Below are 143,380 nucleotides of genomic sequence, written 5' to 3'. Positions count from 1 at the left end.
TCTCCTCCGTCGATCGGCTTTGGTTGCTTTTCATTCTGATCATTTCCTTTGCCTCCAAGTTTGCCGATTAATAATAGCCCCAATGGGTCCTGAAACTAGTTCACAAGTAGTTCCATTGTCAAAATATTGCTGATTGAGGGTAAAAACTCTGGAAAAGAGGTCTACAAATTCTAGTTTGAGAGAATTTTTTTCTTGGAATGTAGAATGATAAGGCCAATTAAGAATTAAAGGCATTAAACCAGTGTTGGAATCAAGCCATTGTCATGGCGTGGCACTACTCAAAACATAGGATACCGGGATTCTTCCAGGGTATTTCTTTTACCTCATCTGCTTCTATTCAAGAATATTACTATCCCATTGTTGAAAATAGTAAGAATTATAAAATATATCCAAGATATAAATGTGTTTGATAATCCCTCATGCTTCGAATAGAAAATTCAGCAAAACATAAATGAGAGTTTATAAACTAATTCAACAATCCAAAACATATACTGTATGTGTGGTCTAACAACCTCCATATCAACGAAGTAGGTCACATGAAAAACAAAGGGCTTGCAAACGGCTGAGATCAGCCTCTTTAGCTTTTGTTTTCTAGAGATTTTATATGGCGTGTCAGCGGGAAGTCCAGTATTTTTTTCATAAAGTAGTGGGGCCCACTTCACAGGAGGATGATCTAAATCGCTCATTTGTCGTGCCATAACATAAATAGGTTAACCCGTTATGGCACAGGTTAACCCCATAGATCATCATAGGATGATCCTAACCCTACGGTCTGTATAGGGACTGCACATTATAGAAACTTCAATAGATCCGAGGGTTAGGATTATCCTATGGAGATTATCTGTTCCAACAAATGAACGGTTTTGATCATCCTATGAAATGAGACCCACTGTACTTTCTAAACAATCCTGGTCTTCGAGCGCACTCACCATATAAAATCTCAGTTTTTAAGACCAATGTTTTACCTTGATTTTTTACCTTAAAATTTTATATGAATTACTATAAATATAAGTTGATGGGCAAGCTTCTTTATGGACTCAATATTTGCATTACCTAAGGTAGGATGCTTCGAGTCCATCATGGTAGCGGTGGATCGGTTCTCTATGCCAGCTTCATCTCTCCGTCGATTGAATGCACGGATGAGGAGGCAGCAAGGCTGTTTCATCAAGAATGTGGTGAATGGGGCATTCCCGACTAGGGGTGCAACTCGGGTCGGGTTGAACCCAAATAGAACCCAACCTGAAACTCAAAACCATTAACCCGGACCCGGACCCGGACCCGGACCCGACTTTCAACCTGAACCTGATTTCCCAATTCGGATCGGGTTGAGTTATATCTTTCCCCATTAGGTTTTTATGTTGTAAAAAAACCAAAACTGAAAAAAGGAAAACTTTTTTTATTTTAAAAAAGTTGTCAGGTTAAGATGCGGGCCGGGTCAAACTGACACTTCAACCCGAGTACCCGAACCCGACTCAGGTTCAACTTCCTCAGCCCGAACCCGCTCAAACACAACCCGACCAACGAATTTTTCGGGTTGAACCTGACCCGAGTTGCACCCCTGTAATCCTGAGAATGTCGTGAGTGACCACGACCCCATGGAGGACGCTTTCTCCAGGCATAAGATTATCTAAAAGCTTATAAATATAGAATCTCCTCTTTGAGGAATGATAGAATGGCTTATAAATATACATTTCTCTCCTCCCTTTCGAGAAAACGGTTCCTACACATATGTGTAGATAAGTTATCTACACACTAGCTTAAAATACAGTGGGGCCACATTATTTGGGTGATCCAAACCATTCATTTTTAAGGCCCTCACATAGATAGGGTGTCCACAAAAAATCAGATCTTATGGATCGTAGGGTTGGGATGATCCAATGGATCTGATTTTTTGTAGACACCCTATCTATGTGAAGGCCTTTAAAATGGATGGCTTGGATCACCCAAACAATGTGGGCCTCCATAAGCTAGTGTGCAGAGAACTCTCTACACATGTGTAGGAACCGTCTCTTTCTTATATACATGTAAATTTCTCCATAGCTATTAATATTAAATGCCTAATATGTGTAAGTAGTTTAAGTTGCATATTCGCCCCCCTTTTTTTTACTTTGAACAACCACCTCTAGTGTATTTATGACAACTCTTTTACACTCGAGGGGGATGTCCCAAGTAAAAAAATACGGTGAATATATCAATTCCCCGAAAGAAAATATCTCCAAGTGGGACCCATTAAGTAACCACTAACCACCAAACTAATACCGGTTATTAAAAGGGGTCCCACGGCGCAAGTTAGCGTCTACCATTAACACAGATGTGACGCGCAGTTCTAGCTTTTCTTACCTACCTTCTGAAAACCAAAGCGTACGATAAAAAAAAAGAACACTGAGCTTAATCAATACTCAATCAAATAATAGACTGTTACGTAATAATTAGCTTCTTAATTAATTAAGATTAGTCTGACTTACTTGCGTTGGACGATGGGGTTTGACCAGAGTGCAGGATAGCCAACCAACTAGGGTTTCCGAGGCGCATGTTAGCGAACTCTGATTTCTGAAGACTTGAACCGGACCCCGGTTAGTTTCCATCTATACGGCGATTATCTCGTTAGATTCAGAGCCCTCAACCGTTAGATCAAACAAATCCCGTTACGCGCAGAGAGTAAAAATAACTTTATCTGCAAAAAGGTCGGAAAAATTAAAGGAAAAAAAGATTTTGGAAGAAGACAAAAATAGAAACTTTATCGTAAATCATTTGCCGGGAAAAGACGTATTTTGACGAGGATTAGAGAAAGCTAGGGTTTGTTTATTCACGTGTTTTGTTTGGCAGCCATAAATAAAAAATACAAAAAATTAATGGAATCAGTGCTGACGAACCAGAGAAAAAGAGAAAGAAATCTGAGGGAAATCAAGAAATTCAGGTCAAAAACTTACTGGCGGTTTGGAATGGACACATGGATTTTATAATCCAGAATGTAAAATCCGAGCTAAAATCTATATTTTATAAGCTAAAACTTGGATTTTACAAACTAAAACCTGAATATCACAATACATGGACTATAAAATCAAGAGGTTTTACCTTACAAAATACAGGTTTTAGTCTGTAAAATTCAGTATTTTACAATCCTGCATTATAAAATCCATGGATCCAAACAGCTTCTTAGGCATTTAAAAGGCGAACCCTCCAGAAAACGAGAAACCACCAGAAAACTTCAGATTCGAGCAAGAAAGGGAAGGAATCAAGCAAAAAAAAAGCCCTAATTTTCTTCGGAAACGCAAAAATCCTTGGAGAAAAAAAATCCTACAAAGATTACATACCTTGAATGAAGATCCGAACCGAAAATTAACAGATCTAACGCTTTCCGCCACTAAAACCTGGAAAAATCAAAATCAGAAACTCAGTGAGAGAGAGAGAGAGAGAGAGAGAGAGAGAGAGAGAGACAGAGAGAGCTGAAGAAACTGCCCGTAATATTTACGCAGGGCTTACGTGGAGTCCCACGGGCAGTCTGGGCAGGCTTGGGGAAATGCCATGCTTGTGCTGCCCGAAGAAATAGTGGAGACTGAGAAGAGGGATTAATTTAATGAAGGGGTTTTATTAGGGCTAAGTTAAGAGAATAGGATTCTACTCTTAGGCTCCTCCTAGAGTCCTAGGGCATGATGGGCATCTCTACGCAGCTTTAACCATGGTTAGTTATGAAGGTTTAAGCTGGGTTAATGCTCGTTTTCAAGACAGTTTCTCTGGTGAGATTTTGTAGTAGATTTAGTGAGAGCGACATGTAAGATACTATGCGACCAACCATTGATCTTAGATCATTAGTCTAGATTAACGAGTGAGATCAAGTTTCAAATTACTGGATTTACTCATTAACCAAGTCTTGTAGTTTGTTGAGCCATAAACTCCTAATTTGTAATTTGTAGGGAAGTGGCCATATTCAGCCCATGAAAAATATCTAAATATTTGGCTAAATGCTTAATGTATGCTACATAAATTTTATCTACTCATATTTGGCTAAATGCTTAATCATAGTCTCTTGATTTCCATACATTTTCTATTAAATTTAGACTCATGAAATTTAATTTTTTTAAATACCTATTTTTCTCAAACCATTTAGAGTGTCCTTAGATAACGGATGCACGGGAGTGACTTGTAGAACGTGTGGGGCCCACTTGTTCAATGATCCAAACTATTTATCTGATAGGCCTTGTTATGGCTAGGCCATTCATCAAAATCCACCCCCATTGAATCATTCTAACTAGGGGTGCAACTTGGGTCGATTGTTTAGAATTTTTGTGGAGCTTCTACCATATATACGGCTTGGGTTCAAGTTATTTCCAATTCATTTTTAGCAAAAGCTCAACCCAGCCCAACCCAAATTGCCGTTTGGTTGCCGGAATTTTTTTGGTTTTTGGGATTTTTGTGGAACAAAAAACTTCCTGAGAGATTGGTGGGAAAAAAAACTCCCTGGAAGTATCCCGATTTGGTTGACTGGACTACGGTGGGGAAAAAAAAATGCTTTGTTTGGTTGCTTGAGCTGCTGGGAAGAAAAAAATTCTTCTGCAAGCTTATTTTTTGTTCATGGGATTATTATTTTTCCTTCCTGAGGTTTCGTGCGGTGTTATCTTGGTTCCTGGGATTATTTTGGGCCCAGCAACCAAACGTGGGTTTCCTGCAGAAATTCCACCAAAGTCCCAATAACCAAAAAAATGAGTACTGAACATTGTTTTTTTATTTTCTCACCCAACCTTTCACACGCCACAAATTAAAGTGTTAGAATCGTCCCAGTGGGGTGGATTTTGCTCCAAGACAAATCTATATCAAGGCCTAACAAATAGATGATTTGGATCATCGCACCAATGGGCCCCACGTGTATTTCTAGTTGCCTCCCATTTGGATCATCGAGGAGAAAAGTATGGAATGGCGTAGTAGTTTCGAGCAATTACAGATTTCGGGTAATTTTTAAAACAAGCATCAAACCCGGGTGAATCTTCAAAAGGGGGTGGAGAAAAGACCCAATACCCTTCTGACATCAACAGAAATCTAAAGGAGCTTCCTTTTTCATTACTGCCCATTAAATTGGCGCGCTTCACAAGGATTCTTTTGGTTGGTCTGAATGTGTATTTGAACCGACAGAACCTTCGTTTCTATCTTGGCCGTCAAAAACAACTAGAGACGGATGGATGCTTGACATGTGTTGAAAAACTTTTTGGAACACTGGCACCTTTATACATAGCTGGTTTGGTTTGGATTTGAAATATTTCTTTGAGCCCAAAGTCCCTTGGGTTCGTTTAAATCTTGGCCGTCGCCAATATGCATAGACGTCGGATCCACGACACTTGGACATCAATATGAAACGGTGGCGTCTTCTAATAATCCCGCTTCTCTGTATGAGATTCCGTCGGCGTACCCATTATTTCTGCCTGCGTACCTATTACTTCCGCTTACACCCTATTTCTGCCGGCATACCTATTACTTCCGCTTACACTCTATTTCTGTCGGCGTACCTCTTGATATTTCTGCAGCGTTCTTTAGAATCCGGCGGCATATTCAATATGTTTGGAACACATGTTTGAACCTAGAAAATCCGGCAGCGTACTCGATATTCCGGCGGCGTACTCTAAAATCCGGCGGCGTACTTGATATCTTTGAACGATTGGTGTTTCTTGAATCCGGCGGCGTACTCAAGAATACGGCGGCATTCTAAGCCAAAAGAGGCGTGGGAAATAATAACATGTTCAATAACATTGCCGTTATAAGTCAAAAGAGACGTGAGCCGTTATTATCCAAAAGATACGCATGCGCTCCCGTTATGATGTGATTTGACGTGAAAAGTGGGCAACTTTAACGCTTTTTGATTATATTTTCACTCCCCCTACATTGACGTCCTCATCTTCTAAAATTTTTAAAGATAATGATTGACGTTCTCATCCATCAGGAAGGGCAACATACGACTCTGATCATGTCAGAAGGGTGTTAGGGTTTTTTTTTCACCCATTTTTGAAGAATCACTTGTGCTTGATGCTTGTTTTAAAAGTACTGTAAATCCGTAATTGCTCTAAACTACTATCCTATCCCGTACTTTTTCTTGAATAATTGGTCCCTTCATTTACTTTTGCACAACAATTATCTTTTTCTTAAAGAATGTGCCAAAAAACTATACTTGTGAACGGGAAGAAGTACAAGTTAGACAAATTACTCGAAGGAATTCTAAACTGAAGTGCGCCCTCCCAAAAAAACCATCTACATGGGCGCCGTTCACTTTAGCATTCTTCTAAATAGGAATAATTTTGTAACGAAAGCCAAAATCACTTTTTTCGGTACGTAAGCTGGGATTGAACCTCCAACCTTCTCGTTGAAGAACAGAGCCTTGACCAGTGAGGTAGAGGCTCAATCCCAGCTAAAATTACTTTTGTTTTTAGCTCGGAAGCCACCAAAATGGGGTGTGCTTATTAAACAAAGGGGGCAAATTTATTATTTGCCATATTCAAACCAAGGATTGTTGTATAAATTTCCTCTATTTGTAAAGTACCCGCCTGCAACTCCCGTAGTCCCATCAAGGTTTGACGTTGATAGATAATGGGCTTTCTTGACTATCCAATCTTCCAAAATATTAAAGCAAGTGGGGCCTATACATGTGGACCATGTGGTGATTTGAAAATATGGATCTAGGGTTCGATAGGCCCAACCATAACTTAATTTCTCAGTTAATTTCTCATTTAAATAGACCGGAAGGGGTCTCCGCCAAACCCCAGCTTACCGATCGAAAAAAGAGAGAACCAGCCATAACTAAGAGAAATTAAGTGAAAAGACTTCAATTGAGGATACACGTGTTTTGATAAGGTGAGGCTCATTATTTAACACCCATGGATGAGGCCCACTATTTTATACACTATTTTGATATATTAGGGTTCATCCTCTCCACTAGAACCCTGCATATGGTACAATTTTACACCATGAATGGGTCTACCTTCTCCACCCAAATCCATGCATAGGGTGGGGTCCACCATTTTACACTATGTCTGATAGGGTGTCCCACCAAATCCATTCAAACCATTGTGCTGAGAAAATTCTCGGTGCAAATACGATCCGATTGTACACAAATTAACAAGAAGCTAGCTACAACCCAAGACCTTAGGAGAGAAACAATATATAAGGATTACAATGGATAGTGCAAAACCCACAAACCCGCAATCCTTTCCTTGCTTCTCAACCAAGACCGTAACCAAGAGTAATCCGAGAGAAAACCCCAAGAGGAACCCAAGAAACCCTCTCTCTCTCTCATTAACGCTCTTGCCGCCTACAACACAAGAGAGAACCATCTCTTTTTATATCCTAGGATTCCGAAAAACCTAAAAAACTTGCCTTTTACCTTTTGCCCTCCCACGCAAGCAACACACAGTGGTGGAAAATAAGGCAACGTCCCCAACACAATGCATTGGGTGCAGCCCACCATTTTACCCCATGTTTTGATAAGTGGGCCCCACGATCTTCACCCAAGTCATGCGTGGGGTCTCTTATTTTACACCCATGCTAACATGAGCCAAGAATGCTCGTGCCATTAAAATTTCGACAGAAAAAATAATAAGAGATGCTGTTAACTAGTTAAATACTAAGGAATTGGGTTGGGTTTTACCTGGCCTGCATCGGCCCGACCCGATAATAACTCTGGCAATCATGGGTCATGGGTTGGGTTAGGTTTTAGGTTGGAAAACCCGATCAAATCTTGGCTGGGGTCAGTTTTAAAGATAAAAAAAAGAAAAAGAAACCCGACTCGACTCGTGTAGGTGTACAATGACTTTCTTATGTATCTCTAAAATAGCATGACAAATTAATTACTATTCCGGGGGTGTCAATGGACCCAGATGGTCCGATGGATAGACCGAATCCGAACCTTAATTGACAGGATTTTGGCACACTAAAAGGATCCATGGACATATTTTGGATCCTCTTTGTAAGATCTAAAATATTTCGAATCGTGATCCGAAGTAAAAAAAAATCTGACGGATAGTCACGATCCGAAGTCCTTTCACTAAAATACCCTCAAAATATTTCTTATAGAAAGTCTTAAAGGAGGGGTATTTCATAAAAATGACATAAATGTTAGCTTATGACTTTGACTTCCCCCCTTTTTGAGACATATTTTTCTCTTCATTTCCTCAATAGGTTTTTCTTCCTGTAAACTTGCCACTCACTATCAACAAAGTTAAGTTACTAGAAAGTTTTATCGTCACGCACCATTAGGGGTGTTCGTTCGGTTATAAACGAACCGAATAGACCGAAATTTGATAACCGAAATAATTTCGGTTTTCAAATTTCGATAACCGAAACCGAACTGAAATTTCCAAAAACCGAACCGATTAAAAATTCGGTTATTTGGTTATAACCGAATAGTGGGAGAAAAATAGGAAAAAAAGCAAAATTTTGATATGGATCGGAGGGCTAGGATCATCCTATTGAAATGATTTTTTGAGCACAACCTAATTAAGTTGTGATAAATCAAAAAGACGGTTTTGATCATCATACGGAGTGACCATATAGCATTTTTTTTGGAAAAATAATGGTTTTTATCCATAATTTCAGTTATTCGGTTAACCGATTTTTTTTTTAGATAACTAAAATTGAACCCGAACAACCGAATTTAAAAAAAAAAAAAAAAAAAAACCGAAACCGAACCGAAAAGAAAAAAAACCGAACCGAACCGACCAAACCAATTCGGTTCGGTTCGGTTATTTGGTTATAATCGAATAAGGAACACCCCTACGCACCATCGAACACTGGAGTTCTTTTCAACAATAAATCATATTCTTTATCAAAATCATGGGTTGTTATTAGATATGATGACTAATTCTTTTCTGAATTGAGGATGTTTTGGAGTTCAATTCAAATGAAGAAGTTTAAGATTTTTGTTGTTCTGTAAGTAGGACCTACTAGGACACTCCGATGGACGGTCCGATTTGGAATGGAACTTGACCGGGACACAAGAAGCAGGATCCGGAGAACATTCCGAATCCGATCCGACCAATAAGGGATTTGAATGGATCTTTACTAAGACATAGGTGGATCCGATGACACCCCTACTATTCCTAACACAATTAATGAACTGCCCACCAAGTTGGACTGAACTCAGATTACCAATTAAGCCAAAGAATTGATCTGACGTGACGGTCAAATAATTATGGTGCAAGGGATAACAATCAATGATAAAAAAATAAAAAAAAAAAGGAAAAAAATTGTTCACATTCAACAAAACAATTCCAAACTATGAAAATTCCAAGATGGAGCTTAGCGAGGGTACAAATACTCAAATAGAATTACAAATATAGGAGCCTATCCATGGCAACGCGTAACAGATCAAGGGTTGGGATCATAGAATATGTGGGCCCATTTGTATTTCTACACGCTTATTCTTTCATTTTTTCCATGGAAAAATGAAACAACGGTCCTTTGTTTGAAGATGAAAACATGCTACAGGCGTGTGGATATCACAACGGAAGATATGTAATTGGGTGCAATTGAAACACAAAGTTCAACTCTAAGTAAGAACTTTGAGACCCTCTTCAAAGATAGAAACAAAACCAACATGTTCTTGTTTTGTTAAAGCCAGCCCCACCTCGACCCCACCTTCTTCGTCTCTTGTCTCTACGAGTGACATGGGCCACATGGCACCTGTTCTCTCTATCGATACATACTCAATCTTCTTGGGCCCACCCCATCCGAAATCCGTCTCGTAGGCCCGAAATCTCGGCGAACCGGCCACCGTTAATAACAACTCGCCCGATAAAGATAAATATTTCCGAGGCCAAAATTCGGCATCTTTCAAAACCTCTCCGTTCAGTCCCAGTATCGCTTTCCGAATTGCTTCCGACCCGATCACCAACCCGTTCTCTCCACCGAGTTCACTCGCCTTTGACTCGGCAAAACACAAGCCGATACAGTTCCCGAAATACGCAGACGGTAGCGGTGGGTCCAAGCGGGCCCTACAATCAACAGCAAATGCACCATGGACATTTTTGTCCCCCGCGACCTTTCGAAGTTTGACTAGGCAAACCCACACATATGTGTACGTTAGCACGAACGACGAGTAATGGGTCAGTTTATGACCCGGTTCGACTCGGGCCAAGACCCACTGCCTGAGCCTATCGATATCAGACGGAGCCAGGACAAATGTGGCTCGAACCACCTCTTGGTCTTCACTCTTCTTTACCTCGGACCCTTCAGGTCTATATGTCACCTTAAGTTTTTCCAGCTCTAAGAAGTAATTTCTCTGGATCTCTTTGAAACGTGCCGTCACCGTCCGATCAATGATCGGTGGCGATGTAATAAGCGAGAGATCTCCACCGGATCGACAGATGGACGCCCAGGATTTCCTGAAATGGGTCATGCTGCTCCCATCAGCAGCTGCATGGTGTATCGACATTCCGATAGAGATGCCCGCATTGGGAAATACAGTGACTTGCAAGGCAAGAACTGGAATTTTTTCGTTGCTTGAGGTGGTTTGAAGAGGAGGGACTAGAGGATGGAATTGTGTTACATCTCGGGGGTGGTTTGTAGTGAGTTTGTAGAAATCAGAATCCGACTCGGCTAAAGTTAAAGAGACCGAGTCACCGTTTATGTAACGGATCTCGTGGTGGCTATGGCCTGTTTGTGGGGAGAGAATAAGATTTCCGGCGAGAGGGTAGAAGAGTTGGAGAGAGAGGGAGAGGGAGTTTTTAAGGTTGGGAAGGGTGGTTTGTAGGAAGTGAGTTGTGGGAAGTGGGTGTTCGTAAAAGAAGACTATTTGGAGTGGGGTTGATTGCAGCCATAGGACGTCGAAGAAGGTGAGCATGACGGAGGTGTTGGCGACCGAGCCGGGTGGCGGAGAGACTCGAGTCTGCTCGAGCACTTGCACCGTGTGGGGCGAAGCCATGACGAGACGAGAGAGAGAGAGAGAGAAGAAGAGATAATAATATATAGATGAAATATAATAAAAGAGTGGGGCCTATCTGTCTGTCCTTCCTTTCGGATATTCAAATTAGGAGTGCACGACGACTAGACCGGGCAAAAGCGACCAATGCCCGCGGTCGACCCGACCCACCCGCAAATTTGCGGGCACAGGTCTGAGTTTTAGTGACCCGTCAAAACTAATCCGCGGGTGACCCAACCCGCAAAAACACGGGTAGGGTCGGGTCGGGTCAACCCGCGGGCACCCGCAAGTCACTTGGCTTTTTAAAGGGTGGTGATTTTGTTATGCTAATCTAGTTAGATGGCTTTTTTTTCTAATGCAAAGGATGGTGATTTTGTCATGCTAATCTATTTTTTAAGGGTTTGATGCCTAAATAGGTTATGGTTGGCACCATAGAATATAAATAGGTTGTGGCTAGCACCATAGGTTGATCCCAACCCTCCGATTTGAATGTTAGAGGGTTGATCACTTGATCCTAACCCTCTATAGATCGGAGGGTTAGGATCAACCTATTGAAATGATTTTTGGGGCACAACCTATTTAGGCTGTGGGCCATCTAATGGACGGTTTGGATCATCCCACGGTGCCGGCCATACCCCCCTCATCAAAATCCAGGGATAATATTTTTCAAAATAAACTCTTTGAATTTGCGGGTGAGTCGCGGGTTGACCCGGCCCACCCGCGGGCCACGGGGGTCACCAAAATTCTGACCTGCAAAAATGCGGGTCATCTCCTGACCGACCCGTGTTACCCGCACCCGCATCACCCACGGGTTGACCTGGCCCGACCCACCCGTTTGCCAGGTCTAACGACGACAGCCACAAGAAATAAGTGGCAGATTTAGAGTAGGGGCCTATCTGTCCGTCATTCCTATCTGTACAATAAATGTCAGTTGATAGGAAAGAAAAAGACGACAGTCATGCATGTTTTTCTTGGAGAGCTGCTAGGAAGAGGGAACCGGTCTTGTTAATGAAACGGAGTTGTTTTCCTGTTCGTGAAGTTCATGAATCATTGAAGAACCACATATATTTAGTTAGACAAATTCTTTGTCGGTGTCAGTAGTGATGAACATATGAAGACATGTACGGCACGTTTGACTGCCATGTATTTTTTTTCCTTAGATTATTAGTTTACCCAGTGGAGAGGGAGGATGGGAGATTGATAGACAAGAGAGGGAATAAATGATGAGTGTAAGAAAAGACCAAAAAACCACGTAACAAAAAACTTTGGGCTGCAAACGAGCCGAGCTGACTCGAACATTGGGGTGTTCGTGCTCGACTCGCTTAGTTTGAGGCTCGGCTCATGTTCGTGATGAGCTTTTTTTTGGGATCGTGTTCCGCTCGCCAAAATTCAACAAAGCTCGAGCTCGGCTCGGCTCGTTTAGTAAACGAAAATATTTTCTAGTGATCTTAGTTTGTGCACACACCTCAAATCTGTCAAATTTAATCGATGTCTATAAAGGGATATTATGAGTTTTAGTAAGTACCATTTTCCTATAGTTCAAATACCTCAATCTACTGCGTAATAATTTAGGATCAATAAGAGTTGAACTAACCTGACTAATTGTTTAATTTGCTAAACTCAATCTATACATACCATCGATCAAGAATGCATAGCCAAAGTAATAAGAGTTAACAGACAAAGTTACACTACCACAAAAAAAAAAGTACACATACCAGCATTGTCTTAAAGACTAATGGAAATTAAATTCTTCTGAAGAGAAGGAACTACTTTAACATCTTTCAAAGTTAGTAGTTTACCTGGAAAAAGGGTCAAGTTCGCAGTACAAGTGTGAATCACATCCGCCTCTGCTCCACTAGCCACTGTAACAGTCTCATTTGCTTCAACAACATTAACAAGTAGTTTCTTGGAGTTGCAAACATGATACGTAGCTCCTGTATCTAACCACCAATCTGAAGAAGTACTGGCCTTACCGTTGCCCAACATAGCAACAAAACTATTAGGCTTAGCCTTGCTCACCAACATATTAGCTTCATTCTATAGTGTGTCAGATTTAGTTTACTTAGGTAGCCTACAATCTGTCGCAAAATGACCCCATTTTCACAGTTGTAGCACTTGCTCTTCTTTTTCCTAGAGATAGTCTTTTTGGCCTCCAACTTGGGTTCACTTCTAGGTGACTTTGATTTCTGACAAAATTTCTTGGGATTTGTTACCGCGTTAGCAGCAGACTGTTGCTGTCTAACCATCTCCAAGTTATTCATAGCACGATTCTCATCTTCAATTCGAATGAATCGTTTGAGATCATCCAGTCTCACTTGCACCTTTTTTTCGTACATTTCAGTTTTGAAAGAGTGTCATGCAGATGGTTGTTTATATATGATTGCACCCACAAGAAAATGATCATATATAACAATTTTCTCATTGTTCAATTTAGATCTCAAATTCTCATGATCAGTCACCTGAGGATTGATTTCCTTGTCTTCTTGAAACTTGAAATCCATGAATTTGTCTACAAGATAAGTCTTAGACAATTCCTTCTCCTTTTTGAATTAAGCATCTAAATTATCCCAGATTTCTTTAGCAGTTTTAAACTTGCTATAAATTTCTGCAAGACGGTCTGAAAGACAATTCAACAAATAGTTTTTGCAGAAATCTCCATCCCTAAGCTATTGAGTTTCATCAACATCTTCAACCGTATCAGCAAAAGTACTCAAAACAGTGTAGAAACAATTCAAATATTTTAAACCAAATTGAGATTTTCGCTTCCATGAATTAAATTCGGACCCACCAAAGGATTGAAGTTTGATCATCTCAAACGGAATTGCATTCTTATCCATTGTATAATATAGATGAAAGTAAAAATAGGAAAGAGTGCACCTGATTGCAAATCGCGAAAACCGAATCGCAAACCAAATCCGAGAACCAAATCGCTAACCAAATCCGAGAACCGAGTCGTGAACCAATCGCAAGAACCGAATTGATCTCCGACAACAAGAATCGCTACCGATTGAAAAAATGATGGCGAAAAACCGATTCGGAAAACCGATTCGAAAATTGATTGCAAGAACTGATGTGAAACCAGTTGCGAAAAAACCAGTTCGAGTTTCTGATTTCTCGCCCTTCTTTTCTCCCCTTTTTATATTATTATTCCCAAAATCTCCAACCGGCGGTGTGTGCAATCCGGTGGCAAGCAAGTAAACCGGCGGCAAGGAGATCAACCTACGGCAAGCAATTAAACCGGCGGCAAGGAGATCAACCGGCGACAGTAGTTAAACTGGAGGCAAGATGGTATCCGCGGCAAGAAGCTCAGAACGACGATTGTTTTGATTTCTCTCAAAAAATCCCCAACCGGCGATGATGTGGAATCAGCGGCAAGGAGAAAAAAAGAGGAGATCGACCCTCGACCCTTGTTTTCTTTGTGTATTGCTTAAAGATTGTTAGGTTAAGCAAAGGTTGTTTAAAGCAATACACCCTAGGTATCTAGTTTGGAATACCTATATTGTTGCCTCAGCCCCTATATATAGAGATACCCTAGGGTTATAACATGTTAATAAGCTCTAGCCCATGTAGGCCCACTACACCGGTCCATTATCCTATTGTGCTTATATTAGAACATACATAGGGCTATACTATATACCCAACAAAAAATTCCTCGTTGCCAGACATGGCCTAAAAGAAACTAGTAAGTCACTATGTTTTGTGAATAAAATACTCTTTCTTCTTCTTCTTCTTCATGAAAAAAAAAAAAAACAATTACTAAAAAGATCAACGAAATAATATTAATGTAGAAAAAATAATTTAGGGCCATAGGGTTACAATTGTCCTTGAAAATGTAGAATATGGTTCTATCATCTATGGTCTGTTTGATTCCAGGATAAGTTTTCATTGAATAAGACCTTGTCCAGGATAAAATATTGCCAATAGATTTCCCTGTATCAAATTTATCAATTTCCCTGTATCAAATTTATCTTTAGTTTATTGACACTATTTTTTTATCCTAGGATTATTTCTGTCCATGGTTTGCTCAACATTGTACTATCTAAGAATTAGTTTTGTTCAATGTTTGGTTAATAGTTTACTATCTTGGACCATACTAGCATATGTATATGCACCACCTGCCTGGAAGTGAGGTGGACCGAATGACGTCTAAACTCTGAACTGAACTTCCCAACAATATGAGAAGGTAATAACCCTTAAATAGGAAAGAAAAAACTAAGATATGTGGACAGTCTGGAACCGGTTGGATACATGGATTTTATAATCCTGGATTTTACATGCTTAAACCAATATTTTGTAAGCTTAAGCCTGGATTTTATAAGCTAAAACTGGGAGTTTAGAATCCTGAAAATGTACAATCCATGTTTTAGCTTATAAAATCCATGATTTTACAATCCTGGATCATAAAATTAGTGGTGTTACAATTTTAAGTGAAGGGAAATGGAATGACGCCATTGTCACCTTTCCCCTTCTCCCAATGGTGGGGGTAATGGGACCAGCGACGGAGCCAGGAATTTGCTCGAGGGGCCGAGAGAATAGTTGTTGTATAATAGCCATACACCCCAAACCCATGCATAAGGTGAAACCCACAATTTGCAACTCTCATTTTTGGAGTGTTTATATGGTTTAGGCATGTATAGTCTATCATTTTTTAAAAAGCATTGTATGGTCCACACCCTAGGATGATCCAAACCGTCCATTTAATGGTCCACAATGTAAATAGGTTGTGCCCAAAAAATCATTTCCATAGGATGATCATAGCTCTCCAAACTATAGAGGAACTGTATATTATGGAAACCTCTATAGATTAGAGGGTTGGGATCATCCTATAGAAATGATTTTTAGGGCACATCCTATTTACATTGTGGCCCATCAAATGGATGGTTTGGATCATCCTATGGTGTGGGCCGTACAATCAGTGATAAAAAAGAAAAAGAAAACGACAAAAATGTTCACGTTTGATGGGGTATAAAAAGTAAACTCCAATAAGCTCTCGACACGTGGCCCAAAAGATGGCCCACTAATAAGTTGACACTTGTCCCAGAGGTAAAAAGGCAATCCAATAAGAAAACATGGGGTTTGGCCCACTAATAAGCTGACACCTGTCCCAGGGGTAAAAAGGTAATTCAATGCCTAGGACCCTCATTATAAATAGCCTTCACAAATGCCAAGGTAGGGGACCGAATCCCTAAAAAGTCATCATCCCTAGCTTTGATTTCTCCTCTTTGTGTCCATTACTGACTTGAGTGTCGAAGGGCCCATCCGGAGCTATGACTCCAGGTTGGTCTTCTGACCTTGTGTTCTTCTGTGCAGGACTCAATCCTTTAATCGGTTCAGCAACTAGTCCATGATCAGCTCCTTTGTCACTGCTTCATCTGTTACTAATTTTGGGCTTAACAACGTTCAACAAGACAATTTAAAACCATGAAAAATCTAAGATGGAGCGAGCGAGGGTACAAATAGAATACAAATATAGGAGCCAATCCAATGCAATGCCGAACAGATCAAGGGTTTGGATTATAGAATATGTGGTCCCATTTGTATTTCTACACGTTTTTTTTCTTTTTTCTTTTTTCCGTGGAAAAATGAAACAACGATCCTTTGAAGATGAAAACATGCGATAGGCATGTGGATATCACAACGGAAGATATGTAATTGGGTGCAATTGAAACCCAAAGTGCAACTCTAAGTAAGAACTTTGAGACCCTCTTCAAAGATGGAAGCAAAATCAACATGTTCTTGTTTTAGTAAAGCCAGCCCAACCTCGACCCCACCTTCTTCGTCTCTTGTCTCTACGAGTGACATGGCACCTGATCTCTCTATCGACATCACCTCAATCTTCTTGGGCCCACCCCATCCGAAATCCGTCTCGTAGGCCCGAAATCTCGGCGAACCGGCCACCGTTAATAACAACTCGCCCGATAAAGATAAATATTTCCGAGGCCAAAATTCAGCATCTTTCAAAACGTCCCCGTTCAGTCCCAGTATCGCTTTCCGAATCGCTTCCGACCCGATCACCAACCCGTTCTCTCCACCGAGTTCACTCGCCTTTGACTCGGCAAAACACACGCTGATACAATTCCCGAAATACGCAGACGGTAGCGGTGGGTCCAAGCGGGCCCTACAATCAACAGCAAATACTGCATGGACTTTTTTGTCCCCGGCGATCTTTCGAAGTCTGACTAGGCAAACCCACACATATGCGTACGTTAGCACGAACGACGAGTAATGGCACCCTTTCTGACTCGGTTCGACTCGGGCCAAGACCCACTGCCTGAGCCTATCGATATCAGACCAAGCCAGGACGAATGTGGCTCGAACCACCTCTTGGTCTTCACTCTTCTTCACTTCGGACCCTTCCGGTCTATCTCTCACATTAAGTTTTTCCAGCTCTAAGAAGTATTTTCTCTGGATCTCTTTGAAACGTGCCGCCACCGTCCGATCAATGATCGGTGGCGATGTAATAAGCGAGAGATCTCCACCGGATCGACAGATGGACGCCCAGGATTTCCTGAAATGAGTCATGCTTCTCCCATCAGCAGCTGCATGGTGTATCGACATTCCGATACAGATGCCCGCATTGGGAAATACAGTGACTTGCAAAGCTAGTACTGGAATTTTTTCGGTGCTTGAGGTGGTTTGAAGAGGAGGGACTAGAGGATGGAATTCTATTACATCACGGGGGTGGTTTGTAGTGAGTTTGTAGAAATTGGAATCCGACTCGACTACGGTTAAAGAGACTGAGTCGCCGTTTATGTAACGGATTTCGTGGTGGCCTGTCTGTGGGGAGAGAGTGAGATTTCCGGCGAGAGGGTAGAAGAGTTGGAGAGAGAGGGAGAGGGAGTTTTTAAGGTTGGGAAGGGTGGTTTGTAGGAAGTGAGTTGTGGGGAGTGGGTGTTCGTAAAAGAAGACTAGTTGGACTGGGGTTGATTGCAGCCATATGATGTCGAAGAAGGTGAGCATGACGGAGGTGTCGGCGACTGAGTCAAGTGGCGGAGAGACTTGAGTCTGCTCGAGCACTCGCACCGTGTGGGGCGAAGCCATGAGAGAGAGAGAGAGAGAGAGAGAGAGAGAGAGAGAGAGAGCTTCCTCCCCCTTAATGGGTTGGTGTTTTATGTTGCTTTCTTCTTCTTATTGTTTGTATCGCCTCTCAAATGTCGGGGCCTCTCTGTCCGTCCTTCCTCGACATTCAAGTAAAATAAAAGTGTGCAAGACGACAGCCACTAGAAATAAGTGGTAGATGTAGAGTTTTTTACACTACAATAATGTTAGTTGTAGGAAAATAATAGGAAAAAAACTACCTTCAGAGCTCATTATGGAGCAAAATCCATTCCTCATTGCACAATTCAACCCTGCCAGGTGCGAAAAATACGTAGCCAGTTCAGTTTGTGTTTCAAAAAAGCCTCTACAGATCGAAGGGTTAGAATCGTCCAGTCGTGTTAGATTTTGCTCACGACAACCCACTTAAACTTAAGGTTATTTTCGTCATTGTAGGCGTCTTACCAACCTGGAGTTCCATTTTTGGAGTTGTTTTCTTGTTCGTGATGTGCATGAATCATTGAAGAACCACATATATTTGGTTAGACAAATTCATTGTCGGTATCAATGGTGATGAACATATGAAGACATGTAGGGCACGTTTGACTACCATGTTTTTTTTTTTCCTTGGAGTATTAGCTTACCCAATGGTGAGGGAGGGTGGGAGATTGATAGACAAGAGAGGGAATGAATGAGGAGTGTAAGAAAAGACCATCCACCCAACATATGATTGATTTTTTCCTGGTTTTTTAGCCACTTCTCACACACTCCTCATGAAAAAAAATTCATGGTTGCTAGGCATGGCATCTAAGATGGGAGTACTACAAAAAATCAACAAAACCCTAAACATGGCTTGAAGGATATTAAGTTCTATCCGGATCTGATCAGCAGTACGCATAAGCAACTTTTAGAAAAGGAGCCTACAAATCCTTTTTTCATAATATATATGGGATTTGCTAGGGACCATGCATGGCTGTTGCATGTGAGAGCAGCCACAGGCTCACTTTTCAACAGATTTTGTCTTATTCATTTAATTCATCTGAGGTGCGTGCACTCACATGCAACAGCGAGCCGCAAAATGCCTTTCTAGGTGGTCCCTAGCAAAGCAATTCCTTGTTTACGTAGTTTTTTTTTAATAATTTTAAGTATTATTTTAGGGGTATTTTACTAAAAATAGGTTCTGCATTTTTTTCAAAAGATTCCTATTTCTACTGTTTTTTTTCATGAATCTCTCTTGTCTTACTAATGGACCCATAAAGTGGTCAATTACTAAAGAGCCCAACGGCAAACATCGTCATCACATTCTATTCTCTCTGTCCCACCTGGGGTCATGTGTGTTAGTCAAGACCATTGATCTTGTGAACTATCATGGAGCAGTCCTAATAAGCCATGTCCCATTACCGATAGATCTCAGCCATTGCATAAACTCCAGACAAAAAATCTGCGGTGTAGCTCTTCTTAGTGGAACACTAAATGAGGCCTTATGATCAGGCGGTAGGATCATCCAATCAGAGTGGGAGGAACGCATTTTGCCGTATCAATGGACATGATCATGTCCACGTGGCACACGTATATCTTCTTAGCATTTATCCTATTTATTACTCATCGTGCGGCTCTCGATATTTGATCCAACGACAGGCAACATTTTTAGATGGTGTCGCACATGGCATATATGTTTAATCAACAACATTGATTTGGTGGATCCCCTTAAGCGATTTACATGTGCATGGTCCTATGCCACTTGGAAACCCAGTGTATGATTGAAGTTGGGGAAAAAGACTTTTGGATGTGATGCCTATTGTTTTAGGGTGTGATAATTTATGATCCCTTTGGATCTTTGGTAATGAAAAGCAAAGAAAAACTTGATTTTAACGAGATGGGTTTGATGTACCTTTCACCATGGGTCGCCGTTTATTCGATCTTTTCTAAGCACAGTGAAGGCCTAAAAATGCCCCTTCGCTCTTCTCTTCCTTTGCAAAGCACCGGTTATGGGAAACCTCTCTTAAGGTGAACTCTCCTTCTCTCGATGAGCTCTCAAGTTGTGGTGGTAGGAAAAGGGATCAAGGATCTCTTTCATAGGCAAAAAGCTCTCATAGAACTTCCCTTAGTTGCCTAAATTCGTTTGGCTTTTCCACTCAAATTAGAAAGTCCAATTTTAGTGAACGTTCCTTCTCCAAATGCTTCTAAAGTTAAGGGATTACCCTATAGAGATGAAAGGTTGCTTAATATCCAAGGCCACAACTTTAGTAGCTCTAAAACATGGAAATACATGCTTTAGAAGATCCAAATCTTGGAAACAACTACTTAGAAAACTTCTAATATAGATTGCCTTGGGAAGCCCTTGGCGTGATGTCATAGGTCTTGTTGTCAAAGGCATTTAGATGCTTTCTGGTTCTAGTTACTACTCACTGTTTTGGGTTCTTTTCTAGTTCTAGATGCTACTACTTGTTTCCAGTTCTTGGTTACCTTCATCATCAATCCTTTTTCCTACTTCTACTTCTTGTTTTTATTCTTTATCAATCTTTTAGCTCTCTTTCATATTCATGCTTTAATCAGTTGTGTTTATGTCATGGATCTCATTCTTTCTACCCATTATTATGTTAGAATATTTTCAAAATAAAAGTGATTTTGAAAAGGTTTTGAAAATATGTATTTATTTGTAAAGTAGGTGCTCTTGAAAACAGGTGAAAAATGCTTTGGGAATGGCCCCACATTAGAAAGTTGGTGAGCGGTATATAATGCTTTTCTCACTTCCCTCTTGCTTTGTTGCAAAATGAGTTTTGGCAAATGGTGGACCTGCGGGACGGTCCGTGCACGCACGCGGCATGTGCAGTTGGCTATAGGGCACTTTTTGGCGCACTTTACACTTTGCTCTTCGCATTGTCGATTGGAGTGCTTAAATTTTCCATATTGGATCTGGTCCATTCGATCAAGATTGGTGTAATCCGAGGTTTTCGGCGGTGCAATGAGGATCGTCGGATCACGTCTACTCGCGTCGCAACAATCAAAAGTGGATCGGGTAGAATCCGAACCGTGGATTGACAATCTAATGGTTACAAGAGAGGACTGAAGATGGCACAACAATAAGATGGATTCTTCATAAAAATTTCAAGTACATTTAAAACAGATTTGAAACGGAAGAAACTTTTCCATCTAGGCTCTGAGAGCTTCATTTATCCTTCTTCTTATCAGATCTCTATAGCTCATTATCTCCAATCAAGAAATGAAACTACATCAAAAGACCTCATATATTATAATGAAACCCATATACGGAAAGGGAAAGGTGTGCGTACTCGGTCGAGTAGATAAGCTTATCTACTCGGTCGGGTTAAAAACAGTGGGGCCCACATTTTTGGGGTGATCCAAACCATTCATTTGAAAGGCCCTTACCTAGATAGGGTGTCCACAAAAAATCAGCCCAATAGGATCATCCTAACCCATGCAACAGTGGAGGGAAAAATGGGGAAAAATGGACAAACACAACTTGTCCACAAATATGCCCATTTTCCTGTGTGGAAGCATAAAAGGCATAAAGTGGATGTGAAGGTATAACAATGGTGGAGCCTGGGCCGACATTCACGATTACACCTTTCTTTCGCTCAATGCAAAAGAGCTCCATGCCTCTGTTCTCTCTAGCTGAAAGAGAAACACCCAAATCTAAGTCAATTGGAGGATCAAAATGATAAAACCCAAATAATTTCTTCTTCACAGGTGGCGTTTGTTTAAGTAAGCAAGATGTTACTCACCTGAGAAGGGTTTAAGTCAGCCAGATGTTACTCACCTGGGAGATGAAAATGAGAAGTGGAGAGGCATTTTGAATGGTTTTTTTTTCTGTTAATGGTCATCTCAATATTGCAGGAGAGGGAGAGACAGAGAGTATTAAGAAAATCGTATATACCAACATATTTCATCTAGATCCATAGCACACATTCAATTTGTTGAGGACATAAGGGTGAAGGCTTTATGTTCAACACAAAATTTCTTGGACTCCCTTGGTGCCCTTGAAAACACCAACTGGTATTGCATAAGGGCCATCTAATGGGCCACTGATTACCAATTACCAAAAATCATTGCCGCAACTTTCCATTATTCCTCTCCTCAGCAGATTTCAGGAAGTCCCTGCTGCATTGCCTTCTCAACCCAACCAGTGCACATTTTGCAGAACTCCAACTGGTATTGGATCCCATGAAGCAATCAATCAAGCTCAGTTTCAAGTTAGTAGAGTTGTGATTAGCAGTGTTCTTTATAGAACATGTAAACTGTGTTTATAAATAACTACTCTGGTGTTTTCTCCTCTGTATTTGTAGTTTTAGCTTCTCATGATCAACATTAACCATTGTTTATATTGACCAACAATCTTTGCTCCAACTGGCCACTCAATCGGACTTGGCCCACTGATAGATCAGCATCAATGACTTTTACTATGGACACCTTTGGTAATTATAATCCTAACATTACCATCATAGTGTTTTCTCCAACTGCCTTTACTATGGAAGCTAAGCCAGTGGGATAAAGTTCTGTTTCTCTGTGCTCTGTGCTGTACTTAGTTGGGAAACACCTAGTCCCCATGGGTGGATGTATGTTTAGTTTAATGAATGGGATTGTTACTTTTTAAGGAAAATTGTTGTCCATGTTGTTAAAGTAAAAAAGATTAAATAACTCCATCTCCAACAGCTTAAGCATTTGGAGTAATTGGCTGTTTCACATGGTATCAGAGCAAAGGTCCTCAGTGTGCATCACAGAACCTTCTACCCCTAACTTAGCTAATCTCCAAGGTCCAATGCTTATGCCTTGAGCCCAAGATATTATGTTAGAAGAATTACCTTCTACCCCTAACTTGGCTTCTATTTGGTCCCTGAATTTGCTAATGCCAATGTCAAGAAACCGAACCTCAGCCAATCATACCAAAAAAAGGCATAGACGAGTATCATAACATTGTAGAGGAGGAGGAGGATTCTAAAGGTGCTCTCTTCCCATCACAATTCAATTGTGAAGCAATTAAATATTGAATACTCCCTCGAATATGTTAGAATATGCTTTGACCATACCGCCGAACCCTGCAACTCTCCGGAGCTCTCTCTGCGTACCTCAACCTCTTCACAAGTAACATCCAACATTCGATCCCTCTTTCTCTCTGTAAATACCAACAATCTCCCCCCAAAATTTGAAAAGTGTGCATCACAGAACCTCGACAATTTCAACTCCATTCCCTTCAACTGTTTCCATTTATTATCTTCCCAATTATAACCCCATATCTTCTCATTAACAACATAGCAATAAAAAATCCCATCAACAACAGCACCTCTCATCTTCCACGCCAAATCAAGCTCCTTCGAAACATGACCCCACGAAACCCGCTTCGGATCGAAAACTTTCACTCTACGAGCGTTAAAAATCCAGACGTTCGATGATGGAATTCCTTTCGTTGAACCTCTCAAAATGAAGAGAGATTGAGCCAAGACAACAGTTGCGGATGTGAGGCAGTAGGTAGAGTTTTCTAAGGTTTCCACGATATTGATCGAGGATGAACCAATTGGATGAACAACCAAGGCATGTAATCTCAATGTAGAGGAATTGCTCAGTACAATTGAGTTGGAATCGAGTGGTGAAAAAGAGAGGGAAGCGAAGGAGAGAGCGCCATGATTGGCATACTAGTGAGAGATTTGGGTGGGAGGATCGAGGGACTCTAGCAATACATTGGGTGGGAGGATCGAGGGACTCTAGCAATACATTGCAGAGCTACATTGTTTGAGAGATTCGGCAAAAGGGAGTCAACGTCCATGTTTCTTCTCTTCTGTTTTAATTAATTGACGGGTTGTGATAATTTAAGTATTTGATTAATCTCTGTTTCTTAGAAGGAAATCTATTAGAATAAGGAAGTGAACACCCAAAGGATAAAGATAGGGTGATGAGGTTGTGATAATTTAGGGACTTGATTAGTCTTGGTTTCATGGAAGGAAACCTGTTATAATAAGGAGTGAAGGCCCATGTAGGCTAATTCTCACCCCTTGAACGTCATAAAGCGTTAAAGTCCGCTGCATTTTCTCCTGTTATCCTAGAGGGGGTGCGAATTTATCACCGCCCTAAAGATAATGATGAAAGTGATAATGATGGAAACCTCAGTCACTAATTTTAGGTTAGTTGCTAATTTTAGCTTCTTAGGTACTTATGAGTCCCATATGGAATAGAATAAATTAGCTTTGATTTCTCAGTTGTTTGATTTGGGTAGGACTGTTTAGGGGCAGTTTGGATAAGCGGAAGTCTCCTCCTGTCCGTCGATTTCAAATTTCACGCCCTTCTTTCCATCCGTCGATCGTCCTGTTTCGTGGTTATAGAAATCTCGCGATGGGGTGAGATTTCTAAAACTTGGATTTCTTACGTAAAATCCAAGAAACACAGTCTTGACAGCATACATACCTAATCTACCACACACCCAAGGATCTGATATTCTCTAAACAGAGTTAGAAAGATAGGAGGTCTTTTTGCTTACTATGAGAGGATAAGGGTTCCTATTTCTACGAGTCCGAGTCGACTATGAAAAAAACATACCAATTTGCCGAAAGGAATTTACATGTCCACATGACACATGTGGGCCCACAAAGTAGTCAGCTACTAAAGGGCCCAACCGCAAACATCTTCATTGCATTCTCTTTGTCCCACCCGGGCCTTGCCTGTCATGAAGCAGTCCAGCTGATCATAGGGTTAAAATCTGTGGCCCAACAAATGAATTGTTTGGATCATCCTATCGAGTAGGACCGATTATGAATCATGCAAATATAGTGGTCCCACTCCACACACACATCAAGTGATTGTGGAGGGTTGAGCAGATAACATTATCTGCTTGGTCCTCCAAAAACAGTGGGCCCACATTGTTTGGAAGATCCGAAGCATGCAACTGATGGGTCGTAGATAGGGTGTGCCCAAAAAATTAGCTCCATGGGGCCATCTTGACCCTTCGATTTGTGGTTGTTAAAAATGGACAGATTTATGGATATTTATACCCATCCATTTTAACCTCTCCAAATCAAGGGTTGGGATGATCCTATGGAGCTGATTTTTTGGGCACACGCCTATCAAATGAATTGTTTGCATCACCCAAACAATGTGGGCCCCCACTGTTCTGTGGAGGACCGAACAGATGACTTTTGTTCTGCTGACGTGTGTGAGTGTGTGTGTGTGTGTGTGTGTGTGTGTGAGAGAGAGAGAGAGAGAGAGAGAGAGAGAGAGAGAGTTGTCATAATTAACAACCTCTTGCAAGCTGAGGAGATTTTCCAACTCAATTTAAGTGACTCACAACTAGTTGAATATCACACACTCTGCAGCATAGCTAAACATAGAGATCAACCATGAAAATGAATGGCAACAAGTAACCTGAGAGAGAGGCTTAACTTGACATGCAGCTCTCAATTCCATGAGCCTTGCTGTTGCTAATTTATCACTTCAATGGGCATATTGCCGCCTCAAAAAAGTTTGATGTGCTCATGTCAAGCCCCTGAACTGCCTCCATTCGTGAAAGCTTATATGTGGACTAAAGCTTAGTGCGTTTGTCATCAATAGCTTCCCGCACAAATCGTACAACACCTTCAAGCACAAGCTCTTGTTGTCACCAGAATCACACAAACAGACCTGAACAAGCTCTTGTTGAGATTCTAAATTCTCTTTCAAGACACATTCAACACATCATTTTGAAACAAGTTGGGGACGAGTTATGCACACACGACTTTCATCATAAAACTTCAACTAGCTATCTAATCTATGTGATTCTGCACAACAATCGTCATGTCCATGCAAGACAACTCAAGAACTTGAATGACATTTCCCAAACAGTTAATAGCACATGAAACCTACCCTTATTATGGCCTTTTCCACAGCTAAAGAAGTTGCTATTTTGACCTTCTGAATCTGATTCAGCAACGTTTAACGAGAATTTCTATGCTGGACAGAATTTGACGCTGCGAAACAGCCCTTCATGTTTTTGAATTCTTGAATGTGTCTTCGAGCTAGGGGACGCGAGAGATCACTCCAAGTGTGGAAAATCAGTGATGGATTCTTGTATTCAACAATAAATAAATGTTCTTTTGGCAATCTGTCAGTCCCTAATCTTACAAGACATAAACGCTTCAAGTATCGATTAGATGGAACCATCCATCATCACTGACTTCCATGCCTATGAGAATTGGGGCTTGAAGCATTTACCAGTTCCCATACTTCTTGTGTCCTATGAGAAACTTCCATAGTTCGAATCTTCCCAAAACCAAGCTCCACATTTAAAATAGATGTTGTCCCTACCTCTTTGAGAAAAAAGATTAGGGCCCGTTTGGATACCTCCCATTTTGTATTTGGATTTGGAATTGAGTTTTGAATACAAAATGAATAGATCCAGCAGGGGACTTCCTAGTGGAGGGGAGAGGTTGAGGAGCAAAGAGGGCGAAGGAAACTGCCACATTTGTGGATTTCCAACTTCTTATTTCCACAGCAAAAATCTGATTTTTTTCAGTGTCACCTGCTGAATTAGAAATCCAAGAATTTGATCCGATCCAAATTACAAAGCAAAAAGGGCTGCAAATGTGAGAAATCCAAATCAAAATCTTCTCGGCATCCAAACAGGCCCTTATGTTAATAGGAAAAGATTATACAGAATTGGCCAAATGATCAACAAGATCACTGGCACTCCCAAGTAATATGAACAAAGTGGATGAGACTATCTATGTTCGTAGTACATTTTGTCGACGAAATTAGCTAATCTCCAAGGTCCGATGCTTATGCTGAGCCCAAGATATTATGTTAGAAGAAATACCTTCTACCCGTAACTTGCCTTCCACTCGGTCCCTGAATTTGCTAATGCCAAGGTGAAGAAATTGGACCTCAGCCAATCATACCAAAAAAAAGGCATAGATGAGAATGATTACATTGTAGAATTCAAACGAAGCTCAGCAGAAAAAATCACATTATTAAAAAAAGCTTCAACAGTTCCATGCTACACACAACAATCAACAATATATTCCAACATAGAAAGAGAGGGAAAATTTTTATTTATTAAACAATCTAACAGAATTCGAAAATTCAATGTACTGATCTTTATATAAAGATCACAATTCAATTGTGAAGCAATTAAATATTGAATACATCTTCGCATATGATAGAATAAACTTTGACCATACCAGCGAACCCTGCAACTCTCCTTGGCTCTCTCTGCATATCTCAACCTCTGCACAAGTAACATCCAACATTAGACCCGTTATTGTGTCTGTAAATACCCACAGTCTCCCCCCAAAATTTCCCAAGTGTGCATCCCAGAAGTTCGACAAGTTCAACTCGATTCCCTTCAGCTGTTTCCATTTATTATCTTCCCAACATAACCCCATATCTTCCCATAAACATCATAGCAACACAAAATCCCGTCAACAACAGCACCTCTCGTATCCCACCCCGAATCAAGCTCTATAGAACCATGACTCCACGAAAAACGATCCGGATCAAAAACTACTACTCTACTTTTCCCCCGGCCGAAAAGCTTCCCTCCAAGAACTACACAACTGTACATCCGTCTTTCTCGGACGTCGACCGGGCTAGGCACATCCATCCATGAGCCAAGATCCGGATCAAAAACCTCAGCCCAAGGCTCATCCAAACAACCTCCAAAAACATAAATCTTCCCATACACAGCCCCAGCTGTAGCATATTCCCTCGCGATTCTCATCCTGGGGCCAGTGTCCCAACTATTGAGACGAGCGTTAAAAACCCAGATGTTTGATGAAGGAATACCACCCGTTGAACCTCTGAAAATGAAGAGTAAATGACCCAAGACAACAGTTGCGGATCCAATGACGAGAGGGACGGGAGGAACTGGGTGGACTTTTCTAATAAGGTATCTACCATATCGATCGAGGATTAACCAACTGGAAGAACAACAAAGGCGTGGAATCTCAACATAGAGGAATTGCTGGGTGCAGTTGAGATTGAACCGAGTGGTGAAGAAGAGAGGGGAGCGAAGGAGAGAGCGCCATGATCGGCATACTAGTGAGAGATTGGGGTGGAAGGATTGAGCGACTCTAGTAATGCATTGCAGTGCTACATCGTTTGGGAGATTTGGCAAAAGGTAGTCCACGTCCATGTTTCTTCTCTTCTGCTTTAATGATAAAGAATTGATTAAACTCAGTTTCTTGGAAGGAAATCTATCTATTATAATAAGGAGTGAACACCCAAAGGATAGGATAAAGATAATGAGGCAAGTGATAATCATTGAAGTAGGAACCTTAATTACTAATTTTAGCTTAGTTGCTATACCTAATCTACCACACACCCAATGATCTAATAGAATTGGAAAGATATCAGGAGGATTTTGTGGCTTACTACCAGTGAGATCGAGGGTGAGGGTTCCTATGAGTCCGAGTCAACCATGATATGATCACGTGCCATACTACATTGTGTTGTAAAATACTTTAGTCACACGTGCAACGCACGTGCACTTTTACTAGTTTTATAAATAGGAAAAAAAGTTACAAGAGGAGGACATAGGAACTTGCTTCTGACGCATCCCATTACATTAAAAGTATAACAATAAAACCCACCAGCCCATTTTGTTTTTTTTTAATGGTAAAATTCCATTAAAGAAAAGGGAACCGAGAGAGTCCCCAGGATACAAAGAAGAAAGATACAATGAGCCCTACAACTTAGGGCGGAAGAAAAAAAAAATGCAATGCTCTATTTGGAAACGCCCTCTTTAGCCAATCTATTAGCCTCCCCATAGGCAGACTGCCTAACCTATGAGAAAGATGTCAATGCCAACCCTAATCGATCCTGAATTTTATTAAAGAATGCTACAAATTTCCTAGGGGCCCCCTGAGGGCTGTTAAGCCATCAAATAACATTAAGAGAATCTCCTTCAATGACCACCTTGTTCAATTCCACATTCTGAAGTGATTTAATACCTTGATGAATCGCTCAAACTTCCGCCTCATTAGAATCTGCCACCCCAATTGGACCACTAAAAGCCTAAATGGCTCTCCCTTCGACATCCCTAAGCAAGCCCCCAATTCCGGAAGGACCGGGGTTTCCCATACTAGAACCATCAAAGTGTAATTTAAAATAACAGGGGACCGGAGGAGACCATTCTTGGACAATCTTGGGAACAAATTTCTTGCTACCCATAAATAAACAAAAACAAAACAAAACATAATTACGAATATAAGGTATACACAATTGATCTCATCTAGCAGCTCCTCTAGAATCCTTGGGGAGGCTGGCCTAGTTTCAAAATACTGAATTAATGCCCGTATCACAAGCGTAATTTGCCAAGTTGTCTTCAACTAGATTGCCTTCCCTGCAAATATGAGTGACAGCAAATTCCATAAAGGATAATATTTTCCATATTTCTTTTAAGGGATTTGCTAGGATCCATTGCAAAAAGGCATTTCGCGGATGGGCTATTACATGTGAGAGCATCGTGAATGAAGACAAAATCTGATGAAAAGTGAGCCGGTGTGGCTGCTCTCACATGCAACAGCTCATTCACGAAATGCCTTCTGCTATGGACGCTAGCAAATCCCTTTAAAAATATAATGAATGCATCATGGATATTTGTCTTTTCCGTTAATGATATTCACAAGGACACGACTATCAAATTCAATCCATATTCTTTTAATACCAAGGGTCGCGCTATAACGTAGCCCATCTGGCTTCGGCCAACATATTAGTATTCTCATCACAGAAGTGAGAGAGCAAGTACAACCTTACTTTTCTTATTTCTGATTACACCTCCTCCACCAGCTATACCAGGATTACCTCTAGCTGCACCATCAACGTTCAACTTTAAGATGTTGCCAGTCAGCTTTTGCCAGTAAACCAAGGAAGGAAGGTTTTTCCTGGATGGGGTCCTTAATTTTAATGTTGATTTGCTCCAAAGTTAATCTTTCCATAAAATTGCAATGGGATGTGGTTTTCGCATCATTTCTTAGTTCTTTTAGCCGCATTATGATTCTGTTTTTATCTGACTGATTTGGGCTAATTGGTTTTCGATCCTTCTTTTACATTTTCTAACCGGATTTGCCATATTGTGATGGATGGAGCAATTTTAACGGTATTAATAAATGTAGAATTGCTTTTCTTAGCTTTTTCATACCATAATTGAATCCTATTTTTAATAGATTGGCAGGGGATCAAATTGGTGTTAAAATGCTAAAAAAGAAATTCCAGAGATCACTAGCCAAGTCACTTTCTATAAAAAGATGTTTTAGATTTTCCTAATTTCATTTCTCACAACAGTTACATTTGGAAGCAACCTGAATACTTTTATCCCTGATGCGTTCATCAATAGGCACCGCTTTATTAAGGAGTTTTCATACAAACACGCCAATCTTAGTCAGAATGTTATCCAAAATAAAGAAGAAAAAGAACAGCAGGGCCAAGGGGATATTAGATCAAATGCACGAAACCAAGAAAATCTTGGATCAAATGCACAAAACCAAGAAAAATATGTTGAAAAGGATTACGCAGAATCAGACATTAAAAAAAGGAGAGAGAAAAAAAAATACATCATATATTCTTAGTCCAACTATGGGTTTGATGATTGGTCCTCAATAAATTCCTATCTGATTTTATTGAGAACCTCCCATCATTATTAGTGCACCAGATGAGGTTGTTCTCATTGTCGCTTATTCAGAGTTTAGAGTTACGAAGATCATCTTTTAAGCTTTGACTCAAAACAGCCAGAAATTTTATCCCAATTTCAATGTCCATTTCATTTAGTATTTCATTGAGTTTACGGTTTTTAACAATATTATGGGTATTTGTGGCCTCCTCAATTAAGGATCTCCTGTCATACCAGAAAGAAATACTTCATTTTCCAATAAGCCGTCTGCTATTTTGTAGTCATTTGTTTCTAATCTTTATGATATCTTTCTAGCCTTTTGAACTATAGCTTCTTGATTTGAGTAATTGATGTGTTGGTTCTTAGCATATTGAGATGTCATGAATCTGCCCCATAGAGGATTCCTCTCATGAATGTGATGGAGAAATTTGAGTCTAAAAGCCTGGCTAACATAGAGTGAGCGGATACACAAGCCTCCCTCTTTCTTCTTGCACGTACCATTCCAAGATATCCATTGATGATTGTCCTCCCATAAAAAATTAGAAAAAATAGTTTCAATTATTTTTATGACTTGGTGGGTTGAGAATAGATAATATATAGATAGGCATACTAGCTAGCACATGATCTATAAGGGCTAGCTTACCACTAGTAGAAAAAAGTTTATTTTTCCAGCCTTCCACTTTCTTTTGAATTCTTTCAATGAAATTGTTAAAATAACTGATTCTAAGTCTACCCTTGTATATTGGGGCCCCTAAGTAGTTAAGAGGAAAATCCTCTAAGTTAAAACCTATGACACTCTTTATGATATTTTTCCAAGAATTCAGCATTTTATTTGAGACTATGAAATAACTTTTATCGTTATTAACTCTTTGGCCCGAAGCTCTTTCATACTGACCAATGATTTCCATAATACTATTGATGGAGGATTTTGCGCCATTAGTGTAGATCATAAAATTATCCGCAACAAGGGTATGTGTGATAGGGACATTAGCTCTACCAGTGTAATAATAGATTGCTTTGCCCGATTTAAAAGCTTTTTGAATACTACTTGAGTTTTCTTGCTAGTTTGTTCAAGGGTTTATCATATATCGGGATATTCCATTCCTCTTTAACTATTTGATAGAAAATTTCATTACGAGTCCACATTTTCTGGAATTTAAAAGGTGTAATAGCTGCTTGGTCTTTAATTTTGATTTTGAAAAGCATAGGGGAGTGGTCAGAAAATGTTCTAGATAAGTGTGCAACTTTAGTATCAGAGAACTTTTCAATTCAATTAACATTGCTAGAATTCTATCAAGTCTAACTCTAATATTACCATTTTCAGTTTGATTGTTACTCCTATTAAATCTGTTTCCAACATATCCTAAATCTATTAACCCTAATAAGTTAATAGCATCTTGAAAATCACTCATAAATCTTTGGTGTCTATGGAAGATGGTATTAAAGTCCCCTCCAACTAATCTTGGCATGTCATTTTGATTACTATTATCCATTAAATAATTCCACAGAATTCTTCTTCTACGATAGAACAGCTAGCATAGACTATAGTGAATATCGCAGATAAGACAAAATTTGTACATGTAATAGAGAAAGTTATTGCTTGGTTACAAGAATTTAAAAAATTGATTTGAAGTGAGTTATTATAGAATATCCAAATTCTAGGACAATTATCATTCTCTAGTGTGTTCTAGACGCAATTTTCGTGAAAAACTAATCAATTCATTAAAGTTACAGCGATGAAAGTGTTGTGACTCCCTAATAAGGTTTTTTAACCTACCGACAGTCCGGCCATTCTTGATTCCTCTAAGGTTCTAGATTAGACCGTTAATTTATAATTATATTTAATTACTTGTACTTTCCCGATCGGATTTTGATCCCGCTAACAATTTTAATATTACTTTCATTGCTTTTTGTTAAATCATTTATCTCTATTTCGTCTTGTTAGCTCCTCCTGTTCCCATTAAGTCTTTTAATATTTCATTTTCCTTTGTCGCCATATTCCTGAGAGGGATTTGCTAGCGTCCATCGCAGAAGGCATTTCGCAGATGGGCTGTTGCATGTGAGAGCAGCCACACCTGCTCACTTTTCAGCAGATTTTGTCTTCATTCATGATGTGGCTGTTCTCACATGCAACAGCACATCCGCGAAATGCCTTCTAAGATAAACGCTAGCAAATCCCTTCATGAGATTATCCACCTCGTTTTCTAACATAGCTATGTCCTCATTATCCCATACGCTGTCTACTTGTTTTCTCTTAGTCAAAAGTATGCTTCCTATTTAGGTGTAATTTGTTTTCCTAAAAAGCAAAATTCTACTTTCGATAACGTTGAATAAGCGTGTTTAAAACTTAGAAAAACCATCTTAGCTCTCAAATGTGTTTAAAACTTAGAATTTTTTTTTCAAATAACATAAAATTAGCGTGTTTAAAACGTAGAATTTTTTTCAAATAACATAAAATTAAATCTACCTGAATAAAACATAAGAATCTTTTTCTACTCTTTGTATTTTGTGAACCTTCTAGGTTCCCTTCTTCAATCTATTAATATTTCAAAAAAAAAAACATAAGAATCTATAAATCTCTAAAACTTGTAATATTCTAATTAGCCATGAAGTCTTCTCTATTACTTTTAATCCTTACCTCTATGGCTCTATCAACCCCTCCTCCCTTACATACGAAAATACCTTTCCTTCCTCACATGTGAAAATATATACTTATTAGCTTCCAGTGAGGCTGATTGTAGGCTTCATTTTGACTTTTAATTCTGTTTTCCATGCATTTCCTCTTTACTTTCTTTAGAACTTTTCTCTTTGCACAATTCTCTTTTCTAAACCCTTCGCTTCTCACCTCCCACATTGCTCCTCGCACTCTGCTTCCCACCCTGGCAACTATAGAATAAAGTCATCATTCATCCCTACTTCATCTTGAAAAAATAATCTCCCTAAAAGAAATACGATGGGACTTTTCCTAATGGAAGATTATATATGCATTCCTTGTTATAATATTGGCACTCCAGTTCTCAATTTCACTGATTAGCTGTTGATGGCTTGTTAGGAATTTGACAATGAGAGAAGTGTAGAATAAAAGCGATGAGATTTATGACTGCCGGCTATGAAGCACGGGTACGGGTACGGGGTGCGGGTACGACACGACACGGGTACGTGATTTGCCAAAGAAACTGGGTGCGGGTACGTTCGGGTACGCCGAATATAATAATATATTTTAATATTTTATTATATATTTATAAAAATTAAAAAAAATAATTGTAGAGCAATCAAATAACAATAACAGCACCAAAATGGAAAATTCTAATATTACTCTTCATTTCATAAGTGATTAAGTTTCATCTTTCAGAACACGAGGCATCAATACATCATTCATTAGAAAAAAAAGTCTGTCACCAATGTGTTGACCAGTGCCTGACAAGATAAATAATTTTTAGAGACCAAATTATGAGATTTTTTTTACCGAACTTTTGGGATTTAATAATGTTTGGACACGATAGATTTTATGAATTTTTAAAATTTGAAAAATACCCCACCGTTTGGAAGTTAAGAAAGTTAAAATTTTGACCCGACCCTTTTTCTTTGAATTTTGTACTAGAACTGGAGAGTTGACTTTTTTTCCTTTTAGATTTGGGTGTTGAAACTATTTTTAATAAATCCAAAAGGGGGGTATTCCGTTATTTACATGTAAATCTTAAGTAAATGGATTTAATAAAGACATTTACTTAAATGGTTTACATGTAAATACCGAGTACAGGAAAGTAGAGAGAAGTACAGGAGAGGAAAGAGAAGCAGCAGGAAGAAGAAGGACGTGTCAGGTACGCGTGGTGCGCACCCGACACGCACCCAAGCACCAAAACTATTTCTTTTTTTCTTTTTTTTAAATGGGGTACGTACCCCGGACGTACCCGGGGCGTACCCGCACCCCATACGTGTCGGGTGCGGGTGCGGGAGCCCCGGGAGAGTACCCGTGCTTCCTAGACTGCCGGAATAGGTAAAGACCACAAATGAGTAGGGATATCATACCACTCTCCTGCAAGTTGAAATAGCTGAGGATCACAAAGACAAAATAACTGCATTAAAAACCTTCGATCTGTTTTCAAACAAATTTGCTCGTTGCCAACACATTATATGGGAACGATCATGGCAAGCATCTCGGATTCATTGTATTACCATGTTTCCTGGTTTCTATTGTGCATACGGGGTGAATATGATTGATCTAAACCATTCATGTGATGGACCTTAAATTAGATGATGAAAATACGTTAGGATCAGGGATCCTAACTACCCAATCGAGACCATTAAAAAAATTCAGCTATATCCAAAGCCAACTCTAAAGACATCCCTAAAATAGGCCAAATATTATATATAAACTATAGTTACCGCCTTACTGGAAAGTTCCTAGTTAAATTGGAAGCTTGCTTCCTAGAAACTCGCTTCGAAAGCTAAGTTCTTCTTGCTTCCCAAATTTGGGGGAAGCTTGCTTCCGACGCTTCCTACGTGTATCCTCTTAATTAAGGGAACTCTTCCAATTTAAGTGATTATTTCTTCCTAAAAGAATAATTTCTCCTTTTGATAATGTTGAAGGATCTTATTGAAAAAAAAAAGTCTGCATTTAAAACATGAAAAATTATCTTAAGTTACGAATGAAAACTATGTGGATCTTTTTGCAAAAAACTTTACATTAGATAAACATGAATAAAGCATGTGAAACTGTAAGTTCCTAAAACTAATAATTTTAGTTAGTCACGAAGTCTTATTTTCTACTTGTAATCATCACCTACGCTAACCTATTATAATCCCACTCTTTCAGTCTTCTTATTTGCTTCTAATAAGGCTTATTGCATACTTCATGTTGACTTTCAATGACGCTTTCTACACATTTTCTTTAGAACTTTTCGCCTCCCACATTTTCCCTTTCAAAACCCCGCACTTCCTACATTACTTCTCGCACTCGCTTCCCACTCTGGCAACTAATAAACACCTTCATTTCATACATAGACATATACCCATAGATCAATTTTTATTTTTATTTTTGCCAAAAGATAATTTCATTGCAAGGCAATGACATGCAGAAAACAGAGGTGTCCAATGAATACACATGTCATGAAATGAAAGGTCGAATCCATCCATCTTTTACCACAGAAACAACACATTAAAGGAAAACTTCTCTAAGTTTTTTAGAATCATAACATCTCCTAGTCTCACATAAAGGAACCAAAGGAAATACTTTCATCAAGGGTCCCTCATGTAAACCTCAACTTGTAATAAATCCGTGATACACTCCACCGTGCATGGGCTAAAAAATGATTCCCTAATAATGATCCTAGTTTTTTGAATTTGGAAACAACTATATTGAAAAAGGGATCATCCAGAGAAAGATGGGCCACAGATGAATTGAACAGACTATCTAGGAGAGAGCTCCTAAATGGTCAAGATTAAAAAGCATGAACATATTATGATGCAAGAATCTCTCTCTCTCTCTCTCTCTCTCTCATTTTTTTTCTCTTCTTTTCCTCACTTCCGGCCTTCAATTTTCCCTACTAAACCAATCGACAGTTTGTTCCAATCCCCCTATTTCTCTCTCCTTTCTCCTCCTTCATACTCCTTTCTCTATCCTTGATGTCTCCCTACAGAGTTTTGCAGTCTCCCTACAAGGTTTTACATTCCCTGGATTGTTGGCCACCATCCTAGGCCCTAGGCCATAATTGGCAGCCGCTACTTCCTTCTGTTTGCTTCCTTATACCATCTTTCCTTCATCCTAGGCTGTTGGTTCCCCATCCTTGCACAGTGCACCAACAGCCCCTTATGATGCTCGTTCTTTCCTCCTTTTTCATATGTTAACCTTGCAATTTACAGTATTAATCCCCCCCCCCCCCGCCAACCCCTTCACTACTTCCTTTCGCACGACTTGCTGCGACCTTGTTGTCTGGGGCTGCGTATGAACATATTCCCATCATATCTCCCCTAGGCCTTGACGTATTGGCGTGATTGTGGCTATCTTGGGTGGCCCGGACTTCCTGGCTTCTCCACCATAATCTTAAGCCTCCCACAATCAGGATCTGCTGGCAACGCATGTTCGTACCGGTGAGGTCTGACCATTGTTATTTCCAGGCCTATTTGTCCTTGTTTGCTTCACCATTATTCTCTTAGCAACAACCCACCTTGCACCTATTTACCTATGAGACTGCTTGGGCCTTATAGGTGGTTAGTTGGGCCCTAGTTCCGTTATTTGTTTTTGTTTTTTTAATTTTCATTGTATTCAAACCTACTACTTCTTGCTGCCATAGCTATATCTATTTTCTCTGTTGGTGTGGACTATTGGTGTGATGCATGTTTGGGCAGATTCTTAGACCTTTCGTGAAATCATCACAACAGATAAGCTCAGGCAAACCCCCTAATACAAATTGACTGAATATCTAAACACTGATATGTAATTAGGACTGGTTTTGCAATTTAATATTGGGGATCAATACACTTAGCACTTAATATTGGGGCTTGCATCAAGTTCTGGGATATCATGGTAGTGTTTTCGACAAGTTCTTCAAAGGGCAAAGATTGGCCAAAGGAACTAGGACCACCTACATCTCTCTCATTCCTACGAAGGACAGGGTGAAGTGCTTATCTGAATTTATCCCTTCACATGCTTCTATTGCAGATCTTAAGAAAAATGGAACATGGGCAGACATCTTTATTCAAAGTCAACTAGCAGAGTTGAAGAATACTGTTACACCTGCTCTGCTCTCTGCCAATCCTCAAGATCGGATCGTTTGGAAGCTCAATCCTGATGGTAACTTCACTCTTGGCAGCGCCTGGAATCAACTCAGACCCCATCACCATAAAATTCCATGGTGCAACTTAGGGGTGCAACTTGGGCGGGCTCAACCCGAACCCGACGGGTTCAACCCGGAAAAAAGTCGGGTTGGGTTGAGTTCAAGTTGGGCTCGGGTTCGGGTAGGGTTTTCTCAACCCGGGTTGAGTTCGGGCCGGGTTCGGGTTGAGGGCTTTGGCAACCCGACCCAAGTGAACCCGACATTTTTAATAAATTTTTTTTTTTTTAAGCTTAAAATCCCGGGTTGGGTCGGGTTGGCAAAAGGGTTTCTAGGGTCGGGTCGGGTTGAACCTCGTCGGGTTGGAACTTGGGTCGGGTCGGGTTGAGCAAATGGCTCCTCGGGTCGGGTTCGGGTTGGCCTCAACCCAACCCGACCCGAGTTGCACCCATAGTACAACTCAATTTGGTTCCCAGGACATATACCCAAACATGCCTTCATAGCATGGCAAGCGCTCTAAAATACTCAGCACTCGAGATCGGCTCATGTTCCTTGGCCAAAGCAGAGAAACCAGCTGCCCCCTATGCAAATCAGAGAGAGAAAATGCAAATCACTTATTCTTCAATTGATGAATGGATCAGGTCAAACTTTAAAGCCCATGGACAAACATGAATTGGTATCCGGGTGGCCTTTGCGGCTTGCATCTACAACATCTGGCTGGAAAGAAACCGTAGGATTCACGAAAACACCGAAAGGCATAAGCAAGACATCCTTAGCGCCGTTCTCAATAACATCAAAGATTGCCTCCTCTAATTTTAAGTGAAAGGGGATATTAACATCCAACTAATTTTAAGTCAGGTTCAAGCTAGAATGGATAAATTGGAAAAAGAAATAGTTTGCAAAAAGCAAGCATAAAAGAAGGGAGGTTATGGTCGTAGAAATGAAAAGGAAAGAAAAGTTTAGAACTTATGACAAAGTGGTTTAGAATAGGAGCCCCGTAATGAAATCAAGAGTTTTGAAGAGAACGAAGCTATACCCAAGGACTGTATGAGACCAAAAAAGAAAAATAAGCTACCCGTGCGCACACGCAAACACACACACATCACACAAATGTGCGTGCATATGCATAGATTTTTTTGAAAAATGTTTGTGTAAAGAAAAAAAGTTGAAAAATTACAGATTTACATCATTGGGAATACCTGCCCAAAATACAAATCCGTCCTTCCTACTGCCTTTGCTAGCTTAACGGCTACTCCATTAGTACTTCTTGGGATATGACAGCATCCCTCAACCATACCTCTTATTTTGTCTTGAGTCTCATTAATGAACTGACCTTGGCTCCACAGGCCTTCCTCATTACCTCATATCCAAGAGACACTGTTTAATGAGTCGTCTTCAATTTGAAGGCAACCTCTTAATTCTGATCTAAACAGCTGCATACCAATAACAAGTAGTCTCACTTCAGCCACCGATAATTTTGTATGGCCTATCGGACCAGATTAAGATAGAAGAATGCATCCCACATTATCTCTAAAACCTCCTCCTATGCTGCTGTAGTCGTAGCGTCTTTTCCAAAACTAAACATTTCGTTCCACTGACCAAAATGAAACGGTGAACAAAATGGAATTAATAACTAAGGTTGGTACTGAAGCACACCAAACCTTTTATCCTAAGGGAAGGATGTATTGGTCGAAGAGCTAAAGGTTTTGAAGAAAGATTTGACCGTGAACTTTCTTGGATCCAGAGCCCATAATCTTTGATCATTATATTCTTGGGATACATAGCATTTTTTTCAAGTATGCATAGGAGGTTAATTTAGCTACTAAACTCAGTTTATTTTAAATTATTGTACATTACCCAACCCCATAATACCCTATATCACCCCTCCTTTTATAGATATAGATGTTTTCTGGAGTTATGTGCTCTATTAAATTCACTGTTTAGGGAATTAATCATAATTCTAATGAGATCGACAATACTGGAAAAGAATAAAAGTGAATCAGTTCCGTCACAAGATTTCTCATTGAAAAATAATCAAATAATTTTCGTTGACTATTTTCAATGTCTTGCGGCTGACAACCTGAAACTAAGTCACCAAGTTTTTAAAAGTTCAGTAAGCTATCTAGGACTGCAATATTTTACCAAATTCAACCATAAAATGAAATTATCTTCCAAAAAAAACATAAAATGAAATCTACATATCGCCTATTGCCACATCTCAATCACTAACATTATTCACCCAAACATGGAATGGATATATGGTTAAAAATGATATCCTATCATGAGTAATACGAGAATAGAGCAAAAAACAACGACAGCCTTAGACTATAAATAACCAAGTAAAACATAAACTAAAGTTACAAATGGAAATTTTTAAGAAACTTGAAAAGAATGAGAAATGAAGAAGCCTAATTTCAGTACAATCAATCTTCCAATAATTTTCGCATCAACATAGCCATTGATTAACATTCAACCAGATAAACATATCTAAGGAAAAGATGCATGCCTTCTATAGCAAACATGCAAATCCCACGCCAACACGTATAAAGAGAGGGCCAATTCAAGCAAACCTATTAGCAAATTAATGCAAATTGAGGACTACTTCCCTCCTAATTTTGACAAAAAAGTACCCAATTGTCCATTGTGGAGATCGAAACAGTGAATAGAATCAAAATGAGGTGACCATGCTACAAAAATTGAGATCCAAAGCAACATGTGCAAAATTCCAAATAGCATATGCACTATGCTCGCGTATTAACTAAACCATAAAGCTTAAATAAAAGACTTACAGTGGAAAGATAAAAGGGAATTGAGTGCTCATTATTAGACCAGAACGAATGGATTGGTTGTCCACGCCACAAACTTTTGTTGGAGAACACACCCCTCACAAGACAGCAACGATCCATCATTGGACAAGTTCATAGTGACCATAATGGAAGATCACGTGATGCAAGGTGGCCAATGTTGTATGATGAACCTATTGAGAGTTGCCAAAGTGAAGGACCAACAAATATGAGTACTCAATGGACCATGTCCACGCACAATTAAAAGGTTTCAAAAGCAGTTCAATGGCTGCTGCCAAACCGCACTTCGTGGAAAAACTTGCCAACCAAAATTTGGTTGAGAAAAAAGCAACCCTTTCTCAATGAAGGACACAACCCACATCTTAATTTAATCACGCCTAACATATCATACCTCCTATATAAATGACATTGACAATAACATAATATATCTTGGAAAATGATGCTTTCATCAAAACAAATTGGTGCTAAAAGGAAACAAAACAAATCAAAACACAAATTACGGAAAGCTCTCTCAAAATCATCTGCAACACAAATCTTCAAAACTTAATAGCTATAACAAAACTAACTTAAGGAGTTCTGAATTGTCCATTACAAAGAACCGGTAAAACTACTTCAAAAAGCACGACATAGAAAACCCCAAAATCCATACATCCATAAAAAGCAAAAAAAAAAAAAAAAAACCCAGAGCAGATCCTTTTCCGAATAATTGAAGCATCAGAACACGTTCATTCCCCGAGCATCCACAGTTCAAAACTCGTCCCTTCTTTAAACCACACGAATAACCTCGTTCTGAATTACGAAACTAAAAACAGAGTAAAACAGCAATTAGCGCAAGAAAAATCACCGAAGAAACATCGAACTTAAAAAGACAGACATAAACCAAAATCACAAAATGCCAAACCAATAACCTAATGCTGTAACAAAGAACATACCTAACGCGAAACATATCCACCCATGGATCCATAATACGGCCTAGGTCCGGGCGCCTGCCCCATATGCCCACTCTGGTAAGAACTATTAGCTTGATGACCTTGCCCACCCTGATAACCAGGATTCCCCATCCCATAACCCTGGAACCCCTGAGGAATCATTGCCGACGAACCCACTGGTGGGCCCGCAGGGTTCATCGCTGCAGCCAAAGCCGGATTCAGCGACGCGAGCATCGCCGGAGAAACCCCAAATGCCGCCGGATTTTGCCCGGCAGCAGCTAATACAGCTAATGCCGCGTGATTTGGAGGGACCCCCTGGGCAAAAGGCAGCCCTCCAGCTAAGAGTCCCTGCCCTAACAATGCCGCCGATTGGTGTCCCATACCCAAATCCGGCATATTGATATTGGCACCACCACCACTCCCACTGCCCGACGGATTAAACCCCGGCCCATTACCCGCCCGAAGCTTATGACTATCAGTAGCCTTCTGACAATACAATTGGTGCCCTTCAAAGTTCTTATTAGGCTCTTCCAAAGCCTTCCTCGCACCTTCCACAGTCTTATAAATAAAAAGAGCAAAACCCTTAGATTTCCCACTCTGCTTATCAAACCCTAAAGGACCCTCTTCAATTTCCCCAAATTTCGAGAAAAAAGCAAACAATTTATTGGAAGGAATCTCCGAATGAACATTACCCACATATATTTTCCTCGCTAGGGTTTCATGATTCTGATGCTGAAGCTGAGGATTTTGAGGAGGATTGGGAACGGGACCCGCCGAAGCGAGTTGACAAGCGGTCATTCGACTCTCAATCTTTTTCTGAGGCTGTTTTAGGGCTTTTTGGGTTGATCTACGGTGTTTGAAAAGAAGAAATCCATAACCCTTGGATTTTCCTGTGACTTTATCGGTTACTACTTTGCATTCTTCGATATCGCCATACTTTGCGAAGAAGGATCGGAGCGTGTCGGAGGTGGTTTCCCAACCGAGTCCGTGGACGAAGATTTTGCGGTGGGCCGGGTCAAGGTCCGCGACTCGGTAGATCTCTTCTATGAGTTTTGGATCGTTGGAGGCTTTGTTTTTTAGGAGCTCGATTAGTTGTTCCTTGTTGAAGGGTTCTAAGACTTTTGTTAGGTCTTCTTCTTGTTCTTCCTCGTCCGAGTCTGTTATTGAGTTGTCCGGGTCAGACTCGTTGGGCTCGTTCTCGACCTTTCGTTTCTTCGTCATGGCTGCGGGAGAGAGAGGGTTTGTAGGGTTTAGAGAAGGAAGAAGAGGAAGATTGGGACCTAGGGTTTACAGAAGGCTTTGCCGCACTTAAAAGTAGGGCTCCCACGAAAATAAGTTGGTTAATGATAAATTCGCACCCACCGTACGATAATACGCACTACTGTAAAGGAGGGTTTTACCGCTTTTTAACGTTAATTCACGTTACAGGGGTGCGAATTATCCTACAGGGGATGCGAGTTTACCATTGCCCAATAAGTTTGTCCAAATTGCGAAACCGAATCCGGGCCCACCTTTAATTTGATTTGGGCCCTTAAATTAGTAGGACCCACTCATTACATCTCCAAATATGAATCACTTCATTCGAGGAAAAAATCCTAACCATTTGAAGGGATGAGATTTTATATGAAACGGGCAGGAAAATATAGTGGGGGCCCACCAATTTGGATGATCGAAACCGTTCTTTTGTTGATCTCCACTCGTGGCCAAAAATCTTTTCTATAGATTGAGGAACTCACCCTTCCATTTGTGGAGATTTCCATACAATCATCTTTTTAACTTCCCAAGTCGTTCATTTTATACATTATACATCGTATGGTTAGGATCATCTTCTCGAGAAGATTTTTTGGGGCATGGCCCATCTTTGAATGGGACCATCACATGAATGGCATGGATCATCCAAAAGGGTGGACCCGACAGCGTTTTTTCTCTTATGTTGGAATACGCCCACGCATATCATATTTCACAGTGGGAGTGTAATCCATGACTCGGAGGGTCGTGTTATCATGTCATACTCTGGACCGGCTGGACTGTGTGACGCCAATGAAGCGGAGGCCAGGGCACTCTTTTTTGGGTATTTTTGGGTAAAAATAGTACGTGGAGCGTAATATTGGCCCGTTAATTGCCAAAGCTGATTCATCCAATGTCATTGCCTGGGCATCCAATCGTTGTGGGGTCCATGGCATATCTCCCACATCTTGGATGAAATTTGCGACCTGGTTTGCATTTTACATCCTCAAATAGTCCATAGGAGCATATCAGCAAACTCCATTGCTAATGCGTTAGCGAAAGATGATGGCCTTATGTGGTGATATCCTGCTCTGAATTGTTTGGAACTTTGTTATAGGCCATCTTATTTCTGTAATCTCGAGTCGGAGCATACTCTGCTTCGCTTCTCGGACTACTTATCCCTCTGTGTACTTCTGTTGTAATGAATGAATTATGTTTGTCTTTCAAAAAAAAATATCAAATTACGCAATGCGGACTGTTGCTCAATTTATTCTTAACTGTCTATTTGCAGATCACCAATTGAATGGCCATGATCCTCCACTTAGATTATTTTCTTGATCATGGCGTCCCATGATGACAAACGTTTACAAAAAAAAGGATGGAATACTTGATTTTGAGTGGCAATATCAATTCCCATTATGGGTCATTTGATCCAAACCATTCATCAGTTGGGTCCTGATTTAGATATGCCATTAGGCCGTATGCCGAAAATCATCTCTATAGGATGACCCTAGCCCCTTCGATCCGTAGAAGATGACATATTATAAAAAACCTCTACAGATCATTAGGTTTGGATCATCCTTTGGGGTTGGTCTTTGTGGCATGGCCTATCTAAGTCGGGGCTCAGTAAATAAATGGTTTTGGATCATCGGAGCATGTGCACCCCCAGATTTTTTTCAAAATCCCCGCGCCTGCTTGAGGGCACCATATAAAATCTCTATCTTGAATGCTTAATTCGGATGCAACTCATTGATCTGAGCATCCACATGATAGTTGTTGGTTTATCCAATTCTATCATCTAATAATGTGTGATTTGAACATGAACGACCAAAAATAAGACCCCTCTGAAGAACAGTTTGTATCAACTAAATGTTGAACGCAGTTCAATCAAATTCAAGCCATCGGCTGTAACTGAACGAGTCGACGGAATAATAGACGGTCTGAAGTAAAGTTGGGCCGACTTCTTAAGACGATCCAAACCGTTCATTTGATGGGCAACAACGTCGGCCATACCCAATAAGAGTACAAACCCCTTGACTTTTTACCAAGCTTGAGGAGAAGAATTGATGAGTACATCTCCACTATCAACCCTTCCACCTTCAAGTTCAATGTACTCATATTGTAATTGTTGTACGAGTATCCCTGTAAATGTTAGGATTTTATTGCTTTTACCATTAGAATGTTAGAATTCTATTATTTTCTTAGTTAGAATGCATAAATTTCGCCTAATTATTCTGCTAGATTGACCGAAGCATTAGTTTGAGTTCAGCTCTTAGATTGAGTTCCGTTTCTTACCTCGCTTTGGAATTAAGTTCATTCTTCAAGAGGCATAGATAATTCTTTTCTCTTCCTTTGATTTAATTTTCTTACAAGGGATTTGCTAGGGACCATCGCAGAAGGCATTTCACTGACCGGCTGTTACATGAAAGAGGAGCATCACAAGCCCACGTTTTGTCTTATTCATTTAATTCATCCTGTATGGATGTTCTCTCATGCAACAGCCTCTCCGTGAAATGCCTTCTGCGGTGGTCCCTAGCAAATCCCTTCTTACAATAAGTTCTTTGAAAAATAACAAGACAAGAGCTGGCAATTTCAAAATTTCCTAAATCTCCTTCATTTATATCTGCTAGATTGACCGAAGAGTTTGAGTTCAGCTCAACAGATCTAATTCGAGTTGGATCTTCATATTTCAAGGTCACGATCAATTCAGATCTCTTATCGAATAGATCTATTTTGGATCGGACCTTCCACCCGCTATGTCCTAGGTCCTACCTAAATTTTATATAGTAGTAGTGTGTCCATGCAATTTATTTAGCTGAATCAGTTCCTTGTTTGTCACTGATCTAAACTTCCAGATAAGCAAAATAATGCTTGTAAACGAAGGAAAGAACATGAACTATGATAGCCCAAGGGTTCAGCCCTGGTCACTCATTTAAGTCGTGTTTTGATGACAACAAACACAATATGATATTTTATATTAATTGATGTACTAATGTTTTAAATGATTTTTAAGAAGGCTCTAAGAAGGTCAAATTACGGTACATTGAAGCATGGATCGAGTCATGAAGCTTAGATGTATGAAGCCTAAGAGTAAAGATAAATGAAGATATGTGAAGCAAAAGGAATGAATGTGGATCCATGAAGCATTGAAGACTTGAAGATTGAAGTCTCATGAATCAGGCTTAGCGTATAAACTAATCCCTAAATGTTCTTGTGAGTAATGGCACTTGGATGTCACTACAGTCAATCCAACTTGGAATGAACCTAAAATGCAAGGAACACACGTTTGGATAGCCAAAGTGGAGTCGGGATCATTCAGAACACATTTTGTATTCCGAAAGGTTGACCATAGGGTGTCACGGTCGACCAAACAGTAAGTTGTACAAATAGCTAGATATACATATTTTGGAGAAAAGGTCTTCACGGACGACCGTCAGTTTGAACAGTCAATCGTCGCCTGACCACGGCCGACCAGGGACAAGATTGGTCAACCGTCTAGGAAATTTAGCTAACAACTAGATTTCTATCGGCTAGTTCTACAGCCGACCACAATTCGTCCGTGGATCATCCGTTCAGCTCTTTGGAAGTGTTATAACGCCTATTTTTCTTTTAACTCGATAAATATGTCCGGTGAGGTCCACATCAATTAACACTTGGGCTTACCTTTGATCAATCTTCTAGGTGTTAAAATACCTTTGTGCCATTATTTGTCAAGTTTTGAGGGATTAGATAGGAATTCATTGTAAATCTTCAGAGAGATTTTGTGAAAGCTTCATTTTTAGATCAACCTTGTGAGAAGGTTTCTTTTGCTTTGGGGTAAAAGGATTTGTTCCTCAACCAAGAGATCGGGGGTTCGATCCCATCTTACTTGACAAGAAAATGTTTCTTTTGCTTTATTCTTCTTTTAATTAGTGAGAAGGCATTGTATCAACCTTCAGAGTTGATGCTTGAGGACAAAGCTTCGGGATTGGTGGGAAAGCACTGAATCAACCTTCGTTGTAAACGGTTTGATCTTCACCTGCAAGATGATCGATCTAGTGGATCCATAGGGAAGAGATATCCTTGTGAGAGTGGATGTAGGCTGGGTATGGCCAAACCACTCTAAAATCTTAGTACATTCTTTCTCTCTCTTTCTTTATACTTATCTTGCATTGGATTTATCTTCTAAGCTCTTTATTTTGATCTGTTCTTGCTTTCTAGTTGGAATTATTTTAAATGGAACCCAAGTTTTTAATAGACCCAACAACCCCCCCCCCCCCCCCCCCCCCCTCGCTCCCCATGCCTCTCAGGCTGCTTTACCAAGGCCAACAAACTGCATACATGCATGTAGCCTCTAGGGTTAATGCCTAATAAGTTAGGGCTTAGTGTTAGGGGAAAGCAGAGAGGGTAGAAAGAAACTCATGAGAGAGAGAGAGATGAGATTTTGGTAGTTCGAAATGAGGGGAAGCGGTTTTGATTGAGGACTTTATATGACAAAAAAAAGTCATAAATATTCTTTCATTTACTGAAGGGTATTGTTATACATTAGCAGCCTTCAATTGAATCTAATTCCAATGGATTCAAATGCTATGTTTGGATACAATTCTACACAATTTTGGACCTTAGGATATGGACCCAAATCTTGTCTGGCGGATCTCTGTCATGCCCAAGTCTTGTCCAACTAATTAAGTTCAAACTCTTTGGATCCATGATATTGTCTAGATTCATTGACACCCCTACTAATGTCTTTCAAATCTGTAACCAGATTACGAACCAATCCAGTGGGTCGACTAGGCCTACATCCAAGTCATTTACGGGTCTTAGGCCATAATTCTAGGAGAGCAGTAAGGATCGACCATAATACCTTTCACTGATGATTTCACATTCTCTCAACTTTCCTCCTTTTTTTTATCCCATGACCTGTTGCGGAATTAGGGCTCAAATCAGTCCTTCGCGGTGACAAGTTAACAATTAGAACACGAAAGTGTGTTTCCGGTATTGTGTATAAATTCTATGCAACGTTCTCAAAGTAAATTTGTAAAAACAAAATAATAAAATGCAAGCCAAACCACAAGAAAAGCACACAAGATTTACGTGGTTCACCACACGATGTGTGTGGCTACGTCCACGGGAGAAGACTTCAAAAGATTTCACTAAGTGGAAAATAAAGGGTTTACAAGAAGCACCCACCGGATTACAAAAGCCAATAGCTTTCTCCGGATTACACAAGAATTGATCTCTATGCCGTCTAGGATCCAAGCGCCTTAGCTCCCTATCAGCCCGTGCTTCTTCACCTTCTTCAACCCTTCTTCAACCCTTCTTCATAACCTCTTGAGAGTACCAAAAAACACTAGCTTTTCCTCTTAATTTTTCTTTTTCAACGAATGCCAAAAAACGCACCTTTTTTATCAAAGCCGTGAAGTCGTACACAAGACTACCTTTTTTTCTAATCGTAACATGACCTTATGCCCTAACTGCGTATTTTACATAGATGGGATTGAAGACACTTCGATGGATGGTCCAATTAGAATTACATTGTAACCCAGACTCAAAAAGTAGGATATGATAATATGAAAAGTACTCACAAAACTATCCGACTGATGAGAGATTTGAATGGATCTTGACCAATGATGCAGGTGCATCTCGCCATATCGCAAGATCAACGGCCCACGTTGATCAAAGGATTAAATAGAGTTTTTTAATTTATTTTTATTTTATAATTTTGCTTTATTAGAAATATTGGACGAATTCCACATAGTGGTCGTTCAATTAACTTTGAGTTGAGAAATTTAGGAAAAGTAGAGAGAAGTTTTAGGAATTTGAGTTTGTTAAGGATTTTAAAAGATAGATATGTTTTAGAATTTGATTTAGAGAAAATTTAGGAGTTTCTTTTTGAGATAGACGTCCAAGGAGGGAGAGAAATTTCAATTTCAATGTGATTAGGAAACATGCATGTAACTCTATAAATACCCCACGTTTGTAATTCGTTAAGAAGCTTTTATTGTACTATGAATAAAAATTTCAGTTGCCTTTCTTGAGTTGCCTTTGCCGTGAATCCGTTGGAGAGAACAAGCCACCCGCTGCTTGTCAAGAGAAGAGCAAGCCAGCTGCTAGGGGTGTAAACGAGCCGAGCCGAGCTTGGCCAGGCTCGGCTCGGCTCGTTAAGCTCGGCTCGGGCTCGAACCAGGCTCGGGCTCGGCTCGGCTCGGTCAGGCTCGGCCAGGCTCGCGAGCCTTACCGAGCTCGGGTTCTATTATGTTCACACCTCTCATCTTCCCTGGACAGCCCTATTAGTGTAATTTGACTACTTTTTTTATACTGTGGGGGGTGGTCCTAGTAACAAAAATGGGGTTCCAAAAATGAAGTGACATATTTTGCCCTCCCCTTTCACTCCCTGGACAACCCTTTTAATGCATAAATTAATATATAATATATATATTTAAATATGTTAAATTCTTAACGAGCCGAGCCGAGCCGAGCGTGGCCTAAATTGGGCTCGGCTCGTTAAGCTTAACGAGTCTGGAGAGCCGGCTCGGCTCGGCTCGTTAAGGATTCGAGCCGAGCTTTTTTCGAGCCGAGCTCGAGCGAGCCTCCGAGCCCGAGCCAAAATTGACACCCTTACCAGTTGCTGCTTGCCTCAATAGAATACTTCGGGTTAGTTCTACCTGAAACCTATCTCTTTCACCCTTCCTTTAGCCCATAATCATCACCTTAAAACAGTCCCTTCCATCCTCCCTTAATTCCATCCCTTTGAAACCATCTCTATCATCCAAACACCCCAACCTTGCACCTCATATTTCAGCCCTTTCACTTCCCTTTATTGGGTATCAGAGCATCAATCTGCCACATCGACCTTGCGTTAACCAATACATAGGTGGATCCGATCTGAAGTGGATTCGCTGAAACCCATAACTGTAACAACCCAAACTCATGCTAAACCAGCTAAAAACCTAATGCAGAACCTCGACCACCCCTTTGCAATGGAGGAACAATGATCAACGAATTCTTCCTCTTCCCTGCACATAATGCACCTATTCTCCATCTTGACCTTGTCTCCCTTTAATCTATCCATTATGTTGATGTTCTTGCGCATAAGTTCCAACAAAATCTTAATTTTTGGTCGGAAGTTTCTTATAATTCTTGATGATGATTGTAATGAGTTTCTCCATCCTTTTTAATAGGGCTGCAACTCGAGCCAGGTTTTACCCGACCCGCATCGACCCGACCCGAAAATAGCCTGGGTTGGGTTCAGGTTTCATGGGTTTCGGGTCGAGCCGAGTTGAGCATTCAAAAGCCCGCATGAATCTCGGGTCGAGCCGGGTTTGAAGGGGCCCGACCCGACCCGACCCGAGTTACATAAGTTATAGTATGTACATTTTTTTCTATTGTTAGTTTTAAAGTTAAAAGTGAAAACCTACGCACCCACTGTTATTGTATGTGAGTGTAATTTCTGCTTCTATGAGTTGAGTTGATTCAAGTGTTTGATTCAGCATTGTTTGATTGTAATTACAACATTGTTTGATTACAACATTGTTTGATTCAAGTGTAATGTGAGTGTAATTACATCATTGTTTGATTCAAGTGTAATGTGAGTGTAATTTCTGCTTCTATGAGTTGAGTTGCCTTGCCAAACAAGAATTTTCCTTAAAAAATTGCGTCAACGTGAAAAAACCCGACCCGACCCGAGATTTATCATGGGTAGGGCCGGGTTTGGGAATCGTGGGTTTTCCAAAAAAAACCCCGACCCGACCCGACCTGAGATATTTCTCGGGTAGGGTTGGGTTCTCCAAAACCCGACCCGAGTTGCAGCCCTACTTTTTAATATGCATGGGAGCATTGTTGCGGTTTAATCGCCCAGAATCACCCATCTTTGTCATTCACTCCAACATCATTAAATTTTAATCGAGGTTTGCTAGGCAATTTCGCAGAAAGCCATTTTGCGGTTCTTTTTTCTTTTTTTAAAGAACAGCCACCTAGTAGCAAATTTTGTCTTGTTCATTTAATTCACATGAGGCGGCTGTTCTTTACAATAAAAAAATGAACTGCAAAATGGCTTTTTGTGAAAGTACCTAGCAAATCCCATCATAATTTTTAAAAGCTATCTAACAGCCATTCTAAAACATATTTAACGGAGTTTAAAGTGCCATTATTAAAAGTTAAAACAACAGAGTAAAAACATTTCTCTTATAAAGCGGCACTTCAAAGAACAAAATTACCTGATAGTTCAATTAAGAGATTCTAACAACGTAAGTATGCCATTATTGAAGAAAGTTGTGTTAAACATGTTCCTTCAACGAACATTTTTAAGGTACGGGAAGTGATATATTCGCTCCCTTTTCTTCCCTGGACCACCCCTTCTAGTGTACGTATGACTACTCTTGCTAAATGGCTTTTTGTGAAAGTCCCTAGCAAATCTCTAATTAGATTACTATGGTAAAAAGATAAGTACCATTATATATTAGAACAAGGTTGTATGGATACCATTTCCCTATCTATTATGTAAGTGTCAATAGGACGCCCACGGCCCACATGGGTCCTACAGGGTGACTCAAGATGGGACCCCTTGAATTCCTTCACGAGTTAGAGTTGCACAAGGAATGTGAACTCACTCTACAAATACATCATGGAAGCGAGGATTTCTATTAAGAATGTGAGTCCAACCTCCCCCTCCCCTCCCCTCCCCTCCCCCTCTCTCATTCTTCCTCTAATTGATGACGATCCCTAGGCCACCATATCCTGACATACATAGCGTCCTTAGACACCAGGTGAGCCCGTTTAAAATGGAGAGTTTCTTTCCTTGTAGATCACCTTTGTAACCTTGATCAATCATAAATAATGAGAAAAGAGGGTTTTTTCAGTCTGATAGAGGGTGGGGGACGAAAGATTGCAACTAAATATCATTAAAATCACATATGCCTGCTACTTAGTGCTTCTCTAAGGTTAGGTTGCCCTGCTGAAGTATAAAAGATTAAATAACACCTTCTCCAACAGCTTAAGCTTTTGGAGTAACCTGTTGTTTCACATGGTATCAGAGCTAGGGGTGCAACTTGGGTGGGCTCAACCTGAACCCGACGGGTTCAACCCGGGAAAAAGTCGAGTTGGGTTGAGTTCAAGTCGGGTTCGGGATGGGTTTTCTCAACTCGGGTTGAGTTCGGGTCGGGTTTGGGTTGAGGGCTTTTGCAACCCGACCTGAGTGAACCCGACATTTTTAATAATTATTTTTCATTTTTTGAGCTTAAAATCTCGGGTCGGGTTGGGTTGTCAAGTCGGGTTCAGGTTGGCAAAAGGGGTTCCTCGGGTCGGGTTCGGGTTGGCCTCAACCTGACCCAAGTTGCACCCCTAATTAGAGCAAATGCCTATGTTCAAGCCTCCTTGATAGCAAAATCCACATGCAATGGCCAAATCCAAAAGTGGGGCCACATGTACCACGTGTAGGCCAACCCAAAGAGAAAGGGGCCACACGTGGGGGGAGTGTCAAATTATAAAAGATTAAATAATGTCTTCTCCAACGGCTTAAGCTATTGGACTAACTGACTTTATTTAATTCGCATTAAATTTCACAGCCCTATGGTTACTAATGCCGCACTCTTTAGTGCCTCCCATTCTTCGATCATCGAGAGAGGGTAAAATGGGCGGAATAGAATCACTTGAACTGACTCAGCATCACTATGAGAATTTCACTCAAATTCAAAGACTATGCCGGTCGTGATTTCAAAATCAGAGAAACATGCGAAGTGGCTCAGATTTGACAAATGCCATTCTTCCACTTGTTTTTGGGAGATGATATTTTCACTCTCCTCCTGCATTACGTGCACGCTCCCTTTATAACGTGATTTGACATGAAAAGTGGGCAACTTTATGTCAAATCACGTTATAAGGGGAGTGTGCAACTAATGCGCACGGGGCCGGGGGGGAATGAAAATATCATCACCCTTGTTTTTTTCTTTCTCCACAATAAAAGTGCTGATGAACTGCGTGGAGAAAGGTTAAAGAATGTGGCCTAAACTTTCTGGGAGTCTAATCACTTGTGGGATCACATCATTAGCACCTAATTATGGCGATTGGCCAAGTCGCAAAGGAATGTGCCCTTTAATTAACTACAACGAGATTTAAGCCCCATTAATTTAGGGTTAATGGTAATTAGGATGTCAATGGACCAGCCAGACAATGTAATCATGGAAAGTCATGCCTTGTAATTAATGAGGAAGTAAGTCTTGGGCCCATCCAACTCTTTATCAAAGCTGAGGCCCGTTAATGGCCCTACTAAAAAAGGACATCGAAAGAAAATCATATATTTGAAGTAAAAAAAAATCACAAAAGAACGTAAACGTGTGGTTTCACGGAGAACTTACATTTTCGCGACAACACGGTGTCAGCTGTGTCAAGAAGTAGTTGGGGAATAGAATATGAAAAATGGAAGTGATATATCCACCCGTTTTGATCACCAGGGACACCCGGAGCCAGTGTATCAATGACTAGGGTGGGGCTGATGTACTTGACGTCTGAAGAATTCAATGGCCCTGATTTCCACGTACACTTGCACTGGGTGTCACTAGTAATCAAAAGGGACGGATATATCACTTCCCTATGAAAAATTTTAACTTGTAATTCAGCAGGGTCGGCCTCCTAAAAGTGAAAAAAAGGGTTTCCATTAAGGATGTAAAGGAAGAAAGCGAGTAGATCTACTAATTCCTCATCCTCAAATCAGCCTTTTCCCTGGGGTGGGGTCTCGGCCCATATAATTATTCACTTTATGCAAAGGCGTGGCCAACATTACAAAATATGAATAGTTAAAAAATGTAAACACTTGGCTTGTTTTAGGTTTAAGTACAATTGGGTTGGATCATGCAAAGCATGTTAGCATAGTGTGGTCCTCTGCGGGAACCAGAGTTTACAGCTAAATGAATGAATAAAAAAAATGTAGAACCGCGAAAAATTATTCTAATCAAGTTATAAGATTACGTGAAATTGACAAATCAATATAAAACTTGCTTATGATTATGCAAAGTGAGCAAACATGGGTCCACTCAATTGTACACCGAAGCTCAGTCCAAGCTTGGCCAATTAACAACCCGGCTAGAAAAGCCATGGAAGTTCAACCAACATAGCAAATTATAAGAAGAACAATAAGAAGAATGTAAATGTGTGGTTTGTTTTCATGTAAAACTAATGGAAAAGGAAAGGTACAATAAGGTTGAGAACACCTTGATTGAATGATCCTAAGCCCTCGATTCATTCAACATTATATTGTGTTCCGGCTAAAAAAAAGCTAAATCATTGATTTTGTAGTCCTTTATTTTATGCAAGGGATGTCTATTCTAAATGGAACCAAGACCATGTGGGTCAGTTCAAGATGTTCTAAAGAGCAATGATCTTGATTTTACATACATGCCCCCTATCCTCCGGTAAAACCTGATGGCGTAGGAATCCGGGTCTGCGATCGCGCGGTAGATAGAGAGCCTCCTCTGGGTCTACAATCACAAAAAATTGCCTTATACAATTGATTGTAAATGCGACTTTATGCATAGTCCTTAAATCTTACCTATGAATCTATGATTGTGTAAGCTGGGTGAATGGGTCGAGTTTTGGTGAATAAAAAATTTTCTTTAATCGTAAAAGAGTCCTTCTCAAAACTTACATATGACTATGGGTCGGTTTTGCGGTTTTGATCAATCAAAAATTACCTTTTACCATAGATAGTAAAATCTCAAAACTCACACACATTCGAGCAAGTCGGGTTGGGCCGGGCCCAATTTATAAGACTATAAAGAGTGTTGTTGGGCCAGACCTACAAGCTAATCGGACTGAATCTTCTCCTGCCAGTTTGGCCCGATCCACCTCACTATTCGGCGAATACCCGTAATACACGTGTCATTACACTAATCTCTTTTAGTGGTTTACCCACTCTAAAAGTGCACTTCATAGGAAACAATCTTAGATGAGATAAAAACGAAAAAGATAGTGGGACCTACAATGTCAATGGCAGACGAAAAACCACTCAATGGGCCCCACTAATTCTTTACACACCATACTAAAGGACCGACCAACCATAAAAGGCACCATGATTGTTGGGCTTTACAAACATAGGCCTTCCACCACCACTTTTCTCACATTCCCTTTCCACGCACTCATGCTTATATTATTCCCGTTTTTGACATTTTTTAAGGATATGTTATCCTGTTTTTTCCGTTCGTCTTCGTCATCTTCTGTCATGGAGTCCGATGAAATGTTGCTTTGCTTTTTCATACATGACTGAGCAGAGTTAGGAAAGATGATGCCATTAACACCCCCCACAAGCAATGGAAAAGGTAGAAAGAAGAAGAAGAAGAAAACTTAAATGAGGATTAGAAAAGGAAAAGCTAATACTGGCGTGGCCTAGCTGGATTAGTGGTATCTTATATGGACATTTTTAGGGAGATTCAGGAATCCAGCACTAGCTTTTCTAGGTCTATTGTACGTGTCATGAGCATCTGATTAAGAAACAAAAAGAAAAAGAAAAAGGATGATAATATGATGGTGGGCCCAAGGGCCCACTATGGATCGCCTTCGAAACCATCTGATTGGTGGGCCGCAAATGGATGGGTAAAAAGGAATATGATCAATCTTCCATATTTATTATAATAGATTCTGAATCCATCTTTACCTTGGATTATTGATTAAAAAAACAAAATTGATGTTAGAGGATGGCGGGCCCACCAAATATTAAATTAGGAATTAATCAAGGAATTCAACGAGCTAATAACTTCCATAACAACCAATTATAGAAAGGATAATGATAAATGATTTGATGTTGGAGGGGGGAGAGACTAGGGCTGCAACTCGGGTCGGGCGGGTCGGGTTTTCTTTCGGAAAACTCACGATTCCCAAACCCGGCCCTACCCATGATAAATCTCGGGCCGGGTCGGGTCGGGTCGGGTTTTTTCACGTTGACGCAATTTTTTAAGGAAAATTCTTGTTTGGCAAGGCAACTCAACTCATAGAAGCAAAAATTACACTCACATTACACTTGAATCAAACAATGATGTAATTACACTCACATTACACTTGAATCAAACAATGCTGTAATCAAACAATGTTGTAATTACAATCAAACAATGCTGAATCAAACACTTCAATCAACTCAACTCATAGAAGCAGAAATTACACTCACACGCAATAACAGTGGGTGCATGGGTTTTCACTTTTAACTTTTAACTAACAATAGAAAAAAAATGTACATACTATAACTTATGTAACTCGGGTCGGGTCGGGTCGGGTCGGGCCCCTTCAAACCCGGCTCGACCCGAGATTCATGCGGGCTTTTGAATGATCAACCCGGCTCGACCCGAAACCCATGAAACATGAACCCAACCCAGGCTATTTTCGGGTCGGGTCGATGCGGGTCAGGTAAAACCCGGCTCGAGTTGCAGCCCTAGGAGAGACCTCCTCTGGCTGCACGGTCTGCATGTGGGATAAACAATACTGGTGTGTCGAATGATTTAATAATCGACACACCTCTTCAAAATAATGTTATTTTCATATTTTATTTAATAATAAATAAATGGGTAAGAAAGCGCATTAGCAATAGAATGCCTTTTATCTTTTTCTTTATCCAACGAAAGGCATTTCTATTTTTGCATGGTTTAATCAATGATTCTCAAAATTTCTACAGAAGTTAGGTAGAAAGCTGATCTAATTTGTATAATATAGTTGATCCACAATTCTTATATTATGCTCTGATATGATATAGGAGGAATCGAGTTCTCCAACAAGTTTGTTTTTAAATCATTTGCTTGTGTATGAAGTAACATTATGATTTAATTGGAGTTTAGTGATTAAATGACATAACCAGGCCAATAATTTTGTAATAAAGTGTGTCGAATGATTTAATAATCGACATTTGCCAAAGGAGAAAAGTACGAAATGGGGGCCGATGTTTAGTGAAAATACGGATTGTGGGCGCCTTTTAAAACAAGAACAAAAAAAGGGGCTAATCTTCAAAATTGGATTGGAAAAAGACCCTGATACCCTTCTGACATCAACAGAAATTTCATTCAGCCTCATTTTTCATTACAGCGTGTTTCACGAGGTTCTTTTGGTTCGTCTGGTATTTGAACCGACAGAAGTCACAGAACCTTGGGTTTATTTCTATCTTGGCCGTCGGGAATACCTAGAGACGGATGGATGCCTGACACGTGTTGACATTTTTTTTGGAATGTTAGCGGCTCTATACATAGTCGGTTTGGTTTGGATTGAAATCTTTCTGTGAACCCAGAGTCCTTGGGTTCCTTTAAATCTTGGTCGTCGCCAATATGAATAGACGGTCGGATCCACGACACGTGGACATCAATATGAAACGGTGGCGTCTTCTAATAATAACACCTCTTTGTAACCATTATTCCCTTCTCTGTAACAATTATTTCCATCGGCATACCCATTATTTCCGCCGACGTACCGATCATTCCCCTCTCTATAACCATTATTTCCATCGGTGTACTATTCCTTTTCCCCTCCTTTTAATTATTATTTCCATCGGCGTACCCATTATTTCCGCCGGCATACCCATTACTGCCCTTTCTGTAACCATTATTTCCATCGGCATACCCATTATTTCTGCCAGCGTACCCATTACTGCCCTCTCTATAACCATTATTTCCATCGGCGTACCTATTATTTCTGCCGGCGTGCCCATTATTTTTCTCTCTGTAACCATTATTTCCATCCGGGTACACATTATTTTTGTCGGCGTACCCATTATTTCCCTTTCTGTAACCATTATTTTCATAGGCGTACCCATTATTTTCCGCCGGCGTACCCATTATTTCTATCTTGGCTGTCGGAAATACCTAGAGACGAATGGATGCGTGACACGTGTTGAAAAGATAAGTGAGAAAAGATAACATCTACCATTTTAAGCCAAAAGATAAGTGAGAAAAGATAACGTCAGTGTTCCAAAAAGTACAATAACAACGGGGTTTCAAAAAGTTTTCCAACACGTGTCAAGATCCATCCGTCTCTAGTTATTTCCGACGGCCAAAATAGAAACGAACCCAAGGTTTTCTCGGTTCAAATACACATTTAAATGAACCAAAAGAAGCCTCGTCAATCGGGCCAATTTAAGAGGCAGTAGTGAAAAAGGAGGAGTCTATCGATGTCAGTAGGGTATCAGGGTCTTTTGACCACCCGATTTTCAAGTTTAGCCCTTTTTTTGTTCTTGTTTTAAAAGGTGCCTGCAATCCGTATTTTCCCATACTTTTCTCTTGCCAAAGTGATGTTTGGTCTGTCATCTCTCGTAATGGCCCAATTGTATGATTGATTCCAATTACTACACACACGCCATAGTAAGGTTGAGAGTGGGCCAAACTAAGAATTCCCATAGTTCGAGGATTATTGGAGTAGGTTGAATTAGAATATGCTATAAATGAGGAATTATTTTGTGCCTCCATGAAAAAATGGTGATAAAAGGAACAAGTAGGGTACTAGTGTCTGGCTGTCCAACCCATTCGCAGCTAGGTCCTACAACCTATGGGTACCTTAAGTAACTATGAAAGTTTCCTACGTCGAAGAATCCTTAGTCTCAATTTTTTTAGGATATTTTTTGGATTGTTGCTTTCTTATTTTCACATCGGTTCATGTCGTAAGTTGCATTCGAACCCTAAATCCTAAATCTTAAACTATAATCCTTTGATTTTCGTAATTCTTTATGCTTTGCATGAGATTTCAGTGTGAACCAAGACGACTTGGGTCACTTGTTTTTGTTCACTTCAATGTGAACCAAGGCCACTTGGGTCACTTACATTTCTCCATGTGGGACCCAAGAATTTATCCCGAAGCCTATCTCCCGAGTTGTCCTCCTTTCATTTTCAGGGTAGCACCGTGGTTTTAAATTTCGACCGAAATCTGAAATTTCGGTGGAGACCAACACCGAAATCAATGAAATCCGAAATGGTATTTTATTTCGGCCGAAATTTCGGAATTTTCTGAAATTTCACTCAAAAATCTTTTTTTTAATTAATTTAATATTTTACCGAAATTTCGACCTAAATTATTGAAATTTTGGCCGAAATTTTATATCCAATAAAATAGTAGTTTCCTTGTTTCGCCGGATTTTGGCCAAAATTTTGAAATTTCAGTCGAAATTACTGAAATTTTGGCTGAAATTTTATATCCAATAAAATAATAGTTTACTTGTTTCGCAGGATTTCGGCCGAAATTTTGAAATTTCGGTTTCGGCTAGATCCGAAACAGGTACCGAAACCGAAATTTCAAACCATGGGTAGCACTTCCATTTAGAAGAAACTAACATGGGTGGAAGTGCCAAAATTTGCGCGTGGCAAATCAATCCCCCAATTTTTTTGTTTACATATCTTCGTAGGAGCAGCTGATGCGTTGGATTGCGCAGGCAAGCGCAGGTTAGCATTCGGTGCAGAAACTCACAGGCATCACCCTGCGAAGGAGACAAATAACATTATTGTTGGACTTTTGCTGAGGCCTGACACATAAGCTGACGTGTAAAATAACATCACAATAATGCCAAGATAATCTAAAATATCCAATTAAATAATATAAAAAAATTGGTGCCGGTCAGAATCAAGTACAAAAAGAAAAAGAAAAAATTTTAAAAATCGGTTACTGATATTGGCACTACCATGGTTTGATACTTGCACAAACTCAGCTTGTCTTTTTATTTATAATCAGCTTTTGAGAGTTTTTGTGGGAGCTGTATTAACCTTTGACAACCGTTTAAATAAAAAAAGACCAGATGAGCTAGTGTAATTATCAAAACATTGTAGTGCCAATATCAGTAGACTGAAAATCACATCTTAAATCAATTAGCAAAAAACCCCACTAAAAAATGGACACTTATCACTCTTTCACTCCCGGGATCGTGAGGAGATGGTATGCGGGGTGTAGGTTAACGACTTACAGGGTGAGTAGGTTAAGAGGAAGCTGTTGTGGTGCGCATTTTCAAAGAGAGAATTAGTGGAAAATTGACCATTGACTGTAGCGGAACATAAAAAGGTAGGTGTGAGAATTTCATTTGTTTTTTTTTCCTCGGTTTTTTAAGTGGTTGGATTCTTTGAAGAGAGAGAGAGAGAGAGAGAGAGAGAGAGAGAGAGAGTGAGTGGAGTTTGATGAGGGTTAGGGTTTTTGAGCAGGACTACTATTTCTAGTAATTCGAAGCCTGGATTTTAGGGTTTGTTCTTTGAATTCCGTACTTTCACTTGTTTGAATTCATCTGATCATCTGATTTTTGGCTCTGTTGTTGTTTTTTGTTTTGAAAATTTGTTTATGATTAAATATGCAGTTTGTTCTGTGAAGTTTATTGGTGATTATTAGTGGATTATGGTTATTTTATGTGATTTCTTTAAGAAATGGAACGAGATATTCAATCTGGTACTAATTTTCTTGGTTATGATTCGAGGCAGATTTTTCGACCTTACTTTACGATGAATTTTGTTTTCAAGTTGTGATTACGTCTTTTACTGATTGGAAAGAAGTGAATTGATATGGTTTATGATTAAGCTAGTTGAGTTGATATTTCTTTTTCTTTTTTTTTGTATGATTATGTAATTAAGGTGCTTTGAAATTCGGCATGGTTTGTATAATAGAGTGAGCTATTGTAGCATCAAAATTTATAGTAAAAGCTTGATTCAAGTTATTCCAAAATGAAGGTATAATTCTGCTGGATCTTTTCATGGAAATAGTGTTTTTTCATGAAGGCATGTCATATTTTTCTTTTTCTGAAGTGTCTGTGTGGTTACTCTTTCTCTCTCTGTCTTGCTTTCATGGAAATAGTGATTTTTCTGGGCACTTTGACTCCTTGTGTTGGTATTTGGAATATCAACTTTGATGGGAGCATCAGAGATAATCTTGGTGTAGATGGGGTTAGATGGGTTGGTCAATGCATTCGATAAGCTTATATGCCAGCTCCACTTGGTTATTGATGCTGTGAAGTGGAAGCAGAGCTTCTAGTGAGTGTCTCCGGGTCTTTTTAATACACCTATGTACTTCTTTATGAATGAAGGGATTCTCAGAATGTGATTAGTACTCATGTTTATTTTTGGGATGGGTCGGGTTTCTTTTGTGCAACGAGAAGCAGATTCGGTGGTTGATGAATGACTACCCTGTAAATGATAGGATTGGATGAAACAAGTTGTCTATAGCAATTCAGTTACTTTACTTCTGTTCATTTGGTAATTTTTCATGTTTGTATAGGGGCCTTGTCCTTTGTTTTTTATGTTGGCATTGCTCTTTTACTGTCCTTCATTTTCTATTTAGCCTTTTTTTTTTCATTGGTTGTTGAGCCTCATGCCTAGTGATATGGTGCAGAGTCGCAATGGTATGGGCCATGAGGCCATAAATATGATTCCATTCCACACACATAAATGGTTAGGGGTTCTATTATTAGGCTTTGGAATGTCATCCTTGAAGCTGCGATTTTCCGTATACTTTAACATAGACCACCTTTAAAAATTAATAGAAATTTGAAATGGATAGCACGTGCCATGAACTGTAATGTTCTACATGATCAAGTTCCGGAGTCAAATAATTAGTTTTTCATATGAGAAGAAAATTTTTCTGCTAAATTGTGACTTGTTAGTGTAAGTAGTTCTTGCTGTCCACCTATATGTATTTCATAACATGCAATTTTGAATTATGGAAGTATTTGTAACCCCAAACCATCACTTTGAATTAACCTTTTGATGTTGTTGCATTCCATCATTGGATTCATCTTTTGGACACATTCTAGTGTGGAACAAGTCAGTTTCATATAAAACCAATTGCCCAGATATAGAATGGAGGTAATTTGAAGAAGATAATTCATATTTGGTTAAAGGAATGAGTAGACAATTGAATTTGTGAATGAAGCTAATTTCTTGGAGTTTTAGAGAGCTTAGTAGCCAGGACAATGAAAGAAAAAATCATAGTTGATATTTTCCCAATAATGAGCATCTTCTTGGAAATAATTATAGTTGATATTTTATCTACCACAAAGTCTTTTGTCGTTTTTGCTCTGAATTCTGTCAATATTTTATGCTTAGCCATGTCAAATTTAATTTCTCTGATAATATTATCTTCTTCATACCCATTTTTCATGCTTTCGTATTTATTGCAATTGCAATTGCACATTGCTGTAGATAATATGCAAGTTCATTCTCTTGCAGGCCGTAGAGTATGAGCTCTCCATCAACTCAATTGTCCACCTCAAGAAGAATGGGCATATATGAACCTACCCACCAGATAAGCATGTGGGGAGAACCCTTTAAATCTAGTAGTAGTCCAAACACAGGTGCCTCGACAATTGTGGAGGCCGAGACAAAGCTTGACAACAGGGTGTGATTTCTTGATCTTTATTCTATCTTGATTATAGGAAGTAGGGGTTGTATTATTCCAGCTGTTATGCTATGCCTTACTTAGCTAATAATACTTGTCTAGTCTGAAGATGGTTCTCATGGGACACTAGTACCTTCACAAAAGTTCGAACAGGAGACAAACAAACATGGTGATAAGGTAAACATATTACTTTGGCAAGGCGTTCTTTTTCTTTTCCTCCAAAAAGAATATAAATTGCATGCTCTTTCAGTCTTTTGTTTAAATGTAGTATTAGCCGGAGCCTGCAATTTTCTGTTAATTAAACATTTTCTTCAAAAATTTTGACCAAGGCTTATGTTTTACATTCTACAATACCCGTCTTAAACTGCTTTTTGTAGGCTATGCACTCATGTTAATTTCTTCCTTTTTATTCCTTTCAAGTCAACTTTGGAGCATGTACCTCTTTGTCTTTTATGGCATCAGTTTATATTACTTGGAATATGTCCTAAAGCTTTTGCGATCCTCTTATTTTATCGATGGAAATGACTGTTCTTCGGCCTAATGAGATCTGGAATGAGAGAGCAGGGAAACATCTATGAATTTGTAGAATTAACAACATCCATCTGTTATAACTGTTATCATTCAATGGTAATAGACAAGGTTTTAAATTTCCGTTTCGGGGGTAATTTCTGTCCTCACCAAAACCGAAATTTTAGCCGAAATCCCGAAATCTCGGCCGAAATTCGGTAGACGAGCTTGAAATGTCCGTTTTTTGAGCCGAAATTTCGGTAAATTTCTGCACTTTCGATTTCGGAACGTTTCAGTTTCGGTCCTCATCGAAATCCGAAATTTCGGATTTCGGCGGCCAAAATTTAAAACTTGATAATAGAAATGAGGAAGCCGGGGCTTTTCTAGAATGTCTCGAACTGACATCCATCTGTTGTAGTTTTGTCATTATTTCCGTATGCTTATTATGAAATGAAGTTAATGCTGCTTTGGAATCGAATAATAAGATGTTTCCTAGCATTTTTCATTAGTTCTAGGTTGGGCATAGTCTGATGTAGCTTCTTTAATCTTTCAAGTGGTTTGTATCACTCCCACCACAGTATCTCTTTTCCAAAAGGATAGAGATTAAAAATGAAATTCGTCCACTGAAATGCATGTGATTTCAATTATCTCTTTTGCACCCTTCATTTGGTTCTCGCCTAAACAATATTGAGCCAGCATGTACGACTAACATGGTTATCGATTATGGCTGGAAAGGGTTCGCTGTTTTGGATAATGAGACACGCGGAAGGGTTCGCTGGAAAGGGGAAAGGGCGTGAGAGCTGAGTGAGTGAAATGTTTGGTTCATGAATGTTGTGGCCTTGTGGGTGTTGGAGTAACATTTCCACTCTTCAAGTTTGACCCAAAACAGCTCTCAGCGATCAAGCTTTCCTAGTTCCTTATTTTTCCTTGCAGATGGAGACCCCTAAACCACGGGACCCTGGTCAAAGCCCTGCTGGAGATGAGGATCAAACCACCTCTCCCCTCAGTCTTAAATCCTCCACTTCTCCTGCTGGTTCCACTGGAAAGAAAAAGAAGCAACAACAGAAGAAGCAAGCCCTATAGAAAGCCTGCCCTCTGGATACTCCTTCCACTCCCCCTCCTCCATCCTTTGACCTTCTTTTACAAGAAACAATGGCTGCCGGGGATGAGGATGAGATGGAAACGATGACCAGAAATTGTAAACCTAGTGCAAAGATAGATACCTATACAATCTTAGCAAGAGAAAAGTCTGTCCCTACAGCCACCACCCTAGTACCTGACCCATCAGCTCTGACAGCTAGCTATACCTCTGAAGCCAAAAAGCCTACCTTTCCCAGCTCTCCTTTGGAACTTACAGCTAGCTGTTCCTTTGAAATTCAAAAGACCGCCTTCCTTAGCCCCCCAGCGTATTTGATAGTGATAAATCCCCAAGAAGACTTTAGTTCCTTGAGTACTACCCCGGATATTAACTCCCGCCTAGCACAAGCTGGAAAATTTGAATTCATTAGCACTGCAAATCGAGGCCATAGGATTGTTCCTCTTAACTCAAGTTATCAACCTAATTTCGAGGAACCCCGCCCAGCCCCTGTTAAGTCAACATTCAAACAGAGCCAAACTTCTGTGGAATCCTGCCTAGACATTGAAATTTCAAATCTTCGGCAGCCCTCTCCTTCCAAGCATGCAGCTCCTCCCACCTCCCCCATTGTGAAGGAGCCTGTTGCGATCAAGCAAGTCCCCCAACCTTTTGGAGGCTGGACCAATCTTTTTGCTAAACCAAAGAAGCCCAACGTAGATTACGATCTCCAACATTTCGAGCAAGATATCCCTGAGGATGGCGAGTTGGCCACTCTGATACCTGACAAGGATCTTGAGGAAACAAAAGAAAAATGGACTCATAGCCTAGTTGGTTACCTCATGGGAAAGAAGCCTTATTATGTTGCCTTCAAGAACCATCTTCAGAAAAAGTGGAATCTCAAAGGAGAATTCCAGATGTTTGCTCTTGCCAACAATTTCTTTCTTTTTAAATTCATCAAAGAGGAAGATTGTATACATGTGCTTGAGTCATCTTCCAACACCTACGGAGGTAGGCCTTTAATCTTGCAGAAATGGCCCCGGACTGTGCCTTGGAGAGGCTGAAACTCTCAACCATCCCAATTTGGGTTCGTTTCCCTGGTCTCCATTTAAAATTTTGGTCCAACTACTGCCTTAGCAGGATTGCTAGCCTTATCGGTCGCCCTTTCTATATGGATTCCACTACGGCTGAGGACACCCGATTGAGTTATGCGAAGGTTTGTGTGGAAGTTAAGGCTGATAGAGAGCTACCTAACTGTATTCGGATTGATACTTCCTCTGGATCGGTTTATCGGGCTGTTGAATGTGACTGGAAACCAGCTCCTTGTAAAACTTGCAAAGACTTCAGTCAGTCAACGGAAAGATGCTCTATTTCCCCTGTCTCTAAACTAGCAACAAACCATATTAGACAAGTTTGGACCCAAAAGAAAAAGACCACAGAAGTCATCCCTGATGAGTCTCTGCCTATTCCTTGTGAAAAGGATAAAAGCATTCCTGTTTACCTAGGATCCACGCGTGCCGATAGCAGTAATGCAACCTCCAATCCTTTCAGCCTCCTTGATCAACTGGATCAGGAGGAGGAGGAATGTTCTGCTCCAGCAGAAACAAAGTGGACTCATCCGAGCCCCAGTGATGAAGATGATTATCAACATGAAGAAGAGAGTGAAGAGGACTCCGGATCAGAGGACTTCTCTGACCCTGGAGAGGTTTCTTCATTAGAAGCCTCCTCAGAAAAAGAGGGCGACCAAACAAACACAAAAGGTCCCAAAGAATCTTCAAAAAAGAATGTATCATGGGCGGATGAACTTAATCAAGTCCACTTGATTCCAGTTGAGCATGAGGATAGCGGTGAAGAAGAGACTCCAGAAGTAGAGGAACCAAAGGAATCATGGCAGGTAGTTCGCAAGAAAGGTTGGCCAAAACGCTCACAAAGAGCCCAACATACCCCTTCCAAACTAGCTGATTATTTAATTTACAAGTATTGAGCATATTGAGCATTTTGAGCTCTTAGGCTTAGTGTTTGTCGCTCATATGTGCCGCGCCTTGGTTTTTCCCTCTCTCGCATGTTCCGAGTTAGGGTTGGTTTTATGCTTTTATGGTACTATCTTTCTCTTTATCTAATAAATCGGTAGGGGTCCCCGCTAAACCCCAGCTTACCCATCAAAAAAAAAAAACTTGGTTATCGATCATGTGGTAGGAACATTCCTGTGATTTCCTTTGGAAAAAAATCAATTCTAATTTCAAGGTTCCCCCATTAATTGTACACTTTTATACACAGGTATTAAGACGTCTTGCACAAAATCGTGAGGCTGCCCGAAAAAGTCGTTTGCGGAAAAAGGTACTCCAATATGAAGTCTGCACCAACAAATATGTGACAGTATTAGCTATTTCTCAGTATTGACATTAAACAAATTATCCTGATACCTATGCTTCATTTTATAGGCCTATGTTCAGCAGCTAGAGTCAAGTAGATTAAAGCTGTCACAAATAGAACAGGAGCTTGAGCGATCTAGACAACAGGTGCTTGGTGTAGTATTTCACAAATCAAGAAAATGAACTATATATATATATATATATATATATATATATATAGGGGAAAGTGATTGTGAGCGGCCCCTCATATAAGCTTATATGAGGTGACCGCTAAAAATATGGCGGGCCCACATTTTTGGGGTGATCCGAGCCGGTCAGTTGATAGGCCCTGACGTAGATAAGGGGTGCCCAAAAAATCAGCTCCAAAGAATCATCCCAACCCTTCGTACTGTGGAGGTGAAAGAGGGGGGAAATGGACGGGTAAGTGGGCAAATTTATACCCGCTCATTTTCCCCTCTTTCACCTCCACAGTTTGAAGGGTTGGGATGATCCTATGTAGCTGATTTTTTGGGCAACCCCTATCTAAGTCAGGGCCTATCAAATGACCGGTTCGGATCACCCCAAAAATGTGGGCCCACCATGTTTTTAGCGGTCACCTCATATAAGCTTATATGAGGGGCCGCTCACAATCACTTTCCCCACATACATACATATATATATATATATATATATATATATATATATATATATATATATATATATATATATTGCTTCTTGTATCTAATGGGGCATGCATGCCTAGCTGCAGGGTGTATTCATAGGTGGAAATTCAGGAGATTCAAGTCACCTTGGGTTACCTGGAACTGTTAATTCAGGTGTACTATTTGATATGCTAGCATTTACTTTGGTCTTCATTATTGATTATATTGAGCTTCAATCTATTTGGAAAGATATCTTTTGAAAGATAACGAAACTATGACTAATTCTTTCTTTATTTATTGGGATTATTGGTAATGTATTATTTCATGACAATCAAGCAAATGCTGTATTACCTTTTATTAAATATTAACCGTTCAATTTAATCCATATGGAAAAGTGTCTTTGAATTATAAAGAAACTATGACTGATTCTTGCCTTAATTTATTGTGATTCTTGGGAGCTTTTTATTGTATGACAGTCAAGCTGTATTACCTTTTATTAAATATTAACTGTTCAATTTAATCCATAAGGAAAAGTGTCTTTGAATTATATAGAAACTATGACTGATTCTTGCCTTAATTTATTGTGATTCTTTGGAGCTTTTTATTGCATGACAGTCAAGTGAATATTGTCTGTTGGAACTGTTCAATTTTAAGCTAGTTGCTGTCTCATTCCGCTTTAATATTCCAAAGTTCTGCCAATAATCAAGAGAAGATAGATTGAAGTTTAACCATTAAAAAAAAAGAGAGAGATTGAAGTTTAAAAAACATTTATGGAAGCTTTTGAATGGTTGCTTCTTTAATCAATCTTTAAATTGATTTTGCCATTCAGAATTTATTCTGGAATATACTTATACTTTGTGTGTTGAGACTTGAGATACAGTACCTTGACTTAATACCCATGACCTAAATATCTCTTTATTGCAATGCCGTAGAAAAGAGCCTAAGAAGTAAATGAGGTTATCGAATGATTTGGCTATGATTCTTTTATTTGATTTTATAGCCCATGCCACTTATTCAGTCCACACATTGAGTGACTGTATTCTCTCTTATTTCCTCTGTAACTCTACGTGTCGGCTCCTTGATATTACGGTTCTATTTGGACATACGTAATAGAAGAGGCCTCTCTAATGGAATACCAGCAAATTATTTTGAAGCAAACTTTACTAGAATCTTTATCCGGATAACCTTTATATAGCTTCCGAAAAACTTGCTCAATGAACTGGTCTTATTAGATATCTTGCCTGAGTGAGTTTGATGTGACGTTTAAACACATTTTTCAAGCACCCTCTCGAGAGAAGGATCCCTTATGTTTAGTGACGTATTATGGGCCGAAGCTAACATTCTGGTTGAGATGTTTATTATCTTCGCATCATGCCAAACTCCTTTCCCTAGTTCACTAAGCATCTTTTTTGATGTGGCTATTAATGATTGATGGATTAGTACCAGCGTTTAAAAACTCCTTGACGCGGCAAGGAACTCCCCCTAGCCGACAAGGATTTTTCTTGGCCGCGGTCCGCGTCGCACACATCCGCGTCCGCATTTTGCCCTGTAGAGTCAATAAAAACTCCTTTGACTCTCCCGAGTTATGACTGCGTCAACTGCGTTTTTGGCCGCATCCGCGCCGAGTTGACAAGGATTTTTCTTGTCCGTGTTCCGCATTTTTAAGCACTGATTAGTATTCTATGAATTTCATAGCCTCGTTCATTTAGGCCATCGAATTTCGTGAATATTGATGATTGAGGATGCACCCATCACTTAGACATGGTAAATCTAGTGTACATACCATTATCAATTGATTAACAAAAGGTTACCTATTAGATTCTGAAACAACATTCGTTCATATCATGAAGATTTTGCTATGCTTCAAAACTCAAACTTGGACGAGAACTCAGCTAAGGTAAAAGGGTAGTTGACTTAGGCGAGCCAATGCTTGACGGGATCAATTTTCATTAACTCGGGTTTGTCAATGGAATTCTAATTGACTTGGTGGAACAACACTTGGAATTGGATTTTGTTTTTTGAATGGTCAAAAATTTCATTAATGGGACCAAGATGGTCAAAGAATACAAATAGAAGAGAAGATACAATGTTCAAAAAAGAGACCAAATAGGATCACAAAGGGAGAAAGTCAAATTGTTCAAGGGATCCAAAGTGAACACCACTTTTAGCTAACTTATCCGCCTCACCATTGCCCGATCTCCTTATGTGGCGAAAGGAGATTGAAGAGGAGCTCACAATGTGAAAAATCTTATTGAGAAAATCCGCAAAATGCCAAGGAAAGGGATGCGAACCAGAAAGCCATCTAATGACATTGAGAGAATCACCCTCCACCACTATTCGATTTAGATCTACGCCCTTTAAGAATTTGATACCTTGATGGACCGCTCGCACTTCTGCCTCGCTAGAATCGGCGACACCAATAGGCTCCACAAAAGCCCACCTCACCCCACCATTTTCATCTCATAGAATTCCCCTAATGCCGGCCGGTCCTGGGTTGCCAAGGCTAGAACCATTGAAATTAAGCTTGAGGATTCTCGATTCTGGAGGCTCCCAGACTTGGATAATCGGGATAGATCCCAGACTTGGATAATCGGGATAGAGAATTCGGCACTTGAACACACTTCCCTCCAACCCTTCCACATATCAAAGGCGGAAATGAAGTTAAAACTTGGAAGAGATTTGCCCCAAACACGGTGAGAGCCATCACCTTTGTAGATAGGAATGAGGCATTTTTCGCTACCCCCTTGACGATTCTTGCATTCCTTTGCTTCCATAATAGCCAGATAACCACTAAAAAGGAGATGTGCCTTAAGATTTTTCCTTTCCTCCATGGAGAAAAAAACCAACACTCCATCGCCTGCATAATATCCACAAGGATGACCCAAGAGATACCAAACCTCTGCAAAACGCTACTCCAAACTTCTCTGGCCATCTTACAATGGATGAAAAGGTGATTAACGGATTCTCCATCCTCAATGCAAAGGGCAAAGGAATTGGATGAGAACTTGAGCAAGGTAAAACAGAGTCAACTCAGGCGAGTTGTCAATTGAATCGTGGAGTTTTTAAATAGTAAGATTTTGTTCGTGTGGATGACTCCCTAACCAAAAAAAAACTGATTTTGTTCCTATGGTACCATTCAAAAAAAAAAAAAGAGAGAGAGAGAGATTTTGTTCCTGTGGATGATCGAAGATGCACTTATCAAAGAGGATGACTCCTAACCAACAAGTCTCCCCAGAAAATGACCCACTCTCCCTCACCCATAAACCTAACCCCAAATAAAAACGCATTCATTACTCTCCTCTAAATCTCCGCCTTCTCCTCTACAAACCGCTACAACCACTTCTGTGGAAAATTATTCCAAAAGATTGTATTACCCAACCCTAAACCCCCTCCTACTTTGGCCTTGAACATGGAAATTTAATTTAAAAGGTGCTTGAGCATGTCCCTTCTTCTTCCCTTCTCACAAGAATCCCTTTGAAGTGACTCTTTCTTTGGCTATCTCCTTACTCATATTGAATAGAGACATGAAATAAGTGGGAACATCAGATAGCTTGGGTCAAGGTGACTCTCCGACCAAAAGAAATGTAGCCTTTTCCCACCAGCTACATTCGTCTCCATTCTCTCCTGTATAGTTCTATCTATGAAGCTTTTCACTTTTGGATTTACAATATCCTAAAGTAGCAGAATAACAAGACCATGACGGGCCATCTTGGTCTTTTTTAATGAAATCTCACCAGTCAAAAAAAAAAAAGTCCATGAAGGGTAAAATGCACATTTTGTATTTTTTATCTAGCAGAAACATCACCTTCTTAGGATAGTCAGTATTCATCTTTTATTGTCTGCAATACCTATTTGCTTCTACTAAAAAAAGGGCGGCCCAGTGCACGAAGCTCCCGACATTGCGGGGTGTGGGGAGGGCTAGATGTACGCAGCCTTACCCTTGCTTTGAAGAGAGGCTGTTTCCGTGACTCGAACCCATGACCACCAGGTCACAATGGAGCAACCTGACCTTTGCGCCAAGGCTCGCCTTCTTTGCTTGTACTATTCAAAAAAAAAAAAAAAAAAACCTATTTGCTTGTAAATTTTAATGTGGTATCATCAAATTGTTTTCATGTTTTGTCCTCTACTTGTGTTCTGAGACCCTTAATGGATCTTGCAGGGATTGCGACATTTGAGATGGAGTATGGGCACTGGGTTGAAGAGCAAAATAAATATACTTGTGATCTCAGAAATGCTTTGCAAGCTCGTGTAACTGATATAGAGCTTCGTATACTTGTAGAAAGTAGCATGAGCCACTACGACGATCTTTTCCGTATGAAATCTATTGCTGCAAAGTCTGATGTCTTCTATTTGATGTCTGGCATGTGGAAAACAGCTGCCGAACGTTTTTTTCTGTGGATTGGAGGATTTCGCCCTTCAGAGCTTCTTAAGGTGATACAATTCAGTTTTGGCATTTGGACTATAATTTACTTGTTTATTTTTTGAATGGCAATAATGTTTACTTGTTTTGCATGTATTCTATGTACGTTGGACTTATTTAGCACCTGATACAACTGTTAGTGGTCACTGCTTAGTTTAATGTGCTCCTGGTCTACATATAGTCTTTTGTTCAAGGATTCATTTCATTTTACTATTTGTTCTCTGGTTATCAGCTGCTATATTTTCTTGTTTACCATATGTGCTTTTCCTTTTGTAATTATTCTATTCTTCATTGTCTTTGAGGGGGCTTTCAGTCATTTTTAGTTTTGTTGAGAACTGTCACATTTCTGTGGGCCGTTGTAGCACACATGGTATACCAAGTGGACTGGATTCGGATGTGTGAGCGGACTAGTGGCAGTACAAAAATAATTCAAGAAGTGGGAGTGCCTACGATGAGGTTCGGAAGAGGGAATGGACCTTGGGTGGAAGTTTCCTGCAACTGCAACTAAGAATTTAGGTTCCACTAACTCTTTGTTGGCCATGACAAATATTGCTTTTTTCATTAGTCTTTTAAATCCAGAGAGATTCACTCCCTGTGAGGACTTCTTTATGGAGCATCACTTTTTTCTTGGCCAAGTAAGGCAGGTGCTGCAACAATAATCTGGAAAAGCCATTAGATGATTAGGGATTGGTGAATCTTTTGGGGAGAAATGGAAGCTTTGAATTAAAATGCAACTTGGGATCTAGTTCCCAGATATGAAGGAAAGAATATAGTTGGTTACAAATAATTTTCAAGTGTAAAAATAAATTGAATGATGATGATGAACATTATAACTTACAGGCTCGTGTGGGTAGCATCTACAAGACATAGTCATTGAGCCCTAAGATGTGATGGTTCTGCATATGGGCATGCGAAATGCTTTCCTTATTCCCATGAAGTCAGAATTTCTTATGACTAGAATAGGAGGGATTAAATCTTGACGATATGCCACCACCTATCACACTATATTTTTTATTGCTATTTTGATTTGGTCTAACTTGTGAGATGCCTTTTATACCTTTCTATTTACCGAATTAGGGTAATTGATGTAACCATCTTAACGATAAGTTGGGTGGGTTCCTTGAGCCCTAATTCTGTAGACAGAAAGTCAACTGCCATGACTCCGGTTCTATATAGGAGCACTTGGAATGGTTTGCTTTAACCGAATGCTTGCATCGGAAAGTAAGCAAGCAGGAGCAGAGAGCGGCCACGACTCTACTTTCATTTAAGTTAAGGTGAGGAAGGAGGGCAGGAGGCCTGTGGGACATACAATGCATTCAGATGAAGGAAGTATCTTTGAAAACATGCATCTAAGCCATCCAAGAAACAACTATATTAACTTATTAAGAAGGGTGTGAGAGTGGCCCCTTACGCTTATTAGTTAGCAAGGGCAGCGGTATGGCTTTTTGGCTTTTTGGCTGTATCTTTTAGCTCTGCATTTAGGTGTATTCGAGAATACAGTCTTCACTAGCACTCAATCGACTTGTCAAAATGGTTATTCTCAGAGCGGTTCATCTGTTTCCCAATTATGATGATAAACTTCTTGAGCCTATGGATTTTGAAATACTTCCCTCGTGGAAATTTAATGAGACTGCATGGAAGAAAAGAAAGATTCATCATCCTGTTGTTTGTGTTTGTTGTTTTACATTATATTGTTTGTAACCATTAAAAAAAGCATTATATTGTTTGAATGTAGATGTCATTGTTGACACAAGACACAATAAGTCAGTAACTGAGTCATCATAGAAACCGAACATGGTGTCGAGAAACAGATTTGATTGAAGGATCTCAGCACTCTTACATTATTTTGGTATATGGCCAATGTCTAGAGGTTTGAAGGTAGATGGTTTAGGGGACTCAACACTTAGCATTCATGCTACATGTTCTGTTGTTTGGTGTAGCTTTATCATATTCAATCAGCCACTTTGAAGGTTTTTTTTTTTTTTTGGGTAGAACTAGAATTCGGTTCTCAGTTCCCTGCTAGTCAAAACGGGCATCTGGTTTCCATCAAAGTGGTAGAGAAGTAGTGTTATTTATTGCGTATTATTTCCTGTTGTTTCTATGGTTGGATTTGTAATTCTTTTTAGGTGAATTTGTGAAGAAAGCTTAATAATCACGCTTGATTTTATTTTATTATTGTTATAGTGGGATACTTGGTGTTTTTCAAGTTTTCATATGGATGTGAATTTCATCTTTATTTTAAATCGTTGGAGGCTCTCGGTGCCTAGATGTTGGTAATAGAGAAGTGGCAATATTTCCTAATTCCTTATATAGAAAAATTTAATTGTATACAATACTATGGTCCAATTTTAGCTAGTGGCACTAGATGTGGCCCACCATGGATGCTCCATGGCTCAAAATATCACCAAATAGTAAGACGCTACATGTCCAATCAAGGCATGGATACCAGCAGCTGACAGTAGTTAGCCATTGATCGGATGAGTTGGATCTCACTTATCGGTGCGATGTTTAGATCGTGAGCCATCCATGTTGGGGTCTATCTATTGGTGTGGGTCTCACATGCAGAAATATGTGCCGCATGTCAAGAAAAAGAAATCCTTGTCCAATAATCCAAGTAAACTAGTTGAAATATTAAGTAATGGGACTCTGTCAAAATACATATTGTATTTTTTAATGGAAAAGTGGTCTTCCTTTCTTTCCTTTTTTTTGGTGGATAAGCTGGGATCGAACCCCCGACCTCTGGGTCAAAGAACTAAGAACTAAGCCTTACCGTTGAGCTAGAGGCTCAAACTCAAGTGGTCTTCCTTTCATAAAAAATATGACTGCTTATTTGGTCTTTTCTTTATGGTGTTTACAGGTTCTCGCTCCACAGCTTGATCCCTTGACGGATCAACAACTAATGTCTGTCTGTAACCTTCAACAATCATCTCAGCAAGCTGAAGATGCGCTTTCTCAAGGGATGGATAAATTACAGCAGACTCTGGCCGAGACCCTGGCAGCTGATCCTTTAGGTGCGTCAGGTGTAACAAATTATATGGAACAGATGGCGACAGCAATGGGAAAGTTGGAGGCTCTTATAAGCTTTGTGAACCAGGTAAGACATCATTTTCCCTCATCAAGTAGTCTATATATACTAGTATTCAGTTCCATGCCATGCATGGATGTAAAATGAAGGGCCCACGCCATCAAAACATGAGGTGTAAAATGGTGGGCTCTAGTAAAATGCATAGGTTTAGGTAGGGACGGTGGACCCCACCTCATCAATAACATTAGCCATTTGGGTAGAGACGGTGGGCCCTACCCCATCAAACATGGTGTAGGCGAAAATATTTTCCAGGAAAATTTTTTCTTGGAAAAGGCAAATGGCAAATGGGAAGTTATGTACTTAGTATATATTATAGATAGATAGATTATTTCTGAATTCATGCTCTAGCTATCCAATGTGGTTCATTCTTGACAGTCACTTCATGCAGTTTACATATCCTGTTTGTTCCATTAACAGTGAAAAAATAAGTATTTTCATTATTGGGGTGCTCTGCCACATGTAATTTTTGTTTTCCAATAATTTTCTAAGGGAATTGATATCAGCACAACCATGTTTTAATAATTGCACTAATTCAGCATGTCTTTTCTTTTTTAATTGGCTTGTCAGAGCTTTTTGGTAGCTGTAATAACCTTTGACAGCTGGGTTTGTGACTTTGTGCACTTGAAAAAGCTGAGTTTGTGCAATTATTAAAACATGGTTGTGCTGATACTAGGGGTGTAAACGAGCCGAGCCGAGCTTGGCCAGGCTCGGCTCGGCTCGGGCTCGAACCATCGGGCTAGGCTCGGCTCGGTCAGGCTCAGCCAGGCTCGCGAGCCTTACCGAGCTCGGGTTATATTATGTTCACACCCCTCATCTTCCCTGGACAGCCCTACTAGTGTAATTTGACTACTTTTTTTACACTATGGGGGGTGGTCCTAGTAACAAATGGGGTTCCAAAAATGAAGTGACATATTTTGCCCCCCCCTTTCACTCCCTGGACAACCCTTTTAATGTATAAATTAATATATATAATATATATATTTAAATATATTAAATTCTTAACGAGCCTTAACGAGCCGAGCCTGGCCTAAATTAGGCTCGGCTCGTTAAGCTTAACGAGCCTGGTGAGCCGGCTCGGCTAGGCTCGTTAAGGATTCGAGCCGAGCTCGAGCGAGCCTCCGAGCCCGAGCCAAAATTGACATCCTTAGCTGATAAACACACACACACACAGTTGCTTGCTTTTATGTCAAAAACAATAGTTTACTGATCTTCCCTAATATCTGTACTCTTGATTAGCTTTTGACTTCTCTTGATTGACGTAATAGTTGTTTTCAGATGCTAACACTTCTTTTTCTAACTAAGAATGCTTATGTTGCTAATTCCAAATGCTTACTCTCCAAACAGGCTGATCACCTTCGCCAGGAGACATTGCAGCAGATGTACCGCATTTTAACAACCCGTCAAGCAGCTCGAGGCCTGCTAGCCCTAGGCGATTATATCCAGCGCCTTCGAGCCCTAAGCTCACTCTGGTCTGCTCGCCCTCGTGAACCCGCATAATTGAAACAAGCAAAGCTTTAAAACCTCTGAGATGTGACCACTGGCTAAAGATCATACCTCAATAGCAAGGAAGTGCTCTTAGTTTATCAAATTTGGAGGTCCCTTGGTAATGTTCATCAGTATCTACAGAGTATATTTAGGCTGCTGACATTTTTGAAGCGGCTTCTGGTGATCGACACAACAGTGTAAATAATCCTTAGGAAGCCTCATCGACCATACACAAGAGGAGTTTTGTCATCTGAAATGCATGTTGTATATTATGATCTGTTGCTGCATAATGTTATGTTGATGCAATGCAAATGTAGCCTTGATGGATTAGTGGACTGGTAAACTTCCCCTGTAAAATGTTAGTATTGTATGGGATTTAATCTTATAAGTTATAATCATATTTATAGTAAGGGTTTTACCTGCATATGGTTTTTATCTTTATAAGAGAGTGAAGTTCTGAAGGATGGGCAGATAATGAGTGGCTTAACATCTTTTTTAGTATTTTTTTTGCATTCAATAGATTGGATTTGTAGATAAGTGGGTTAACATCATCTTTAGTTCATACCAGAACTAATAAAAGTACACGACTTAGCTAGCTTAGGTGTGAAATACAATTGGCAATTTGTGTATCACCATGTTGTTATAAGTCATGCCAAAAAAATTGTCTAGTTCCCAAAGCTTTCTCAACATTAACTTCAAAAGTTCCCAAGTTTTCTTCCTATGAAAAATTGAAAAAAAAAAGAAGTAACCAGGTTTTCTCAACATTAACTTACAATGCCCAATGCCTAACTCAAGGGAGCTGAACTAGTTATACAGTTCAGTAAAATTATGAAATAATGTAGAAGTCATTCTTTCTGCTGCTGTATTGAATTGAAAATTCAGACCAATGAGATCTAGGATCAGGACATTAACAATTTTCTTAATACAATTCAGTTTACTGACTAAAACCGTTTGATAACTCTAGTAAACAAGATACAAAGATTTAGCTTGTGTTCGGCAAGAATTCTCAGCCTGGCTTCTCATTTTTTTTTCCTGTGCGGAGAATGAAGACAAAAAAAAACCAGGAAGATGAAGTGACGTTTGTCAAACCTGACCCGCAATGATTTTCTATGTTTCAAGAACTGACATTAGTAAGTGTTTTTCCTTGAAGAACCATGAGAAGTAAAAGGAATCTTAGAACTTTTGGTATGGTTTTTAAGCCCTTTATGCGTCATTGTACATTAGGACCACTTTAAAGAATTTTTTTCTAAACTTTGGCAGGATATCTTGTTAGGTTGTTATCTTCTGATTTCACATCAAAATTCATGCGTTTCTCTTTAGGTTGATCCATCCACCCATGCATGCTTGGAACCACATCTCAAAAAGAAGATTAAAACTGTTTTTTTTTTTTTTTTTTTTTTTTTTAAATTTCCTTCAAAATAAATCTGTTCACAATAACTTTATTTTTTCTTTTTACCCTTTTCTTCAGAAAAGCATGCCAATCGACAGTTTGATTATAACACAGTATAATTTATTTCCTAGAATCAGTTCTCCTTTGTTTGCTCCGGCCCCTAAGAATCTGACTCGTCTTCGGCTCCCATCTGCCAATTCTCACATCCCTGAGATGGCGTAATCTAAGGCGTCTACAAGGAAATCTGCATTGTACAGAAATAAGTCATGTAAAAAGCACATTTTTAGATCAATGGAATAGAAATTTTTCTGCCTTGGCAATCTCTATTGAGTGCATTCCTTCTTTGTGCCTTGGGTTTAACAATGACTAAGATGATGTGTGGAAGGTAGTTGTCTAGAGAGTGAGAGAGTGTACCTGCATCATCTTTGGTGAAGCACATGGGTGGTTTTATTCTGAAAACATTTCCTTGAAGGCCTCCTTTCCCAACCAACACTCCCAGATCTGCAATTAGGAATAGATATGTTAGGAAAATACAAAAGAACAAGGAAAAATAAGAAAAAACTTCACGAGGCAGTACTTTTCACCCATAGCTCGGACTCATTTTACCTTTCAGTTTCTCAAACAAAACAGCTGTTTCAACCTTGGCAGGTGTCTTATCTTTCCTATCAGTGACAAATTCTATCCCCACCATTAAGCCCCTTCCTCTCACATCTCCAATGACTGAGAAAGGGTAAACAGTCAATTGACATGAGATGGAGTAGTTAACAAAATTATAACTGTATACTAAATAAGCATTGCTACCTACCACAGTAAATATTTTAAGAATCGATGGATACTAGCATCACTACCCATAAAGTTTCATCATTCATCACACTAAGCATCTAAACCAGTAGGTTTAAGCACTTGAAAGTATAAGGAAATTTCAGTAAATAAAAAGGAGTTATATGTAGCCAGTCCCATTGAATTTGAATCCTCAAAGGAACTGTATTCAACATGCAAACAAGAAAGACATTTTTTTATTTTATAAATAAACCAAACTCTTCTACATTCATGGGACAAGCTATCCCATTGCCGATGCAGAAAAAATACACTGACTCCCTTCTTTTTTCCTTACCCTTCCACACAGCTGATGGCTGTCATTTCCTCCTTTTCCGCTCCTTTTTCCAGTACGTCTGCCTATTCATTCGCCGACATCAGTCCATGCTGAAATTCTGGAGAGATCTTGCCGCAAAAGTGTCTAATTTTCTCAATCACGTAAGATATTTTCTAGGGACCATTTGCTTTATTAGAGGCTCATGCGACGACATAAGTTGAATCTTCCTCAATGAGCAGTGGGGCTTCCATTGTATTGACAAACTACCGCAGTCCCCAAAGGAGAGCTCGAGCTTCTGCCTTTTTAGCGTCGCGCAAACCCGTCGGACCCAAAACAGATAGTAATGTACGGCCTTCTGAATCCCGAAACAGTTCATCAATGCCAGCACGCCTTGGGTTTCCTTTGATAGAAGTTCTATGGTAGAAAGAATTTTTTAAGTACGATGGTAGCAAGAATCTTTACATTATTTTCATGAATTTTGAGAAATTCATGCATGTAAAATACGCATTAGAAGAGTATTGTGATGTTCTCCCAGAGGAGTTACCTTCCGCTCCACCACTGACGTGTTGTGTGCAACACCACATAGACCTTACGCCAGATGCTACTCTACCAAATCAATCTCATTGCAGAACGTTGTCTAAAAAGCATGAAGAGTTGAGAAAGAAAGAAGAAGGGATTTTAGAAAGGAGATAAGTCAGAGTAAGAACCAGTTCCAATGTAAGATGGATCATGGCTTATGTGTATCGACAGCCGAGCTATCAATAGGATTATGATCAAATATTGTTTTCTTAATCCTAGGTTGGAGGATATATTGGATCAACTTAGAGGAGTCTCAGTGTTCTACAATGATTGATCTTAAGAGCGAATAACATCAAAAGTAATATTTTTTTTGAAGGTAACAGATTTTTATTAAAAACTGCAAAAAGATTATCATCAAAAGTAATATTCAACTAGGGATGGATGGAAGACAACTTTCAAGATGAAGGGTTACACAAGTGGACGGTCATGTCTTTTGGATTGTCTGTGTGTGTGTGTGTGTGTGTGAAGACCCTTCATTAGTGACATATTTATTCATAGTTCGAATATGGATACACATCTCCGTCATCTACCAGAAGTTTTGGAGATATTGCGAAAAGAAAAGTTTTTTTTGCCAACCGTGAGAAGTGCATTTAAGTAGCCTCTAAGGTTATGTTTTTGGGCTATGAAGTATCAAGAAAATGAATCAAACCTAGGTGCGAAATCACTGATATTGAGTTCCAGGGCTGCTTTGTCATTGAATGAGGATGGCGGTTCAGCAATTCTTGGAGGGGGAAGCATACCAATGGGATTGGGCCTTGCATAGTGGAGTTTCCACGGGAGTTGTGTGAATGTAAAAGCAATGCTTCGCACTGGTCACAATGGTTGGGTGCGGTGTAGCTGTTGTTACATGTGTGGGATGACTCGTCCTGGTCCTTGTAACCCCGGTTATATGTTTTCATCAATAAATTTCATTATCTTTGAAAAAAAAGAAAAAGAAAAGGAATCAAACCAGATGAAGCAAAATTGCAAGCAATCTAAAAGTGACTGGCACCTACTATACGTGAGGGACAATCTTTCTATGGACTTGCTAGCTTTTAAAAGAGATTTGTGAGAGCGTTCAGTACTATTATGACTCTTATTACTGATTTGTTGAAAATGTGAGTTTTGAAATGGACTCAAGCTCAAAGAGATTTTGGGGAGATCAAAGTGTGCCTCGCTAGTGCAACTTGTTTAGCCCTACTTGATTTTGTTAAATTATTTGAGCTTGATTTTGATGCCTCTTGAATTGGATTTGGGTATCCTAAGCCACAATTTGAGGCCTGTGGGTTATTTTAATGAAAAAGGTGCTACACTTGATTATTCCACTTATGATTTGGAGCTATACACCATAGTTAGAGTCTTAAAATTTTGGAGAGACTACTTGATACATAAGGAGTCACACTCTACTCGGATCATGAACCTTCAAAATGTTTAAGCAGGCAACAAAAGTTAAATTTGAGGCATGCCAAATGGCTAAATAATCTGCAAGAATTCACTGATTCTCTTCAGCACAAATTAGGAAATCGAAAAAAGGCAATGCCTTGAGTAGAAGACGCAATCTAGTGTACTCCATGAATGGGTTGCACATGCCATTACCTATTCCATCTTAACCCTTGGGCTGGGGTTTCTATGAACTTTGTACTTGGCCTTCTTTGGACTTCAAGGGGTGGAGATACCATATTTGTTGTTGTTGTCTGGTTTTAAGGAGGTTGTGAGATACCATGGATTGTTAAAGACTATTACATCAGACCAAGACACTAGATTTTACAACAATTTGTGGCAGAGACTTGGAACTTAGGTCAAGTTTAGTAGCACATATCATCCTCAAACCAATGGCCCAAATATTGAGAAATATGTTGAGGTCTCAAGTTAAAGTAACATAAAATTGTGATCTTGTACTTCCAAAGATAAGTAAGCCACCTCTGGATCCCCATACGTCTCAATGGCTTATCAATGCCTATGTTTGAGTAAACCCATAATATTCACCACTTGAGAGCTCTAAAAAATTCAGGAAAGAACTGAAGAGTTTTGAAACCATGAAACTGAGAGCTGACAATATAGAGAAGCATATTAACCTTACCATAGAAATGCAAAATTCTATTTGATGTGAGAGTTTTAGGTATTATCAAATAATTTATAACATCAATGTTAGTCTAATCCTTTTTTTTGAAATGGTAGAATGATTTCATTAGATAAGGGAGCGGGCCGAGGAGGACCACTCCCGAAAGTACAAGAGGAAGCACAACAATAAAAATAAAGATACAAAAAAACTCTCAAGGAGGGAGGAAGTCAAACCACTCCAATGTCATACGACTAACCCCACCCATAGCCAAAGAATCCGCCTCCTCATTGGCAGATCTCCGCACATGATTGAAAACAATAGCAGAGCCCGAGATTAGACCATCTATTGCATCAAAGATAGACGAAAATCTCCAAGGTGGCAACACCGCCCCCTTCAACCATCGAATCACATTGAGTGAATCACCCTCCCCAATAATGTGATCCATGCTCTCTCTATCAAGTCTTTTAATACCATGATATACCGCCTTTACCTCGAGGTCTTCGAGGCATCACATACCCCAAGAGGGCCAGAATAAGCCCACACAACTTCGCTACAATCATCTCGACACAACCCGCCTACCCCGGCTGGGCTCGGGTTCCCAAAACTCGACCCACCAAAGTTAATTTTGAACATCCCAATAGGAAGAGCCACCCACTGCTGAGCAATCTGAGACCTAGCCTCCCTACTAAATCAAACTTCTCTCCACCCCTCCCATAAATCAAAGGCCGAAACGAAGCGGAATGCCGGAAGACATCTCGCCCACGATATAGAGAGGGCAATAATTTTCATATATAGCCAATATGGAGATTTAGCAACCCCCTCAAAAACTCTAGAATTTCTCTCTTTCCAAATCACCCACCATGTTGCAAGCAAACAAATTTTCCACAACAATTTTCCTTTCTTTCTCCACGGCACAAACTCCCACCGATGCATCAAATCCGGAATAGATAATGGAAAAACCCAAGATATGCCAAACCTCAGAAGTATATAGCTCCATATCTGATGAGAAAAGGAACAATGCATGAAGAGATGACCCACAAATTCACCATCATCCAAGCATAGGGGGCAATGGTCCACAAGCAACATACCTCGCTTCCGAAGGAAGTTAATCGTTTGAATCCGATCGCGACAAACTGCTCATCCGAAGATACAAACTCTAGATGGACAACGAAATTTCCATACGTTGGCTGAGATAGATGATACACCGCAAGGCATCAAGAATAAATAGAAAGATTTGACAGAGAAGAAACCAGAAGATTCCGCAGTCCATACTCTTTATCCAAACCGGTCCTCTTAACATAGCACCCATCTAGAAGCTTAAGAAATTGGGATACCGACTCTAACTCCCTATCAAATAAATTCCTCCTGAAGATCAGAGACCAAACTAAACTACTCCCATCGCGGACAAACAATCACAAACAAAAGCCTCTTTATCGGAACCTACACTATATAGACCCAGGAACACAACCATAAGAGGATCAGTCTAATCCCGTTCTAATTATTTTCGTGGCAATCTAATTTACTTTGCATTTGTGATCAGATGAACAGTTCCAACGTACTTCTGTTGTGTCTTTACTCATAGCTTATTCTATATGAATTTAGAAACAAAATAACTCGCAAAATCACATGTATTGCACGGGCATTCAGCATTCAAAACTCAACAACTAAGCTTGAATGTTTCCAAATCTAAATAATTGTATGGAGGCAAATCATAAAAGCATTGCATCATCCATAAGCAAATAGTCAGATGAAAATTCCAGCATGAAGGTTAGTTTATCTAAGAGTTCAAAAGATTAACATGATAATTGAAGATGTCAAAGATCAAAGATGTTTACTTTCATATTTTTCTTGAAGACCTCTTAAACGCCCAATTAAGTGGGACCCAACATCAGCACAATGTAATTGGCGCTTCTCCTTGTCAATAACCTTGAGCACTGCAAGTCCTCCTGCAGAACAAACAGGGTTCCCACCAAAGGTGTTAAACTGAATTTTTTGGGCCATCACCTGTGCTATCTCTGGTGTTGTCACCACTGCCCCTAATGGTAATCCATTGCCAATACCCTGTTGATGGCCAAACAGATGAAAATAAAAAGATTGGTAATGAAATTATATTAGAATCTGTCTGTGTCTTTAAAGAAAACTAATGATGTAATCACATGGATAAAAACTAAGGGGGTGAATTGAGACCTTTGCCATTGTGACTATGTCAGGAATGACACCCTGTGTTTCAAATCCCCAATAATGGCTTCCCGTTCGACCAAATCCACTCTGCACTTCATCAGCAATGCAGACACCACCGGCCTTCCGTACAATATCATATACCAGTTTCAAGTATCCAGGGGCCAATTCAACTGCTCCTCCAACTCCCTAAAAATTGTCAAAAACAGAAATTGCCTTGAACAAGCATTTTAAGTTTCGGTGTAAAGAAAAACTAAAGCTAGACCTCCACTATTAAAATAATTAGCAACTCGAACCTGAATGGTTTCTGCAATAAAGCCTGCAACTTTCCCAGAAGTACCAAAGTCGATGTGATCTTGTACATCTTTGGCATAATGAATGGCATCAGAACCAAATATGCCACGATATGGATTTGGATTCACAACATGATGAATTTCACCCTGCAGAAGGTTTGGGGCAAACTTAATTGAGATGATATGGACAGAGCTGTTGTCTTTCAAGTGTTTTTGTAAATTATCCCACATAATTTGATCTAAATATACAGAATGCATGGGATATGAAATTTGATAAGAAAAACCCCTCTTCCCTAGATTTTATTTCTTCCATGCTTCAACAAGCTTATTATATCCATCAAAAGAAAAGAAGAGAATATAGGGCATGGAATTGAAGATAACAAAACCATCTTAAACTTAAATGGCAAAGATAGAAAGGTAGAACAATTTTAATTCAAACCGAAGCACTGCAAAAATGTACTTCAATGGCAACATCACGACAACACATATGGTGGATGTAGAGAGCAAATGAGATACAAACACTGAGCAGAAAAGCATTTCATTGACAATAATGGATTTACTTGAAATATGCATGCGCAAGTAATCTAGTTGCAAATTAGCAAAACATCATGCACTTGAGAAGTGACAGCAGAAAGCTATAAAATTTTATACATGCATACAGAGACTCAAACTAAGCAATAAGTCTTGTGCCCAATTACTAAGAGTTCGTGCTTATCCAGAAAAAGATGAGTTACCAAGTTTTCATTAGATGGAACAAAATCCTAAGAAGTTTCTTTTTATACACCAACCTGAGGTATTGGGTATTTCCAAGTATTTAGGGCAGTTAATCCTATCGTTCCAGCACTTCCACCATGATATGCATTTCTTAAGGCAATCATACCAAGATTACCGCTATACAGTCGAGCCATCAACATTGCCAATTCATTTGCTTCTGTTCCAGAATTGACAAAATATACAACCTGCATTTTCACCACGAGGAACATAAAAACATCATATAAAGAGAAAGAAACCACCATCATAGTATTTTTACATCCAAGAAAATATAAGCCCGTATAGTAGCAAAAAATAACAGAAAAGTTATGCAGCTAAAACATATAAAACAACAATTACCATGTGGACTGACTTTCTGTAAGTTTATTATTATCCAGAACCACAAAGTATAACTGGAATAGAATGATCTTAACAAGCAATGGCATTTTAAGATTATATATCCAGCACCAAAAAGTATGAAAAAATGTAAAGAATGACACCTTTAGGTTTCCGGGCATTTTTGCTGCTAACGCTTCTGCAAATTCGGTGATTGCATGGTGTAAGTATATGGTCGTAGTATGCTGGAGAAGCTTACTTTGCTCAACAACAGCATTCACCACATCTGGGTGACAATGCCCACAAGATACAGTCACAATTCCTGCAAAAGCATCAAGGTAACGCCTTCCGTTCTCATCGAATAGATACTGCATCTTGCCTTCAACAATGTTGAGCTGAACAGAAAAACATACGATAGAAAATCAAAACTTTTGGAATCAAATTAAGTCAAACATTCTGGTAGCATTTCATTCCCTGACATTGTAAGAAAAAAAACAAAAAGGATAAAAAATCAACTTTTGGAATCAAATTACATCAAGCATTCTGCTAGCATTTCATTCCTTGACACTGTTCTTCCAGGGAAGATCAAAACAAAACCATATGCAGAAGCACTAGAGCAACAAGTTTGTAAAGTAAAATTCGTTAAAAAGAAAAAAACAAATAGAATAAAGAACAAGCGAGGAAAAAAAATAATCCAAAACATCAAAATAATCTTACACGATGAATTTTGGAAACTCAAAACCCAGCATAAAAAACTAATAATAGCACCAAAAAAATCAAACCTTTGACCCAATTTCAAAACCCTAGGTCTCCCAATTCCACTAGTTTCGGAGAGAATCCAAAGTTTCAGAAAATTAGCAATCCAAAATGAGATTTTTACGGCACCAAATCAATCCCCCAACTTGGAAACTCAAAACCCAGCATATAAAATCAATAAAATCACCAAAAATCAAAACTGTCATCCAATTTCAAAACCCTAGCTCTCCCAATTCTAAAACTTTCGGATAATCTATAATTTTTTTTTAAATAAATGATAGTATATCAGTTTATACAAAAACTAGCATATAAAATCAATAAAATCACAAAAAAATCAAAACTTTCATCCAATTTCAAAACCCTAGGTCTCCCAATTCTAAAACTTACAGAGAATCTATAACTAAAAAAAAAAAAAAAACAATTTACCGGTTTCTGATAGTAATAGAATAAGGAGGGGCCGAGAAATTGCTTTCTCTTCTGTAAAATCTCATCCCCAAAAGGTCCTTTATAGGGTTTTGGCTCGTGGTCAAAAGGAGGAAGTTGAGGAGCTGAAACAGAAGAAAAAGGGTTATAGAGGAGATGCTGAAACCTTTCCTTTGATTCGAAGCATCTCTTCAAGAGATTTCTCTGCAAAAACATGGTGTATTGAAGAAGAGGTTTGATTATTTTTTGTTTTTTCGAGCTTTTGAAGAAAATAAGAATATTTCGCGCCCTTTTTATAAAGACTTTTCAGCAGAGGCTAATGTGGGAACGTTACTATTCTGTGAAGAAAGATTCGAAACTTGGAATCTTTAGGAATTTGATAAATTAATAAGGATAATATTATCAGCACGACCATATTTTGATATTTGCACAAAACCCAGCTGTCTTTTCTTCTTTAATTGGCTTGTGTGAGCTTTTTGGGGAAGGGATTTTGCTGGGGACCATAGCATAAGGCATTTGGTGGACCAGCTGTTGCTTGAGGGAGCAGACACATAGGAACGAATTTTGTCTTACTCATTTAATTCATCCTATGTGGCTACTCTTCATTCCGCAAAATGGGTGGCCCTAGCAAATCCCTTTTGGGTTAGTGAAAATATCAAAATATGACTGTGCTGATATCATTTCCTATTAAGAAATCTTTCTCTTGATTATCTTTCCTTCCTATATGAGTGAGTCAGTACCACCAAGGTTTTAAATTTCGGTTTCGGGGTTAATTTCGGACCCCACCAAAACCAAAATTTCAGCAGAAATCCTGGAATTTTGGCTGAAATTTGGTAATGGTATGGGGTGTGAAATTTCGGCAAAATTTCTTAAATTTCGACGAAATAAGTCACATTTCACCGATTTCAGATTTTGCACGTTTCGATTTCGGTCTTAGGCGAAATCTGAAATTTTGGTCCAAAATTTCGGATTTCGGCCGAAATTTAAAACCTTCAACACAACTTCTACTTCATTCATATTTTCTCCTTAATTTGTTCTCTCTCTCAAATTATCTTTCCTATGTAAGAGTTTGGGTCAATACAACTTCTTATTTCTCTCTCTCTCAAATCATCTTTCCTATGCAAGAGTTTGAGTCAATACAACTTCATTCTTATTTCACGGGGACCGCCAAATCCGTCTTGTGAAAGAAAAACGGGATCCTGCTATCGTGACAGGTGCACATGAAGGCTTGGAAGAGGGCTGGAATTCCCCCAAAACTATGGAAAAATTACCTAACCTTCAGTCGTTTTTCATGAGAATTTATATGAAGAAAGGCCGTATAAACACTTAAAGGTGGTACGTCAGAAGTACCACCCTTGATATTCAGCTCACTTTATATCAAGGATGGATGGGTTGATGGGTATGTGTTTATTAGGCCCTTCATCATATAATTTCTCATTTTTCATAATGTCTTTATTTGAAACAGGCCAATTAGCATTACAATTATCTTTCATATCAAATTTAAGGAAAACACTTTCAAAACATGACTTCTTTTGTATGTTACACTTGTTCTTTATGGTTTTTGCTTGTTTCCCACATCACTCAAGAACTTCCCTACCGGTGCTGGTTCTCTCTGAGAAAATAATCACAAGATTAGTATTTATACTCCCTAATCTAGATTTTTGGGCTTTTTACATAAATAACTTCTATAAAACCGAAATTTACTAGGGAAGTGATATATCCACCCCTTTTGATTACTAGAACACCCAGCAATGTACGCGACAATCAAGCCCGTTGAATCCTTCTGACGTGAACTACATCAGCCCCTCCGCAGTCATTGACACACTGCTGCTGGGTGTCCCAAGTAATCAAGAGGGGCGGATATATCACGTCCCATTTACTATTAGGGGTATTTCACCTAGCAAATATCTAATTATAAGGACACTATATGAAGAAAATATTGATAACTATACCTTTCTTTAATTTCCACATCTACTATTTGATTATTCTTTGATAGCTTTTGAGAATTGTAATAGCCTAAAAGTCAATTGGAAAATAAAAACGAAGAGTGGAGTGTCATTATTGAAACAAAGATCGGAGTACTTTGGATTTGTGACAAATCCAAATCCAAGTCCAAAGAGAGCATCCAAACAAGAGATTCATAAATATTGGATTTGAAAACAAAATCCTCACATGCACATCCAAACAGAGTATTTTCAAATCTGTGGACTTGGAATTTTTCGATTTCAAATCCAAATCCAAATCCAAATCCAAATACAAGGGCTATCCAAACATGCCCTTAGATTATTTGCAAATCATTCATATTGGGCACCCATAGAGACCCTTAACGTGTACTCTCATTCAACACCGCAGCCACTGGATCTGTGGGAATTGAAATTGATGGCGTAGGGCTGGACCCTAGGGAGAGGTGTTTTAGACCATTTGCAAAAAGAGAGGCAAAGGCTTCCATTTTTGAGTTGGAGAGCACCAACCCAACCTCAATCCCGCCTTCTTCATCTCCGCACTCTGCAAGATAGATGAAGTCCGTTTTGTAGAAGTTTAAAAACTCAAACTTCCTAGGTCTCCCCCATCCAAAATCCGTACTGTACACTATAAACTTCGGTGACCATGAAACCGCATATAATCCCTCGGGAGGAGGCATTATACAATGTCTCGCCAACCAATTCTCCGTGCTCTTCAAAATTCCCCTGTCAAAGTCTTTGATCGATCCACGGATGAGCTCTGATGCCACCACAATCCCATCTTCGCCTGCCAAATCACTCCCCTTTGCCTTGACGCAACACGCCGCGACACAATTTCCGAAATACATAGCAGGTATCGGCAGGTCTAGACGTTCCCTACAGTTTATAGGAAAAAAGAAGTGGACTATTTTGTCACTAACTTCCTCTTTTGCTTTCACTAAGCAAACCCAAATGTAGGCGCATGCTATCACATACGTCGAACAATTCGCCTGACATCGAGCCGAGACCCACAGCTTGAGCTTCTCAATGTCTGGTAGATGTAGGACGAAGGTGGCTTGAACCTTGTCAAGGGCCTGAGATTTTATACCATCTAAAGACTCCGTCCGTAGACACATCTCACGAACTTGTATGATTTTGTTAAACATGCATTTAACATTTGAGTTGACCTTCTCTAAATTCTTGACCAAGGTCCTTTGGTAGATCGGGAGCGATGTGATAATGGAAGCATCTCCACCCGATCTACAAATTGAAGCCCATGACTTCATGAAATGAGCAATGCTGCAGCCATCAACGGCTACATGGTTTAAAGTGGCCCCGATACTGATGCCCGAATTTGGAAATATGGTGACCTGTAAGGCTAGTAGAGGAAGGTTCTGAGTGTCGGATGTGGGCAGTTGGGGTAGAAAAGGATCGAATTCTGTTACGTCTTGAGCATGGTTTGATGCAAGGTGGTGGAAATCGGTGTCGGACTCGGCTAGGGAAAATGAGATGGAGTCACCGTCGGAGTAACATATACTGTACTCTCCGGTTTCTATAGAGCGAATTAGATTTCCAGCTAAAGGGAAGAACAATTGAAGAGTAAGGGAGAGAGAGTGTTTGAGGTTAGGAAGGAGAGAATGTGTGAAATGGGACTTGGGGTGAGGGAATTCATACAAGAGAAGTAATTGGAGGGGGAGATAAGGTACAAAATAAACATCGAACAAGGTGATAGGGAGTTTGTTATGGGCGACTGAGCCTCGCGGGGGAGAGACTCGACAGTTCTCGAGGACCTTCACCCTATGTTGTTGTGCTTTGTTGAGAGGGTAACAAAGTGTTGCCATGAAGAATGAGAGAAGAAGAAGGAGAAGAAAGATGTGGCAATGGTAATGACTTTGACATATTTTTATAGGAACTTTTATCCCTAGATCCCTATTTTACAAAGTAAATCACTGAATTATAATTAGTCAGACAAATCACTGTTGCGATTTTGCTTTGTGCACACTTTATCTTCTCTCCACTCGCAATAAATTCTTCCCACTACGGCCTCCACTCTCTCACTTTCATGGAGAATTGCATAATCAAAGAGAGCAAATTCGTATCGCATATCCGATTATTTTATCTATCTACCTTCTATCTATGTTCCTCCATTCAAACCCAACACAACTACCATTTTCATTTCCTTTAAAAAGTAGAAGAGACTCACGGAAGGAGATCGACGGGTGGTGGGAAGTATTTATTGTGCGGGGAGAGAAGATTAGGTGTGCCCTGCAAAATAAAACCCCAACAGTGAATTTTCTTATGAGTAATTTCCTCAATGTTCATGACTTGGAGGACATGATTTTACAGGAACTTTCTTGACCTCTAAATCCTATTTTACAAAGTAAATCACTGAATTATAAGTAGTCATAAGAAAAATCACTCTTGGGATTTTACATTGCATTATCATGTGGGCATGCACAACCACCTCCCAACGTTGGGAACTGCAGAGTCAAAGTAAAACTAAATAATCGGAAAGATTAAACAAATTTTATCACATAATAATACAAAATACAAGGGATTTGCTAGCATCCATTGCAGAAGGCATTTCGCAGAGCATCTCTTGCACGAGGGAGTAGTACTCCCTCATACTACGTAGGGGGTGCAACTCGGGTCAGGTTCAACCCGAAAAAAAGCGAGGTCGAGGTTAAGTTCAAGTTGAGTTTCCCAGCCCGGGTTGAATTGGGTCGGGTTGAACCTCGTCGGGTTGAAAATCGGGTTGGGTGAGGTTCAGGTTGTATAAATGGGTTCCTCCCGGTAGGAGTTATCTTCTCCAAAATTTTCTAGAAAATTCACGCAATCAAAACAGGGCCAAAGATTATATCCAAATAAATTTCTAGAAAATTCATGCAATCAAACCTTTTGTCTATTTCATAATTTCCAATGAATAACCAAAACATACTTTTCAAATAAGAACTTATTGTCACGTGGATTGTGGGTCTTCTTTCATAAGTTCCAAGCATTCAAGCAATGTGGACTCTCTCAAATTTTCTCAACCGTTCATTCCCAGGCCATCTCCAATGAGTGGCTGTGATTGTTAGATAAAAAAATTGATCTTCAACCTTTACGCTCTCTAAATTGTGGGTTTTCACTTTTCAGTGTTATCTGCACCGTAGATATGGCGTAAGCAGTGATTGCAACCGTTGATCTTGTGGGACATCGTAAGACTTTCTTGAGCTGTTTTCCCGCGAATTTTGGTAGTTGATATTTTCAGAAAAAACAAAGGAAAAAAAAAAAAAAAAACAGAAAAAATAAATAAATAAGGAAACAAAGATGTTGCGTATTGCTTTCAAGTTCCTCTCCATTTTCCTTTTCTTTTCTATGGAAAAACACAGACAACAAACCCTAATTTTCTTCTTGATTTCACTCTAAGAACCCTAATTTTCTTCTCTGTCTCTCTGTCTCTGTCTCTGTCTCTCTCTGTCTCTCTCTCTCTCTCTCTCTCTCTCTCTCTCTCTCTCTCTGTGAAAGAAAAAGATGAGCAATCTCAGATCGTTCTGTCGTCCTCACGTGATTTTCTCTTCATTCATCTGTAGCAAAACTCAATCTGTCCGATTAGGGTTTTATTTTCAGAACCATAATCTTCGTATATCTTCTCCCTCTATATTTTCTCCTTGCTTCGATTCCCCTCATTTTGCAAGATCAGAGCCCGCATCTCGTACAAATCCCAGGAGAACCTTCCTCAGAGCTTCCAAATGGATCTCGGAAAAATCCCCTTATGAAACCCTAGGTAAATATCAAAAACCCTTTCTGGCCGTTTGGATACATGGATTTTACAACCTAAAACCTACCTAGATTTTATAAGTTAAATCCTGGATTTTATAACCTAAAACCTAGATTTTATAAGCTAAAACCTAGATTTTACAATCCTGGAAATGAACAATCCAGGTTTTAGCTAATAAAATCCAGTTTGTAGCTTATAAAATCTAGGATTTTACAATCCTAGATTATAAAATCCATGTATCCAAACGAGGAATTTCTGTGAGGAATTGAAGTCTCCGATCTTTTACTTTTTGGTATAGTTGATGATATTTTGTGTAATCGATGATGGTTACGTGAAAAGAATGAAATTTCCAAAGAAATTGAGAACGATCAGTGTATATTGTTCTGTTGTTGATTGAATACCTTTATAGCATTTCATAATTTTAACATTTTTCTTTGTTTTGTTATGTCTATTTTCAACTTTCTTGCTCGTTGCAGCAATTCCCTTACTCGCACAATTCACAGTATCTTTAACTATCAGGGTAGGTATAAAATTATGTCATCTTCGTATTTTTCAGAATCTGGGTTCGGTCTGAAATACCGATTATATTTTGTTGCTGGAAATTGGATGTAGCAATATGATACATGCAAGTTTTGTAGCTTCTACCATTCTTCAACTCAACTCAACTCAACTCAACTCAACTAAGTCTTTGTCCCAACTCAGCTACCATTCTTCATTTGTCCATATTTTTTTTAATTTAATTTTAGCCTGATTGGAATGGTTATATGGGCACGCACGTATTGCATGTACTTAAAATATACATGTACTAATTAATATGTGCATTCATATAGGTATGTTATGGTAGGATGAAGTTAAAGCATTTCAGTGCCAGATTATGTTCCATTCATCACGTGGTTTTATAATATTGTATTTTGCCTATGATGTAATCTCATATATAATTTTGGATTTTTGGTATGCCACCGCATGATTTGGTTGATTTATTTTTCTTTTATTCTCTACTCGACAGAGTTGGAAAGGGATGCCGATGAAGAGAGAATAAAGTTTGCTTACAGACGGCTGGCCAAATACTATCACCCAGATGGTTTGCATCATATCCACTTATGTGTTTAATATCTCAATAGTGTATTATTCTTCAATGGATAATTAACCTGATTGTATGTTTAACAACCTCGCTTCATTTTACCCTTTCTTTAGATTTTCAATGAGTTAATCTTCTTCCTTTATTGTACTTCTTGCACGACATTGCATGCTATTGAAATTAAGTTTTTATTTTGATGAAAAACTCTTTTGTGATTGGGAATGTTGAAGTCCTATGTTTGCTCTTGGAACAAAACTTTGATCTCTAATGAGAGGAAAATGATTTGAGGACACTGTAGGAGGATGCCATGGCTGGGATGGTCATGGCCCTAGGATCCTCTTGGGTGTCCTGCTAGTGCTCCTCATAATTAGAAGATCTGACCATATGTTATATTTTCTCTTGAACATATTTCTGTATCTTCTTACATTTACATTAGTGATGTTTTCTCTTGAACGATATTTGTGGCTTATTGTGGAAGACATGTTGCTGTTTGGTAACTTTTTTAAGATTTTCAATAAGTCAATCTTCTTCCTGTAATACACCTCTTGCACGGCATGTCATTCTATTGAAAATTAATTTTTATTCCGATGAAAAACTCTTTTTATGATCAGGAATGTTGAAGTCGTATGTTTTCCATCATTTCGCTATATATGCACAAACTTCTTTTTATTAGCCTATCATCCCAAAGTTACCCACTAAGTTGGCTTTTGTAGCATCTTTTGTGATTGATATGTATCATAGCTGTGTTGATATGGGGGCACTGTTTTCTGAGTTGATTAGTGGGATTCATTGGAAAAACATATTCTGAAATCTAAATGGGTTTGAAATTTAACTTATCTCGCATTCGACTGTGAGGAAAGGTGTATTGGTCTTTGATGATCGTGGAACGGGGGCAAGAACCAGGCATATAGGGACGTAACCTCGGATTCTGCTTTGAGTGTCTATGATCATCTAGTTTATTTTAGAGGTTCATGTGTACCCCTGTCGCGCTAGCTTGACCCTCTTTTGCTTTGGTTAGTGGACACTTGCGTAAAGAGAGGGGTTGGGGGATGGGGGTATTGGGAGAGACAGAAAAGAGAAGTGGCAAGAAAGCAAGTGAAAGAAGGAGAACCTGCGCTCCACTGGATCCTTCCAAGTATCCTTTGTAAGAGTGTAGTCAAACCACTCACTTGTCATGGCACTGACCTACAACCTATGGGACTTGCACTGTTGTACCTACTTTTCATGTTTTATGAACTCTCTTCTTGTGCGATAGTCTTCCTTTCCCTTTACCTTTAACACTTTAACTATACGTATTTTCTGCAAGTTCTCAATTCTTGTATGGGTCTGAAAATATCCAAAAGAATTGGTGACTTCTCTTTGTAGCACTCACTTCTGCTAAAACAAAATTGTAACCTTTGGTTTTGTTCATGAAGTTAGATTTTTTTGTTTTCAATGTTCATGTGCAGGCCACAGATGATTGTGATCACCCTGCAATAGCGAGGTCAAGGGATGAAAGTTCTAGCTCTTTTCATATGCAATAATTTTGGAATATTCTATCATGAAATTTTGCTGGTCCAACCTTTAGAAACATGGTTTTATTTGATTAGGTTTAGATCTTTTTTGTAAGTACCAATGTTAGCTGAATACTTTGACCTCATTCAACTGTTTCTGTTGTAAGTCTGCGTGATGTTGTATACAGTATTCTCTATTTTCCTCCTATTCATGATTTCCTCATTCTTCACTGTTTGCATGAATTTCTTGGATCATTAACTGTTTGTATTTTTATGTCCAAAGTTTATGATGGTAGAGGGACTCTCGAGGAAGGGGAAACAGCTGAAGCTAGGTTCATTAAGATTCAAGCTGCATATGAGTTGCTCATAGATGAGGAAAAGCGGAGGCAATATGATACAGATCATCGTGTCAATCCAATGAAGGTAAACTTTATTACTTTGAATGCTGAGTCCATATGTAATCATTTTGGGATTAATAAACGTCAATTTTCAAAAAAAAAATTGCTGAGCCTTAAGTATCACTGAATAATTTAAAACTCCTGACTTTGAAAGTTTGAAGTAATTGTTAGTTGTTAGAAATTCAAACTTTTCATTGTATTGTTCCAGTTTAGGCCATCAAGTGAATTTTTAATTTCGTAATCAAAACTTTATGATCTGTACATAAAAAAATGAATTGGATTTTATCTGATGCTGGCTTTGATTATAAGCTAAAGGCTCTCCCGAAAACCCAAAAAGGCCCAACTTGCTGGTCCAATTACGTGGGAAGATGCTTCATTATTTGTCAAACAAAGCAAGGATTGGGAGCTTGCTCCAAAGCAAGTTCAGAATCCTTTGGAACAAGCATACGCTTCTTAATATCTTATCTATATATCCTTTTCAAAAAAAAAATATCTTATCTATATAAAGTCCAAGTTGCAAAAGTTCACCAGATGAAATGTAGAACAAATTGAAGAGTTGATGTTGGATGGGGTCGATGGAAGACTTTAGGAAGACAAGAATAGTGACTGATGTGGCAATTAATGGTGAACTAGGTGAAATCCATAGAGAGGAATTGGAGAAAACTGATTTTAAAACAGTTCTAGACTCTAAGGGTGTCAATATAGTAAATTTAGACTGCTGAGGAATTTCAGATTAAATCCAATGGTCTGATCTGCTCAAAGCCTTGGGGATTTAACCTCAAGATGAAAGCAGGTTCAACAATAAAAAAATAGACCAATCTAACCGTTGGATTAAAAGTTAGGATTGATCAATCGAAGTTCAAAAGCTCTTGAAGCAGTCCCAAACATGTTAGACTAAATTTAGTCACCCAGGAAATTCAAGACAGATCTAAGGGCCAGGTCATTTCTACGGCTTCCCAAACAGTACTTGTGATCCTAAGGCATGACACCAAATGATCTAGTTTCATAATGATCAATCATGGAATCATACCAAGATCAAGAATGGAGATTCACTCAATCCAAAGTTTGTATAGGCAAATAGGTTTTTATTCATATCATTCATCATAATTAAAAAGGCTATATGCCTATAGATATATAGACTCCAACGATTCTAGGAGCTTTTCATGGCTTGCGTAGAGAGTCCCAACGATTCTAATTTGAACTCAAACTGAATAAGTTACTATCCTAGGGACTCTTCACTTATATTGAAAACAGCAACACTCAAAAATAGAAACCAACTTTTTTGCCTTGGACTCCTAGACTTGGAATAAACCCAAATAGGAAACTCTCCTATGAATTTTATTCGAAGACACTATCTTAACAATTAAACAAAAACCCTTCAAATAAAACCCAAATCTGCTGAAAACTCAATTTATGAAATCCGAATAAGAGAACATCACACTTGTGACAGTTTGACCAAACTCGACACTTTTACCCCTACTCACTTGCAACTCCACTTGAGGCACTAGTAAGGTTCTTAGAGGTTATGTGGTGCCCACTTGACCTTGAATAGGCACCCCTCGATCTTCCTCTCTTTGTGTTTGATGGTCCCTATCAAGAGTTTGACAAATTACTAAGTATATTGCAGAGAAGCTTTGACTCCAGGGGTAACTCTCTCTGTGACTAAGCTCTCCAGCTTGATCTATGTAAGGATTTCGTAGTTCCGTGTACTGTAAATGGTGTCCTATGTTCTTTGCACATGCAATACTGATATAAGCTGATCTTAAGCACGGTAAAAGTTACCTTGTAATTTGTAATGATAAATTGATTATGGTCATTGTAGAAAGAAATGTAAGACTGTAAGAGTGGATACAGATTCGACTATCTGGCTTATTATAAACTCTTAGAAATGCATAACTCACATGATCAAGCTTAAACATGTATGGAGCTAGGGGTGTTCATTATTCGGTTATAACCGAATAACCGAACCGAATTGGTTTAGTCGGTTCGGCTTTTCTCCTTTCGGTTCGGTTTCGGTTTCGGTTTTTTTTTTTGGAAATTCGGTTATTCGGGGTCGGGTTCGGTTATCTCCAAAAAAAAATTCGGTTAACCGAATAACCGAAATTATGGATAAAAATCATTTTTTCCCAAAAAAAGTGCTATATGGGCACTTCGTAGGATGATCAAAACCGTCCATTTGATTGATCACAACTTAATTAGGTTGTGCTCAAAAAATCATTTCGATAGGATGATCCTAGCCCTCCAATCCAAACTGAGATTTTACTTTTTCTCCTCTTTTCTCCCACTATTCTGTTATTCGGTTATAACCGAATAACCGAATTTTTAATCGGTTCGGTTCCTGTTCGGTTTTTAGAAATTTCGGTTCGGTTTCGGTTATCGAAATTTGATAACCGAAATTATTTCGGTTATCAAATTTAGGTTATCAAATTTCGGTCTATTCGGTTTGGTTATAACCGAACGAACACCCCTATCTGGAGCTCAGTTTCTAAATGATCTAGGGAACTCAAAGAGGACTGTTAAAGAACCTTAGAAGACTCTTAGGTTTGGCTCTTGGATCAGAAAATAAAGAATAGATTCAAACAGGAAACAAAGAGCACCAAAGAAAGAAAACTTGATTTGAATTACAAGAAACAATTCAGATTAAAAAATGATATGTAGCACAAATTTCAGATAAAGAAAATAAACAAAGTTCAGACTGAAATTATTATGAATATGACAGAATTCAGACCAGGAATAAGTTTAACAAGTCAAGAAACAGAACCATGGATTAGAATTTCAAGAAACTGAAAAGATGATTCAGTTCGTGGATAACAGAATTTTGCGTTTAAATTTGAACAGTTGTTCCCCAATCAACTGAGGTTTCAGCGCCAAAACAGAACATATAACGTTTGGATGGAATTAAATCTTGAAACAATAAATCAGATTCAAGAATTCCAAAAAAGAATCAAGAAACAGAAATGTGACTTGACTGAAATTTAATAACTAGATAAACGAATTGAGAGTAAACAAACAATTAATTAGGAGTGAGGAAAATAACGAAATCCAGAAATCAAGATAAAGAATTGCAAATGGTAATGGAAATCAAAGATGGGCTTTATCTTTTTTGCACTCTTTACAAATGGAGTTTATGAATTTCATATACTAATCATATAGGTGATTAAGCTTGTATTTTCTCTGGAATTTTTTGCTCTTCGAAATCTCAAACTGAAACACAGCTCAGCATTTTGGAAGAACTTGCAGACCAGACTCCCTTTGGATTGCTTGATTCTTTATGAATATTTGATTGTTGTTGCATGTGAGAATGGCTGTTAAGCTCATCTGAAAATATCAGTAACATTGTAACATGTTAAGGTGGATATCATTTAGAAGATTTTCTTATCAGGTTTCACATTAGGTCCTTTATTTCCAATCCGTCAATAACTTTTTTTTTTCCTTTTCATCACGGTTCTACCAGGCTTCTGAAGCATGGATGGAGTGGCTAATAAAAAAGCGAAAAGCTTTTGATCAGAGAGGTGACATGGCTATTGCAGCTTGGGCTGAGCAACAGCAGCGTGAAATGAATATCCGTGCACGGCGTCTTTCCCGTTCAAAGGTAACACACATTTCCTCTGTTTTGTTTTGCTTTGGGAACTCTATGTAAATCTTCTTTTATCTATGCACTAGCATAATAGCTATGATTTGGCCGACACTTTGAATTTATTGCTACGACACCCGTGTCCACACGTGTTGACACTCCTTTAGACACTTTTAAGTGTACTGCTAGAAGTGTCAGTAACTTTATATGTATGTATGTGTATGAGTGTGCCATTATATCTAATTTTTTAGGGGTTTCCATGTCAGATGCCTTATATCCGTGTTGAAACTCGGCACACGAATCTGTGTCCACAAATCGTGATTATATGTACTTTCTATTTTAGCCATGTCCCCGTTTCTAAATTTTTGGAGTTTGCCATGTCCGACACTCCGTGTTCGTGTCGAAACATGACACTAGTGTCCGTGTCCACAAATCATAGCATAATAGTCTATTTGGAAAAGCTATGTTGTTAGCTTGTTCTAGGGAGACATGGAAAAAGATGCAGTTCTCAAGAAAAAAAAACCATCATAGCCTTGATGGAGATACCTGTAAGCAAGGTTTTAAATTTCAACCGAAATCTGAAATTTCGGGTTTTGGTCAACCCCAAAACCGAAATTGGGTAAACTCAAAAACATTACAAAATTTCGACCGAAATTTCGAAATGTAGTTTTCCTTTGAAATTTCGGTCCGAAGTTTAAGGAAACGCATTCCGAAATCGAAATTTGAAACCTTGCCTGTAGGTCATTCGTGACTTGTTTGAATTCGGAAACTTCTGTACCTTCTGTAGACTTGTTAAAAACCTAGCCACTCAATCATGCAGCAATGGAACTTGCCTTTGGATACACACACTTGCATATTCCTGCACTGTTTTAGGGCCTGTTTGGATGTCACCAAAATCTGACCTTATTTGCGAATAAGATAGTTTTAAGATAATCTTGTTTGTGATTGTGACATGGAGGCCTCTTTGGAAGCCATTAAATATATAAACTGTTTTAACCATTAATTGCAAAGGCAACTGGGGTACTTTGGAGCTTTAGCACCTTTTGCTTTGATTTGACACCTATGGAAGAAGAGGAACAACCGTATCTTTGATGAAAAAAGAGAAGCTGTAGGAGGATTGTAATGGAAAATAGTATTGACCTTGTCTCATGGAATGGAAATGCAAACATTTTATCTCATTATAGCATGAAGGATATCCTAAGAAATTGGAGCACGGTCGTTAATGAGAAAGGGAGGAAGCTTTGATGTTTGCATTTCAATCCATGCATATTGGTTCTCGATGCGATCTTCCTAGTTCAATAAATAAAAAGAACTTTCCTGTAACTGGAACAATCGCAGAAAGGACCAATATGCACGGGTCGACAAAGAACTGTACAGACCACATCATAGGTAGATCTAAACCGTCCATGTGATGGAACACAACATAAATAGGTTGTGCCTGTAAAATAATTCCCATAGGCGGATCCTGGCCCTCCAATCTATAGAGGTTTCCATAATTGTTGTTCCTCTTAAGGTGCCCAGAATTCGTCAATATTTTTACCGGTGTCCTGCATTTGTAATGCCACCCACCACTCTTAGGGTCCGTTTGGATGCATAAAAAAGGATGGAAAGTCAAAGTAGGATACATTATCTATTTCCTTTCATTGTTTGGGTGCCATTTACTATTCACATGGCAGTCCCTGTCTGCTGTAAATTTTCCAAATGCTACCCATTTTGCACTATTTGACTATACTTACTCTCAAATCAAGAGAAAAAAGAAAGTTAAGAAATGGAAACTATATCCCTTTCCCTCTACTACTATATTATGGAGCGTGGGTAAAAGTTCAATTTTGATGGGAGTTCCAAAGGCAACCTGGGTCGAGCAGGTATTGGCAGCCTTTTCCGTGATAATAGAGTCATACTATCTTCTCTTTATCCAGACCAGCGTGGGAGCGTGATTCGTACGAAGTGGGGCCTCTAATTTCTCAAGCCCCATCTTTGGGGCTTGAGATGGTACGTGAGTTTGATGGTGGGGCCTCTAATCACTAAAGAGGATTCAGCAAACATGTTGGCGGCAAAAAGTCTCCTGGTCCCTGGGATCTAGCATGTATCTTATCAGAAGTCTTGGACCTTTCTTTCGCTTGGTGTTCATTCATATGAAGAGGTTTGCAAATGATCTAGCCGACAAGCTGGTTGTAGCTGACGAGGAAGTGGTGGTGATGTATGACTCTAGGTAATGACAGATTGTGTGCGAGTTTGGTAGGCTCCAGGGTTAGGTGTAAGACTGCTACTGGGGGTTGCTTTGGTGATGGAAATTATTTGCAATTAGTATTTAACTTCAAAACTATATGCATACAAGATTGCATGCATTATTTTTGGTAGCTTCCAAAGAGACCCTTGCACTTCTTCTTAGACATCAACGACAATGGAGATGGAGTTGTTTGTAATAATTTATAACTTTTTGCTGTCTGCACTGAATTGTTCCCTCATCTAGATGTGTTTCAATGGTATTTCAGATTGACCCAGAGGAAGAGAGGAGGATTTTGGCAAAAGAAAAGAAGGCATCCATGGAGAATTTCTCAAATACCCTTAAACGGCATACACTGGTGCTGAAGAAAAGGGATCTAATGCGAAAAAAAGCAGAGGCTGACAAAAGAAAGGTCATCACTCAGCTTCTCGCCGCTGAAGGCCTCGAGCTCGACACTGATGATGATGAATCTCTCTAGACTATTTTTACTTTCTGGGCTTCTGTTTTAGGGGTTGATGATTCATGTATGTATTGTACCCAACTGTATATAATTGTTTCAAGATCTTAAAAATGAAAATCATGGCAAAACAAGGGCTTTGGCATGCTCTCTCTCTCTCTCCCTGGTTTTGATAATGTCACTCCATTCTGTCTTTTGCACCCTTTAGACCGTTACAATTGAAAAAACCTATCAAAAGTTTATCAGGAAGTGCTTAATGAATTGATTACTGTCATTATCAAAACAATGTCGGCGCAGATATCATTTCCCTATTGGAGAAATCTCATTGCATTGCAATAAGAACATCCCTTAAATGCTCTCCAAAGTTGTATAGAACCACTTTTGGTGAAAGGAGAATTCCCTGACCTGAAATATATATTTTTTTAAATTCCTGACCTGCAATATCAATGCAACTTTCATGAGGAGTTGCTATGTGGAGAGATCTCAACTTAAATCAATCAGATGCTCCTTGAGATCTCATCAGTGAACTTTTGCCCTCCTAATGTGGGCCTCTACTGATTTTGTTCTAATCATCCCTTCTGATCTGTATGATTGGTCGCCCATCTAATTTAGTGGACATTTTGGTTAATGCATATTGGATTATGAATGTAACTTTAGACCCAAGTGGCTCTGCTAATTCTTATCGTACATTCTTGAACTAGGAGTGCCCTCCCTGCTTACTCTTGTTTTAGCTTTGAAAAGCACGAGTACGGTGAAAGCAGAACACAAGGAGTAAGAATAAGAAGCTCAGAAACCAGCTGGGAAACCACCTTTTCTTGGATCACTCACGGCAGTAAGTTTCCCACAGAAAACACCTCCATCTGTCTTTGAATCCTCCAAGCTGTGAACTACAAATTGGCAAATGGTCCCACCAGCAAGACCTTGCAGGACATGCCCCTTCTTCTGTAAGTCTGCCCTCATCTCAGCAGGAACTTCGAAGTGGTCTCCACTTACTGTTGTCCAATTCTCAAACAAAACCACATTTGGGACCAGCTGCACAAGCAAAACATATTAACGGACATTCACATGAAGAAAAAAGCAATAACTCCCTCAGCTTTAAAAACCCAACAATTAGAACTGGATACCAAATGCACCCATTAAGTGAGCAAGAAAATGAGCATTTTTAGTTAATCAAAAAACTGAAATCAGTACCTCTTCCAAAAGGATGGGAACTACAGAGGGCTTGCAACTAGGGATGCAACTTGGGTCGCGTCGGGTTGAGCTTTTGGTAGAAAATGAATTGGAATCAACCCGAACTCAACCCGATTGTAAGGTAAAAGCTCAACCCGAATTCCCAAAAACCGATTCGAGTTGCACCCCTACTTGCAACCATTAAGTTATTGGTTGGACATTGGCCTACCCACAAGAAAATAGAAAACAGAGTCGAACCAGAAATAAGTTTAGCACATGAGAATTTGTAGTACCTGATGATATGATCTTGGGGCCAGAACAGAGGAAAGAGGATCCATTCCCTTGGCGAAATGATTCAAGAACACCTCTGTAGTCGCTGCAATTATCATTGCTCCCCCACTTGCACCCACCACTGCCTTCAGTTGCCCATCCTGTAAATTCGCAAAATAAAATATAAAACTCACATTTTTCTCAACCAATGTTAAATAAAATTCAACCATAGTTATAACGAAGTAAAGAAGCCTCTTTCTTTGTATTTGTTACCTTTATCTTCTTCATTATCGATTACGAAGAACTTGGATATATCCGTAGTGATTATGAAGATAACTGTGTTTCTTCTTGATAAATTTCGTCTTCATAATCACTTCATCTTTTTAAAATCTATAATTTAAATTAATGTGGAGAGCTGATTACCTAGTTATAACTATCTTAACATTTTCAGGTGGGATGAGATTTTCAAGTCGACGAAATTTCCACTCAGAAGAGCATATTACCTTGATAACAACTGTTGGCGACATGGAAGATAATGGCCTTTTAGATGGTCGAATAAGGTTCGCAGGGTCTGGTGGTAGAGGGCTCGCAGAACCATTCCCTGGGATGGAAAAATCATCCATTTCATTGTTAAGGACAATGCCGGTGCTTGGTGAAAGAAATTGTGCTCCAAAGTATGAGTTAACCGTGCTGGTCATCGAAACCGCATTTCGTTCACCATCAACGACACACAAGTGACTGGTTCCATGATCTTGGATTTGATTCCATCTGCAAGTAAGAAAAATTAGTCATTACAGTAGATACATGATTACAAATTTACAATTTGAAGCACAACCTTGCCTAACAAGAAATTTATGCACAAGACTATCACATCACATTAACACACACACACAGAGCCAGAAAACAAACTAGAGACTGTGACATTGGGAAAACAGAAAAGCATCACATGAAACGGTCATGAAGTCTGAAAATTTGAATTCTTGCTGTCATTCTGCTGAATTTCAATTATACCATCAAAACCTATTGTTCGGATTTGCACCGGATTTCAACAATAACTCTTCTCTTAGGAATCCTCCAATAGTTTGCATAATTGGGTATTTTAATAGGTTGAAGATAAATCTATGACAAGCAAAAGAAAGAAGCATTATGGGAATAGAAAAAGGCACACACTGTTAAAAAAAGACACTAATGAAACATATGATTTCACAATAATAGAAATCTAAGACACCCTAACCATATCAAGGGCTCCCAACTGGTTACACCTTGATAGGATTATAGGAACATAAACAGAAACAAGTTATGGAAAATCATGAGTCTACTGACATGTAAATGAACACTGTCCCACATATGATATGCATGTAATATATGTGTGTATATCTATGAGGAACTTATATTATTTTGATTAATTGTATGAGAGATCCTTAGAACTAATATTATTTTGATCGATTGTATGATAGACCAGTGATTTGTTACCTGCCACCATAATGATTAGGACTAAATGTCATATTGTCAAATATAGTATTCTTCAACTCTTTTGCAAACTTGATTGAGAGCATATCAGACAGAACTTTTGAAACATCTACGAAATCTGGATCACCTAGATTCATCTTCACAGCAATCATGTGTTTCAGTGCTTCTATTTCTCGATGGAGCCCAAGAGATCCCGAAACACCTTTAGGAATTCCATACTGAGCAAGAATATTTAAAACCTGTGTCATTAGAGAGCAATGAGAAACAAAAACCGTTACTTCAAATAGTTTTCATAAACCAGAACCAAGCTCTTGTTCATCACAGATATAGGCTAAGGAGATAAAACAAAAACAAGAATAAATGAGAAAGATTCACTCACAAGTATCATTCCAGCACCACCAGTGGAAGGTGGAGGCATGCCTAGAACAGTATGACCCAAGATCTCTGCAGAGATTGGCTCCTTCACTTTAACTCGATACGTCTGTAAGTCTTTCATTGTTAGTATTCCACCAGACTTCTGAACATCTCTAACCAAGTTGACCCCAATTGAGCCATTGTAAAATGCCTCTGGTCCATTTCTTGAAATCTCTTCTAGGGCCAATGCCAACATCTTGTTGTGACAGATATCGCCCAGCTCCATGAGACTCCCATTTGCCGCAAATATACTCTTTAGTCCCTCATCTTTTAAAATCCCTGACTCTGTTTTGACCATTTGCATGTGTAGATAAGGAGATATTTTGAATCCTCTTCGAGCAAGGCGTGCAGCGGGCTTCACCAGCCTCTTCCATGGAAGCTTGCCATGCTGTTTCCAAGCCTCATAAAGGCCTTCAAGTTCGGCTGGAACTCCTATAGAGAGTGCACCACTTGCTTTTGAGGAAGCATTGTTGGAATACATGTTCTGCATATATCCTTAAGCATCTCAGGTATAAAAGGCGTTTAAAATTCGCTAAAATGTTTTCTAAAGAGCAATAATTATATTAATTCCAGAAATGTTTTGTGCATTGCTGTCATGAATTTTGTTCAAGTACAGTTAGGGCTCTAATAATTAATGCTCCATTAATTTGTAATCTCTTATATCGTATTGCTCAAAGTAGGAAATGCTGATAATTTATACTCTTATTCCTATAATACATCATACAAAAAACCAGTGATATTAGAAATATGAGAATACCATAGAAAACGCTGTTCATAGTAAATACATGTGAACATTAATGTTGTTTAAAGTACATACTATATGTAGGTACATAGGAAATGTTCTTCAATCCCTTTAATGGAATTTGTTCTGGTGGTTGTAGCAGCTATGGACTCTAGCATGACAGTTGCAGGAGCACCAATGGGAGGGGTGGAAGCAGGGAGATTCCCATCTACCAATGGAAGTAGGAGGTTGCCGGATATTCTTCGTACTAGATAGATATGTATAAAACCCGGTGCACCAGAAATATGAGCAAAGCAAGGACAAAGAGTTGGACGAAGGAAGTGCCACATAACTAATCAGGACGGGGTGATGGACAACATCTAATCTGATAATTAATACTAATCTTATTTAAAATGCGGCCACTAGCAATATTAATCATTAGAGGTCCAACTTTATATAGATATTGAGGATATCTAATATCTTAATCGTAATTGTAACCAAGTGAAGAGCAATCTAAATACCTCAGAAGCCAACAATGGAGCAGTTTCTCTCATATCAAATGCTTGTGCCTTTCCACTGGCTGACCTGAGCAGCATAAAAGCACCTCCACCAAGTCCACTTGACGCCGGGCTTACCACACCCAAGCAAAGAGCAGCTGCAACTGATGCATCTATGGCGTGACCTCCTTCGCGAAGAACATTCCTTCCAATTCTAGAACATCGACCATCATCCGTGGCAACGACGCCATGTGTTGCTGTAATTATTTCGCGTCTATGTTTTTCAACAGCACCCAAACTTGATACAGTTGAACCAAGTTCGGATTGTAAAACCAGAAGAGCAACAGCTGTCCAGAATACAAAGGAAGCTGCAAGGATATCCAGAGCTATATTTCAGTTGTCAACCACAAAGAAACACAGAAAAAATCTTCAGACACATCTCAAAATCATTAATTGTGTCATCTTCTATGTTAACTAGGTAAAACACATATACTGATCTGAAGTTTGGAAGTTGGGATGCAAGTCAAGAACCACATCAAAGATAGAATCAACATCTATTGGGGGTGCAACTCGGGCCTGGTTGGGTGGGGTTGAGACGAAATCGGGGGAACCGGTAGGGTTCAGGTTGAGCCCGGCTCAAGTTGCACTCCTAACATATACACTCTGTGTGCTTTGGCTTGGAGTTTGTAAATCTGTGGAGATGCATTTGGAAAACCATCTTTTAATTCTTTTTGTGCCTTTCTAGTACTGTTTTGGTGATTTAATCCAATTTGTTTATTGATAAATCCTAATATAGTTTATTGTCTAATTATTGATCTTACATTTGGATTGTAAATAGGGAAGTGATGTATCCACACACACCCCGTCCCTTTACTTGGGGAAGCCCTTGTAGTGTTCTTTATGGTTATGACCATGGTTTTAAATTTCGACCGAAATCTCCGAATTTTCGATTAAATGCCATTATTTATTGAAAAAAAAAGTGATACAAAATTTCGGAATTTCGAACAAAATTACCAAATTCGCCAAAATTTTGGTTTTCAGTGGGGTCCGAAACGGTTACCGAAACCGAAATTTTAAACCATGGTTATGACTACTCTTTTCCACTAGAGAGGGCTGTCCCAAGTTTTTAAAAAAAGAAAAAAGGGTCCGTATCTATCATTTCCCCTATAATGCTTTTCTTAGATCATATTTTCACAATAAAACTTAGATATTCTGTCCAGATGATTACCTCGACAACAGTATTATTTGAAGCCGCTGGACATCAACACAACCAGATGACCTAACACTAACATTAGTAATGTGAAATTTTGGTCAAGAATGTGAACAGTTGCTTGGGTAGCAACCCTTTTCAAACTTTCGTCTTACCCTTCTCTTCTAAAATTGCCTAAATATTTCCATAATTTTATATTCCCTAAATCCAAAGGCATCATTTGTTTCTAGTGAGATGGTTTTGTGTTGGACATTAACAGTGAACCATCATTGATCAAGTTACAATCTTATCATTTTACGGTGGGCCAAAGGGAGTAGCGAATGGCTGTATAGATTAGCCAAGTTCATTGATGAGATTAGAGATCTGAGTTTGATTAGAAGCAGTATGGTGTGTCATATAGGGAGATGGTGGGACCCATGTAACTGGGTCTCCACACTAATTTGGGAGAGAACAGCCACACAAGCTAATCTTTTAGAAGATTTTGTCTTATTCATTTAATTCATCTGAGGTGGCTGTTCTCTCCTGCAAAAGTTCACCGCAAAATGGCTTTCTGCAAAATTGCCAAAGTATTCACTTGCTGCACCCATACCTAAATCTTGTAATTTTGTTCTTAGCTCTTGGATGCTCACTAGGGCTGCAACTCGGGTTGGGCGGGTCGGGTTTTGGAGAACCCAACCCTACTCGAGAAATATCTCGGGTCGGGTCTGGTCGGGTTTTTTTTCGGAAAACCCACAATTCCCAAACCCGGCCCTACCCATGATAAATCTCGGGTCGGGTCGGGTCGGGTTTTTTCACGTTGACGCAATTTTTGAAGGAAAATTCTTATTTGGCAAGGCAACTCAACTCATAGAAGCAGAAATTACACTCACATTACACTTGAATCAAACAATGATGTAATTACACTCACATTATACTTGAATCAAACAATGTTGTAATCAAACAATGTTGTAATTACAATCAAACAATGCTGAATCAAACACTTGAATCAACTCAACTCATAGAAGCAGAAATTACACTCACATACAATAACAGTGGGTGCGTGGGTTTTCACTTTTAACTTTTAACTAACAATAGAAAAAAATGTACATACTATAACTTATGTAACTCGCGTCGGGTCGGGTCGGGCCCCTTCAAACCCGGCTCGACCCGAGATTCATGCGGGCTTTTGAATGCTCAACCCGGCTCGACCCGAAACCCATGAAACCTCAACCCAACCCAAGCTATTTTCAGGTCGGGTCGATGCGGGTCGGGTAAAACCCGGCTCAAGTTGCAGCCCTAATGCTCACAAGCTGAATATACAGAAAAATCCTAACCTAGCTGACACCAGTGTCAATAGACCCAGATGGTCCGATGGGTCCAAACAATTCGAATCCTACCCTTAATGGACAAGATTTAAGCACAACTGAATTCAAGCCGTGTCTATTACATTCACATCCTAAGATCCAAAATTATTTTAGATCGTGACCCAAGTGTAGGCGCAAAATCTCTGAAGCGTCCTACATCTGAATGTAGGGCTCCAATGTATAAAAAGATATTTTATATTTTCATTTAAGGGAACGATATCAGCACAACCATGTTTTAATAATTGCACAAACTCAGCTTGTCTTTTCTCTTCTAATCGGCTTGTGAAGGCTCTTAGGGAACCGTAATAATCTCTGACAGCCCTTTAAATAGTAAAAGACAAGATGGGGCAGTGCAAATTTTAAAACAAGGTTGTGCTGATATCATTTCCCATGATATATTCGCCCTGTTTTTTTACTTAGGACAGCCTCTAGTGTTTATGACTTATGACTACTCTTTTACACTTGAGGAGGCTGTCACAGGTGAAAGAAAGAGGGCCAGTATATCACCCCTCTACAATACATAACAATTAGGAGGGCCCCACCTTAATCATTGTGGAATCCAGACCTTCCAAATGGTGGGCCCTACTGTCATGGGCCATGATGCTAAAATGTGATAAAACGGATTTTTTTCCAATTATTTTCCCTCTTAACTATAGGGATGGCAGCGGGGCGGGGCCGGATGTTGTATTCCCCATCCCCGCAGGAAGGAAGATTCCCAGTCCCTGCCTCGCACAAAAATTCCCACCTCAAAAAATGCTTTTTAACACCTATGAAGAAGAAAAGACAAGGCATGTTTGTGCACTTATCAAAATATGGTAGTGCCAATATCACAGTGTTTGTTGTCCACAAAAAAAAAAAAACTACAACAGTACTAAGATATGAGGGTATTCCTAATATCTTGCATATTGAAACGGGGCGGGGCAGGCCTATCTCCATCCCCGCACCGTCTCCACTGAGATTGGGGAATCCCCGTCCGGCTCGGGGCGGAGCGGATCCCCGTTTTCACGGGTGAAAATTGCCAGCCCTATCTAACTACTCTCAAAAGTTCAGCACCACATATGGAAAGCAAGGAAAAGAAAATCCATCTCAAATTCTGCCGAGAATTCAAGTGTTGCAACTACTTAGCTTTGTTATTTCACCATCTGTTTACATGGAAAACTTTCATTGGTTCGTACAGCTCGAAGTAAAAGAGGTAGGTGGAATGAAAAATGACAAATCACATCGGTAGCAACACCATTTCTTGGAAAATATTCGGAAGAGAAAGGAGAAGAAAATGCATAAGATGATCCAAACCGTCCATTCGATGGGCCACAACACAAATTGGTTGTGCCCAAAAATATTATTTCCATAGGATGATTCTAGCCCTCCGATCTATAGAGCTGCATATTATGGTAACAACCTCAATAGATCAGAGGGTTGAGATCATCCTATGGAAATGATTTTTTGAGCACAAGCTATTTCTGTTGTAGCCCATCGAATGGACGGTTTGGATCATCTTATGGTGTAAGCCGTACAGTACATTTTTGAAAAAAGAAAAAGGAAAAAGAACTGGACTATATGGGCTTCCACCAAAAGAGAAAGAAATTTGCAGTGTAAAATTTTCTTGCTTCGAGTTTTTTTATAGGGCTGTTTTGATAGTGGCACCTCTTTTCAAGTGAAGAAAGGATTCATGCAAGAGATTTAAAAAAAAACTTACTGGATATCATCTTCAAAAATCTCCCCGCCGAAGCCCTTCTTTTATTACCGCTGCCAGAAAATATGAACGAGTAAGGGAAATTCTCTGTAAGCTGCAATATGAGGTAGAAGAGAATATTCCAAAGTAGAGATGGACGGTTCTGATTTACCAGACTAGGGATTGGTTAGAAATGTAATGTACCAACTACCAAACATACAACTTTCAGTTCCCGTCCTTGAGTTATAATTATAAGGGGCGTGATACTATGCAGAGGCTAAATATGAGACGCGGATAAGATGCACAATCTGGGCCCACCTATAAGACATCGGCATGATCCAGATCTCTCATCTGTGGGCCATATCATGGATGTTACAGTTATCGATGAAGATGATAGCAAGTAAGTTTGTTAGGAAAAAAAATGAAGCAATCTATGTTCAAATTTCAAACTCGATGATCGAATGGTCAGAAATGTTGGAATGATGTGGGTGGGCCCGGATGAATGATTGAATCATGCAGGTGGGCGTAGATCAAGCTTTCTGTTTGATTGGATGTTGTTTTAACTGTTCATTTGCAAGCCATTTAATGGTTAGGATTGCCCAATAAAGGGGTATCTAGCCCAATCCAAGGTGGGACCCAAGACTTGGACTGCATAATTCTTCATCCACGAACAAACTTCCAAATGTTTATTCCACTATAATGTAGTGGGTGAGTGGGTCCACCCCATTGCAATTATTCCTATTTGAAGAATCTGATTTCACATTCTACATTAGAAATCTCTCTCACATCTTTACCAAATGAATTGTTTAGATCACCCAAGAATCTGATTGCATGCAAGACCATCAATCATCTAGAGACTGTCAGATCGGAGGGTTAGGATCATCCTATGAAGTGCTAATTATACAATCCAAACTATGTTCTGGTGACCTTCAAATGAGGGTTAATAATACAATGAACAATGAACAATTTTTAGTAAATTCAAGGTGCTGTTTTTCTATTCCAATATTAGTTCATAATAGCATGCAAATGCCTAATCATAAGGTAACCCATATGATTTATATTAGGGGTGCAACTTGGGTCGGGTCGGGTCGAGCTTTTGGTAAAAAATGAATTGGAATCAACCCGACCCCGACCCGATTTGAAGGTAAAAGCTCGACCCGAGTTGCACCCTAATTTATATTCATCTAGATTAATTCAATCAATTTTATGATGACTATCTTTGTATAAATCTTCTTTTTGTTACAAACTTACAATCAATAATAAAAGCATGATACAGAGCATGGTAAGACCAGTCCCCAATCACATGGTCAACAGCAATGGCCGATAAGATCATTAGAATGAAACTTAATCTCATTGTTACTACACTCCTTCAAACAAAATCTAACCTACCAACACTACAAGAAATCATATCTGCCAAATTTCATTGTGTTAAAAATATAGAAAAATTGTAAACTGAGCTTTGCGCTATGGAATCACACTTATCTTTGGAGTCGTTGAACCGTTTAAAGAATTGTCCAACCCAGATCTTGTGGAGGAAGAACCAAAAGCTCCTAAAGCCTCCAGAAAGAATTTCTTATTGGGGATAATGCCATCTTTATCCATATGCTTGAGCAATTTCTGTAGAAGCTCTTTCTTGTTGGCTTTAGTGTAGGCCTTATAAAGAAGTTTATAAGTTGACGCATCGGGCAACAAGCCATTGTTCGATGCATACTCCAAAAGAAGATCTGCCTCTTCTGGTAAACCATTTATGCAGTAAACATCAAGCATGGCTTTCAAAGTTGAAGCTGGTCTCTCCTTTCTAGAATTTATCATCTCATCAAATATTTCTCTGGCTCTCGAAACACAGTCACAATATCCATAAGTAGTAATGATACTCTCATATGTTACATAGCTAGGTTTATAGCCTAAATCAATCATCTTTCTATAAACCAATTCTGCCTTCTCTCTAAGTCTTGCTTTCCCATAGTTTATTATCATTGAGTTAAATGTAGGTAGTGTCGGCTTCTCCTTTGAGCGCAGCAAACTTTTGAATACTTGCTCCATTTTATCAAAAGCTTGTCTTTTCCCATATGAATCAATAAGCAAATTGAATGTGATAGCATCTGGTTTACACTGATTACTTTTCATTCGCGAAAGAACTAATTCCATTTCCCTCAGCATACCATTTTTGCCATATGCATCCATCACACCATTGTAAGTGTAAATATCAGGAGAAACAATGCTTGACTCAAGGTCTTTAAACAAGGCTTCAACTTGATTTGTATCCTTTGCTTGAGCATGTGCTCTCAAAAGAATGTTATAAGTTACAATGTTGGGCTTGCATCTTTCAATACCTTTCATCTTCTCGAAATATCCAATCGCTTTTTCCAAAGCCTTTGATTTGTCTCGGGAATGCAGATGTGCTGTAATCAGTGCATTGTAAACAGATGTGTCGGGCCGACACCCACTACTCCTCATCTCAGAGAAGAGCCACATGGCCATCCGTGTCTGTCCTTTCTTTCCCATCACTGATATCAACTTAGAATAGACACCATTATCTGCAATATACCAGCGTTGTTTCTGCATCCACCTGAATACCTGAAAGTAGCATATGTTAACTTTAGATCCCTCTAGGCGAAACATGTATATAACATCATATTCTTATAATAGTACTTTGTGGAATCTGCGTTGTTACTCATATTAAAAAGAATTTACATAGTATTTAGTTAGTATGGACAACCATCCATAATTTTTATGTTGCAGATACTCCAGTCAAGGCTACCAGTGGTGATGCACTCGATGCAAACCATTCCATGATTCCTGTGTGACCTGAGATAATTGTGTGTTTAGTGACCTTACTTCAGTGTGTTTGCTATATAGTGACTGATTAATAAGATAAATGAGAATCATATTCAAACGCGCCATCTAAGTCTATTTTGAAAGTAAAAAGTTCTTTATTTTTTCTTTTAATGAAGGTAATAATCTTTTTGTAGGGTGAATACTGAAAATTCTGGTTGAATGATTCAAACAGTAGGACTATTAAAAAAAAAAAAAATTCAAATAGAAGGCTTCATTATGCCACTATCGCGCACATTTCCTTGTTTAGGTTGATAAGATGGATCTGACCCTTGGTCACGACCGCAAGCATTGCGTCTTCAAAAAAATTTTTGTTAAGAGATATACCTGTTATCATATAAAATTAAAGTTTCATCGAGTTCACCAAGTCCATAATTTCATTACACCTCAGCTCATTTTTTCATTAACACCATCCACCATCTATCCATGACAAATTCCCCTGTATTTAATAATAAAGCAATTCCGCAAACCAAAGGGTAAGACACATACACAAGTGTCGCGTGTCGACATGGACACGGAGTGTCAGACACGACAAGCCAACATATAGAAACGGGGACATTGCTAAAACAGAAAGTATATATAATCATGATTTGTGGACACAGATTCGTGTGCTAAGTTTTGACAAAGATACGAGGTGTCTGACTTGACAACCCCTAAAAATCTAGAAATTGTGACACACAGTACATACATATAAAATTACCAATTACGATAATGATTTGCAACAATATAAATACGGTATTCATTTAACAAACTAATGAATCTTAGAATTAAGAAAACAAAAATAACTCTTCTTTAACTAGTGTAAACAAAAGTATATCAAATTGGAATTGAAATAAAGAGCAAAAATAAGAAAAACTTAGTATTTTTCTTCTCCTCAAGCAATGGTTGAATCCTTGTCCTCCTTCAAGCTTTGATGTCACCCTTGGATTGAATTTTGGACGGTTTGATCGAGCCTTGGTTGAGAGAAAGGAAAAGAACTTGAAAGAGAGCAAGAGAGTAAAGAGAGAGTAGAGAATGTAGAGAAAGCCTTCACTTCAATATATAGAGAGAGCACCCTTCTATTTTCAACACACAAGAAAAGACACAAATTTGGCAAGTTTCTTGTATTTTTGGCAACAACCACCTGTCTTTAGCAATTTTTCAACTTCCACCATCTGTTGGTAATGGCAAACTTCTTCTTTTTCTCTTCACTATTTCAGCAACTTTTGGTAACTTGGGCAACTTTTGTTGATTTTTTTCTTCTTCTCATACTTGGGAATGGTTGGGCTTTTCTTTTTTGCAACAAGACAAAAGAGCATGCATGTAATGCCAAATATATGATAAGGACTAATGATAGCAAGTGGGTCCCACGTTTCTATAATATATGGCTTGCATGGAATACAATACAAGCAAATATAAATTATTATTTTCAAATAAAATACGTGGGAATAGCTGCTGTGTTTGGATCATTCATATAATGCCAAAAATTATAAAGAATAGTAGGAATAGTAAGTGCAAGTGGGTCCCACATTGCTAATTCGGTCTTCCCTCGCCCCCCCTCCCCCCTTTTTTTTCTTTCACAGTAGCCATGCAACAAATATTAACCGACCCTCTCGGAATAGAATTTCAATTTGTTCTTTAAAGGAAAGCATGGGTCCCACTTTACATGCTTCCAAAATACTTAAGTGGGTGTGCCTCTTTAATTTATTTTCATGGTTTAATCTGGACCATTCATTTGATGATGGGCTACCATGCTATAATTCGAATTCTGCAACATTTATTGTCTTGCTCCACCTCTAATAGCTTCTAAAGATGAGTAATATACTATTCATAACCGGCATGCCCTTTGTGACAAACTGCTAGTTGGTTGCTAATTCCATCAATTTCTAAAATGAATAGCTACTTTCCATGAAAACCCATTTCTAAATTTTTCGATCATAGTGGACCCCACTTCTTAACCGAACATACATGTATGGCTTCATTCCCATTCCATACATGACATCATTCCCATCTCATCCTCTCTCTCTTTCCAATAGGAATCGTTAGTGGGCCCATCTTTAAAAAAAAAAATTGAACCCAACCATAGGATGATCAAACCGTCCAAATTGATGGCCACCAATGCATAATATCAGTGCAAGAGGCTGATGTATATCACATCCACCATAATCAAAACATTTATTGGTGGGCCCCTTCCTTCAAGATTGGTCGAACCCCACCTTGCAATTCATCCACCATTTTGTCAACATAGGTGGGGCCTACCATCACATGATTGATATTGGCACCACCATCTTACACCATGTAGTGATTCCACCATTAACAATGCCATAAGGGAAGACCGAATTAGCAATGTGGGACCCACTTGCACTTACTATTCTCACTATTCATTATAATTTTTGTCATTATATGAATGATCCAAACACAGCAGCTATTCCCACGTATTTTCTTTGAAAATAGTAATTTCTATTTGCTTGTATTATATTCCATGCAAGCCATATATTATAGAAACGTGGGACCCACTTGCTATCATTAGTCTTCATCATATATTTGGCATTACATGCATGCTCTTTTGTCTTGTTGCCAAAAAGAAAAGCCCAATCATTCCCACGTATGAGAAGAAAAAAATCAACAAAAGTTGCCCAAGTTAAAAAAAGAAGGTGAAAAGTTGTTGAAATAGTGAAGAGAAAAAGAAGAAGTTTGCCACTACCACCAAATGGTGGAAGTTGAAAAATTGCTAAGGACAAGTGGTTGTTGCTAAAAATACAAGAAACTTGCCAAATTTGTGTCTTTTCTTGGGTGTTGAAAATAGAAGGGTGCTCTCTCTATATATTGAAGTGAAGGCTTTCTCTACTCTCTCTTTACTCTCTTGTTCTTTCTTGTTCTCTTTCAAATTCTTTTCCTTTCTCTCAACCAAGGCTCGATCCAACCGTCCAAAATTCAATCCAAGGGTGACATCAAAGCTTGAAGAAGGACAATGATTCAACCATTGCTTGAGGAGAAGAAAAAGACTAAGTTTTTCTTATTTTTGCTCTTTATTTCAATTCCAATTTGATGTACTTTTGTTTCACACTAGTTAAAGAAGAGTTATTTTTGTTTTCTTTTTCCCTTTTCTAAGTTCTTGAATGGTGGTGCCTATGGAGTAACTAAACCCATCTACTTGGGGTTTAGATGAAGCCATGGGGAAAGAGAAAGATGATTAATTAAAATCAATGGCATAATATAACATCATATATAGGTGTTTATATTTGTTGGATCCCAATCACTCATGCCATTGGCTTTCCTCTTTCGTATGAGTAATTGCCGATAAACAAATATAATTTCTTATATAATCTATAAAATTGGGTCGTATATTTGATCAATCACTCATAGGCAATGACATCCATAGATCTTATTCTCCATTGACCTGATTTATCAAATACACTATCCAATGCAAAAATTGGTTTAATTGATTATCCATTCCAAACCCATGGTGGATTCTAACCCTAAGTAATCTTTTAATTTGAATTAAGGTTTCAATTAGAATTCTAATTACTTTTGCAATCAATCTCCAAAGTAATTTTTTCAAATCCAATTTTCCAATAACATAGGCTTTAGATTTTGGTTTTCTAATTAGGTTAGATAATTAATAGATTCCTTTATTGGTTCACTTTGCCTAAATATAAGGGTTAAATTTGTGATCGTTTTTTTATTGTTTTCAACCCGTGTCTATTTAGTTTATAAATTTAAAATATATTGTTGGATCCGAGGTTGTAGTCCACGAAAATCCTGAGTCCATTCCAGGCAACAATATATCAGAAGTTTATTTTCTAAGTAGTATAAGGGTAGAAATCACAATAAGTTCTTTCCTGAGTTCAACCCGTATTTACACGATCCGTGCACTTGCGATTATTTATAATATCACAAGTTCTTCCCTGAGTTCGACCCGTATTTACACGATCCGTGCATTTGCGGTTATTTATAATATCACAATCAAGTTTTTGGCGCCGTTGCCAGGGAAGAGTGCGATTACTTTAATTCTTATATTATTTTAAGTGATTTTTAGTTTTCTTTTTGTTTCAATTAGTTGTTTGTTTACTTTGGTTTTTGGTTACTCTTTTCCTAACTTGGCTATTTTCTGTGTATGAGTGCAGGTTGGGCACAACTCCGTCAATCGCTTGGAGAGAGTAATTCGATTAGAAACAGAGACAGACATTCAACCAATTCCAATCTCCATGGCGGAACCAAAACACTTTGCGATCATTTCTACCCTGCCCGAGCCGCGCAACCCTCATGCATTAAATTGCCAGCTGCTCAGGGCAATAATTTTGAGTTTTAAATTGCATTTTATTTCCTTGCTCCCCCATTTTCACGGGCTCCCATATGAGGATGCCTATTTATTTTTACGTGAGTTTGAGGAGGTTTGTGCTTTGATTAAACTGCAACAACTTTCTGATGATGTGGTCTATCACCTTCTCACTCAAGGAGGGAGCCAAAAAATGGCTCTATGGTTTGCTCACAAACTCCATCACCACTTGGGAGGGGTTCATGGTTGCGTTCCTTAAGAAGTTTTTCCCTTTACATAAAACAAACAAGCTAAAGAACAACATTTTACAATTTAAGCAAAAACCATTAAAGTCGTTTTCTAAATTTATGGAGAGATTCAAAGATCTACTCCAAGAGTGCCCTCATCATAGTCTTGATTTGTGGCACTTGTGCCAAATAGTATATGAGGGCATTGATTTCCAAACCAAACAACTTTTAGAGTCCATGTGCTCTACAAGGTTCACATCTTTTACAGATGAGAACCTTGCTTGGAGTTTCTTGCTCGATTTGGCTGAGAAAACACGTGAGTGAGAATCCACTCAAGAAAGCGAGAGGGTCACCTCAAGCAAGGGATTCTTTATTGAGGGTACTGTGGCCAAGGAGGCCCAATTAGATAGCCTAATCAAGAGGCTTGAGGCTATAGTTGTAAAATGACCGTCACAGGTCAATCACATCGCACATGGTGTCCCCATGTGTAATTAGTGCCAAGCCACAGACTATGTCAAGGATGAATGCCCAAATGTTTCAAAGTTTGGTAATTCTAATGAAAATGTGAGTGCAATGTTTTCCAATGATCCATATAGTGGTACTTACAATTTGGGATGGAGAAATCATCCCAATATCTCTTGGAGCCAAGGGGGGCTACCAAGGTGGGCTAACCAATTTCCAAGGCCAAGGCCAATTCAGCCAACCTAGGCCCACTTTCACTTCCCCTTATGTTCGGCCACCCCCTCCACCTCCTACTTTTCAAAATCCGATTTTAAATAATGTTCCAAATCAGCAACCTCCGGATTTTCAAAAACAAGGGGAGTCGGCCCGGATAGCTTCCTTAGAGAAAACTGTGGAACTTCTCATGAGTACCTTCATGACGAGCCAACATAACATGGAGAAACAAATTTCTCAACTTGCTACGGTTTTGCATGAGAGGAAAAAGGGGAAGATACCAAGCCAACCCATTCCTAACCCAAGGAATGTGCCCTTGAATGTGAATCAACAACAACTGCCTAATCAGCTGAATTCCATTCAACCAGTTGTAGCACAGCAGGAGCCCTCCTATCACTGCAATGTTGTATTTGCCTTAAGAAGTGGCAGAGAATATCAAAGGGAAGAGGTCAGATCCGAACCTTCTCAAGATGCTCAAGAACCTCCAATTAAGGTAAGGAATGAGTCCTCCTCCACTGGTTCAGAAGAAGAGCCCGAACAGGTAAGTACAGAGCAGGCAGTTTCTCCACCTGAAGAAGAATATGTGCCCAAGGCTCATTTTCCAAGGAGATTTGCTAATAATAAAGAGGCTGCTACGGAGAAAATTTTAAATATGTTTAAACAAGTGCACATTAATATTCCATTGTTAGATGCGATTTCCCAATGCCCGACTTATGCCAAAGTTTTAAAAGACTTGTGCACTCAAAAGTGCAAGTCTAATGTACCCAAGAAGGCATTCTTGGCTGCAAACATTAGTTTCATCTTGTCTCAACAGATGGTGGCTAATTACGAGGACTCGGGATGTCCGACCATTGCATGCACTATTGAAAATACTCATATTAATCATGCTCTTTTAGATTTAGGGGCAGTGTGAATTTATTACCTTTTTCTGTTTTTATACAATTAGGATCAGGAGACCTCAAACCCACCACCGTTCTTCAGTTGGCGGATAGATCAGTGAAGAAACCCAAAGGGATGGTTGATGATGTCCTAGTTAAAGTAGGAGAGTTCTTATTTCCTGTGGATTTCATTGTGCTAGAAACTGAGCCCGTTGCTAATATTAAGGATCAAATTCTTATCATTCTTGGTAAGCCTTTCCTTGCTACTAGCAACGCCTTAATTAATTGCAGACATGGCTTAATGAAATTAACTTTTGGAAATGCTTCCATGGACTTTAATGTTTTTAGATTAGGTAAGCAACCTAATTTTCAAGAAGAAATTAATATGTTGCACTCCTCTTCTGAGACTAACTGTGAAAATATTTTGGATGCAGGATTTGATGTATGGATGAAGAATGCTTGGAGGATGCAAGAGATATAAGGGACTCCTTTTCTGATGACCTTAGCATCCAACAAATAGAATTTGGAGGATCCCTATCTCTGCCCCTTCCCATGCCACCATACAAAAAGGCCCCACAGTTAAATTTGCAGCCTTTGCATTCAAATTTAAGAAAAACATGTTTGGGTAAAAATTGTACATCTCCTGTGAAAATCAAAACGGACTTAAACTCGACCGAAGAGGAAGAGTTAATTAATTTTTTAAAAGCAAATAAGAAATCTACTTGGAAGGACAAGTTTCATTTACTAAGATTGAAGTCCTTTGTTGAGTTACCAAAATCGAATTTGAAAGAGGTCATGGATCTCCATGCGCCTCTCTATTCGAATTCTTCTTAAAATCCTAAGGTGTGCCCCTCTCTCTTTGTCATTGTCCTTATTTTTCTTTCTATTTTTCAATGCATTGAGAACAATGCATAATTCAAGTATGGGGGGCTAGTCTTTTGGAAACTTTTCTTTTGTGAGTCTTTTCTATAGTTTAAAGTATGATATTTATCTTTTTTTATTTTTGGTATTTTCTTAAGATAGAAATAACTAGCTATTTTTAGAAAGAAATTTGTTTTCTTGTTTTAAGAAAGGAAATCAATCTATATTTTAATTTTGGAATTCGAGAAACTAAAAAGAATACTTTCTACTTATAGGTTAGATTTCTTTTGGAATCTTGTTTATAAAAGATTTGATTAGGAAATAGAAATAGAAAGTTGGCTTTTATATGGTATAGTGAAAAAAGAAGGAAATGTGGAAAAGAAAAAAAAAGGAAAGTACTTTTTGATCTAGTCTTGACTTGTAGCCTTTTTGACTCGAGCAAGTAAGTCCGAGGGGTGTTCTACACCTAGTTCCTTAAAGCTATCTAGTTTGAAAGTAATTGACCAAAAGCTCGTTTCATGGGTCAATTAGAAAGCTTAATAAGTCAAAGCATTGCACATGATCAAAAGTAAGATTGAACTCATATGCATCAATGTCTTTAATATATGCAAAATTCGAAAGATTAGTCTGACACTACTTAGTAACCTGGGTGTCTAGTGCATGCCCTGCATGTCATTCACGTCAAAGGCAGTAGATGATCAAAATTGAGTTTCAATTTTTAGAAATAACTGGAAAGTGGAAAGAAAGGTGGAACCATATAATTGTTCAATTTTCTATCAAATTTCTGATTCAAATTCTTTTGTGACTAAGATGACACTAGAATCTTATCTATGGTCTGGACAAAGGTGTGAAAATATAAAGGAGGATTCCTTAATTAAGATATGAGTCAAATTTCCCAACTTAGGATGAGATGACAAAATTCAAGTATGGGGGTGCTGTTCTATTTTGAGTAAATTATCAAAGCAAATGGATTGAAAATATTTGGCTTTATTCAATATTGAGGATTTGTAAAAGAAATTTTTATTTTTGGAATTTTGTGTGTGTATATTCACTGCAAACACTCACGAGACACAACTCGTCCACTAGGATAACCTAGGGGTTTAAAGGCTTGTTGCACGTGCTAAGTGCAATCGTGATTCCTACAAAAGTGAATTAGGATTTTTTTATTGTTTAGTTTTTGTTTTTATTTATTTTCTTTTTGTTTGCTCGAGGACAAGTAAAGCTTAAGTATGGGGGAATCTGATAAGCACATATGTGTGAATTGTAGATAGAAAAATCATGTATATTCTATATTTAGAGCGGTGCTACTAAGGTATTTTGTGTGTTTTTGGTATTTCAGGGCTATTTCCTGAAAAATAGAGTTATGGAGAGGAAATTTCAAAGAAAAAAATAAAAGTTTGAAAATTCTTGGCCAAATCCGAGTGTGTGATACAACCACTAGCCGAGATCAAGGGGCAAGATCATCTCAAGTTATTTACATCCATATCTCTCTTAGATTTTCACACTTGAAAGATTAGATTGAAGATCAGGGGCTGATTGTGGGTGTACCGATTTGATGGCTCGGATCAGCTTGTGGGAATGATTTATAGGACACATCCCATTTATCTTGTGGCCCAATCAAGTGAACGGTTTGGATTAGCCCCATGATGCCCAGCTCTCACACTCTCTCTCTCTCTCTCTCTCTCTCTCTCTCTCTCTCTCTCTTATTTTCAAAGTGGGGCCCATGAGTAGCTAACAAAATGGTCTCAGATCAACCTATGGAAATCAATTATGGGCATTGTTAATGGTGGAATCACTACATGGTGTAAGATGGTGGTGCCAATATCAATCATATGATGGTAGGCCCCACATATGTTAACAGAATGGTGGACGAATTGCAAAGTGGGGTTCGACCAATCTTGAAGGAAGGGGCCCACCAATAAATGTTTTGATTATGGTGGATGTGATATACATCAGCCCCTGATCTTCAATCTAATCTTTCAAGTGTGAAAATCCAAGGGAGATACGGGTGCAAATAACAATTTCAATCCAATAGTGTCAAACTTTCGGTTCTATAAATTGAGATGATCTTGCCCCTTGATCTCGGCTAGTGGTTGCATCACACACTCAGATTTGGCCAAGAACTTCCAATCTTTGATTTTTTTTCTTTGAAATTTCCTCTCCTTAGCTCTATTTTCCGTAAAAATCCAGAAATAGCCCTGAAACACCAAAAACACACAAAATACCTTAATAACACCGCTCTAAATATAGAAAATACATGATTTTTCTACCTACAATTCACACATATATGTGCTCATCAGGGTACAGAAATGACAAACCAGCCCATAGAGTTTATATTAATATTATTGCCTCTGTTATAGCTTGGGCCAGGTGCTTGCCCCCGTTCCAGTTTGTTTTTGCCTTCGACTTATGAGAAGGTTGGCGAGTTTTGTGTTTGGAAGGGGAAATCAGACCCAAGGTGGTGCAAAAATGGAGCCCTCCCCCTCCGAGTTGGTTAAAGTTTAACTTTGATGGCTCGAGTATTGGAAATCCGGGCCCGGTGGGTATTGGTGGGCTGTTTCGTAATTCCAGTGGGGAGACTCTATGGGCATTCTCTGGTCCGCTGGGGGTATGTGATTCCAGTGAAGATGAGGTTAGAGCGGTTTTTGAAGGTATTAAAAAAATTGCTAGTGAGGTATTGGATAATACTATTGTGGAAGGTGATTCTTTGAATGTGGTTAGATGGCTTCGAGGGTCCGCGGTGCCGCCTTGGAGATTCTGGTCTTTCTTTGATGAGATCCATGACATTGTTGAGGGCTCATCCATTGCTTTTGCTCATGTTCGTAGATCGGCTAATGGCGAGGTGGATTCTTTAGCTAGAGATGGTGTTGTCAGAGCGGGTTTGGAGTTTTTTTATTATCTGCCCGCTTGAGGCTCTTTGTATTTTTGTGTTTCTTGTTTTCCCTTCTTGTTCTCCTCTGGGTGACCTTCTTGGTCTTCCCTTTTCTTTTTATATATTTATTGATTACCTTTTCAAAAAAAAAAAAAAGTAAGATTATTGGAATCCATGTAAAGGGAAAATAAGAGTCCTTGTAATAGGGGAGTAGCCTAATTATAGGGGTTTGAGTTACCCAATATCATGTGGCACTAGCACCTATTTATTGGGATTTTACAAACAATAACAAGTAGGGACTAGGTTTTTACTTTTTACTCCTACTTTCTTCAAATTTCGTGGGAATCACTTTGCCTATAAATGTAAAGTCTATGACCTTATTTCACATGCATGAATAAATAAAATTTGAAGTTTTGAGCTCCCAAGCTTGGTGTGATACCTTGCCTAGGAGAAGTCTCCCATTGGGAGCTCCCCTTTTTAGTTCTCTCTTGATCTCTCTGATAGTCTGACCATCCTCCTCTCTTTGTTTCTTCATTTTCTTTGAAGCCTATACTCCCATCCAAGCCCAAAGATCACCTTACACTGCCTTCTCAACCTACTACCACCATATCTAGCCTACCATTTCCCTTCAAAACCTTAACCCTTTATCCCTTTACATCCCACGGTAATCATTCCCATCCCTTTAACCTTCGAACAGGCCTCCATATAACCCTAACCATGAAACTTAGGCCTGCATTTAAATTATAAAACCCTTACCAACCATACAGTCATCATTCACCCTGAAATCTAACCATTGATTCCACCTGAATCCAGTCCTAAACTCTATATCGAATTTACCCAGCCCTACACATCTGCAGAAATCTGTCGAAACCCTTATCATGTGGATTAAAATTTCAGTTACAGACTTTTATCTGTTACAGATATTTGTCTGCAACAGTCCTTGACCTGTACCCATTTAAATTATATTTTTCAGACCAGAATCATTACTGGAACCTGCCATAAACCCACTAGAAACCCCCTATAAACTCATTATTACCTTTAAAATTTCAGAACTGAATTTCTTTCAGTCTGAAATACTTTCCCGGAATTTATTTGCATCGCAACAGTCCACTGCCGTGGACAGTTTATCATCTGATCCTGCATCTGTTTGTTGGCATATTACCTTTACCCATAAATCATTCCCTTTGTATCAAACCAATTATATACTAAAAACTGACTGTTACAATCCACCTTTTATCTGTTGCAGTTACTATTTTTTTCTGTGTCAAGCAGTTGCATATTATTTTCCTATCATGCCCTTGCCCATACTAATCTAAACCTTCCTTCTTTCTTTTCTTTGAACCTATTTACCTATAGCCTTGATAGTCTTACTTACCGTCTCACCCTATTTGATTTCAGTTTGTTATCTATTCTTTCCTCGATAGTCTTCTACTATTGGTAGTCCTGCGTTAATTGGTATCAGACCCTAGGTTCTCACATGGTTACAACGGTAGGATGCACCAACACTGCGAGATTTCCATTCAAGAGACATACGATGCCATCGCTAATTTGTCAACTTGAGTCACCAATCTTGAGTTGCGACTAAGAAGAAATGCTTCAGTCAAGAAAGTGGTTCGATTGACAAGCCTTTCAAAGTGGGTTTGAAACTCTCGAAAGTAATATGTTTGGCAAAGTAACCCAATGCCCCAGCAGAATCCTCAAATTCTATCAGTCCAAACCGAGTACAAAGTGCCTTTGTAAATTCATCCCACCTCAATATTCACGTGGGTTTCTTCATCCAATCAACTGGATTGCCTCTTTTACAAGATGTAACGAATCTATGACAACTGTTTGGATGTTTAATCCCTCATTATTATCTGGTGTTAATAAGGCAACAATTGACCATAAATTCAGTTGTGCTGATAAATTTTGATGCATCATTAGAAGATCAAAATCAGATAATTTTTTAAGCAGTTTCTAGATAGCTCGACCTTGTAATCCACAAGTCTCTTGCAGCCTTTTAACACAAGCCTCTAACTTTGGGAATATAGTATCGCCTGCCATCATCCAAGTAAAGGCTCTGATACCAAATTGATAAGAATAACAAATTCTAAAACAAAATTTCAACAGTTGAATAGATAAAATGCTTGAAGGAGGAAACATCCAACTGTCTTAATATGAATACAGAAAAAAGAAATAAAGATTCTCCGGTTTAGAGTTAGACCCTCACAATAGACATAAATGGAAATATTAAAACAACAAATACCCTCCTCTGCCTGTCAATAGATAACAACAACTAGCCAATAACTACCATAAGATGAACTATGCACCAATCACACCAATAACTTCCAACAATGGCAGCAACAACTACCATATGAACATTGTGGTTATGGCAAAAACTTAAGGGCCCTTTTAGTTTTAGATTGTGACAACCGATTGTAAGTCACAATCGGATGTCGTAATCTAAAACGAACAGGGCCTAGAAATATGCACTGGAAATTTGTAAAGATTGATCAAAACAAACCAAATATCAAGGGAAAGAACCAGCAAGGAGAACGAGAAACCAAGCCATTGCGTGCATAATGCATTGAGTTCATAATGCAGAGAGGACCATAACCTAAAGAATGCAATCCGGTGGATAAACGTTAAATATTGTTAACTCCCAAAACCAAAAACACACTCTTGTGTTTGGATTGTTAACAGGTCATCGTTGTGGGCTGTTTAGCACCTCAAATTTATAACACCAATGTGGTCATGGCAAAAGCTTTAGAAATATCCATGGGAATTTGTAAAGATCGATCACAACGAAGCAAATATCAAGGGAAAGAGCCAGTAAGAATAATGTGAAACCAAGTTCAAGGCATTGAGTTCTATATGCAAAGAAGACCATAACCTAAAGAATGCACTCACATCGAATTTTCAATGTGATTGCATTCTTTAGGTTGATCAAAATGTTCAATGTAATTTATACAAATAATATAATCCAAATGCAAAATGATCAGCAAATAATAACATAGATGTCGAAGTATAAATGATTAAATAACACTAACTCTAACAGCTTAAGCTTTTGGAGTAATTAGTTGTTTCACAATAGAGTACTCTTATTGACAGTAATAAATCACATCAAGAATTTAAAACAAGGAACAAAACCCAACAATCAAACACTTTGGATAAGTAGAACACTAAATACTAAAACACTCAAAATAACTGGTTTTAAAAAACATTTATATTTTAGAAAGAAAGAGAATGGAAAACCAATTACCTCAAGGCATTGAAGCCACCTATCTCTTTTACCAAGCTCTTCAAAAAGAATAAAACAGTGTTCAGTTCTAATGAGCTTCACATACTTATTCAACGTGGGTACCAATTGTTTTTCCTCGCCCGAACTCCTCAACAGAATCCGAACAAAATCTTCAGCCTCTGACCTATCAGTCTTAAAAGCAGCTTTCTTCTTTGGACGACTCGATATACATCTGATTTTGTTAATGGGTTTCTGTAGAAAACCTTCAGAAAGCCAGGATTTCGAGGGTTTGAACCTGAAAGGGGAAAATATAACTGGAGAGGGGAGTTGGAGAGAAAGTGGTGATGTATTTGGGGGCATTTTTGGCGAGTTTTGCTAGATTTGGAGAGTGGGTCGTGCGATTTTTCACGAAATGGGGTGAAGATTTGAAGGTAGGGGGACGGATTTAGCAGAAATCCATGCCTTGGGGTGTAGACAAAGGGGCAGAAGTGGGCAGTGATAAATCGACTCCCCAAATGGATAAATTGACTCCCCATGTGTCTCTCTCTCTCCTCTAGGTTAGAGAGAGGAGACAGAGAGACACATGGGGAGTCGAAATCACTCTTGATTGTGTAGGTGGGTCCACATGTGATCAATCTTAGGCTCTTAGTAGTCGAACTTGTGGGCCCAGCTTAAAATATCAACAGCCCCAAAAACAACAGCTTTGTCAGTCACCTTCTCTTTCAATACAGATAGACCCATAGATGCGTGCACTTTTAATCAATCTAAGCCATCCACCTGGTGCTTGGTGGGGGACCAGTTTTGAGGTCCAATGCTAAAGCAGAGATCCCACATTGGAGAACTGAAAGAGATGTGGATTGGCTTATAAGGGCTTGGCACCATCGGCTAGCTTTTAAGGGTGAGTTCCACCTGGGTCTCAACAAGTGATATCATGTAGTGTTAGCGCGGAGAAGAGGATTGTTGGGGTTCCTTGTGACGACAAAGATCCTACATCGGAAAAGGTGAGAGATGTGAATGGGTTGATAAGGGCTTGGCCACCCTCCCCTCAATGGCTAGCTTTTAAGAGTGAGTTTTACCCGGGTCACAACAAGAAGATTATCCATTGTGAATGTTTTCAAAGTTGTTGCATATCCAATGTGGGATCATCCACAATCAATCTGAGCACAGGTGCTGGGGATGAAATTCCCTACGTGCCCAACATGTGGCTGGGCCTTGTAGGGGTGCAGCTTGGGTCGGGTTGGGTTGGATTGAGCTTAATCAACTGGAACCGAGCATGATTTTATGGTAAAAATTCAACCCGAATTCCCAAAATTCGACACCCTAAAGGCCTTGTAGCCCTACCCTTAGATGTACTCGCAAGTGGCAGTCTTGGCCGTACCGTCCTTCCTAGGTACCCTTAAATCACTTTCCTTTAATTATGGTTATTTAAAGGGTGGCCACCAAGGCAACAATCTACGTTCAAGTACCCTCGGTGAGAAGTTAAATTGTAGCTTTGGACAGCCATATGTCCATCTGGACGTGGGGAAAACCATTACAGGGTAATCCTATGCCCTTGATTTATCAAACCTCGTTTAAAGTTCTAGGAGAAAAGATTAGGCCTGTTCATTTTGGATTACGAGTGCAAAACTAATTATTAGACTCAAAATTAATTCTCATAATCCAAAACTAACTAACGCCTGATTTTTGCACCTTTTCATCTTAGGCAATGGTAGTGCGTCTGACTCCAGATCAGAAGGTTGCGTGTTCGATTCACGTCGGGTTCAAAGCCGGCCCAAAAATAAAACAGTTTTATCCTACAATGTTTATTTTTTTGGTCTTTGAAATAAATGCCTAAATGAAGTTTTTTCCACCCTCCATGTCCAACAACAAAAAATATACATCAGTGGATGTTACAACAAAAAATATACGAGCTTTTTTAATTATTCACGATTTTTAGTTTACAACGGGATATTAAAGTTAGCCTATGGATCTTGCCCCTTGGCACTTCTCCATCTATCCAGGGGTGCAACTAGGGTCGATTTTTAGGAATTCAGGTTAAGCTTTTACCATAAATTGGGTCAGGTTCAGATTGATTCCAATTCATTTTTTAGCAAAAGTTCAACCCGAGCCGACCTAACTAAAATTGCACCCCTGATCTAGGGAAATTATATATTCACCTGCGTTGTTTAACTTGGGACAGCCCTCTCTACTGTAAATGTGTAGTCATAAATACACTAGAGGTCCCGAGTAAAAAAAGGTGGCCTGTATATCACTTTCCCTAATCTATCCTCCATCTTCCCAATTCGATGGCCTCTCCGGATATAACTAGTATTTACCCTTATTTGCAAATAAGCTCATTTTAATTTAATCTTAGGGCCCGTTTGGATACCTCATGCATTTGTATTTTGATTTGGATTTTAGTTTTTGATACAAAACACATCAATAATCTTCATGATCATGTTTTAAGAGAGAGAGTGAGGGAGGGAGGGATGTGTCGATGAAGCCGGAGCAACGTCGAGGAGCAGCGATGGTGACGGAAGTTGCCACAAACGTTGATTTCCAAATAATGTCTCGCATAAAAGATTTGAAAATCAGAATTTTTTGCACTGTTGTAACTGATTTGGAAATTCTAAGGATCTGATCTAGTTCAAAATATCAACTAAATCCAAATCTAAATCTTGCTCCTATCCAAACATGGCCTTATTTTTACTGGTAACTTTAAACCTCTTTGAAAGCCAAAAACTTTATATCCTATCTAAGTCTGTTATTGCCATTATTTGAAAATAATCATACTCTATTTCAAAACCACTTGCATATAAGATCATATGCAAATAATTTTTTGGAGATATACTAGAAGGCCCCAAAACTTGTATCTATCTAAGGGTAAGTTTGAGTTTACACTCAAATTTTGGGCTTCCTGTATGTGCAATTTGCAATTCAAAAAGTTGGGAATTGTGAATTGGGTTTACACCCAAAGACAGCGTTAGTCAAATTGTATGGAGGTTTTGTGTGTACGCTTAGACCATGTTTGGATTGCAAGAAAAACATTCCTTGTGGAATTTTTTTTTAAGAGGGAAATGATGTGGTTAGCCTATTTTAGAGGGGTATCATTAAAAATGTATGTAAAATTCTATCACAGTTTTATAGATCTTTTAACCTTTTCTTCTAGGGGTGCAACTTGGGTACGGTCGGGTTGAGTTTTTGCTAAAAAATGAATTGTAATCAACCCAGATCCGACCCCATTTTATGCAACTTGGGTACGGTCGGGTTGAGTTTTTGCTAAAAAATGAATTGTAATCAACCCAGATCCGACCCCATTTTATGGTAAAAGCTTAACCTGAATTCCTAAAAATCAACCCAACTTGCACCTTTATTTTTTATTTTTCTTAGATGGTGATGTTTGATTAAGTCGGGTCTCCTTTCGGAAATTCTTAGTTTAATTAAGTAACTAAACTTCAGCAGAAACATGAATCAACAATCCACTACAAATTTTTAAAAACAAACACAATCTCACAACAGCTCGAGTTCTACAAACTATCCTCTACTCCTATTTACAAAATTCAATCAATACCTCAACATCCATATCTCTCTTTTTTTTCGACTACAAGAATACAAGCACAAGTAGGTGACAAGGTAAATCCAAAATGGTCATAGATTTCCATGGAAACTCCAAAATCCGCCGCGTGATAAGAAAAACTCAAATTAAGGGTGGATTTATTAATTGGAAGGGATATGGTAAAATCTCCCCTTACACATGCACCTATAAACAATGGGGCATGACTCTGCAATGGAGCACTTGAAGCTCACCATCACCCTCCTGCAGGGAAAGCATGGGCCACATGCATGAGAGCAATCGGGCAAGCTCGAACCCGTCGGATAGAGTTCCATACTAAGCTCTTCCTTCGCTCCTTCCTGCATATATACACATGAAACACAATCATCTCTAAAAGATTTAGAATGTTACTATGCCCTACATGGTTTCTTTGTTTGGCAACCACGAAAATATTAATTCTCCTTAGGCTCCATCTCTTTCGACGTAAAATGGGTGTAAAATTTCTTTTGTGACAAATTTACATAGAAAGAAACAGTCTTGGAAAACGATTTTTCCATGGTTTGGGAATGCTTTTTTCTAGGTAAAAGTGATTTCAAGTAAAATCTTTTTGGGTCTGGAGCTGGAAAAGTTTTACCCGAAACAATTTTAACCTAGAAAAAGGCATTACCGAATCTTGGAAAATTTGTTTTCCAGGAATATATATACTTTTAGGAAAACAATTTCATGGTTGCCAAACATTCACTAAGTTTATACTATGGCTATTCTTTTGGGATATGGTAAAAGTCTGATTGTGTAATTTCCTAACAAAACAATGTGTAATTTCCTATAAACCTTGGGAAGAATGTAAATGGAAAGAGTGAATTTTCAATGCTAAACTTTTTTAACAAAATAAATTTCATGATGTGGGTCCAAAGTTTCCACTAATGTAAGCAAGGTTTTAAATTTCGGTTTCGGTACCGATTTCGGACCCCACCAAAATCTGAAATTTCTGGCCGAAATTTGGTATTTCGTCTCAAAATATCAGACCGAAATTCCGAAATTTCAAAATTTTGTAACATTTCTTTTTCTTTTTTTTTTTTAATTTAAGAAAATGACATTTTCTCGAAATTTCAAAACGAAATTATCGAAATTTCCGAAATTTCGGTTTCGGTCCCCACCGAAATCCGATAATTTTGGATTTCAGCCAAAATTTAAAACCATGAATGTAAGCTGAACTTGAACGTACAAGTTTTTTTTTTTTTTTTTTTTTTTTTTTTTTTTTTTTGAATTTTTCACTTGCTTTTCTTTTCAATCTTTCTAATATTTCTGTAAAAAAAAAAAAAGAGAAAAAAAAAATCTTCTTAGAGAAAGGAACACAAACCTTGGTGATCACATGATTCTTGTCCCCTGCAGAGCTACCTTTAACACCCAGGCCCACCGCATTGCCTGGTAAAATAAATGAAATTAATTAATTAATTAAAATAACAACTAATAATAATATTAATAAATTCTCCTGCTCCATTTGGGAAGAGTTGGACCCCCCACTCCTTCAACAAATGGACACAGGCAGATCACTAAAGTAAACTAGCCCTCAGTAAAATATTGAAAAAGAAAAGGGCAAAAGAGAAAAAAATTTATGATGCATGACAAGGTATTTCCACTCACTTTTTCCACTATTTACACCTGCTATTGTTTGTCTATGCTAAAAATGGATTCATTTCCACCTCTTTTTATTTTCATTTTCTACATTTTCAGGAAAGACAAATAAAGAGGCCTACCAAAAGAAAAATGAAAAATAAAAGGGGCCCACCTGTATTTTTTTTTGCAAAGAAATCAATATAACAACTCAGAGTATAGAACTTACCAGGATTTAGTCTGTGACTGTTACCAACAGTGAAAAATAAGAAGAGAAATACAGCAAGGAAGATCATGTAAGCTATGAAGGAGATAGAATTCTTCATTTTGGAAACAACCCAGATCCTTGAGACTTCAAAAACAGTAAATTCAAAAAGAAGAAAGATCTAAAGTAAGTGAAACCAAGAAAAGAAACCCAAAGAAGTGAAGTGATCTGAGCTGACTGGAGAAATATATTGAGAATGGAAACAGAGAGATTTAAATGAAGGGTGGACACATCAGAGTAACTTCACAAGATCCACGACGACTACTTGAGATATTCACATGAATTGTTATGTCATGGAAAATTTAAAATACAAAAGAAAAAGAAAGAAGCCTAACCCGGGCCTGCAAAGAGCCTTAGTGGGGCCAGATGACATGATCGGAGGATCGTTCTAATCGGATGGTCTCGATTGTTCGATCGCGGTATTATATTGTAATTTTATTTTTTGTTACTTTTGTTGGGTTGTTGGCATGAGGGGATTCACGTGGATAAACATTTAGTATGAATAGAGGTAGATCAGAAAATGGATTCAGAGACCTGCAATAAGCGTGAGGTTCAGAACTTTTGGATTGAATGAAGCTCTCAAAGCTTTTAATGCAGGCTTCTATGGCTTTCTTGCCCCCATGGGTCTCTGACATGTGTACGTGCAGCGTGCTGGTGCGGTCCCCACTTAAATTGCCAAGTGATCTAGAAAGAGATGTGACATGATCAACGGTTAGGATCATCTGATTGGAACAATTCTTGTCCAGAGGTAATAATACTTGGGACCCAATGAAATGGACGGTCTAGATCGATGATGGGAATGTTTGTAACAAACCGATCAGTTGTTTGTAAGTTGAAGATTATCAGAGTGGTTGTTGTTCCGATGACTATAACCCAGAGAAATTACCTCCCCGGAAGGTTATACGGTTATACCACTTATCCGTCCTCACCTTGAGCATGTTTGGATCTAGGGATTTCTTTTTCTTGGAAAAACTTTTCTTAAAAAATGAAAAACCCAATGTTTGGTGAACTACTAGATTGTTAAATTTAAATTTCTCAGACAAAGTATTCCTTAAAAACATAGGTAAAGTGATATATCTCGATATGAGCGCCCTGATTATATTCTAATCGTCAGTGATATATCTCGATATGATTTAAGATTATAAGAAAGTGATATCCACCCTGTTTGGGGGGGGGGGGGGGGGGGGAGGGTCGGTCATTTTCACTGTTGTCTTTATTTTCTAGACGCGACTCCATTTTCAGAAATTTTATATGGTGTAAGGCATTACGACAATACGGTAGGGGTACCACCCTTGATATTTGATCCAACAGTAGCTCACTTTTTGAGCTTTTTGAGGAGCTGCTGTTGGATCAAATGTCGGAGGGTGGTACTTCCACCGTACAAAGGCCTTACACCATATAATTTCTCCCATTTTCAATGTGTTTTTCTATAATTTATTAAGGGAAATGTTATCAGCACTACTGTATTTTGATGATCGCACTCCTCACTTTATTAAAAGTACGGTATGGCCCACACCATAGGATGATCCAAATTGTCCATTAGATAGGCCACAGCCTAAATAGGTTGTGTCCAAAAAATCATTTCCATAGGTTGATCCTAACCCTCTGATCTATAGAGGGTTAGGATCAACCCTCTAACGCTCAGATCGGAGACTTAGGATCAACCTATGCAAATGATTTTTTATGTGAAATTAGTAACAACACTTAGGTTAGTTAGTTTTATATGTGAAAAAAACAAAAGCAAATCAAATAAGACAGTTGAACATGTTGCAAATCGGTTTAACTTGTAGCTGATTATGTTGCAAATTGGGATCCCTATAATTATTTATACATTTCCAACTTATTAGAGATCCATCGTGCAGGGGCATGGACAGTTAGAGAATATTTTAATCGCTACCAAAAAAATGATATCTGTTCTCTCTTGTTTTGATAATGGCACATCATGCTTTGTCAATCACTACTTTAATGGGCTGCAGAGAGTGTCATGGAATTTGTAATTGCCTTCGAAAGCTGATAAGAGAAGTGCAAAACATAGAGCCGAGTGTCGCTATTGAAACAATGGAGTGCAGATATCAAAAAAAAAAAAACAAAACGGAATGAAGTTGTGCCACCACCACTAAGACTTAGCATTGCCACCATTTTAGTTTGTCATATAGACTCTGATGGAGGAATGTTCTAGTAGGGCGCGACCTTCTTATACTAATATTATGAGACACAGGCACTACGAGCTGCAACTTTTGATTGAACAGAACCATTCTGTTAGAATCAGTTTTCCTTATTTCTATTCTACTAATTTAGATTGTCTTCTTTATTTCGGTTATTGCCATATTTAGGGTTTCCTTATTTTCCTTTTCACATGTTGCTGATTTATGTTTCTTTATTTTGCTTTCCCTAATTTCTGTATAATGTAGATGCCGTATGGCTATTCAGCAAGGAATAATCAAATTAAGTGCAGTTTGCATATTGGAGGTCGAGTTTCCTCGAATTAACTCATTGGAGGCCTGAGTTTCGTCGAATTAACTCGTTATTTTCCCCTTTTCTATCATCTTCTTCTTTATTTTCTCTTCTAATAGAACGGTGTTCTATCAACTTGGTATCAAAGCACTTTCCTGGTGCATGGTGCTGACTCACCATCATAAAGAGTTTTCCAGCATCACCGACCTCCAAATCTATTCCATGACAGATGCCTTGAAAGCTGAAATTAGAGAAGAACTCGATGCGGTTTATCAGGCACGGTTCAACAACATTGAGACGTAATTGCAAAAGATCATGGATCTTCTTCTACAAACACGAGCGTCACTTGGTGTGAAGTTAGGAGAGCCTCTAAGTGAAGAGTTCAGCGAGATTGCCGTCGAGAAGGCTTATACAATAAAAAAGAAAAGACGAAACAGAAAAAAGAGAGAAAGAAATCAGATTGAAGAAAAAGCAAAAAAGCCACAAAAGAAAGGGGTGAATGATTATTAGCGTTCTCGAGTCCAACAACGTCGACGCCAAAAAATTTGTCATGCCTCTCAACCTTTCCAACGCTATAGAAAAGATCCTCACCTGAAACCATCATTGAATAAATCTAAAAAAATACATCAAAGAAGCTTTGATGAACGGCATGGTAGGATCAGTTTGCAATTGGAGTGGCCTCAACTCTTGATAACAGGCAAAATCGTGACTAATTACAAGACAAAGAAAATGCAAGGAGGAGGGAAAAAAAAAGGAGAAGAGAGAAGAAATTTGGAAAGTTTTGCACAAGATCATTCTCCAACCTTGGGGACAAGGTTGAAATTAAGAGCGGGGGAATGTTAGAATCAGTTTTCCTTTTTCCTATTCTGCTAATTTAGATTGTCTTCTTTATTTAGGTTATTGCCATATTTAGGGTTTCCTTATTTTCCTTTTCACATGTTACTGATTTATGTTTCTTTATTTTGCTTTCCCTAATTTTTATATAATGTAGATGCCGTATGGCTATTCAGCAAGGAATAATCAAATTAAGTGCAGTTTACATTCTTAACTTGTTTAAATTTGGACAGAGATGGACATATCTACCATAGAATATAATTTGCTTCTTCTATTGTTGATGATGTTGCTGGAAGACTGCTCCTCTGTGCTCCCCTTCTTGGTGCCCCCTCATTGGGTTATAATGATAAATCCCTCTTCTAGAAGCCGCTACCCCCTCCATCCTTGCTCCCTGCTGAAGACTTTTGGTTTGATGGCTTATCTCCCTGGCTCTTGTTGCAGAATGCCATGTTCTGTCTGGCTCCTAAATTTTTTCAATTGTATTATTTTCTCCTGCTGTGGGCTATGCTGGATTCTTATCCCCAAATTGTTGGCTTTTGAGCCTCCTTGATTGTATTCTTTTTCTTTTTTAATGAACTCTGGTAGGGGTCTGCCTAACCCTAGCTTACCAATCAAAAAAAAAAGGACCCACAGAAACACGTATGGGTTCCCCGCTTCTTCCCCTTACCTTATCTCCAAACAATAGGGGAGCATTTCAGCTCGTACTGCTCACAGTCCTAGATCTACGAGCATGGAAACCTACCTATGGAGAGCAAGCCAGTAAACCACCTGTCGCTTCAACCCAAACATCACTGCCCCATCGAGAAATAGAACTGACTAATCCTAAGGCAAAGGGTTGAGAAACTCAATGCTACTATTCCACTATTCCTGAACAACTTGGACCGACCCGCCCGACCCGACCTGGCCCTGTTTACACTTTACCCTTGACCCACCCTGGCAATAAGTCTGTTTTACTCTTTACCCCTGACCCGGAAATGAATATTTGATGATTTGGGAAATGAATACTGAACACAGCTATGAGAAAAACATGATGAATCACTTTGACAAAAAAAAACTTGACCTTGAAAAGCCACTACATTTGATGATAGAACAAAGACATCAAATGGAAACTCCCAAACCTGTACTGTACATGAGCTCAAATGGGTTTTGCACTAGGATCAATTAGGCCCGGCCCGACCCAATCAGGGCGGGTCAGGGCTGTGCCGAGCCCTCTAGGGCGGGCATTGGGTTGACGATTCTTAGGCCCTCATCAGGGTCATGGCGGGTCAGGGCCAAGGAATTAGGATCCAGGGTTGGGCTAGGGTTTTGAAAAACCCGACCCTGTTGCAGCCCTACTTGCAACCTATGTAACACGAGACCAAACCACAACTACAAATACAAAGAGAACAAGATAATTAATCCTATGTAAACAGAGACCATTCAACACTTTCAACCTCCAAAAAAGGGAAAATGTCTCACATTTTAGCTGTCAAATTCCCTCTTTTTTCCCTTCAAAAGTGACATAATTAACATTGCACTATGAGAATTTACCAGCAATGAATTAAAACAAGAAAAATATCCAAATTGAGAAATCAACATCTCAAGCAAATTATCAGCCAACCAGCAAAGAAGAAACCAAGGATGGTACAAAATTTCACGAACCCACAAAATATCACAACCTTTTTCTTAATCGGAGGGCATAATTAGGGATCCAAACTACTAACATGGCCCATAGATTCGTTTAGCTAGAATAACTTTTGCGCTTCATTACTATCTTTCAATGGAAGCAAGAAGTTAGTGCTTACACTTATAAAGAAGTTTGCAGCATTATTTACAGATCTTATAGCAATAATACTCAATTTTGCCCGATGCAAACAACAAGACTAGGAGATTCCTCGTTGCCAAGAGAAAATGATATTGCTTATAAACGATATCCAAAGGACAAAAAAAAAAAAAAAACGGAAAGATCTAGAAAGACAAAGAAAAATGCTTACCTGGTCGAACTCCCTTTTGGAAGAACTCCAAAAATCAGGATTCAAATCGTGCCCGGCCTGGGATATGTGTATGGGTACGGAGATTTGGATGGAAAACTTTTTCTTTGAATTTTTTTTCTCTTTCCACAATGATATAATTGTAGTTAATTTAGAAGGATATCATCGTAAATTAAAGCTCCCACTAAATAAAAATTGAATAGGGTTGGTTCAACTTATCATTTTTAGTGTGGAAATTAAATCCTGTTGTATATGTCTCTTTACATACAATTATTTACTGGCGGTCAAGACCACCGGTAATACTTTTTGCCATATTTTTCTACAACATTCGATAATGAAGCTTCTATATCGGCGGTTTAATTAAAAGTGCCGGTAAATATAAGTTTTGGGGGGCAGTTTTTCATGACCACCAGTAACAGTCGGTCGGTGAAACTCAGTTTTCTTGTAGTGCTATAAATGCATGAAACTAATCTAATGATGTAACAGATTGAGTACTTTCCAAAGGCTCATCCGGTAAACTCTTCGTTGATTGAAGGGAAATGATAAATGCTCCCCTTTTCATCACTTGGGACACCCATCTACACTGATGTACTTCACATTTGAAGGAGTGAAAGGACCTGATTGCCACGTACAATGCAGCTGGGTGTCCCAAGTGATGAAAAGGGGCGCATTTATCATTTCCCCTGATTGAAGTGCATCATGGAAAAGTAAAGTAGACCTAGATCAGGAGGATACCAAATTGAGACATGCATCGTTCTTAAGGGCATGCTCAGCATGTCTTATCTTTAATTGACCATAATGGGGGCAATCAACAATTGCACTAAAGACTCAAAATTTTAAAAACAGAAAAAATAAATAGAACTATATATGAAATAAAGACTCAAAATCTCTTAATGATGCTCCCGCATTTCCTTTTCATAAAAAACAATTGCACTAACAATCACTTGGATTAGAGCCTTGCCTTGCCTAGCTTCTAATTTGTTTCATCACATGACCTATGGTAAGGGTGGTCAGCGGTTTGTAATATTAGGGAGGCAAGGCCGGTAATCACTCAGGTTTGGAAGCATCATAGTAGTGCATTCCTAAAGTTGAACTTTGATGGTTCAAGCTTGGATAACTCTGGACCGGCTAGAGTCGGAGGACTCTATTTCCGTTATGAATATTCGGTTTCTTTGTGCGTTATTATGAATATTGTTACCAAAATGAAAACTAAGGTGCCATCGGCTGGCGGGACAGTAAAAAAGAAAATAAATGGCAAGCGACCTATATCATTGCTAACTGTCCCATGCAGCGATGGAAAGACTAATCCATCGCAAAAATCCTAGCAGGGTTTTTGGCTGAAAAATTCCAGCGGCAGGGTACTACTGTTATAATTAATAAAACATGGTTGTGCAAATAAAAGCAGCCTACTTATATTAAACTTCAAACTACATATATGCGGTCTACATAATTAGGGAAAATATATTTCCAACCCTTTTCTCAGCATTGCCCCCCTTTTGTTTGTCTTTTACTTAAAATGACATTATTTTAAAAAACCCAAGAAAAAGGGAGTGAAAATGCAGTCATTTTAAGAAAAAAGACAAACAGAAGGAGGTGCAAATGCTGGGAAAAGTGGTGAAAGTCATTTCCTATATAAGATTATATATGATAATAATTGTTAGGGGTGTACTCACTGAGACCCTTAATGTGTACATTCATTCAACATTGCAGCCATAAGGAGTTGCAAGGGATGGCGTAGGGTTGGACCCTTAGGAAAGATTTTTCAGACCATCTGCAAAAAGAGAGGCAACGGCTTCCATTTTTGAGTCAGAGAGCACCAACCCAATCTCAAGCCCACCTTCTTCGTCCCTACTCTCTGCAAGATGAATGGAGTCTGTTTTGTCGAAGTTCATAAGCTCGAACTTCCTAGGTCTCCCCCATCCAAAGTCTGTCTGGTACACTAGAAACCTCGGTGACCATCCAACTATATAGAATCGCTCCCGCAAAAATGATAAGTAGTGTTTTGCAACCCAATCCTCCGGGCTCTTCAGAATTCCCTTGTCAAATTCTCGAATCGATCCACCAATGACCTCCGATGCAGCCACGATCCCATCTTCGCCTGCCAAATCGCTCCCCTTCGCCTTGGCGTAACAGCCACTCACACAATTTCCAAAATATGTAGCAGGTATCGGTAGGTCTAGGCGATCCCTACAGTTTATAAGCGTAGCAAAGTGGATAATTTTGTCACCAATGTCCCCATTGGCCTTCACCAAACAAACCCAAGTGTAGGCGCATGTTACAACGAACGCCGAGCAATGTGTCCGGCATCGGGCCGAGACTCATTGCTTGAGCTTATCGATGTCAGCTCGACTTAGGACGAATGTGGCTTGAACATGTTGGTTCTTGCTATCCTCTAAAGACTCTAAGATTGGGCTCTCATTGACTTCTTTGACTTTTTCAATCTTATAACAATTTTTTCTTGACCTGGTCAAAATCTTTGACCAAGGTCCTATTGTGGGTTTGGAGCAAAGTGATCATAGAAGCATCACCTCTGATCTACAAAATGAAGCCCATGACTTGATAAAATGATCCAAGCTGCTTCCGTCAATGGCTGCGTGGTGCGCATTGATCCCAATAGAGATGCCAGAATTTGGAAACAATGTGACTTGCAAGGCTAGTAGAGGGAGTTTCCGACTATCAGATGTAGGCAATAGGGGTACAAGAGGATGAAATTCTGTTATGTATCGAGTATGGTTTGATGTAAGGTGGTGGAAATCCGTGTCCGACTCAGCAACAATTAATGAGACGGAGTCGCCGTCTATGTAACAGATCTCGTACTAGCCTGTTTCTGGAGAGCGGGTTAGGTTTCCGGCTAGAGGGAAGAAGGTGAGAGTGAGGGAGAGAGAGCTTTTGAGGTTTGGAAGAAGATAATGTAGAAAATGAGTTTTAGGGTGAGGGAATTCGTAGAATATAAGTAGTCGGATGTTGGATATAGGTACCCAAAAAACGTCGAACAAGGTGAGAGGGAGAGTGTGAAAGGTGTCTGAGCCAGGTCGTGGGGAGACTTGACAGTTCTCTAGCACCTTCACCTTAGGTGGTGGTGGCGGCATGTTGAGAGCGGAACCTGGTGATGCCATTGTGAGAGAGAGAGAGAGAGAGAGAGAGAGAGAGAGAGAGAGAGAGAGAGACCACAAATTTATAGGAAGTTTTGCTTCTAACTTCTAAGGGCATGTTGGGTTGCAAAAAAAAAAAAAAAATCATGCAAGGAGAGCATGTGATTGGGTGGTGACAAAATAAAATAGGATTTTTGTTTCACCTATTTTCCTACCCTGTCACATGTTCTCCTTATCATCCCTTCTCAAACCTCTCTCATCATCCCTCTCTACCCTTCTCTCACCTTGGATAAACAAACGGTCCAAGATTTTTTTTTTCAAGGTTGCCAAACATGCCTAAATCTATAATTTTCAAACTATATCTTAATTGGTCATAAAATATCATGAAATGTACAAAAAAATTATTTTCATGAAAAATATGTCAGATATCCAATTTTGCTACAGTTAATTTAGTGAACTCGGGGTTGGGGTGTCAAATATATCGGCCGATATGTCCAATAGAGATGGCAATATATTGGTCCATACATTCGTCTGAGCGAAATATGGGCCAATAAAATTTTCCTTACCTTTACAACCATTTCGGTATCAAAGGCTGCTGATATCGACATGTATAGCAATATTTAAACCCAATCTAGCCAATGATTTTTAGAAATGAGGTATATTAAATACACATACATTACTTAAAAACTTACTGAAGCCACCTAGAATGTTTTGTAGTTGAGGCTATTCATTTCTCAGCAGAAGACTGGTTGTTTGCTCGATGGACTTCACCTGTGGATGTAAATAAAAAAATGCATGACCTCTTTGGCTGCCATGTAAACATTATCTGCATATAAGCTTATTAAATGAATAGACTCCAATACTACCTTGTTTTAATGGGAAAATTATTAGATGATGTCAGTGTAACTGTGTAAGGATGGCCTTCGTCTGCGTGTACATGTGGGAACTGGCCTATATGCAGTGTATAAAATATTGAGTAACCAAATAAAGTAGAGAGAGAAAGAGAGGAGAGAAAACATGTGGAGTGGATTTTGTATCATCTGGAATTGAAACCCACATCTCAATGTGGATGAACCTGATATGGATTGTCACACCACACATGAGTGTGATCTCAATTGAAGATTCTGAAGATGTTTGAGTCATATAAGCTCTGTTGTAAGTCCGGATCATGGCTTTGTACCGAGCCTACATGTGGTAATCAAACTTTGTTTCTTACTACTCCATGAGATCAAACAATCATTCATCATTATGTAGTATTTTGTAATTGATCTCCAAATGTTATAATTCTCAGTCCAGTGAAAATATCGATCTATGTGATCATACACGATAATACACCTAATTGACTGATCAAAAGAAACTTAATAATATCAATCAAAAAAAAAAAAAAAAAAAAACTTAATAAAATAGATCGTGGTCTATAGTTCCTTTGAGGTATCTCAAGATGAGTTTTTCATCATATAATTATTCCTCCCTAGAATCATGTGGGTATTGACAGACTTAATTCACTGCACATGTTATATTTGGCTTGGCGTATGGTGAGATTTTGTTAAGCTCCTACTAGTGCTTATATAGATGTGGGGATCCTTCACTTTATTATCCTCTCTTCCATTGAACTTCTTATTGGTGCCATAAAAAAGAGTATCAACACGGTTGCAGTTTATTATGTTGAACCTATTGAGCAGTTTTAACTTTTAAGGTGTTGCTTGCCTTCTTTGAGATAATCGCATTCCTTCATTTGATCTTTTGATTTCTACTCTAAGGCCCGGTTAGTTTTAGATTCTGACAACCAATTGTGAGTCCAAAACCGATTATTGGACTCAAAATCACGTTTAATTTTCAGTCCAATAATTGGCTTTGGACTCAAATTGGTTGTCAAAATCTAAAACGAACTGGGCTTAAGAAAATAACTCAAGTTTTTGAAGTCATTAATACCAAAAGTTTCCTTAGTGGTGTTTTTGAGTCTTGTTGTCACTGTCACCCCTTGTGACGCTAGTATCGTTTACATGTATCATAACCAAGACTATATTGGATTGAAAACGTGATTCCTTTTGGAAAATAAAAACAGGGTGACATCACTGTTGATTTGACCTTTTTCAAGGTGTATTTATTGCTTTTATGGGGATTTGAGCCCCCTTACTTTGTCTCTTAATGGACGTGGATCTAATGGCTGACGCCCTTTTAATTCACAAAACGGGATCCCGTTTTCCTAGCAAATCTCTTTAATTATCCAATTTGCTTCTCTTAATTGTTCCTGCTAATTTTAAGAGGTAGATGTAGCTTGTCAATAATTGCTAGAGCTTGCATTAACTAATAAATTTTCTTTCCGAACTTGCACACACACTTGTTCCTATCTATAGCTTCAAAGCCTTTTGAATGTTTCATGTAACCCGTCTCTTTGAGTATATGATGAAGGAAACCGTTCCACGCGTGGTTGAGAATCCACCCAAGCATATTTGCAAGAACCAGAATGAACCTCATGATAGTACTCTCGACCATTCGGGCAAAATTAAGTCTCATTATAGTCAAGTGCATACGCTAGTTGCATCCTTTGGCCACTAATCTGGCCTTATCCCTATCACTAGTCCATATAATTTTTGCTTAAGTTTGTACATCCATTTCCATTTGCAACATACCACATTTCTATTCTTTAGTCTCACTACTATTTCCTATGTATTATTTTTGTAAAGAGCCCACTTTTCTTCTTACATAGCTTCTATCTACTTACATTAGTGATTACCTCCGTAAAAGTTGTAAGTTCAAAAATACATCTGGTGAAGTATGTATTTTGCCTATTTTAAATATTACAATGCCTGGCATAGGTTTGCAGAGATTTTATATGGTGTAAGCTCTTATAGTCCCACATTCTTCAAAAAGTACTGTACGTACCACATCATAGGATGATCCAAACTGTCCATGTGATGGAAAACAACCTAAATAGGTTGTGCATGAAAAATCATTTCCATAGGATGATCCTAGCCCTCCGATCTATAGAAGTTTCCATAATATGCAGTTGCTCACAATAGTAGACTACTGGGGTAAAAGTCTCATTACAGTCAGGTACATACACTAGTTGCATCCTTTGGCCACTAATCTAGCGTTATCCAGCTTTCCCTTTCCCTATCACTAGTCCAATATAATTTTTGCTCAAGTTTGTACACCCATTTGCAACCCACCACATTTCTAGTCTTTAGTCTCACTTCTATTTCCTAGGTACTGTTTTTTGTAAAGAACCTACGTTTCGTTTTACATAGCTTCTATATACTTTCATTAGTGACTACGTATATAAAAGTTGAAAGTTCAATAATACAGTTGGTGACATAAGTTGCTAATACTTGATTTTGCCTATTTTGAATATTATAATACTTGGCATAGGTTTGCATGAGATTATCAAGAAGATTGTTGTCTATTGTGCTCTCATGCACTACAAAAGAAGAAGGTATAGGGTTGTGAAATTCGTCATTACCATGATGAGTAGTACTCTTCTCCTTAAGCTCAGGCTGAATGGATGACGGGTCATTGAAGTTAAAACTCTCCAAAGGGTAAATGGAGTGAAATTAGGATTTTTCTGGTAGACGAAGAATAGAACATGCACATCTTATGATTATCATTGTAGCTAACAAATATCTATCACAGCCTTAAGAGAAAACTTTCAACGTGTTGGATAGAACATGGACGTAGCAAATACGTTAATCTAAGAATGAAGTTGAGTAATTGGAGTTCAGACCACTAAGAAGCTGCATAAGGGATGGTGAGTGGCCAAGTGATGATTACAGAAGGATGTTAGTAACATGAAATTCCTTGTGGAAAGGCTCTGTCCATAAATTCCTTGAGGGAAAGATTATTGAAAGGCATGCCTTATGATCCATTGTGGATGCAAATCTCAAGAATATTTTCTTGGTTGATCTTAACTGGATGCATAACCACACAAAAAATTTGATCGAGACCATGATTTGATAGAACAGAAGATGATTGGTTCCACAAAGAGTCTGCATACATGTGCTTCTTAGGTCTTTGTAACTTTACAATCATTGGGTCTCAATTAGATAAAGATAGACGGTCGAGATCAAAGGTAAATGATGGGAACTTAAGAAAAGATGAAAAGGAAGGAATCATGTTCTTGTTAGCGTTAGCATGAAACTCTACATGTATTTATAAAATAAGAGTTTTAAATTTTCAATTGGGGTTTGATTAGGACATAAGTACATAACTCCTTATCCGACTTAAATTGATATTGTTGGAAAGTTGCCTTATTTCCCACCCACCATAGCTTGCTTGGGTGGAAAGGCAAGAGGCAAAAAGGAAAGCTACTTTTTTAGGTTTTGGGGAAAACCTAAATACCAAAAGAGAGTAGGTTTTCTCTTGTGAGAAGGAAAGCAAGAGACGACGAGCGAGAGGCTTGAGGTGTGACAGCTACCCTAAGGGGGAGAGAAAAAGAGAGATAAGAAGAAGGAAGAAAAGGATTTTTTTTCTTGGGTTCCTCTTGGGTTTTCTTTCAGGTTTTCTCGGATTTCTCTTATGTACAATCTTGGGTTTGAGAAGCGAGGAAAGGGTTAAGGGTTTTGGGTTTTGAGATTAATCCATTGTAATCCTTGTATTTTGTTTTTCTCATAGTGAAAGATCATGTTTCTCGCCCGTGGAGTAGGCTTGGCCAAACCACGTAAAATCTTGGTGTTCATCTTGTAGCTTGTTTGTTTATTTTACTTTTTCGTTTAATTTGTGCACGATCGGATCGGATTGCTCAGGTAGAGTGATCGTCGAGGCCGGGTGGAGTGGTCGTGGGTGTTGTGGTTAGATCGCGGTTAGAGCGATTTTTGGGGTAGAATGATTGTCCAAGAAAGATTCTTGTTCGAGGTGGAGCACTACACCGAGAAGTGCAAAGTAATATGAGATGGCGGTAAAATCAAGTTCTACTCAGTTCAACATCGACAGATTTGACAGAAAGGGTAGTTTCACCCTATGGCAGATGAGGGTGAAGGACATCCTAGTTCAATAGGGCTTTGCTAAGGCGTTGAAGGGAAATGATGGGAAGCCGGAGAAGATGACGGGTGCCGAGTCGGAAGACATTGAGTTGAAGGCAGTCAACACGATTCGACTATGTCTGGCAGATAGCGTTATGTTTAATGTTATG

General features: G+C 39.0%; 9 protein-coding genes and 4 pseudogenes across 14 annotated transcripts in view; 2 read left to right on the top strand and 11 right to left on the bottom strand.

The window, feature by feature from the left end:
- Positions 1-3,641, bottom strand: part of LOC143848411 (uncharacterized) — a 4,288-nt gene extending 647 nt beyond the window's left edge. Inside the window, exons 1-4 of one of the 2 annotated variants that reach the window (XM_077357354.1) lie at positions 3,484-3,641; positions 3,315-3,371; positions 2,466-2,674; positions 1-95 (exon numbers count right to left, since the gene is read on the bottom strand). The exon at positions 1-95 is cut by the window's left edge and continues 647 nt beyond it. In XM_077357354.1, coding sequence (XP_077213469.1) covers positions 1-95; positions 2,466-2,585 — 215 coding nt within the window. In that variant the 5' untranslated portion in view covers positions 2,586-2,674; positions 3,315-3,371; positions 3,484-3,641. The remainder of the gene's footprint in view (positions 96-2,465; positions 2,675-3,314; positions 3,372-3,483) is intronic. The other variant, XM_077357355.1, reaches the window with a different exon arrangement.
- Positions 3,642-9,205: 5,564 nt separating this feature from the next.
- Positions 9,206-10,901, bottom strand: LOC143848650 (malonyl-coenzyme A:anthocyanin 3-O-glucoside-6''-O-malonyltransferase pseudogene; annotated as a pseudogene).
- A 5,606-nt stretch (positions 10,902-16,507) lies between these two features.
- Positions 16,508-17,938, bottom strand: LOC143849139 (malonyl-coenzyme A:anthocyanin 3-O-glucoside-6''-O-malonyltransferase pseudogene; annotated as a pseudogene).
- An 8,995-nt stretch (positions 17,939-26,933) lies between these two features.
- On the bottom strand, positions 26,934-31,053 carry LOC143849199 (F-box/kelch-repeat protein SKIP6-like). Its single transcript, XM_077358265.1, has one exon. It carries the CDS (start codon positions 28,173-28,175, stop codon positions 27,258-27,260), a length of 918 nt encoding a protein of 305 aa, XP_077214380.1. The 5' UTR covers positions 28,176-31,053; the 3' UTR covers positions 26,934-27,257.
- An 8,640-nt stretch (positions 31,054-39,693) lies between these two features.
- On the bottom strand, positions 39,694-42,355 carry LOC143849198 (UBP1-associated protein 2B pseudogene; annotated as a pseudogene). Of its 2 annotated transcripts, none has more exons than XR_013235587.1 (2): positions 41,031-42,355; positions 39,694-40,271 (listed from the first exon to the last, which is right to left on the bottom strand). The product of XR_013235587.1 is annotated as a UBP1-associated protein 2B pseudogene, transcript variant X2 (transcript). The 2 variants fall into 2 exon arrangements; XR_013235586.1 differs by lacking the exon at positions 39,694-40,271 and adding an exon at positions 40,634-40,900 and having other exon boundaries at positions 41,031-42,353.
- Positions 42,356-59,072: 16,717 nt separating this feature from the next.
- LOC143848643 (transcription factor TGA1-like) lies at positions 59,073-75,556 on the top strand. Of its 2 annotated transcripts, none has more exons than XM_077357638.1 (9): positions 59,073-59,234; positions 61,382-61,550; positions 61,653-61,727; positions 65,407-65,466; positions 65,571-65,648; positions 66,250-66,316; positions 70,302-70,573; positions 73,420-73,656; positions 74,992-75,556. In XM_077357638.1, the coding sequence occupies exons 2-9, from the start codon at positions 61,392-61,394 to the stop codon at positions 75,142-75,144; spliced, it is 1,101 nt and encodes a 366-aa protein (XP_077213753.1). In that variant the 5' UTR covers positions 59,073-59,234; positions 61,382-61,391; the 3' UTR covers positions 75,145-75,556. The 2 variants fall into 2 exon arrangements, with proteins under 2 accessions (XP_077213753.1, XP_077213752.1); XM_077357637.1 differs by lacking the exon at positions 59,073-59,234 and adding an exon at positions 59,248-59,409.
- Positions 75,557-76,489: 933 nt separating this feature from the next.
- On the bottom strand, positions 76,490-85,301 carry AGT2 (alanine:glyoxylate aminotransferase 2). The gene is made up of 9 exons (XM_077357635.1): positions 84,975-85,301; positions 83,957-84,187; positions 83,495-83,665; positions 82,710-82,853; positions 82,423-82,602; positions 82,071-82,296; positions 77,129-77,242; positions 76,937-77,023; positions 76,490-76,766 (listed from the first exon to the last, which is right to left on the bottom strand). The coding sequence occupies exons 1-9, from the start codon at positions 85,185-85,187 to the stop codon at positions 76,723-76,725; spliced, it is 1,410 nt and encodes a 469-aa protein (XP_077213750.1). The 5' UTR covers positions 85,188-85,301; the 3' UTR covers positions 76,490-76,722.
- Positions 85,302-87,294: 1,993 nt separating this feature from the next.
- On the bottom strand, positions 87,295-88,752 carry LOC143848937 (anthocyanin 5-aromatic acyltransferase-like). The gene has a single exon (XM_077357979.1). The coding sequence runs from the start codon at positions 88,750-88,752 to the stop codon at positions 87,295-87,297; it is 1,458 nt and encodes a 485-aa protein (XP_077214094.1).
- A 1,457-nt stretch (positions 88,753-90,209) lies between these two features.
- Positions 90,210-100,043, top strand: LOC143848278 (Chaperone DnaJ-domain superfamily protein). The gene is made up of 5 exons (XM_077357179.1): positions 90,210-90,677; positions 91,678-91,752; positions 93,526-93,665; positions 97,095-97,232; positions 99,710-100,043. Exons 1-5 carry the CDS (start codon positions 90,425-90,427, stop codon positions 99,917-99,919), a joined length of 816 nt encoding a protein of 271 aa, XP_077213294.1. The 5' UTR covers positions 90,210-90,424; the 3' UTR covers positions 99,920-100,043.
- A 432-nt stretch (positions 100,044-100,475) lies between these two features.
- Positions 100,476-108,870, bottom strand: GGT1 (gamma-glutamyl transpeptidase 1). Of its 2 annotated transcripts, none has more exons than XM_077357177.1 (7): positions 108,690-108,846; positions 104,465-104,826; positions 103,188-103,706; positions 102,812-103,047; positions 101,842-102,106; positions 101,362-101,499; positions 100,476-100,930 (listed from the first exon to the last, which is right to left on the bottom strand). In XM_077357177.1, exons 1-7 carry the CDS (start codon positions 108,697-108,699, stop codon positions 100,685-100,687), a joined length of 1,776 nt encoding a protein of 591 aa, XP_077213292.1. In that variant the 5' UTR covers positions 108,700-108,846; the 3' UTR covers positions 100,476-100,684. The 2 variants fall into 2 exon arrangements, with proteins under 2 accessions (XP_077213292.1, XP_077213291.1); XM_077357176.1 differs by having other exon boundaries at positions 100,490-100,930; positions 104,465-104,808; positions 108,690-108,870.
- Positions 108,871-109,969: 1,099 nt separating this feature from the next.
- On the bottom strand, positions 109,970-125,059 carry EMB2453 (Tetratricopeptide repeat (TPR)-like superfamily protein). Its single transcript, XM_077357178.1, has 2 exons — positions 124,513-125,059; positions 109,970-111,242 (listed from the first exon to the last, which is right to left on the bottom strand). Exons 1-2 carry the CDS (start codon positions 124,849-124,851, stop codon positions 110,130-110,132), a joined length of 1,452 nt encoding a protein of 483 aa, XP_077213293.1. The 5' UTR covers positions 124,852-125,059; the 3' UTR covers positions 109,970-110,129.
- A 2,874-nt stretch (positions 125,060-127,933) lies between these two features.
- Positions 127,934-130,091, bottom strand: LOC143848733 (protein EPIDERMAL PATTERNING FACTOR 2-like). The gene is made up of 3 exons (XM_077357748.1): positions 129,867-130,091; positions 129,384-129,448; positions 127,934-128,382 (listed from the first exon to the last, which is right to left on the bottom strand). The coding sequence occupies exons 1-3, from the start codon at positions 129,961-129,963 to the stop codon at positions 128,188-128,190; spliced, it is 357 nt and encodes a 118-aa protein (XP_077213863.1). The 5' UTR covers positions 129,964-130,091; the 3' UTR covers positions 127,934-128,187.
- A 6,479-nt stretch (positions 130,092-136,570) lies between these two features.
- Positions 136,571-138,278, bottom strand: LOC143848934 (anthocyanin 5-aromatic acyltransferase-like; annotated as a pseudogene).
- Positions 138,279-143,380: the final 5,102 nt, after the last annotated feature.

Source organism: Tasmannia lanceolata, unplaced genomic scaffold (assembly GCF_043159265.1).
Source record: "Tasmannia lanceolata isolate RefF3 unplaced genomic scaffold, GAP_Taslan_0.1 ptg000016l, whole genome shotgun sequence".
Classification (NCBI taxonomy): Eukaryota; Viridiplantae; Streptophyta; class Magnoliopsida; order Canellales; family Winteraceae; genus Tasmannia; species Tasmannia lanceolata.
The sequence above is the reverse complement of the archived record's forward strand: the minus strand, read 5'-3'. Positions and strand labels throughout refer to the sequence as shown.

Coding starts and splice junctions, on each gene's coding strand:
- LOC143849199 (XM_077358265.1), bottom strand. CDS start 28,175: ATGATTATCACTTGCCTCATTATCTTTATCCTATCCTTTGGGTGTTCA.
- LOC143848643 (XM_077357638.1), top strand. CDS start 61,392: ATGAGCTCTCCATCAACTCAATTGTCCACCTCAAGAAGAATGGGCATA. Junction 65,649..66,249: donor TTGAGCGATCTAGACAACAG/GTGCTTGGTGTA, acceptor GCCTAGCTGCAG/GGTGTATTCATAGGTGGAAA. Junction 73,657..74,991: donor TTATAAGCTTTGTGAACCAG/GTAAGACATCAT, acceptor CTCTCCAAACAG/GCTGATCACCTTCGCCAGGA.
- AGT2 (XM_077357635.1), bottom strand. CDS start 85,187: ATGTTTTTGCAGAGAAATCTCTTGAAGAGATGCTTCGAATCAAAGGAA. Junction 84,188..84,974: donor TCTATTACTATCAGAAACCG/GTAAATTGTTTT, acceptor TTTTCTGTTCAG/CTCAACATTGTTGAAGGCAA. Junction 76,767..76,936: donor CTTCACCAAAGATGATGCAG/GTACACTCTCTC, acceptor TGTACAATGCAG/ATTTCCTTGTAGACGCCTTA.
- LOC143848937 (XM_077357979.1), bottom strand. CDS start 88,752: ATGGCAACACTTTGTTACCCTCTCAACAAAGCACAACAACATAGGGTG.
- LOC143848278 (XM_077357179.1), top strand. CDS start 90,425: ATGAGCAATCTCAGATCGTTCTGTCGTCCTCACGTGATTTTCTCTTCA. Junction 90,678..91,677: donor ATCCCCTTATGAAACCCTAG/GTAAATATCAAA, acceptor TCTACTCGACAG/AGTTGGAAAGGGATGCCGAT. Junction 91,753..93,525: donor CAAATACTATCACCCAGATG/GTTTGCATCATA, acceptor TTATGTCCAAAG/TTTATGATGGTAGAGGGACT.
- GGT1 (XM_077357177.1), bottom strand. Junction 102,107..102,811: donor CCTAATCATTATGGTGGCAG/GTAACAAATCAC, acceptor TCTTACTTGCAG/ATGGAATCAAATCCAAGATC. Junction 100,931..101,361: donor CCCCAAGATCATATCATCAG/GTACTACAAATT, acceptor TTGCTTGTGCAG/CTGGTCCCAAATGTGGTTTT.
- EMB2453 (XM_077357178.1), bottom strand. CDS start 124,851: ATGCCCCCAAATACATCACCACTTTCTCTCCAACTCCCCTCTCCAGTT. Junction 111,243..124,512: donor GGTGGCTTCAATGCCTTGAG/GTAATTGGTTTT, acceptor TGCTACTTTCAG/GTATTCAGGTGGATGCAGAA.
- LOC143848733 (XM_077357748.1), bottom strand. CDS start 129,963: ATGAAGAATTCTATCTCCTTCATAGCTTACATGATCTTCCTTGCTGTA. Junction 129,449..129,866: donor CAGTCACAGACTAAATCCTG/GTAAGTTCTATA, acceptor TTATTTTACCAG/GCAATGCGGTGGGCCTGGGT. Junction 128,383..129,383: donor AGAATCATGTGATCACCAAG/GTTTGTGTTCCT, acceptor GTATATATGCAG/GAAGGAGCGAAGGAAGAGCT.